This window comes from Rissa tridactyla, chromosome 4 (genome assembly GCF_028500815.1).
Source record: "Rissa tridactyla isolate bRisTri1 chromosome 4, bRisTri1.patW.cur.20221130, whole genome shotgun sequence".
Classification (NCBI taxonomy): domain Eukaryota; kingdom Metazoa; phylum Chordata; class Aves; order Charadriiformes; family Laridae; genus Rissa; species Rissa tridactyla.
The window spans coordinates 80179030-80320204 of NC_071469.1; the positions used below are offsets into that span (position 1 = coordinate 80179030).

Below are 141175 nucleotides of genomic sequence, written 5' to 3' on the forward strand. Positions count from 1 at the left end.
AAATCCAAGAATCACTTCAAAGGGCCTTTTCTGCTTTCTCTCACATACCAGGTCGCTAATCAGTTCCTAGCAGACTCTCCTCAGGGCTCAGCCTTGCTCACTTCTTCCTCAGGGAACACCCTCACTAAGGCATACCCTGGACTTACCCACAGAGAAGCCAGGAAGCTATTTTTTGTTTTTCTGCCCTTACAAAGATCCCATCCCCCCCTCCTCAGCCATACACCTGCCACAGCTTTTAGAGCCTTTCATCAGCCCCTGGCTAACGAGGGGCTAATGACCAAGACACCACACCTGAGGAAAGGCTCACTGGCTGCTCTCCTGCCCAAGCTTTGAGAGAAAACCCTCTAATTAAACCCAACTGGGCTTTTTATTTTCCCACCTGTCTAGCTAGGGCCTCAGGGCCTCTATGCCGCTCAAGTACTCTTTGCTCCTATGAGTCACTTTAGGCCTAGCATAGCAACTAGTCCTTTTTTTAAGATCCAAGAAACGAAGCAAAATACAAAAACAGAGCAGATGGGTACCAAGGCTATTCGTAACTACTGTAGCTTTAGCACTACATTCCTGAAGAAAAATACATTGGTTCCTGAGGTTAGGGCAGCAGGTTGGTGCACGGGTGCCCCTTGCCCCATAAACTTCAGTTACATACTTCAGAGATCAGGAGAAATGGTGCCAGCCGGAAGGCTCCAGGGAAGTGTACACACAAGGCCCAGGCCCCGAAATGACATGGGGGAAAGCTGAAGATACGGCTGTCATGTGCAGTGCTCCTCAGCCGCAACGCCGGTTCACACATCGCCCCTACTCGGGGCAGACAGTCCCTGCCTCAGCCCCGCCGCCATCGCCATCCCCTTCCCTCAGCCCCTTCCCGCCTCCGCGCGCGGCGGTTACGGCGCGAGCGCCCCCTGCCGCGCCGCGCGGGAACTGGGTCAGGCGCCCGAAGTGGGCCGAGGGGGCGGGGCCGCGCCCGCCGAAGGGCGAAGGGGGCGGGCCAGCTCCTCCCGCGTCGCGGCGTGGTGACGCGGGGGCGTCTTGCGTGTGACGTCGCGGCGGCTTTCGTCCTGCTCCCGGTCTCGCCCTCGCCGCCCCTCGGCCTGTTCCGGCCTGCGCCCGCCGCCCGCTGCCGCCATGGCGAACGTGGCCGACACGAAGCTCTACGACATCCTGGGGGTGCCGCCCGGGGCCTCCGACAACGAGCTCAAGAAGGTGCGGGGCAGGGGCGGCGGCCGGCGCCCGGGGAGACTGGGCGGCAGCGCGGTGGGGTGTGTGGGGGGGCGCCGGCCTCGGCCTTGCGGAGCGGCTGAGGCGGGGGGCGGTCGGTTTCAGGGCCGGCAGGGGGAGCGGAGCCGAGGGTAAGGCCGCGGGGAGCGTGGTCTGAAGGCGGCGGCCCGCGCGACTGAGGCCTGCGGGGGGGGAGGGCGCGGCGCCGGGCGCCCGGTGCCGCCTCAGCCCGCCGGGGTAGGCCGCGCCGCGGGGCCGCTGGGGCCTGGCTTGCGGGCGGGCGCGGAGGGAGCGGGGTAGGCCGCGGGTAGGGCCCAGGGGGGCGGCGGGTGGAGGGAACGGTAGCGGGGCCCGGCCGTGCTCCCCGTGTGCCCGGCCCGGCGGCGCAGGGACTCTGCTCGTCTCGCCCCCGCAGCGTCGCGTCCCTCCCGCGCGGCAGAGCCGTGTGCGCCGCCGATGAAAGGCTTTTTGGGTGAAAAAAATCCTCGTGACGGACCAGTAGATTCTAACTGGTGCCATTGTCCGCCCCACGTGTAGGCCTTAGTAAGGGTTCGTTTTCCTCACATATTTGACCCCTCCCAGGCCGAAAGCGACAAGGTAAGGTAAACAAAGAAACGAGGTGAAAACTTGGAGCCCGGTCATCGGTGTAACAGTTCGCTACATCCATTTCATCCTGTAGCCTGTAAACCACTTTTTTTGTAAAAGGACTTGATGACCACTTACACGTGAGGGAGGATAATTAACTAGACAGTTTACTAGCAGTGACCTGCTTCCGCTGATGGGTGGTGCTGGTATTAACAACTATGCGTTACCCATCATGCATGTGGTAGCCTAATTTGTGCAGGGATAGGCAATTGCAGTGTTGAAATAGTGTTAGAGGTGGAAGGCATGCGGTGAGAAGATAGTGCTGTATACTGAACGCAATCAAGTAGCATTTTTTTTTCCTTACTGAATTCTTTTCAAGGTATCTATGTCCTGCGAGAATGAAAGACAGACAGCAGTTTCCACTCAGATAACATGGGCTGCTCAATATTAGTTGCTATGGATTAGACTTGTCATGGAATGTGAAGTTTCCAACTGCCTGCAACAGCAAGAAATTCATCTATATCTTATTGTCACTGAGAGGTCACGTGGATGCTTTATTCATCTGATATTTTAACCTTTGTAACAGTTTAGGAAAATGAAAACAAATAGGTAGTAGCTTAGTCAAAAGGTGCTGAGAGAAGAGGCTTTAACACTGATTACTTAAATTAACTTTTATTGAAATTATAATATGGTACCAGCGTAGACCTTGATTCTGGATCTGTTTCTGATTAAATAAAGAATGGCAGCTTCCTTTTGGATCATAGGTAATATTAAGAATTGCTCTAAACTGGAATGCTCTTATCAGCAAAGACATGAGGGCTCTCTTTTTAAAGATCACCAGGCAAGCTCATTTTTTTCTGATTAGATAATGCTATGTAGGTTTTCAGTTTAGTGTTCTGTCTGCTTTTTTTCTTGGCTAGACTCCTTAAAATATGTGGAGAAAATCCTTTATTATTACAGAATACGTAGGTTTGTGGAAGATTATGGTTTGTTACTGATGGGTAATTCATCCTGTAAGACCAAGGTTTTTTCTTCTTCCTGTGGTTTAGAATATTTGGCGTGTAATATCAATGTTCCATTTTTGTTTCATTAGTTCTTTATCAAACTTTATTTCTTGATTGCATGCAGAAATATGGAGTATTTAAAGATAATCAGTAAAGAGAAGTACCTCTGCAGATACAAAAAAAGAAATCTTACTTGTCCTAGTACAAAATATAAAGTTGTGGTGTCTGTAAAGCTTTGTGTGTGAAGCTATAAAGTTCTCTTAACATTGTAGTTCTAAAGAGTTAGTTTAGATCCTCAGTTCTACAGAAACAGAGCTTTTGAAAAATCTACTTTAAGAACCAGTATTTCAGTTGTTTGCAGTTGCATTACTGTAGCTTTTTTTAGATGTATAATTAAAAAAATAAAAAGACTGCATACCATGTAATTTATTAATATCTGTCCCCTAATTATTACTGGGAAGTGGTTGAGGTGGAGTGGACGAAGAGTTGAGGTCTTTACTGTCAAAAACTCAAATTGTGGGAAAAGGCTCTGCCTGTCCTATTACTTGCTTATAGTCTAAAGTGTAAGCAAAACAGGTCAAGTACTGCTGTAGAAAAAGTGATGGTCCTGGAAGTCAAAGTACTGGTCAAAAAAAAGCATTCTGAAAAAAATCTTCTGGAGATATGGCTGTACTTATTCCTCATTCTGGTTTAGAACAATGAAGTTAAATAAAAGTAATAATCTGTAAATTTCTGCACATGTAACTCATATACTTAAAGTGAGATGAAATCTTCCATTATTGATAGGTAAGGAAGAATAAAAGGGTTATTGTGAGGATGACCGATAGAGTGAATGAGAAGCTGAGGCAGCCATTTTGTTGTTAATATGTTGCTGTGATTGAGGTGAAAGACAAATGGGTTGAAACTTAAACGCTCATATTGTAGGTTTTGAGTGAGTTCTGTAGAGTAAGTAATTTTAATGAAAGTCCAATGTGATTCTTCCTGTAAGTTAATGAAGATAAGCAGGAAAACTAGTTCTAGCTATTGTGTGCTATAGTTGTGTTTAAATCCAAGTGTAGTTAATTTATGCATATAGCAATGTCAGAATTTTTTCACCATTTCAATGTATGAGTAATTTCAAAACACTCATTTTCTCACTTTGCTTTTTTAGGATTTCCTTTCTTCCTGAAGATACCACTTGAGTTTCTCAGAAGAGAACTGATTAATCAAAATTTAAACTAATTTTGTACCTCTTTCAACTAGGCATACAGAAAACTGGCCAAGGAGTACCATCCTGATAAGAATCCAAATGCAGGGGACAAAGTAAGACTTTTTTTTTTTTTTAATTCCTGAAGTTTGATATTACAGTAGAATCTAAGGGACTAAATACATGTGGTGGAGGCTTGCTGTTACAAGTTGTTCAAAAATAATAACTGTGAGAGGGAACCCGGTCTTGTCTACTTCTTCCCAATCTCAAAATCTATGAGCGTACCTTGTGAATAAATGCAGCAGTTGGCTGAGTCAAATTGGTTGAGAAAGTAATGCTGAGGGAAAAACTGCCTCTCTTCATCTGCCGAAATGATGTCAACTGGCATGTCACCTACATAGGTATTTGAAAAAGGTGGAGTCAGTTTTCCAAATTTTTCCAATGTGGAAAAATATACGTGTGGAGGTTCTTGAAACTGCTGCAGCATAAAACAAATTGCGTATGTGGGAAGGTTGAAGTAGATTTATTATGTTAATAGCAATTAAAAAAATGTCAATTAAGTTGACTCAGCTGATTCCGTTTAACCGAACTGAAGTTCTAATGGTTGCTTGGAGGTGAGCAGAGATGACTATGAAAATATATTCACTTGTTTTGAGGACAAACACATTAATATGCATTTTAATAAGTTGCTCAATTGTTAATGTATTTTAAGTGCCTAAAGATATCTTGAAGTCTTTGCCATTAGTGTGTAGCTGGATTTTTTTTTTTTTTTTTGCCTGTTGGCTACTGCAGTATTGCATACTTGGGGGTTTTCTTCTTTGGTTGGATTTTTTTTGTTTCTTTGTAAGAAAACTGTCTTTTGCTAGGCACAGTAAAGAACAAAGTCAGTGAAGCTTTTCAATAAAATGTCATATTTTATGATAAGACGTAACACAGCTATGCCCAGATCTGACTGTTAAGTCTTGCATATTAGAACAAGCTGTTGTGTAGCTCCTTACTTGGTTGTTCATGCTGGCCAAGAAACAGTAGTAAAATGCTCCCTTGAATTTCTGAATTGTCATGCACTGTTTTGACTCTGTTCCTCTTCTAGTTCAAAGAAATAAGCTTTGCCTATGAAGTATTGTCAAATCCAGAGAAACGTGAGTTATATGATAGATATGGAGAACAGGGTCTTCGAGAAGGTAGCGGTGGAAGCAGTGGAATGGACGATATTTTCTCCCATATCTTTGGTGGTGGATTGTTCAATTTCATGGGTGGTCAGAGTAGAAGTCGTAATGGTAGAAGAAGAGGAGAAGATATGATGCATCCACTCAAGTGAGTATCTTGATACTGTAACTTGTACTTTCAAGTTTTCCTTATCAGTACTTGACTCTGCTAGTTTATATTCTTGATATGCTTCTCAGCTGAGACATTCTGCAGTCTGCATCTACTTTTCAGAGCTATGTGTAGCCCAGAAGGCAGTTATCTTGAGTTACTCTTCATGATTGGTTAATCTTATAAACTACCTAATACTTTGCTTTGCCTGTTTATTAGCCTGTATGTACTTTGTTAGCATTATTTTCCTTGGTTTTGCTCCATAATGACCTGTTTGGAAGTTCTAATCTGAAAAAGCATTCAACAGCTCATTAGCTGGATTCTTGGGGAAGCAGAGGTACTAAGGCTCTGGAAAGACTTAAGTTGACTTGCCTTCATAGCATAATACCAGCTGGAACTAAAGTTGAACTGCATAATTAATGGAAAAGTGTGTGTGGCAGGTTTGTTTCTTGTTTGTTTGGGTTTTTTAAGCCATGCTTGAATATCACATCTAATTGTGTTTTTTAGATCTCTGCTTGCAGCATGACTGGCTTTTTGGCTGCTGAGCAGGTCCTTTCTAAGTTCTTAAGCTGCATCTTTCCTGTGGCTGGCTAAACCATGCTTAGTAAAGTCTACATGCTTTCTTAGTTTGGTAGCCAGTACTGCATGCTGTGTTATTAATTAGCTTTGGTTTTGTTGTTATTTGTAAACACTGATGCCAGGCAACGTTTTCTCAATACCCTGAGTTGAAATTTCAATCCACTAACAAACCCTTTTAGGAGAAATACTAAATGTGTTCATAAACCTTTATCAATATATGAAGGTTATTGGAGTTTGACTGTATATTCAAGAGCTTCTAAAAAAAAAAAGATTGGAACATGAACATGTCTAAAGAATTAAGTCGCCTTGGGGACATGCTAACCCCTCCCCTCTAAACTGTTATTGGGAGTTGTCAACATGGATTCACCAAGGGGAAATCATGCTTGACCGATCTAATAGCCTTCCATGATGGCACGACTGGCTGGTTAGATGAAGGGAGAGCAGTGGATGTTGTTTATGTCGACTTTAGCAAGGCTTTTGATACTGTCTCCCACAACATCCTCATAGGGAAGCTTAGGAAGTGTGGGTTACATGAGTGGACAGTGGGGTGGATTGAGAACAGGCTGAATGGCAGGGCTCAGAGAGTTATGATCAGTGGCGCGGAGTCTAGTTGGAGGCCTGTATCTAGTGGTGTTCCCCAGGGGTACTAGGTCCAGTCTTATTCAGAATGTTTGTCAGTGACCTGGGTGAGAGGGCATAGTGTACCCTCAGCAAAGCAAAGAGTGTACCTCCCAAAACTGTGAGGAGTGGCTGATACACCAGAAGGCTGTGCTGCTATTCAGTGAGACCTGGACAGGCTAGAGAGTTGGGCAGAGAGGAACCTAATGAAGTTCAACAAAGGCAAGTGTAGGGTCCTGCACCTGGGGAGGAATAACCCCATGTACCAGTACAGGTTAGGGGTTGACCTGCTGGAAAGCAGCTCTGTGGAGAAGGACCTGGGAGTCCTGGTGGACAGGAAGTTGACCATGAACCAGCAATGTGCCCTTGTGGCCAAGAAGGCCAATGGTATCCTGGGGTACATCAAAAAGAGTGTGTCCAGACGGTCAAGGGAGGTCATCCTCCCCCTCTACTTTGCCCTGGTGAGACCACATCTGGAGTACTGTGTCCAGTTCTGGGCTCCCCAGTTCAAGAAAGTCAAGGAATTACTGGAGAGAGTCCAGCGGAGGGCTGTGAAGATGATCAGCAGACTGGAGCATCTCTTATGATGAAAGGCTGAGAGACCAAGGTCTCTTAGCTTGGAGAAGAGAAGACTGAGTGGGGATCTCATCAGTGCTTATAAATATCTAAAGGGCAGGTGTCAAAAGGATGGAGCTAGACTCTTTTCAGTGGTGCCCAGCGACAGGACAAGGGGCAACAGGGACAAACTGGAATACAGGAGATTCCATCTCAACATAAAGGAAAAACTGCTTTGCTTTGAGTGTGCCAGAGCGCTGGAACAGGCTGCCCAGAGAGGTTGTGGAGTCTCCTTCTCTGGAGATACTCAAAACCTGCCTGGAGGTGATCCTGTCCAACCTGCTTTAGGTGAACCTACTTTGGCGGGGGCAGGTCGGAGTAGAAGATCTCCAGAGGTCCCTTACAACCCCTCCCATTTTGTGATTCTGTGATCTCTTGTGGAAAGCCCAATAGAGTTATAAGTATTCTGTATGTAATCTTGTATATGCGTGCTATAAATATTGTCAGGATTGTCTAGAGAGGTTTGTTTCTCATGTGCCTGGTAGAACCAAAAAAAATTAATCGTCTATGACTATGTAATAAACCCTAAAATGCCAGAACAGCTTGTTCCTTGTTGAGAAACACAAGCAATCCTAGCTGGTTTCTTTTGATTAAATTACAGCTTTTCTCTGAAACTATGTTCAGGATTACATGTTTATATTCTTATGTGTGGAAGAGTTTTTAATGACTCCTTGTGAAAGCTAAAATGGTGCTTTAAAATCTTAGTTTAATGGAGATTTAGTCTTTTTTTGAAGATCTGTTTTTCTTTAATTTATCCTAGGCAAGTATTTTAATTACATGGGGAAAGTAAGTTGTTAAATGATAACCCAGGAGAAATGCTTTATTTTGTAGAGTCTCTTTAGAAGATCTGTATAATGGAAAGACAACTAAACTACAACTTAGCAAGAATGTCCTTTGTAGTGCATGTAATGGGTAAGTTGCTTATATTTTTGAGTTCTCTACTTGCTTTGTTGGCGTATAGTGTAATGAAGCATCTCCTATGTCAGATCTGTATCAGTATTTGACTTTCTGGAGCCTGCTTTCAGACTAGAAAATTGTTGAACTTGAATGATACTGTTGATGGAACTGGAACTATTCAAAGGCTTTGTTTGGGGGGAAGCGGGGAGGAAAGAACCTAATTATAATTGGCAGTGTAATTAGGCATGTTAACCTACTGATGTAGGGGTTTTTTTTTTGTCATATGTTTCTGAAAAACTTGCCATTCATGCAACCGGTGCTTTCTATTCTAGGCAGGGAGGGAAGGCTGGAGCCGTTCAGAAATGTAATGCTTGCCGGGGTAGAGGTGTACGTATCATGATCAGACAGCTGGCTCCTGGCATGGTTCAGCAGATGCAGTCTGTATGCTCTGACTGCAACGGAGAAGGTAGGTCAAGCTATTCTGTGTTACTAAACGCATTTAGTTGGATTCCACCTCCTGGTTAAATCTCAGGAGGAACTTATCCAGGACAGTTTTGCTCCCATCCAGTCGGTTGGGTCTCAATCTGATGTCAACGTGAAGAAGTCACTTTACTCAGAACAGCAGCAAGATTTACAGGGTTTAATGTGCTGAAAAGCAGCCTGGAAGCTTGAACAGTAGGGATTGATTAGTTTTTTTTAAAACACTTAGATGTGAATATTACTTATTGGTATTACTCTTGTGTTAAAGTAAAAAACAATATTTTGTTGTTTCAGGAGCTTTTTGTCTCTTTTGCAGTCTCCTAATGTCCAAGGATAGGTTTATGTTAAAAATGGAAACCTAAAGTTGGGTTTTAACTTCTGCAAATCAAGAAGATGCTTTTTGCTGAATTGTGTGTGTTTGGGGGGAACAAGTTCAGCACGTGGTCTGCACTTCATGCAGTTCCTTTTTAGATCTGCCATTTGCAGAGTACTAATGTTATCTTGTGGATGACTTGTTCTTCACAATACTCAGAAATTACAGAGAGTTGTATTTTGTGACTAGTCAAAACATTTCATAAATGATGTTGTCTGTGAACATCTTGTTTTCACAGTTTACATACCTAACCTACATATTTAGCAGTTTCAACTGCATCATTATGTTACGCTTTGTTTCACAAAAAGGTGGTTTAAGCTGGCAAGTTTAATGTGTTAAGCCAAGTGCATCTGCTTGTGGCACTTAAAGCGGTGTTGGAAATGAGTATTGAAATTGTACAGTGGATGTGGCCTAATAGTTTGGTGCCTCTATACAAAGACAATAGCTTACTTGAAAAATAAAGATGATGTAGAACAGAGAATTTAAGCTGTTTTGGCTAGTCGTCCTTCAGTTTGCTGGGAGAAGTAATTGCCTTGCTAGAGGCAACAGACAATGTGAAAAACTATTCATTTTCAGTGTGTAAAGTGAAATCCCTTATGCGTCAGAAAATGTTAGATCCTTTCTGTGGGAAAACCTATATATTACTCTTGCATGAAATTCTGATTTCACCAGCTATCTTCCCCTCATTTGTATGCAAGACTCTGTAGTTCTACTGGCGGCATTTACATAGTACTTGGTTGTGGTGGTATACTGCAAAATGTGGCTGTCAGTGACCAGAACTCAGTAATCCTTTTTTCACTCCTGTTAACAGAAGTGGAACTAAGCTTCCTAAATTCATTGAAATAGTTTGAAATTTGTATTCTGACTTTTAAGGGAGGGGAGACACTTCAGTTTGGTTTTAGCTTCATCCTTTCTCTTATAGCTGTCATCCTCCAGTGTAACAAGGAATTGAGAAGTAGGCTTTCTTTTTTTAAGAGTAGTAAGTTGAGTGGTAAGGATACTGGAGTCAAATTAAGATTTAAGGAACACTAGAAGCTACGGATAAAGTCTTGTTTTGCTTTCTGTAAAGCACCCTCGCCTTTCAAAATCCTTGATAAGACAGCTTGGAAAGTTACGTGTATCTTTTTTTTTTCTCTCCTCCTCTTTCAGCTATGGTAAATGGAGCTTGGCTTTCTTCTTGTGAGGAATTTATAAGGCAACATCTAAATCAATAGTTGTGTTGCATGTATTCTTCAGCCTACTTTAAAATAGTTTCCCTTCAGAATCAGGTGGAATTAGAGGAAATCTGTGAACTCAAAATTTGTCTTTCTTTAGGTGAAGTAATTAATGAAAAAGACCGCTGTAAAAAATGTGAAGGGAAGAAGGTGATCAAGGAGGTAAAAATACTTGAAGTCCATGTAGACAAAGGCATGAAACATGGGCAAAGAATTACATTCAGTGGAGAAGCAGATCAGGCTCCAGGTGTGGAACCAGGTGATATTGTCCTCTTACTCCAAGAAAAGGAGAATGAGGTAATGCTTTTGAGTTTATATTTTAAATGCCTTTTACCTTAGTCTTTAATATTTAAGTGATAGAGATGGCCGTTCATTTTAAAGTAATTCACATAGTTGCAGCTCTGGGAGAGATGGTGAATAGCTTTTAATAGATTTATAGCGAGTAACATGTCTTTCATGGTAAGCCAGAAAAAACTTTGCAAGTCTGTAGCCAGAGGACATGTGGATTCTGGTGCTTCCTAGTACTAATAAAAGGTAGCTTTCTTAGGTAAGCTCAGGCTGACTTTGGTACGCAGTGAAGAGCCATTCAGGATGTTAACTTCGATCTGCTTTGCTTGTGACACTAATAAAATGCTAGGTGCTGCTTTTTTTCAATGTCTTGTGACATGGCACGGAACTCCTATTAAAGTCCCCAGATGGTGCTTTCTATCTATGCTACTGTGGTTGTGGAAATGTAACACAGAATGCTGATGTTACCGATTCATTTAACAGAACAAAAAAGCCTATGATTATTTTATACTAGTTTGCTAGGGCTTATGCTTACTGTGTTCTGGAGTTGCACTTTTGAATTAAATATTGCAATCTGTTTCTTTCTGTGTTAAAATTCCTGTAGGGCAGAGTTGAGGTGATTGCTTTTTTTTTTTTTAATGCTTTTGTTTAGAAAGGCCGGGTATTACTATGATGAAATAAGAAATAGTTTGTGTGTTATACTCTGGAAAAAATGTTGAATGGAGTAGTGGTGGTGGGAAGTTCTGTTGTGACACAAAGAATAGCATTGGGTACAAATTTAAATTTCAGTCACATATTTAGAATATAATGTTGGTTATCTGAAAATTGGGTACATTAGGTAAGCTTTTCAAAGCTCTGTCAAGGACTGCTAATTTGTCAATCAGTTTTGCATAGCTCTTTGCACATTCTTCTTTAGTCTGTGATACTGGTTGAAATGTCGCATCACAGTTGATTTTTTTTTTTTTGACTACAATAAGGGAGAAACAGTCTGTAAGCTTACAGAACAGATGTGCATGATGGAATCAAATTACAGATGTTGGATGCCACTTCTCTCTTAGTCTTCTAGTGAACTACATTTAGTTTTATCGTATTAATAATTCTGAAAAATACTGTACCTTGTGTCCTAGTAAGCAAAACTAGACTGACTTTTGGTGAAGCTTTTAGTGTTCTTAAAAATTGCCTTGAGGTGGGAGTCATGGTTCTGCCAGTGGATAAAGCTTACACGTAATCTGATTTAAGAATCCTGAGTGATATGGCTTAAAGATCAATTATGACAGCTGTGGACTAATTGCTCAAAGCCCTGCTGTAAATAAAGTTAGCCAAAGCAGATATGTGATGACTAGTTAAATGTTGAGAAATAAAGATGGGGTTTTTGTACTCCAGTGCAGGGGAAGTAGTGTCAAACTGTCCTAAGTTTTGTGTATTGGTTGCATGTGTAGAAGATCTTGGGGGTAAAAGCGTTCTGGTTTAATTTGAACTGTACATCATAGTATATAGTATGGCCTGCCTTATCTTAGATGACACTTCCATCAGGCACAAACTTTCCAAGCATGTTAAGCTATTTGAATTAATAGAATCAAGTTAACTTTGTACAAAGGCTGTTGCTCTGACATTGAATTTTAAGAATAGATAATGAATTCTAAATAATGAGTCTTGTGGAGATGTGATTGTAGGTCTAGAAAAGGCATCTCCTGTTTTTGTTTAGGTGTTCCAGCGGGATGGGAATGACTTGCATATGACGCACAAGATTGGACTTGTTGAAGCACTGTGTGGATTTCAGTTCACATTTAAGCACCTTGATGGACGTCAAATTGTGGTTAAATATCCTCCTGGAAAAGTAATTGAACCAGGTAAGCTTGAACTGGTAAGGACTTCTTTGACTGTGCTTTTGTGATTCTTGAACGCTTAGTCCCATTATTGTTGTCCTGTTACCTGAACCTGGGCTAGAGAAATGAAGAGAATTGTACAGAGAAAGATTTGTTCTGAAGTAGCACTCTCCAGCTCACCTCTCTTTGAATTACAGGTTGTGTTCGCGTAGTCAGAGGTGAAGGAATGCCACAGTACCGCAATCCTTTTGAGAAGGGGGATCTTTACATTAAGTTTGATGTTCAGTTTCCTGAAAATAACTGGATTAGCCCAGAAAAGCTTTCAGTAAGTAGTTTTTCCAAGCATAAATGTGGTGGTCTTATTTGACAGTGTATGCAAAGCGTGTGTGTTGACCTCACGTGCTTGCTTTCAGTGCTTAAATGTAGATGCAAGTACAGTTGTTCTTTTAATGTTGTTTATGAGCAACATGTAACTTGAAAATACCCACTGGAATATGAATTTATGGAAACTGTATTTAAGAGCTGTGCAGATGTTGGGCAGATGAGGAAGAAGAATCTTCCTGCTGCTGTGTGATAAGTTTTCAGAGTGCAACTGTATTTACTGATTGCACCTTTGGTTGATGATATGTAGAGCTGTTGGTTCTCTTTAAGTGGTGTCTTCCCGTTGATACAAATACTTTGGATACTTTTAAATGAGTATGCACTTCAGAGTTTACATCAGCTTAAGACTTCTAAACCAAACCTGCTCTGAGGGAGCCTTAAAGTTGTAGGAAACTGCTTGCTTTATTTAGCAGTTGTAGATGCAGTACTGAATACACTTCTCTCTTTGGGGCAGGAACTTGAAGATCTTCTGCCAGCTAGACCAGAATTTCCCAATGTAATTGGTGATGCAGAAGAGGTAGATCTTCAGGAATTTGATACCACTCGTGGTTCAGGTGGTGGCCAGAGACGTGAAGCTTATAATGATAGTTCTGATGAAGAAAGCAGCCATCATGGACCTGGGGTACAGTGTGCCCATCAGTAAACCTTTGTCTAAAAAGTTGCACAAGGATTTTCTTTCAAATTTTGCCTGACTTGTTTTCAACAATCCAGCTGGATTGTATACATAATCCAGACGAACCAATGGACATCTATTGCTGTATGTGTAACTTTTAAATTGGTCTATAGTATCTACAGAGTGTAATTTAAACTAACCACAAGCTTACATCTTCATTTTGACTGTGTAGCAGAATAAAGCACTTGAAAGGAAGACGAGACTCTTTTTCACATGGGTTTTAAGTTTGTCCTCGTATCTGTGCTTGATTTTTACCAGTTTTGTGTAGATTTTAAGTTTCATATTTTAAATTCAAATTCTACATTGTAAAGTTTGTGTACAATTTGTCCTGAGGCTTGGTATTTGGCTGCACCTGCATAAGCTGCTACAAGTAGAATAAAGAATTTCATAGCCTGTATCTATCATCTAGATGCATGGTAAATGGGCTTTGCACATAATGGGTTTAGAGCTGACTGGGAACAATGGAAGACTAAATTAGAAGTGGTTGTAAGTTTTTTCTACCATCTTGTGAACGGTTTCTGAAATTAAATAAAAGCAGTTGGTGTATAATATATTTCTTTTGCCTTGTAACTCTTACTTTTCCAGTGGCTTTAACTATTCTGTGTAGGAAAGAGACTATGTAGATGATAGACACTTTATAAACACAGGGAGGCTGAAGCTGCTTTCAGACTAGGTTGCAGTTAATAACTTTGGTGTGCCATGTATTAAAGTTTTTTTTCTTAAAATGAGATATGACTAAATGGGCACAGGGAAGGCTGCAGCCATGTCCCCTTTGTAGGAAGAAAACACAAGGATATCTGAGTTCAATCAGAAAATAACAAAACCTTTTAAATAAAGATGATTAAATCCCAAAATAATGGTGCCTTTCTCTTAGGCTTGGAGTCCAATCCAAAGCCTGATTCAGCCTGACTTCCTAGCAAAATGTTTCCTTTTTTTTTTTTTTTTAAGTTCTTCATAAAAATGAATATTATGCCTGGCACCTTGTGGTTGCATTAACACAGTTTGTAAAGAACTTAAGATTGGTATTGTACTAGACAAACATTTTTGACCTGGAAACATACTAAATGTAGATGGTTTTACTACTTTTCCAGTAGTTTGCACTTTCTGTTTTAGCTATTAAGACATTAAATTTTCCAGCTTCAGTTCTGTTCCTTTTTATATGCTTGTAATTGGTGAAAATACAGCAACAAAGCAGAAGTGTGACCTTAAATAATTATCAGGTGCAGTTAGTTATCTAAGCATTTTTTGTTACAATGTTAAGGAAGTGTGCATGAGGCTTGGTTGGTATGCTGCTTCTCTATAGCGAGGTTTCTCTCCCTGCTGAAGCCAGGAAGCTGAAAGATGCCTCTACTTTTCTTTACAAATCTGAAGTGTGACTTGTTTAATTATTGCTGAGGTAGTTGTTGATACTTTACCAGTGAGGTTGGATGGACAAACTCCAAGGGTTTCCATGTGCTTGGGTAGGCATTGGCATTTGAGTATTGCTGAACATCCTTGTTATAGACTCTCAAACTGAAGTAAGAATAAATACTGTTTGACCTGTATTTCAGTATTGACTTCTTATGCTGTGGCATTCTCATCTAGTGAATCTTTATTTTCATTTATTAAAAGTTCAAGTTGCTTTTCATGAAGCTGTGGTTACATACCGATCCTTTCTCTGACTAATTTTCAACGAAGTCAGTTGTCCCACCCTGAAATGCTTAAATAATTAAAATGCCTGTCTTCTGCTTTTAAGTAGTAGCTTTAGGACTTAAATCCTTGGAAAACAGATGATGTACTCTAAACTTTTTATCTTCTTACTTTCAAATTGCTTTTTTTGTGGGGGTGGGGTGGTAAAAGTTACCATGAATCCGTTCTTCTATCCCCCCTCAAAAAAGCAATGCTAGCATGCTGAAGTGGAGGGGAAGTTGATCAGTGGCTGTAGTGCGAGTTAGTCTAGTTCTGTTTCAGTCCTGAGATTGTGTTAATTTAGGTTCCTGACAGTAGCACCTTTCAGTGAGTGGTGACTTCTTCAGAGTTGCCCTTGTTATATGTATCTCCTGCTTTACAAAGTTGTAGCATAGAAAACCTTTGCATAAATTCACAGTCTACACTGCCTTGGTTTCAATATTTAAGTTGCAAGTAATACACTACTACAGTTACTAGTGCTTTAGTAGTTTACTGATGGAGTTCAATGTTTAACATAATCTTAATGCTTTAACAGGGCTAATGTGACTTTCCTATGAATAATCAAATAAACATTACAGTGTTCTCAGTAATAAAGAGCTGCAAGTTAAGTACTGATGTTAGAGATGGCATTACAAACAACAGAATATTCTGTATGTTGGGGGAGGAAGAAAAGATGACCACATACCAGAACTGTATCAGAACCATTTTTTTAGTTGACACTTTTCCTATATCTTTAATATTGGCCTCAAAGCTGAAAGGAAAAAAAACCCTCAGGAAGTCTTGTCTAGCTTATTTTGTGACATATCTATTTCTGCACATAGAGGGACTAAAATTAACCTAAAGTTGACTCCCAGGGAAAGTCTTATCTGTCCCTTTGAGTGTGTTTAATTTACCACAGTGTTCGCAGTGAATATTTAGTCACAAGGTACTGAGAGTGATGTGGTTCTTGCTCACAGAGAAGATGAGCCTATGTTCTCAAAAGAAGTTAATCACTGGAAGAAAGATTACCGCTGTTTGAAAAAAAATGAATCTGTTAATATGCAGCTATTTCTCAGCCCTCTAAATGGGAAGTAAGAGGAAAACTGTAGTGTAGTTATTAACCCATAACCTTCTGCACTAGCCTTAGGCTCATGCAAGGATGAAGTTAAAACAATCACTGTAAAAGAGGTGTGGGGCATTTAATCGTATGCCTCTCTTGGCACACTTAAAAAGAACATTGTAGCTATAAAGGGACTTCTGGAGGCTTGCTAGCTTGGTGACAATTCATAAGAATGACTTCAGTTGACTGAAGAGTCCTTGTGCTTCATTACAGTGTATATCCTGTGAATTTGCATCAGGGCCCAGAAACACTTTCCCAGCTCTTAGGAGCAGCCTTTTAGTCACAGAAAAAAGCTAATCTCTAAATTGCAACTCAGAAAATACTTTAACAAGAGTAGACTGGATTAAACAGTAGCAACTATTTTTGTAATATGGCTACCACCATACCCAAACCCCAAGTGAGATGCACAAGAAAGGTGTGTTGGCCTGTCTTGCAAAGCATGCCTAACACTATACCTTTTCCAAAAATTCAAAAAACTGCAGGTTTCAATACTGCATTTCAATTTTGCTTACCTTAGTAAGCAGTTAAATCATTTATGTTGAAATGTCAATTTTTCTGCAATAATCAAAAGCTTATACCATGTTGATGTGATACTCTTAGCAATTTAATGGAGGTTAAACTACTGAGTTACAGAACTAACTATTCATGAACGTTCTGTAAGTTTCATGTATAATCTGAATGAGACAATTATTCCTGTATTTTTTGGTTACCAAATCAGAGTGTAGTTTTAATCCACTTTTGATAGTGTTTTAGCTTCATGTTGTTTATCAGTTTTGTCTGCCATGCCTTGGAAGGCTTTCTTTTTTCCTTATTTGAAACTTGACTGCTGGATTGGCATCTTCACCTGGAAAGATGTTAAAAGCCTTTCATACAAGAGTACATAAGTACTAGAAAAATAGGGTTGACACCATAAGTTACAGTAAGTCTGGGTTACTACACATTACCTTGCACATAACTGTCATGTCACAGCACAAGACAAGAAGTAAGTTTTATTCCAGTGTCAGATTCATATATGCCACTACAGAACTACAGCTACATGCCTTAAAATGCTATTTGAGAAATTAAAAATTTGTACTTCAGCTTAATTTTAAGAGTTAGATGCAAGGAGACTGACACTGGGAAGACAAAACATAAGTTGAAAACTAACACTACATTCTGCTTGTGGCATGCATGGAAGGATGCCATTAAAAAGCTCTACACTTATAAATATTACATACAAGAAAACCCCACTGCACACACCTTAAAGAGTCCTATTTACAATATCAGAGTTAAAAGCTTACTTCCTACATACAGTCTCGTACTGTTCATTTCACTGCATACTAAGGTGAGATGTTAACTAAGCCCTTTTTATAAAAAGAGTTGGAAAAGTAGAATTATGTCCTTCTGTTTTTGTATCCTTCACAGGGATAACAAGAATTTAATAATACACATGACAGTGTAAGCTTTTATATAAAAAACATTTACTAGACAGTATACAGCTTTATTAAGACATTATAGGCATTCTGTAAAGACTTCAGAGGCAGCAAGAGCTGTCATGAAAATTCTTTAGTCAGAAGACAGTTCCATTAACTCAGTTTAGCTGATGCCTTTCCACATAGTACAGTCAGCTCGCTCTAAGGAGGGGGGAAAAATTCATGTTAGTTCAAGCTATCCAACAGAACTTGGAAGAAGAAAGAGTCACAGTTGCTAAAGCAAGCTGTGAGCAAGCACTCCCCCATTCCCTACCAACGGAGGCAGGTCCATGTTACCACATACAAAACAGTTTTCAGACCTTTAGTTTAACTCATATAGCTGCGTTCAAGTCTAAATACCTGCAAGACTGTAAACTCACTAATGTTTCTATTTCTAGTGCTGCACATCACTTCATCCAAAAGCCCAGGCACTCTCAGAGAAGTCAGCCACTATGTGCTACAAAGTTTTGTTCAACGTCATTCTACTTAAAAACAATTTACTTCCCTGAACCAAAGGTAAGGCAGTTACTATTCAACTGCAGCAGAGAATAACAGGAGTATAGTTCCTACTCGGCAAGGGAGAGAGAATAATAGGGAGATTATAACAAGAATTGAAACTTAGCTGTAAGCTTTGTAAGCCTCTGTGAATGAGGCAGAGAATGGCAGTTTGCTCACATGGCAGGAGAGACACCAGAGCAATCTAGAAGGAAGAGTTTATGCTTCTGTTGTCCCACTGCCAAACTGCACATGCTTATTGAAGAGCAGTTACTTTTACACATTATCTGTGTGCAGCAGTTCTCCCCCCCCACCACCCTATTCCTACAGCCAATTTAGGCTTAACCTCAGAAGAGTTAAAGCACTTAGAATTTGCATTCACAACAGTCTCTCACATGAAAACCTGAGATAAGGTGTCTGAAGTAAGCCTAGTGTTTAAGCTTACCACCAAGTTATGAATATGCTGTACTGTATCTTGATTTAGTAGTTGCACATCAATGTTATGGAGGTTTCCACCAGCCGTACAAAGTGTCTAAATATGAAAAGAAACCATTTTAAGATAAAAAAAATCCCACTATTCTGAAAGTTCTCACTTGCATGGCCAGGGTTTTTTTTTTGTTTATTTTGTGGGGTTTTTTTCCACTGCAAAACTTCAGTAACCATTTTTCCTTTTGTTTAGCAGCGACTCATTTAGGAATAGCAAGAGCTATCACTATCACACTAGTCACAGTTTGTCAACTACTCTAAGATTAATTTTTTTAAAAAAAAACCAAGCAAAAGTTTGATACCTGTCCATCAGCCAGGGGAATGTTCACAAACGGAACAGTTTTATCCTGGGGTACTGATTTACTTCGTAGTAACATGCCTTGAACTCTTCCACGGGTAGGTAGAGTTCTTGAGACAGGCTGCTGTAGTCCAGCACTAGAACAGAATAAAAATGTTGCTCCGAGGTTAACTTCCTATGCTCTGCAGGAAGTTTTCAGGCATGAAGCAAATGCAAGTAGTAGAAAACATACCTAATAGAAAGGCAGTCATATTTAAGTTTTTCCAGTTCTGCCAGAAGACTACGGGAAATACAACCAGCAGCAGCATTTACTAGCACCACTAGGTGACATTTTATGACCCTGAAACACTGCATTAGCCTTCTAAGCCTGTGTTGCAGGCCAGTGAGCAAGGTGACATTTGGACCACTCGGTAACAAGAACATCCTCTCTCCAATATCAACAGTGAATGCTTATAGTTTTGGAAAGATGAAACTTCATGCCTCAGCACTTAAGATGTGTGCTGTGTCTGTCTGCTAGAGGGAGATACCAAGAAACACCAAAGCTGCTGGCTTTCAGAGGCACAGGGCACGTCTCAGAAAATTCCTAAGCTTCTTTCATGGTACAGTTGTTCTTATTCCACTCCACAAATGTAAGATTTGGGTATCTTCTGCAGGGAAACAAGCCTCTAAAACTTATAGCAGGCCAAGGTAAAATTAAGCCACTTGCTGGTTTCATGACCCAATTAAGTTTTTGCGTTTTTCCACCCCCTCACTTCAGCTGATGATTTCTGCCAAAACCAAACTCTGTAACATATGGCGAAAGATATTAACCAAAAACCTTAACTGTTGAATATGTAAAAAAAATTGTCAATTTATTTGGCTGGGCTTCTTTGGGGGTTTGGTTTTGGGTTGGATTTTTTTTTTGTTTGTTTTGTTTTTTTACAAAAACCACAAAAACAGCAGTATTGGTGACATTTTAAATCAAGCTTGGGCTCTGAAAGTTAGTTTAAGCTCTAAGCTATACCTTTAAACTACAGTGGGTGGGAGTAGAATTTATACTCTAAATCTGTTGTTTGGTTGGGGGTTTTTTTGGTTTGTTTTTTTGGGTTTTTTTTAACTGGCTAAGTTATGACATCAAATCCTGGACCTCAATGACAACCTAAGTTAACACTCACAATCAAAGCAGGAGGTGCAACTGGTTCACATCACCACTACCAAATTTAGTGGCAGATCGTGAATATCTATTAAATCTAGATTAATGATGATTAATTAATATCTATATTGTGATGAATGTAGATATATAGTATCTCGGTATTTAACAAAATTATTTATTAAGAACAAGCCAAAAACCCCTTACCTTTTAGATAGCTTTGGCATGGCTTTGAGGTTTGTGGCACTGCAATCAGAAGCAAGAGACTTAACGGCCTCAGTCACACATACAGAAGAGTGAGCAGACCTAACAAAAAAAAAAAATACAATAAGTGTGGTTGTTGGGAATTTTTTTTTTTTTTTTTATTTCCTCCTCATCTACTGTAGAGTTTTAGCTAGGATGAAGATAGACAGCTGGTGAATTACAGAATGTTGTCCATGACAGATGTAGTACATATACATGTGAAGAAGCCATGCTGAGGTAGACATGATATGATGGGACCTAACACCATAGGGGAATGAAAGGATGATACATGTTAGTAGATAAGAGGGCTGCAATACTCAAGTTGGGTATAATTAAGGGCACATGCACAGTTTTTGATTTGAGTGTGCAAGAATTTATTGGGAAGTTTCTTTTTCAGCAGGAATTAATTTTTCTAGATGACTTCTCAGGATATTTGTCCTGGGTGGTTGACCTGAATCCAGAGAACAACTTTTTCCAGTTTTGGATTTTAACTCAGTTCACAGAAGTATTGATGACAGAAGTTTACCTCACTCTTTCCTCTCGTCTCCCCTTTCACACACGCATTTTGGGAATACTATAAGGGCATGTGTTTTTATCCCAGTGTTCCTGTACTTGAATAAAAGCAACCTTCAAAGACTGAAAAGTTAAACTTCCCCAGGTAAAGCAGCCTTCTATAGTTTGATTTTGTTGAGACAAAAATTCTATAATCCCAATTTAAGATGGCTAAGACTTTTTAAAGTTTCTTTTAGGCACATTAGACACTGATACATCATTTAAATTGCATTCCTCTGAAGACAATTTGAATATATCAAAATAAGTGCCAGTGGGTACAAGTAGGCACACTGGAGCTGTAGGTATAGCAGGAGCTTCTCAAAAAAATGTTCTCGCAGATATCCACCAACTTTTTAATTCATTATATCTTATAGTGAGACTTGAATTTGGTCCACCATGACTGTAAGTAGTTCTAAGGTGTTTTTACAAGTGTGCATTTTCCTGCTAAAGACACCTCCATTTCAGCTATGTATGAGGGCAAAATTATTGCCAAGCAATTCATTAGTCCTAACAGAGCAAGAAAGATGTTTTCCCTTACATACTCTTCTCCATGAAGTGTTGTTTGGAAACCTATACTGATTACATAGATCCAGAACTGTGCACCATTCAGTGAGAGAGAGATACAACGACATCCCTTTATCAGCCAGGGGTGCTTTTTTGTTCAAAGTTCACATCACTACAGTGCATCTGGTTGAGGTTAGGAATACATTTGATAAAGATTTCTTCCATATTGTCCTCCAAACTTTATCTGAAAATAGTTTTAGTCAGCATTCACAAGTTCAGGTGAGTTAAATAAGCTATCAAAGGTCAGTCTTACCTAGAAAGAGGCTTCAGTTTGCTATTTAAACCAGAGGCCAATGAAACCAATGACGTTGTTTTGGAAACCTGAAAGTGTATATGTAAAACTGCAGTTAAAAGAAGTGGCATTTTAAGGCAAAATGATAGATATCACCAGAGAACAATACTGTAAGAATACCCTGTTGATAAAGAACAGTTAAGCCCCATAGAGCTGCCTTTTATATAGTTCTACATATACATAAAATGGCAAATATGCATTCCAAAACAAGAGTTACATAATGCCAAAACATATTTTTTTCATACTGAAATTCTGTACGAACAACCACCTTTCTAATATACACCCTTCCAACTTGTAAGCCCTCTTATAATTAATGCCCATAACTCTGCATATAATCTTTTTGTCTTTATTGTCATCTTACTGCATACTTCAGTGTCTGGCTGAGGCACTGCATTGCACAGACTGGAGGTGGTAAAATTAATACACCTGTGCTATTTTGTTTAGAGATCAAGGTGGACAAGGATGCACAATTCAAATACAGAAAAGAATGTATTAAACATAAAGTTGATTTATTTTTTAAGTTTCAACAGAAAAATGGTCCCTCAAACCATCAAGACTTATTAGCAAGTCAAGAGAGAATGAGTATTTGCAAGTCTGTGTGAATGAGTTATCAGAAGTGCAGGCACCATATTTCATTATGAAATTAACTTACTATACAGTTTAGCCTTGCTTGACTTGAATTTAAAACAGCTGATTTTTCAAACAAACCACAGGCCATTGGCCTGCCCGGCCATGGATCTAGCAGGGTTCTGAGCAGGTCAGAACTGATTAAACCCTTATCTTGTTTGTTCAGAATAGACTTACTTTTTTAGATATTTTCGTTGCAGGAATATGCTTGGCATCTTCATATTCAACAATTGTGGTTACCTTAACTAGAAATATATTAGAAAGACAAGAAAAATAAAAATATCATTAAAAGCACAAAACACCACTTCAGACTGGTTTGTTTGAAGCCTATTTACCCACTGACAGCGATGTATCAGTTCTGCTATCCGATGGTCATTTGCCTGGAACAGAGTTCAAAGGAAACTATGTGTGTTCGTCACAGATGCTGTGACACGCAGGACAGTTAAAAGACACTAGATAACCCTTCAACTCCCAGACAAAACAGAATTACATTTCAGTGGTAGTGTCCTTCTTATTGCATATTTTGGTGTATGAAGAAATGGTATTTTCCTTACAAACCTCAATGGGCAGGAGGGCAAAAGGGGAACCAATGAGAAAACAGGGGTGACTTCCCTAGCGCTTCTGCTATACCATAAAGCACTGAGAAGTTGCTTAAATCTGTCCCTTGTCACCATTTTCAGTGATAAATCCAAAGGGCAGGAACTCTTATCTCATGTTTTAAAGTACTTGAGCAGTAGCATAGTTCATGATCCTCCATGCTGAACGCTGACGGGACCTGTATGTTACACTTCTAGTTACACTTTTCCCTCTTGTATCCTTCAGGCTTAACATTCACTTTACAAATGCTCAGTTCAACCAATAAAAAAAAAAAGAAAGTTTAAGAACCAAGCTATATATTAATGGATTGACTTGCCTTTTTTGCTGTTGGTCCTCACCAGTTTTGGATTTGGTACATCTTCTAGAGAGCAGTCAGTCTAAAAAAAAATGTTTATTCAACAAGGAAAAGTCAACAGATTTTGCCCAGTAAATGTATATCATCCTACAAAAGGCAGTGAACTAAAGCAAGTGAGAGAAGTGGGATTGGCTAAACACCCGTTTATTTTTTTTCAGAAACATCTGGATTTCTGCCTGCAGATGACCCTAAAGCTTTAGGTAATGTTCATAACTGCACCATGGCTGGCTGGCCTTTTCATATCGTCTTCTATTTAAACAGGCAGCCAAACAAAACCATTGGTCTGAAGCATTTACAGCAGGGAGAGAAGAATTCTATTCTGTAAACTATGATAAAATTTGAAGACACACACTTACCACCGCAGCAGCAAGAGCCACTTCCTCTCCTCCTCGCAAATCTGTAACTCAAGAAGGTATGGCTTGTTTATAGGCTATTTCTTGCCTAATTATTATCTGCAGGTCCTTATCTTAAGGGCTATGAACCTGAATATATAATTCATGATTACAGCTGCTTAAATAGTTAGGCTTAGCTAGCAAATATGTTGCATTTAAACAAGATTAAAGTCTTGTAGGATAGTCACTCCTACAAAACAACAGGGAAAAATCTCAGGCCATTTCAGCATGTTTATCTTTGAAAGGATACTAAGCATAGTCACACAGTGTATAACCTGAATTCAGAGAAGGAAAAACCCCATACATTGCACTCCTGAAAGCTAATGCTTTTAGGCAGAAGTTTTCAAGAAAGACTTTGAAATACATACTCAGCAAAGGCTTTACTGTAAACTCAAGTTCTTCAAGAGTTTTAAGTTTGATCTTTGTGCAGCCTCTGCAGTTTCCAGCTGCAAGGTAGATTCTAAAAACATCAGTTCTCACCAGAATATATATCTGATGCTGCCTGTACACCACATCTTAGATTGCTGCAAAAATGTGAGATTAAAAATTGAACTTGTTTGCTTATCACCGGTAAATGAATAGATGAGAAAGGCTCGGTAGTAAAAGACTTCAAATTAACAGAAAGACAAAATAATCTCTGTGGCTAGGATGAACAGATTCACATGGAATGAAGTATTTAAGTTTTCACACACAGAAAATACCAGACTTGTGATTATTCCTTGTCTCTTCAGGCTTTAAATAAGATGACTTAGAGCACACCTAGAAGAAGGCTCCAGACGCTATACGGTGTTACCTACTAATTCTGTACCCTGTGTTACACAGCTCAGCCTACTTGAACAGGGTGCTTGCTGAGCATCTGCGCTCCGATACCACTGCTGCCTAGCTTAAAACATTCAGCAAAGTAAACTTTTTCACAAAAGTCACCAAGTTTCCAAATTTTCTCACAGTGGTCAGGGGTACATCATGCTGTAATGATGTCCACATCCCTGGCAAATACAAGGCCCTGCACACTTACTAAGCAAGTCTTTTCTTTTCATTTTCCTGATGGCAACCGGCATCTTCAGCAGCTCCACCGTAAGCGCCTTCTCGGCTGTTTGCAAAAGCGAATCAAGCTCTTTCTTCATTTCCTGGATGTTTTCCTTGGCTTTAAAACAAAAAACAGGCTTTTGCTGCCACAGCTGTTAGTCCTTCCCAGGTCGCCATCAGCCGCGCTCCCCAGGCTAAGGGCAAACGCGGCTCAGGCTGGCGGCCACAGGGGCCACGCCTGGGACCAGCGGCGGGAGGGGAACGGCGGCCACCGCTCGCCATCGCGGGGCTCCCGCCGGGGCCCCCCCGTCCCAGAGCCTCTCCTCCCCGGGAGCTGCTGGCCTCCCCCCTTGGGTCGCCGCCCCTGGGCCTACCCTGCTGGTCGAAGTCGCTGAGGAAGAGGGCGATGCGCTGATCCTTCTTCTCCTGAGAGAGGGCCCCGCGGTCGGGCTCCACGCCCGAGTCGGTGCTGCGCCGCTTGCCCGCGGGCTTCCTCAGCGGCATGGCTGCTAGCCCACAGGACACAGGCCCGCTCCTCGCCCGGCAAGCTTTTGTAAGAGCGGGGGCTTCTCTCTCCCTCCCTCCTCCTCCGCGCCCGGGCCCGGGCGGACACACCCTGCGGGGCGGCGGGAGCGGGCGGTGCCGCCACCTGTGAGGGGACGGGGCGTCCCGGGAGGGCGCGGTCTGTGGGCGGGGCGGGAGGAGGGTCCCCCGGGGGCTCCCGGCCGCTCCTGTGAGGAGAGAGGGCGGGAAGGAGGTGCGGGGCAGCGGAGAGGTGGGAATCGGGGGTCCCCGGGGATGGGGACATAGCTGGGGCCCCGCGTCCTGACAGGAGCTGGGCGGGTTGCCGTGTACCCACACGCGCTGTGTCCTGGCGGCGCGACATTAATTGTGCTTTTTTGTTAATTGCTTTGAAGCGGCCGGTGGTGACCCGGGGGCAGGAGGAGCGGCGGAGGGGCAGGCGGCCGCTGCCATGGCGGGTGAGTGGTGAGCGGCGGCGGAGGGTGGCCCAGGCAGGCCCAGGGCCCGGGAAACCTTTTTGCTGTATAGGAGGGATCCTGAGACTTGGTTTTTTTAGCTGTTTTGCTGCTGTTGAGCGCGCAGAACATGCAGTGCTTCAAAGCTAGCGAAGTGATAACCTGCTCTGCCTGGTGCAGATGGTTACAGGTTGCGCAAATTCTCGTCAGGTGAAGAGAGTATTTATTAAGCATGTAAGAATGTGGAACGTTAGAAAGGCGTGACTACAGGAAGTATTGAATGTATAAAAACATTCAAAGCCATATACTTAAAAGTAGAATTCCTAGCAGAAACGTTATCTTACACACATCCAAATAAAAAAATCGCACCAGAGGTGTGAATATCTCAGGTTTTGTACAAAGGACCAAACCTGTATTCTTTACTGACCTTTTCCTGTGTAAAAAGGAATTTAGATAATGCTTTAAAACACTAGAGGTTTTCACAGTGTATGTAGTTGATGTTGCAAGCTCTCTGAAGTTAGTAGCTTTTTCCGTGTGACGTGCGTCTGGCGCAGTATCCTTATCTACTGATCCAGATGGGACAGCCCACGTCACTCAGAAAAAAAAGCTGTAAAAAATCTGACTGACAATTCATAATATAACCATTTTATATCATGTTCGTAAAACAAACAACCCACTCCCCCAAAAAAACAGGTAAATGTTGCTACTCCAGGAAACACTCAAATACCTGATACAAAGAAGAGAATAGCCTGCTTTTGCTTTTTTTTTTTAGTGGTGCTGGCATACGCATATATGTTTTGGGAAGCAGGACTATCTTCCCTTTTCCTAAACTTCATTTTCTTTTCAATTACCAAACAAAACCCACAAAAGTCATTCTGCAAAAAGACAAGATTGTGTTGCTCTGTAAGTTTAATCTTATACAAGCCATTTAAGAAGTCTTTTAAAAAGGAAAACAACTGACAAACGCCTCACCAAAGCTTTCAGGCCACAGTTGATCAGCCTTAACTGACTGATTGATCTTCTCTATGAAGACAGAAGTCTGGTTTGTTTAACTTCTGGTTACAACTCCTTACATAAAAAGATATAATTAATTATGAGCATGAAACATGCCTAAGACTGTCTCTATGTACAGTTCTGTCTTGGTAGGGAACAGATTTGTGGTAACAAGTTTGACGAATTTCAAGTCCATAAATTGGAGTGATGCAGAAATTAACGAGCTGGTACATGGATTAAAGTAAATGCTACTTTGAACACAAAGTTAAATGCCTCATAGTGCAATCCAGCAAGTGTTACTTCAGTGACATAGGAAATGTAGAACTATTACCTTTTTTTTTAACATGTGCTTTATTATTTGGAAGTCTCATACATCTGAAGTACCATTATAAGGAGCACCTGTAGGAAAATCAAACCTAGAAGCATGCATTTGAAAGTAAGGATTGTCTGTTATTAATGAAATATTTCAAAGACATTGAAAATAAGTCTCTTTTCTTAGCTTTATAGGATTGTTCCACAAAAATGCACATTAACTGTATCACAGTACATACAAATATTGTGGATGAACAATAGAAATCACCACCCTTCCATATGAGATGCATCAAGAACAAATTGTTATCCCTTATAATGTCAGAAACATAAAAGGCACCATAATAGAATGTTTAGAAAAAACTCAGTTTATGCCAGTGTATTTTGATTTAAAATTGTAAGAATTGCTGTCCCGACTTAAAACAAAAAGTCTGTCACACCTGTAAATTATCATTAGAAACTTGTAAACCTTTACATTTTTTTCCAGAAGTATCAGGTGCAAATGCAAGGCAAATATAAAATCTATTGACTTATTAGATTACAAATACTACCCCATGAAAAAGCTGTAGTTACAAAAATATAAAAAAATATTCTAACTCCCATTGTTAGATCTTAGTTTCAATCTACTCTGCATTACAAGTCCAAAGCCAGATCTGATTTGGACACATTCCTGGAATAGGAAAGTGCGTTTGTCTTATTCTTACATTGATATTCTGACCTCTTACTGCAGTTTTGCTTTCTGGAATTGTTTTATTAGTGCATATTAAGGATGCCAAGTGGAGAGTGCTAACAGATAAAAAGTTGTATTTATCAATGGATAGTAGCAACATAAGCGTTCTCAGTCTGCTGTCCTCCAAGAAGTACATTTTTCCAAGGACAAAAGTATAATCTTTTTTTTCCCCAAGCCTCCATAGTAACTTTGTGTAGCAGCGTGCCATTTTCATTTATGAATCTGTGACCACTGGCAGGTGATTGAGAAGTACTAAATTCTTCTCTCAGACTTCAGTAAGGAACTGTGAGAAGTACATCAACTGCTAATGCTCTGTCATAGACTAGTAGCTGCTGTTGCAAGGACAACGACTGGCAACATCTCTCGCCTTCTGCACGTAATAGATTGGCACATGCTGTACCCATATGGTGATTCTCTAGCCCTTGGCTTTAGTAACCTAGATCAGCATAGGATGTTGAACCAGCTATGAAGGCAGCCTAACAAAGTGCTAGTAGACACTAAAATGACTTTACTTCTAAATAATAACTTAAAATTAATGACTAGATTAAGTGATACATTCTTAATGAATAAACTTTGTAAATGCTGAGCCTAAGCCTGACAAATGCTGATGCTTTCATGGCTGAATACTGGAAGTGATGTTCCTCAGTCCTTTATCAGTGCTAGCAGGTGTCGTCCAGCTTCCAGCTCTAGAGAAATCAAAGCCCTCTTTCATTATGCAGGGAAACCAGCATAGGTTAGTAGAGCAATACAGCTGTACTCCTAGGTAGCGACCTGGTTTAGATGGGTTTTAATAAGCACTCAGGATCATTCAGCCCACAGTACAACTGTGGAAGATTTAAGAGTGAGCTGTACTATCGTTATCTTTATGCTTGGTGCAAGATATTTTCATTTAAATACCTTTCCCTTCATTAGAAACCACCCCCAGCATTTCTCCTGGTAACAACATTTGTTAGTCCTTGGCAGTTCAACCTGGATTTTGGCCAGCTAATGGGTCTCTCAGCCATGTGGTTCCAAACAAATGTTCTCCATAGATAACACGATTCTGAAATAGTGTTGTATTTCACCCTACTTGAAAGGATTGACAGTACTCACGTCTGCTTTGAAACAGTAACTTACTATGTTCCATGTATATAAAAGATGTGAGTTAACAGGAGACTCATGGAGTTGTTATGAGAGGAAGTGTTCAGTGCTGTTATCTTAGGCTGGGATAACGTGTTCAATAGCATATGAATAAGAAGTTAATATTCCTCATTATGTTTCAGTTTCATAAAAACAGGGTTCAAGCAGACACCATGTTTGCTCCTCTGATCAAAACTGTATTTTCCACTCAGATTATGCTGTGATGGCAGGATTTCTTTTTAACAGAAATTCAAAGGTATCTGCACACATCTGCCAAACTTGTTTTGTTTTTAAATAAGCATGCTGTACCTACATGCTTAAACAGATTTGGAGAACACTTCATACTTAACAACAACAAAACTGAAACCAAACAATACCTATAATGTAGGCTTTTGATATTTTTTTTAGTAGAATTTTAAGATGGGAAACATGTCCCTAGCTAAACAATTGCTCTTGGCATTTCTGTTTTGTAAAAAACCCCACACAACAGTAGTAATTTTAATGCGCAACTCCATTCCCCAACCTATGGAGAGAAAAGTTCACGAATGTAATTTCCAATCAAGGCACAAAATCATTTACTGACTTTCTTGTCACTGCTTTCTTCACATTCTCCCCTTCCCCTTAAAAAAAAAGTTGGTGTAACAACTTCTTCTATACCAGACATTAAATTTAATACTCCAATAAGTTGTAGCAGTATCTGAGATTGGTTCTATCTATTTAGAATTTAGTTAAATTAGATGAACAGCACATTCTCAGCACATCTTTGTTCATTTTCTGCATTCACCTTCAAGGGGAGGGGATGAGGGGAGAGAAGCCCCAGTAGTTTCATGCATATTTTTCAAGAAACTTTATGTGGAAGTCTTTCACTTTCTCCAGTAAGATCTTCAGCTTCTCTACTGGAGGAAGAATGGTCATTCTGAAAAATAACAGTTAAAGGAAGAAGAAAAACAACCCACGTTATCTTCAAAACAAACTAAAATTTGATCTTTGCACAGATGTGATTAATCTCAGGGCACAGCTAGTAATGTGTTAAGTTTAACATCTGTTTTGATATGATTCTCTTATTTTCTGCATTTATGCTTTAATTGAACTATACTATTAAACTAGAGCAATTTCTTTCAACTGGTTAATATATAGGAATTCGAGAATTGTTATTTCCTGTTGAGTGGTAAAGAAGTTTATCAGTAAGAAATAACAGCACCTCAGTTTCAATTTTGGGGGCAGTTATGCCAAATTATACTCATTTTTTTGAGCTTTAGGGTTGGGCAGTTATGAGTAAACGTACATTTCTTTTTGAATTGAAAACTTAATTCAGAAGCATTAAATCAATGCAACATCCCACACTGCATTTTTTAGTCCCTTTTTTTCCTTCTTCTGCACAATCCGAAAATCATGTTGAGTGATTGCAGATGATGCAAGACTGTATGCAGTATGTACAGAACAAAATGTTTTTCCCACACTGGTACAGGAATGGACTCACACTAGCTTTTTTCCTGGAGCTGCATGCACCCAGATATCTAACCCAGCTATCTGTGTTGCAGAACTATCATGGCTAAAGGTACTCTCTGTTACGTTGCTTCAGACCAAACAAGACTAAATTTCGTGATAAATTCCAGCTATCAGTGGCTCGGCTGGAGTAAAGTGCTGTTTATTGGAAGCAAAAGCAATAGAGTTTATGTTCATAGTTTTGGTATTAGAAGATTTAATTCAACGTTGTGTTTTGGTAAAGTAAAGAGTTATTCAGTGTGTCTAAGGAGCAGATTTATAGGGAAGATGCTGCATCTTTCATGCAGTTTTTCCGTATGGAAACACTTTTATCCGCCCTCCCCTCAGAAGAAAGCAGGGCAATTTTTATAATGCCGTAGCCAACTTTAAGATTAGAGTATAAGCTATTATTATTGTTTGTATTCGTGGAGAAGGCACTTCAAATGTCAGTGTATAAAAATAGAATAAAACTGTGTCAGCGTGCTGTGAAAACACTGTAAAAACCTGAATAGCTCATCTAGCAGACCAGGTCGGTGACCAAGCTGTCAGTCCACAGAAAATGTCCAGTATAAAATGAGACAACATAAACTTAAATAAAACTCAGTATATTTAATCAGAAGAGAAAGTACTGGGATGGTACTTAGCTTACTACAGTTCATTTGATTTCAAACAAACAGAAACTGTACCTGAAATGGTAGCTTCCTTCTCTTTGTCCGAATCCGCTTCCAGGTACGACACATATTCCGGTCTCTTCCAGAAGTTTCATACAATAGAACATATCAGGTGCCATTTTGTGAGCCTAAGGGAATGGATGCCTTGGAATTATTGAACTCAAAATATTCCAAATATATAGAATTTCATGATTGCTTTTCTTACTGAAACCTTATCTTACATTATTAGTTTCTTTATCTACTAAAGAAGCTGAAAAACAGTTGCTAATGGGACAGTTTACACTGTGAATTAAAATAACTACTTCATAGAGGAACAAGGCTGAAGAACCTCTGCAAAACACTCGCTTCAAAAGAGAGGTTTTAGATATTTTTGTTTTTCTCCTTGACTTGCTTGTAACTTTTTGTAAAGTCTCAAAATTGTACTTACAAAAATCTAAGCCACTGACGTTTGACAAGATTAAATTAATGAGAGCTGTGTGTTCCAGTTCCGTTGGCAGTTACTATTTTTTTCCCCTGAATTATCTGCTGACTAGAAAGTCCCCTGATTAATAAGTATGAAGTTCTTAAATACATGCAGGTTATGTGCCTAATCAAATAATCAGCTGAAAAACAGCCCTATTTTTGTCCTCAGCTATGCTGATAAAGTTCCCTTTAAAAAATGTACATTACATATTAGGTAGCGGAGCCCTAGTTAGGAACAAAAAGACTTGTTATTTAGTAGTACAGCTTACTGACCCAAATGCAAAAAGGTATTTACAAAAGTAAAATTTGTAAGAAAACCTCCCTCCCTCTTTCCCACACTTGCTGAATGGCTCTTCTTTTGCAGGGTCAGTCGCACGCTGCCATTCACAACCCCCCGGGCACGTGCTGGCCTACCGAACCCAGCCACAGGCAGCAATTTGGAATTTGCACAGGCCCTGTGACTTCATCTATTTAACACTGGTGTCCTTGGGTAACATTCTCAACCTGGAAGCCTTACCACTGTGATGAAATGCTCTGTTCTGTTTTCCTCTCTTAAAATAAAGGTCATGTTATATTTAAGATCATACGTAGTCAATGAAGTACTGCTTTTGTAACTATATGAGCTTACTCTATCTCTTGAATAAAAATTCATCATTAGAAGTGGCAGGCACAAGTGTGTGAAGGTTAAAATGGATCGGGGTAAAAATGACTGACTGACCTTGGCTTCCTCAATGGCTTTGGAAGGAATAAAGATCCGTGGGAAAGCATACATAGCTCCTTGAAGTGGATTGCAGTGAATTCCTGGTACCTTGTTAAACATGTCTTCTGTTAGTTTGGCTTTTTTGGCGAGATTGTTCAAAACAGATTCCTTCTCCTGTTTAAAAGGAAGGTGTTCGGTTTGACATATTTGAAGTGGCAATAAAAACACCAGAGAAAACTATGATGCTCTAGAAGCCTTCTCCGAATTAAGTGTTTTTAGGGCTTTGTTGAGCTATTAGAGAAAATGGTGTTCCTAATTCCAGTCATACTCTTAAAGACAGCAGTGCAAAAAGGCATTAGCAGGATACAACTACAAAGTGTTGTAGATAGACAATAACCTGCAGAAGTCTCTATCTGCATGCCCTCTTCTTACATTATTCCTTCCGAGCATCCACTCTTGGCTATTTTTAGAGACCATGTTAGCTGAACCTTTGATCTGACTCAATACTGTAATTTCTTACGCCAGATTCAGTTTCATTTTTACAAGTGAGAAACTATATGTGTACTTTAGTACAGAATACCATGTTGTTCAGTATGTAGAGGCACCAGATACCTAAGAATAAGGCTGATTTTATAACTGTATTTGAACTTACAACACTGTTTAGATTTTAGTAAAAGCAAATCTTATTTAGAAATTCTTTTCTCATGCTAAACACAGGAGAAAAGTCGAATTTATCAACAAGAAAGTTCAGTTGATAATGCCTTCTTAGCTTTTTTTGGCTCCTAAACAAAGGAACCATAAAAGGAATAAAAAGTATTTTAAAGGTAGTCATATGGAGTTAATTTAAAATACCCTGCATAGTTCTGTAAATCGGTGTTATTACAGGCTTGCCAGAGAAGAAAGAAAGAAGTCTGCACTCAGCGCATATTTTGAGTTCACAAGACTTAGGATAGGTTTAGGAAATGCGCAAAAGAACAAGAATGTCATTGCTGACCTTTATGAACTGTGAATAAGATTCTTCTCCAGGTATTGGAGGATTCACTACAATATCCATTGCTGCTTGTCCTGAGACTGGAGGACAAAGGCGAACAGAAAGCAGCTTAACAAGCTGTCCTTTAATTTCTGGGTGCAAGTTAATGACCTCCATGTAACCTCCTCTGTAGCCACACCTGTGATTAAAGTGAACAGAACGGATCGGTTAACCTCGAGTGTATAAATACTGGAAAAGCAATGAAAATAACTGCAGAAGTGGAAAGACAATTAGTGAGGATCTTACAATATGTAACATACAGGTTGTTGAAACAGCTGCTATACTCATAATGTTTTAAGATGGAACTAAATGATATGTCATTAAGCCCTAGTATCTCATACCAAGAAAATCATGTACATGCAGCTTCCCTATTAGGCAAGTTAACGACTAACTTGGATTGTTTGTTCTTCAGAACAAGAGCATATGGCTGTAGCAGCAGTCATTTAGTCAGAAAAGTCTTTTTCTTCCATCTCTTCCTCCCCAAAACAACCAAAACCAAACATTTGTAATATCAAATGCCCCAGTGATTCCAGAACTGTTCCCTTGAACGTTGGAGACTGTATTGTCCTTTATCACAGGTCTGGCTTAGGACTGTAGGATTTCACCTTTGTGGAACTGAGGTATTAGGTGTCTGAAATAAATACAGTTATTATTTTGTACTTTGAATACCACTGAGCTAATCCATTACTTTGTGCCTTAAATGCTTGTTTTCCTTTTCTTAATAGTCTTTAGTTAAAATTAATAGAGGACAGTGGATTACCTTCAGGTCACTAACATGAAACGGCTGCCCAACCAGATTAATGAGGAAGATGAAATAAAAAAAACAAACTAAAGCAGACTTACTCGCCCATGTATCCCTTAGAGGTGGAGTGAAAAGAGGCCAGCTCAACATTGTTATAGTACTCGGGTCCCATCTCATACAGAATCTTTTTGAAAGAATGAAACTGGCATCCTTCAGAGTACACATTGTCCTGGTAAACCTGAACAGTCAGAAGACATTAATGTGCTCTGTTCCCCCAACTAAGGATAAAAGATGGCCTTTTAGAGAGCCAGTACTAACACTCAAAACTTAAAGCCATTAGAAGACACAAGGTTCTTTGTTAAGTAATATTTACTGTACTGATACATTTTATCTCGTGAGGCCGTAGTTAATAGTTTAGCCTTTGGAAGAACAGTGAGCTGCTTTGTATAATTTAACCTTTACTTGTATGTTTAAATTGATCTTCCTTCTGTTTCTTTCAGTTGAAGTGGCCCGAGTATCACACAGATTTTTAGGTCAGTTCCAGCAAAGTTCCTCCTTGTGTCTCCTTGCTTGAGTCCCCTATACTTTCTCTCTAGTTAAAATCCAGATCAAGCTTCCTCTCATATTATTCCTCTGATATTAAGAATCTTATATGTTTGTTCATGTCTTAATATGATAACAGAGAATCTGTTCCCTGTACTTAAAAAATACCAATACCACATATGGAATAAAATTACACCTCATGTGCATACTCTTAGCTGTGCTTTTGAGAGAACAGAATATTCCATTACCTCATCAGCCATAAGAAAAAGTTTCTCTTCCCAAGCGAAGTGTATCACATCTTCAATGCACTTTCTGTTTTGCACCTGTCCTGTAGTTTGATTTTTAAAGCAAGAAGAAAGTTAGTGGAGCATATATATACAAATCTTTTCATCCAGGCCTAGTTAGACTACCAGCTTTTCAGTAAGATATCCCTCTTTCTCAGAAAAGTGCTATTGAATTTTCTAATTCAGTTCAGTAAGTGTGAAATTAAGGAACATTTTTGGAGGAATTATGGTTCAAGGTAACTTAGTCCATCTCAAGCAAAGGAAGTGTTAGATACAGTAATCAATCCATAACTTATTAAGAGTAGTACTCTGTGCATAACTAATCATTTGAAGTACTCACATGCACGATGGTTAAGTGGGAGCTAGTTTCTCACTAATCAACCTCAACTACTCAAAAACCTAAATTCTTCAGAGGGAGGCAGTGGTTGCTGCTGAGTTCAGAGTGTATCTGTAGTCATTGCCTCTCAGAGGCAAGATGCTACAGGCCACGTCGGAGACAAAATCTTTGATAAAGGCCAAAAGTGACTGAAAGTCATTCCACAAGTCTGCAGAAGTTCAGTGGAAGCAGTGGCTCCAAATGGGATCCAGTGAAGTGAACCTTCTCCCTCCTCTCTTCCCAAATCCCTGGAGGTCCATGATACTGAAAATAAGTTTCTAAAAGCATGACATACTGTCCTACTTACAGCACTGATCTCTAGAATTCAGCTTTACATATTTGATATGTATTTAGGATTTGCCTGCAATGTCGAATGAAAGGGGGAAAAAATTAAATTGATCTTAAAACCCATCCATGAAACAAAATTGCCACAGACCTGTGGGATTTCCAGGGTTGATGATGCAGAGGACTTTTGGATTGCAATATGCCTTAGCTTCATTCAAGGAACGGCGAAGTTCATTCACATCTAGAGCCCAGCAATTTTCTTCATCCAAATAGTAGTTCACCTGGATAGCATCTAGTTCAGATATGGCTGCTGAATATAAGGGATATTGTGGTATAGGGATCATCACTCCTGTTCGGGATCTTCCACCTCCTGAGACCAGGATCTTCAAAATTGTCTGGGGAAAAAGTAGAAAATAAGAAAAAAAAGTCACACGTAATTAATATTATATTCTACAGTAAGTTACTGGTCTTCCTTCTTAAAAAATCTGGAGTTAAGGTAGATTTCTATTCTACAAGCATACAGTCACTTTCTTATACCAACGAGGACTTATTTATTTCAAGTTAGGTTACTGGCTGAGTAAGGATGGTCTAACTCAGCTTAATGGAATTCCTCTGCGTGTCACGGCTTCTAAAGATCATGTCTGATAAACTGCAAAATTTAGGAAAAACATTCCGAGCACAAGGCTAGAGGGAAAGTTGGAAACAGGAGTATCAAGGTCATGGTTTTCCTACCGTGCCCAGTTGTAAGCAAAGAAGTGTCAGCTAGTTGTTGCTTGTTACCTTCCACTCATCTTATCTCACTCAACACAGGAGGCCAATAAATAAAACCAGAAATTAGAACTGGGGCCTGTGGAGGTTCTCCTTTGGAACAGAGACTGGTTTAGATTAGGAGCTATTGTGTCCAGGTGAGAACAAAGCTGGAGACTTGCATTATGGTTTCATTTTCAAGTAATAGAAGAGACCAAAAGTCTGCACGTCTTCGGATGGAAATCTAATGTATGACGTGCAGTTTATGCCCAGAAGACACAGACAGAAACATAATGCTTGTGCTAAGGTCAGTCCAGAGGATTTACCTGTGCCCAACAGCTGTGTGTCTGTGTGTGTCAATGTGTAGGCTTTTTACATGTGAATTAAATAAAAGAGTGCATTTGGTGTGGGAATTGGAGAGATTTCTTGCCTTTATAACCAAGGGAGAATTCTAAAGTACAGTTACGATCAAAGTGAGCATCCTTATCAGCATGTAAGTGATAGTGTAAAACCAAAAATATTTCTTCAGGTATTACAATGGTATCCTTTAAGTTTCTTGTTGGTTCTAGAACAAAATCTGCCTTTCTCATCACATACTAATTCAGCTGTCAAGCTCATGATTTATAATCAACATAATCTTGTACCCACCACTAGTTTAAAAATACCAAGCATCCAAAATGTATAATCAGGACCAAATGCTGATTTAAAAACTCTTTAACACTCTCTGTCCCCCAACTTGTGAAAGAATAGTTGTTTTATCCTTGGAAGCGCCAAATAATGAGACTCATTGTACTGCTGACTTTTCATCATTGGTAAAATCAAATAAGCATGGTACAGATTTGATATGCTACGCTGCCATTCCTGACAAGCTGCCAGTGTAACACTTGGCATCCTAAACTCTGGAAATCCAATTCACTGAAGACATCTGGAGAACTGTTCATGTCAGAACGTTGTCATTCTGAACTCTGCCACTAGATGTCATTTAAAAAAAAACCTTTTACGAACGAGCTATAAAAGGCTGCCTTAATAAAGGCAAAGAACTGCTAGTTGTTGTAATATCAGTAAATGTGTCTGTTTAAAGGAAAAATCTAATAGATCGTTATTCCTGTCTTAACTAAGGACCATCTTTGAACCTCGGTTGAAGCCAAAACTTGAAGTTTTTCCCAAACAAGCTGGTTACTGAAATAGATCTTTGGGATTTTCACTGGCATTAAGCTACACTAGCAGAGAGTTTACTAGGAAGAAGAGCTGCTGAGACTTCTCACCTCCGAGGTCATTCCCTCTTCTCTCTGCCATTGATTCACACCCTCTGATCTTCAGTGCTTATGTATCTGAACCACTGAGGACACCATAGTCTGAATGGTCTGAATCTCCTAAATTTATATTTAGGCACCCATGTAGTTTATACTACCTTTACAAAAGGTACAAGTTAACCTATATTAAGAGACTTCATCTTCATGTGCCTGTTTCTTGGATGGCATCTTACATCCACTCAGTTGGGTTTATTGGATATCCACTTAATGTCACTTCAGTACCAGATCAAACTCACAGGAGTTTGTGAGTCCAGATGTTCAACAAAGATCTGTATTTCCAAAGGTAACTGATAAATTGTAGTTTATATCAAGAAGGGACAGGTTTAATTTTAACACTTACAGCAATACCGTCACTTGCCCCAGTGGTAAGATATATGTTATCTGGATCTGCAGGAACCCCTCCATCTCTTCTTTCAATATATGAAGCAACATCTTCACGGATGCAATTTATACCTTGACTGGCACTGTAAGATCCTGTGAAAAACAGAGAATGAGATGAGAATTGGGTACGATGAACATCAGATTTTCTGTTTGCTAGCAGAACTCCTGAGTATTGTACGAAGAAGCTTGTATATATGAGGGCTTTGGATCCCCAGGATTGGGTTGGTTTTTTTCAAGGAGTAGGAAACGGAGTTGGTTTTTTCATAAAGCAAAAAAAAAGTCATTTGGAATTAGACAAATACAGTAAGTATCACTAAAATACAAAAATAATATACTGGATTGGTGAAAAGTAGGATTTAAAGGCTACTTTGCAAACTGAGACAGCAGTCCCATTTTGACTATCTCCCAGTTGCTTTCTTTATGTTGAAAAACCTCTTTACAATATCAGCCAACACCCATTTAAGTAACGGGAACAAAGAACAGAGGCAGCATGTGCAATAGAAAGGAAAATAACTTCTTTAAATCCGTGACAGAAAATAAGATTTCTATCTGCAATATGAAAATAATGTAATACCATTTTCTCCCACAGTCTGAAACCCAAAAAATGCTAAACTGCTTCTCTCTCCCTCCACAACATCTCCCACAACCGTTTTCAGTTATTGTAGCAGAAACATCTAGGATCCCCCCAATCTATAAGCCTCGTGCAGTTTACAAAGCACAATTAATAAATAAAATAAGATGTTAGATGCCTATGTGTATTATTGCTGAGCATGTGCAACAAATAAAGAGTGAAAATAAGCTTAAGCCAAGGTGAGGAATGGATTCAAGCTACGAAGCCTAAGACTGATGGACAGTGAAGTGACAAGCATATATCTAATTTAGAACATTGTCATGAAGCTGCAGAATCTTCTTTGCTTGTTGGGTGGAGCGGAATAATTGTGCCTGACTTAACTTTTATCACTCAGTTATATACTAGTATTCTCCCTGATAATACTTCTGTGAAAGAATAATTTATAAAGACAAAGAACCTTGGCAAGTACTGTACAATTGCATGGAACAAAATGGTAATTCAGGGCACAAAGTTCCCTGATGTCCTAAATGTTTACTTTTACAGGACTAAAAGTTATATTGGGTCTATACATGGGTCTTTGACCACAGGGAGGAGGACAGTGGGACCACAGTAGGAGAAAAAACCTAAGCTGTCATTCTGTCTTGTGCTCCATTGAGGGCTGAGTCCCATGACTCAGTGAGGATATACAGAAGACATGAATTCAATTTTCATGTCTTCTACACTTAATTGTACTCAATTGATAGCTTTGACTAGAACTCACCTGTTTGCACTGTGGGATGCAAATAAACAAACCCAACCCAAAAAGCTGCATGTGCATATATTAGATATTTTTATATATAGGAGAGGGGTAAATTTCTCAGCTGCCTGGGAAGATATGACAGTTATCCCACAGGCAAAGGAAGCGATGTCAAAGGAATCCCAGAGTATTTGAACACAACAGAAGTTGAGGATATATCTGAGCCTTCATGCATGGTCTGGGAGTAGCAAGACTCAATACTATAAGTAAGGTTTTCCAAATGAACATTCATTGGAAGTGAGGTTATACTAGTTCATATCCAGAGGTCAAGACATTCATATTAACTTTGCAATTAATACATTTAAATAGGCTGGTATAGATGAGAGTACAATGCTTCAAATAGCTTGACCATATGTAGTGAAGCCACTTCTGTGCTGGATTGACAATTTTTTTGAAAATAAGGTTTTATTGTAACACAACACAGCACTTGAAGCTACCTTGAGGGATCAGGTTTTGACCTTTGCTTTTTCCCAAGAAAGCCAGTTTCTCCTTCTCGGCCATGAAGAGAATGGCAGTAAGTTGTCAGACTACCAACAAAGTGATGGGAGTAACTTCCACCCAGCTGCACATCCACTTGCCTCACACTGCCTGTTTGTGGACTGCCAGAGAAAGGCTGATGAGCAACTGAGGCCAAGAGAAGGGGCTGATAGATGATAATGGAGACAGGGAGGGTGGAGAGACAGTGTAAACCAATACAGCAGATCGCTAAGGTCTACAGGGGTTTTAGTTTTCAGGAATTTAGAGGGACAGTTGTTCTTGGTACGTATCATATCGGGAAAAAATCATTTAGACTCCAGTCACTTACAGAACTTCAGTTTATCCACCGAAATGAAAAGGGTGTCTTCAGATTGATCATCTTATTTGAATATTGCAACTGTTCCAGGCCTATTTCCTCAGCATCTACTGAGCTAACGAAAATTACTTGAAATATGTGATCTTCTGACAAAAAGAGGATTTCGTACAGAGTCAACATATTTCTGAAATATCACGCAAGGCTGAATTCCTTTAATTTCATTCCAGCATGAGGCCAAGACTCAGCATTATGAGAACTCTTACCATGTCCCTGAATTTGAAAATCACTGCAAAGAAAGATTGAGGCAAAATTCAAGTGTGTCCCCAGTAACTCTTACATGAAAACTAGTACTATGTGGATTAACTGTTCCAAAGTAAGCCAGGAATGGGATTCATGTAGTGTTCTACATACAGAAACAAAACCAATGCAAAAAAGGTGAAGATAAAATACATTCTGTATTAGGCTGTGTTAGGATTATTCCAAGGCTGAAATACTGCTAACGTAACCACTGTTTAGGTTTTGTTTATTTTATGAAGTTTCACGGCACCTACTCTCAATATATGCCAGTGGAAATAGGTACTGCAATCAAAAAAATTAAGAAATATGCCAATTACTCTAATAGATACTCCGCAATGTCACTGTTAGCCTGCCTGAAAGAAGGTAATTAAGTGTGCCAGGTTCTTTGCCCTACCCAGCAGCTGTAATACTATCTGCAGAGTGGAAATTCTAGTGGCATTTCCCAGGTACTAGTAGGCAGTACAGTTGCTAGATGATAATGAATTTGTCTCTTCCATTTTCTCTCTACTGAATATGCAAAGTTTGTACTTATTTATGTGTATATTATACGTATACTCTTGCAGGAACAGTGGTTGAAGAACAGAGTTCTTTAATTCTTTCAAGGGTTATTTTACCTTGTAGAAATAAGGCTTTGATATCTTCAGTTAAAACTATCTCGGCTAAGTAAAACCTACGACCTTTCAGCTGTGTAGCTTTCCCTTTGCAGAGCGTTTATCGCCTTGGTACCTGAGTTTCTGATACACTAGTTCATATCCTCACAAACATACTTAAACTGATGGTTCAAGATTAAGATACAGGACTGTGAACTGGATCAGCTGAGATGGACATACATTGTTTATTGATACCATCGTTATAGGGACAGTAGACTCCTTGGCAGAGAAACATCTAGAGATGATAAAATTGTAAACAGCCCAGTTTGTAAACAGTCAGAGCCCAGGATTAACAGATGTCATAAGAACAGTAACAAAGCTTCACTAGTAATCTCTGCCTCCTACTTTTCTTACAAAAAAAGTTCAGCATTCTGTTTGGGGTTATGCCTCAATGTTATTGCAGTGAAGGCTCCATAAATGTATAATCCTCATCTTCCTCTTCTGTGACAAGTCTCATCAAAAATTTGCAGTATTATTCACTGCTGCTCAGTAGGCCACACCATGAACTCTCCCCCTGTCATTTTGCCCTAGGCCATCTCCCATTTGACTTGTAATCATATAAAACACGATTAAGAAATTTCAGCACTGCAGATACTGAAACTACCTTTGTTGATTCTAATACCAACAGGAGCAACTGAATCAGACGCTTACCTAAGCTGTTCCCTCCACAACCCTGCAAGATCCGCCTGGCTCGCTTTTTGGCATCTTCTGGAAAACTTGGGCTGTCCAGCAGGTTTGGGTATGTACACAGTGCCACTACCTAGAGTGCCAAGAAAATGTAAATTGACCACTTCTCAATGGTTATTTTAAGTTGGAAATATCACTGTTAACTTTGCTTAGAAATGAAGATCACGAATACTAGCTAATTTAAAACAAAGGTTATTGATGAAGGGTTTGCAGTTGTTTTTCTAAGGGTAATGCTTACAGAAGTGAGGAAATCTTACCAGGTTCCAAGTTCTGCTGATAAAAACAGTTATAGAATTATTAACTATTTGTGTTACAGACAGAAGATTGGAGTCCAGGTGAGCTATGCATAGTGCAAACACAGTAAAACACAGTTAATTATTCATATGTTATCTCTAAACAGCTCTGTCCTCCACTCTGTGTATTACTAGCCCACTTTATTGACAAGAAATCGAGAGCTTAAATATGGAACAGAATTGAGAAATATGATCAAATTTTGAGGTCCCAGATACATGTTCTAATAATCCTTCCCAAAAATAACTTATAGTTATTACTAATGTGAATTTGTGGGAATTATTTGATTAAAAAAGAAGTGGTGATATGGAACATAGTAAAAGTAGAAACATGACCTAGCAGAATTAAGTTGATGAAGGAACGTAAGACACACACAATCTAGAGGTCTTGCTTGAGATCAGCTTAATTTTTTCCAGTCTCTCTCTCATTTTTATGCATACATGGTGTAATATGGATAGGCTGTTGTCGTCTTGTGGGACAATGACTAAAGAATTAATCCATGTGTGCACACAGTCATGGGGAGAAAGGATTTCCCATTTACCCAGTATTTTCTTTAATAACATTGGATCTGAATGATTTGTAAGAATCTCTGGTCTTCCTAGTTTGCTGACAGTTTGCTGTATAGCTCAATTTGATAATCTCATCACGTGGACGCCCAGTTTGATACGGCTTCAGTTTGTCCTGGAACTCTCTGAATTTACATTATTGTAGACTGATGATTTTACATGTGTGTACGGGATGCTCAGTAAATAGCGTAGTAGTAGTTTTAAACCTTGCTTGTATTTCAGGAATAATATACAAATGTGGATTCTGTTGTAGTCTTTCCTAAAAGTTAACCTACCGATTAGCTTGCCCAGAGGTATAATGTGCAAAGTCAGCAATGGTACAACTAGCTGTACCCCACTGCATACAAATCTTAAAATATACTGTCAGATGAAGAGAGGCATTTGCTTTTTATTTTGAGGACAACCACTTTCTTTTTTGAAGTGCATTATTGATAATGAATGTGCTGACTAATAACATAGGAGAAGTGGCGGGAGATGGGGAATGATCTGAAAGTAAGAAAAATTACTGTTGAAAGAGGACACTCAGCAAGCAAGGTATAGGACTTTGTCTCAGAAATCAAAATTTGTAATTCTTTACAACAGAACTATTTTAAATCCAAGTGCATCTAGGGAATAATTTATACTAATACACACATCAGACAGATTTTAAGGGATTCTTGGTAATCTAATAAAAAATCAAGAATAACATTCTTACCTGACGGAGGAAGGTGATTGGCCTCTGTCCCATTGCATGTGCATCTCCAATGTTGGCTTTAATTACTTCAGTGAAAGGTTTTTTGATTCCCTAAAAATAGATAGTTTATAATGTATTGTTAGGGCTGAAGTAGATGATAAGGAATTCCTCTTTTTTGGTATCTGTCGTATGGCTAACTAAATAGTGCTTGATCTCAGAGCAGACACAGTGTTTAATGTAAATATTAATGCATTTCTTGTACAATACTGCCAGTAAATCTTAAATGCTTTATAGAAATTATGCTGACTGTGACACATTTTTAAATGATAGGCTGGTGATTTTTTTGTGCTATCTACAAGTAAGAAACTACACACTGAAGTAGAAGGGATGAAAAAGAGGCATTTTGAATTGTCAGTATTAGAGCAACTTGTTTGATACACCTAAGGGAGGGATGGAACAGTCAAGAAGCTAAAAAGATTTGAGGACAATTTGAGAAATCCACCAACAAAAGAAACCTTAAGACCTATAGTACTTTTTAGAATAAAAAGAGTAAAGATACTGCTTGCTTATGTATTTTCTATTTAGATTGAATATTACTTGTGTGGTGACCCCACTTTTCCATATACAGATGTTTTACAAAGTATATCATAGTGAGGCTCTATGTGATAAACAGCAGAAGTGCTAAATAATCACCATGAATATTTAAAAGCTTCCTAATCTCTGAAATCTGAACAGACAGCCATTTTTCCTGTAAGGAACTGAATACATCATGAGAACAGGGGGAAAACAGTTGATGAATGTTGATTAGCAATCACAGTGCTTTAAAAAGCAAAATAAAATATGGGAAAAAAGGCAAGGAACTGACTGGTAGGAAAAAAACGCCATGGATTTAAATAAAAAAGATTAACTGAAAGTAAAGATCAGCATTACAAGAAGAATAAACAAGGTAGCCAAGAACAAATTTATATCTTTTCTAATGTATATTTAAGTATGAGAGATAGTAGGAAGGCCTTCTAATGGTGACGGAATTTTCATGTGGACTAATGAATTGCAAAATTAGACCGATTAGTTTTCTGTGCAAAATTACATACAACAACCTCCTCTGGCTGTGGACTGAACTCACAAAGCCTTTTCCTGGCCCATGTATTTACAGCAAGCTGTTGGCTTTGGATATAGAATATATGGCTGGAAATCCGTAACTAATTTTTGCCTTTCTGACATGGATTATGTGTGGACTTCAATAACAGACCAGAACCCAGATATGCAAAGATAACAATGACCAAAATATCAGTAGTCTCCAGGGATACAAATTCCCAGGCATGCCAAGATTTAGAGGTTTACAGCTGCATAATGTGGCTGAGAGGTTATGTGATAGTGTGATTCAAATCCCCACAACAGATCCAGTCCATCATATAACTGATAGCATTTAGGTTTTTCTTTTTGAAATTAAATACGTAGTTAGAAATGGCATTAAAACATGAGAATTGGACTTACGTGATCCTGACTCAAAAGGGTCAATTTTATGTGGCCTTAAATTTAGCAGGAATTGAAAAATAATTCACTTAGAATAATTGAAAGTGACATACTGACTCCATCAAGTTATTTGCTTTAATGTGTCCTGATCTGCCTGATTGTCTAAATAAGAGTTGTATTTCAACGTTAAATAAAGATTTAGGAATAGGGACGCCAGATAAAGATTACAGGTATCTGAGGCTGAAGTTTAGCAATTTATGAGAAGTGCAAACAGCTAGAAATAGGTTCTTTTCAAACTATCCCACATCCACTGATAACAAAACATGGTTTCATTCTGATTTACAAATAAGCAGGAAAAGAAAGATACATGTAGAAGGAGAACAGATTCAGTTTGCATGAAATTAAGAAAAATTCCCCCAGATTTTGATTGCATTTGGTCCTTCTTACAGCAGACTGAATCAGTCTCACTAGATTTGCACAATAATACAAATCTGTTAAAGAATAAAGGATGCCTTGAGTTAGGCAGTCTAAAAAAACACAGCAGTTCTCAGTAATAAGATGAAACAGAAATACCCTGGTTTACCAGATTAAAAACACAACAAACAAAACCCCTAAAAACATAAATACATTTATATTAGACAAATCAGATGGCTTTTGCACACAAATACTATTGTGATCTGCAATAAAAAATAGCTGCCGCTTTGGTTAGTGAAAAGCTGAAAGGTACCCTGCATTTCATAATGTACCTTTGGAGTTTCTGTAGTGGTACGGCCTTTACAACAAAGGTAACAACAGATCTTTTTGGTGTCTGTGTCAGTTTTATTGTAAATAATGTCATAGTTTATTAGCATTGATACCATCCAGATCTCTGCTACTGCCAAACTCAAGTTTTTATGCCATCACAGCCTTTGGGTATCAACTAACTGCAAGTATATAATCATCACCTATTCCAATAAATCCCACGCTACCTTTGCTACTACGATGATTGACCTGGAGAAAGTAGCAAAACATACATGACGGTTACCTTACTGTAAAATCCCTGTAGAGATGGAACAATTAGGTTTTCTGTGTTGTACACGCTGTTCCCCATATCTACTAAAAGGCCTGTGGTCCTCTTGACTAACTTGTATTTCTTGGTCTCAGCTACAAGAGCTGTTGCCCTTTTTGTCTTTCAAAAGAGAGATGCTGGGGCCTTTGCCTTCCCTGACAATGAGTTAATGTCTGCAATTGTTTAGCACTGTCTTCACAAGATTCACTATATCCCCTCCTAGTGAAACCTAGAAGAAAATTGTTATGACTACTTAGTTTTTTTCTCCTCTTTTTCTATTACTTGATTTCCAGCCTTTCTATAGGTAGAAGGAATATCAGAAGTTGTTCAGATTTAGTTTGATTCCTCCAGAACAAAAGGTCCCATCTTACCACTTAAGAAAGAATGAACGTGAAACAGTAGCAGGCAAGAACAAGTGTGAATGCTAATGAGTCAAAGTTTCAAAGCAAGAATATCAGAAGCTGGCATCAAGGGAAGTCTAGACAATGCCTATGACTCTACAGATGAGCTCCAGGTGGAATTCTATTTAAATCCTTAAGACAGAGTGGCATTAGTCACCGCTTACTTGTGTCAAGGTTACTCTGACGGTGATGGCCCTTCCCAGGGAAGATTAATGTAAAATACTTTTTGGAAGGTCTATTAAAAGATCTGTATGAAAGGAGGAAGTGTAAATGTGATATTGGCAACATCAGGTTGTAGAACACAAGGAAAAGTGCTGCAACAGGACATAGTTTGTTAGGGCAAGATTTATTTCACTGCAGAAGGCTAAGCAGTCTTTGACCATGTCAGCAACATGACTGTGCTGAGACAATTTAAGTCCCTGGTAAGCCAAGGAACATACAGGGGGGGACAGAAACTAGGCCATTTGAATTGTTTTGCTTTCTTCTAGTGATAGAGAGCTCCACGCCTATTCTCTCTTTCTCATATTCTCTCTATATCTTTCTCCCTGTCTCTCATTCTCTCTGCCCCTTGCTCTCACTCTCGTATTCTCTCTCTCAGTAGAGGCAGGGTTTCAAGGTGTGTTCCAGAGGCAGTCTGACTGGATTGTAACTGGCCTCTGCCAGCAGGCAGAGATTTGGAAAAGTGAAGCTTGCAGAACAGGAGCTCTAATAACAAACTCGGGAGCAGTAAGTACCAGACTGATAATTGTGTGCTGAAGCGGGTATGAACCACATCAAGGAGGAAAACCAAGCCCCAGCCCTACAATACAACCACTGCCACAGCATTCTGCCTTTGGTGGCACCTCACACTGTCCTAACAATGTGATTCATCTTCTTCTTGGGAACAAAGCCAATCTTCTGACATTCTTTTGAAATTGTTAGCAAAGGGACTAATTGCAGTAGCCATTTTTAAAGCTGAAATAGCCATCTTGCACTTTCAAATTCTGATGTAAAGCAGAAAATATAAAAATGTGTTCATTTTTTTTCCAATTGCTGTCTTCTTGGTAATGAAAGGATTTTAATGGAATAAAGGAATCTTCCCAGATTTGGAATAAGCTCTTTGGAAATTATCTCCTTTAGCAGTTACTTCTGTCACTCTCTTCTCAGAGGATATGCAGTCTTTTAAGAGACCAGATGAAAAGCCTCTGAAACCTGAAACAGGTCAGACAGGATTATTCTAACAACTGTATCAGTGTTCTAAGTCACACAAAGTTGGGAGAAGGGACTTTTGTATGTGACCAGAATTCATTGGTGCAGAGTCAATACAAATCTTTATGTAGTTAGCCAGGTTTGGAGAAGGTTCCTCTTCCCCTAGACATCCCCATGGCCTCAAGAAACCCAGCAGATAAGGACTGCAGTATGAAATGATGAGCTGTCTCTCAAGGAGAGAGCCACAATGCAGTAAGTGTGGGGAGAATTATTTGATCAAAGAAACAATATGATGCCAGAACATACACAATCACAAAGAACTAACATGAAGGCAATGCACTGCCAGGAGCTGGTTTGTCTCTTAGGAGTTTTAGTGTGTCTGGAGGTTCCCATTATGATGGTGCCATCTACGAATGCTGGCAAATTGCAAAATAACTCTGTGCCTGGGAAGAGTAAAGAAGGGTGCAGACTGACCAAAAGCTGTCTTTGCTAAAGTCTTCAGCAAATTTCAGAGGAAAACCCTCAGTCTGTGGAGAGGTTTGTGTGATTTGGATTTGGTAATAGCGACAGGAGAGAATTGAAAAGGGTTCCTTTGAAGAGGCCATGAAAACGTGAGGTGCTTTTAATCCCAGAAGAGCAACGTGGTATTTCAGCTATTTCTGAATGAGAGTTTGCCCACTCTTGGCTGCTCCTCATTGTTTCATGTTCATTGCCATTGCTTTGTGCCTCCTCTTGATGGTTATCAGGCAGTAACATCACACTATGAAACATTGTGCTATTTCCTTAGCACAAGTTGAGTCTGTTTTTGCTGTGACTTGCACAAACAAGCTGTATAATAAGACAGCTGGCAAAACCAAGCATTTCAACATAGTGGAGATCTATGCTGTAGTAGCCAAGTTGCTTGCTTGCTTTTTCTTTCCCCTCCCTCAAAGGGCCAAGAAAGCACCATCCAGAGGCCCTTAACTAACAAGGACTTGAAGGCCTGAATTAGCATTCCAATCTTTTTATTAAAACAGCTCACAGCAGAAAAATAAACCTGACCTGCTTACCACAGAGTAAGGCTTTGGGTTTGTGTTACGCATGTGTAATTCAAGCTGACATGAACTGTTGTTGGAAGGAAGGAGAAGGCAAATTCTGGATTTTGACTTGAAACGGCAGTGATGACTTGCATGCCCCTAATATTAGATGAGAAAATCCATGGGGCTGACCATTAATTGGCAGCTGTGATTCACAGATTACAGAACAGGAGTTGTCCTCAAGTTACTTTTGCCTTATACATTGTTCAAAGTGCATTTGCTTTCAGAAATTTTGCCTATATGAATAAAGGCCTAGGTTTTCTCTGTAAATGACAGAATTAAAATAACATTCCTTAGAAGGAGATTAAACATTAAGAACCTCTCAACTCGAAGACCTGTTGGAAAAGGGCTGTTTTGGAATAGATTTTGCTACTGTGTTCAACCAGAAAAGATCAAATAACTGAATCTTGTGGACTGTGTGCTTCTGAACATATGATTTTGGTGATCGTACTCTTAAAACTGATTTTCTTTCGTCTTCATCTCCAGTAGTTTTTGCCCTGTTAAAACACATGGCTTTTACTACAGATTCGCTTCTGTACGCAACATGTACAGGCAACTGAGGAACAGCAGTTCTGTCTTAATGAGGTCAAATGCTCTTGCCTGGAAGATAGTTTCTTAGTGTGCACACAGTCACGTATTCAAAGCAGAAAATTATAGGATGGCAATTTAAGCTTAACATCTTTCATTACTGGGTGTACCAGTCAATCTTGTATCTTTTTCTTGACATGTCAAATTATATTTCTGCATGTCATTGTCTAAACTGTGTTTTATCTTTCCACAACTGCCAGGGACACAGTCAACTCACATTTACAGTTAAGTCTGGATTCTAAATGAGAATTCTTTCTATTCAATTTAAAAGCCTGGAGAATTAGTAAAAAAAATAATAAATAAAAGCTCTACAGTCTTTTAACCAAAATACTTTAGCAGAAGCTGCCTGAGGTTATAGCTACATAAGTAAAAGGGATCTGTGTAGTTTTATTATCTAAACAGAAATGTAGGGAGTGAACCAGTGACTTGAAGAATAAACATGCAACAGGAACCTATTTGCAATAGTTATGCAAATTAAAAACGTGGGCACAGGAGATGAGCGTACAACCCTTTTACTGTAAAAGTAAGGCAGTGGCTCTTCAGAAAAAAAGGGCTTCAGTGTGTAGAGACTGCGTATTGCCATTGAAGGCATGTAATTCCAGACCCAGTGGTGGGATATGCTGACCACCTACGCTGACCTGAAGGAACTTTCTACATGCTACCAACGTATCTCTGCATACCATCCCTCTACCCCTTTCTGCCCTACAGTTCTGTTTTACTAGCTTGGGAGTTTTGAACAGGAACCAAACATCGTGTGACTTACACTACGCCAGGCAGTTTCCAATCTTACATGCGCTGACTTGTGGATCCTAAAATGCTGTTTAATATGCAAGTGCTTTGCAAGTATGTGTAAGCCAACTTTACCTGGCATAGAACTTGACATTATATAAATGTTCCTAAGCAGGAAATGGGGAAAAAAGGAGAGCGTAAGTGGAGAGAGATGTCAGAGTAACAGGTTTGAAGGGACTTTCCATAACAAGGTCAGTTAAAATTGGCATGAATGCAAAGTAACTAATCAGGTATGTGTGCTGCCTTTGTAAAATAAAACTAGCTTGTTAGTACTGATTAAGTAAAGGGAAGGGCCCTGTCCAGAGATTACATTATTCTTGCATTGAATTCATGTTCAGGCTAAAAATTCTAGTCTGAAATGTAATTAAAGTCAACACTTGATACGGTGGCCATCTGTTAGCAAGTCTAAAAAAAAGGGGATAGAAAAAGATCTTATTTGTTTGAATTCTATTGAGAATGTAATAATTTATTAAACTATGCCTGTGCTCTAGCTTGCTGTAAAAAGTTTCCAGAAACACCAAGGAAAATGGCTGAAAGCAGTTCTTTCTCCCTGTATCACCTTAGTAAGCCAGAATCAGCTCATCATTACCATTAGCAAAGGGGAAGAGAAATCAGATTTTTGCTTTTGAAGCATGATGCCATTTCAAAATTATAAAACAAAAATAAAATATTCAGAGAAGTGATTCAAGTAAGTAAGTGATTTTGCATGAAGATTTCCAGCTGGAAAGACATGATGTAGATCAAACACTTGATTTTCCACCTGGATGAATACAGGTCACAGGTCAACAAAACTTACTAAGTCCAAGTACAGCGTGACCCATCTGTACTCCTGACCAATCAATCTTATTCTGCTTTAATAGAGTATTCTTGCTTTTCGCATACATTGGCTTAATCCTGAGCACATTAGTTGAAATTAATGACTCATTTTTATTTACTTTTTTAAAGAACTATCCCTTCTATTGCCTAGTCAGAGACTTCTCAAGTAACACTTTAGTCCTTATTTCTGTGTGCACTGTGCTCCTGTTGCAATCATTTGCAGTTAATATACAAAAGAAGCGAGTGCCAGATAGAATAACACAGGAACTGCTATTCAGAACGTGAAACAGCAGAACAAAACTCAGAGCAGATGAAAGCTTACACTGTGCAAACAGGTTCGAGTAGCTGTTTTGCAGTCTACATGACAAGCTGTATAAGTTACACAAGTATGGAGTCTAACTGAATTGAACCAAGTTTAAACAGGGAAAGCCTCTGTTTAGACTAATTAGACAATATCTGCATTTAAGATGCTTTTAGTTTAGAAACAAATGACCCAAAGGCATCTGGGCAGAACAGGACAAACGCAGATTTACTAGTGGGTATATCATTGCTTCACCTCTGCCTGCTCTTGCTCCCACCAGCCAGTCAGTGGTTCCATGTCAGACTGTGGAGTCCGTGTGCATGTTCATGCCTGTGCAAAGCTCCTTCCCCATCGTGTGTAGCAGAGTTGCTATGGGGCAACCCCTTTGCTGTCAGTGAAGGGTAATCACGGACCTAGAGATGCTGTGGGGCATCACCATTCTCTGACAACCGCTTCAGCCTCTTTTCTTTATCAGGCAGTGTTAATTCTGCTGGCGGTGGTTGAACTAACTCTGTGAGCTAAGGTTGAGATGGACGAAAAAAGTAGCTGTCCATTTTTAATTAAAAGTAAACAAAGAAGTGCTATTGTTTACCAATAAGACCAAAAATTAGACACTTAGAAAATCTATATTTCAATTATAAGGAACCTACTCAAGGCTGTATAATGTACCAGAGTTTGATTAAACAATAGGAGGAATAACAGTATTTTTTATCAGAAAAGCAAAGAGGAATTAATAATTTGAGCAGTGTGGAAGAAAATAAAGTCTTTCAGCTGCTTCCTTAAGTTGATTAGTGTTCTCTGCAGACACATTGTCTCAACTTTTGCAGTAATACTGTCCTCCTTCCCTGCCAAGGGAGGTTTTTCTTTGCTTTAGTCATGTTAAGAGCATAGTCACATGAATGCTGGTAGCCATTGATAATATTCCATGAGACTAGTTCATGAAAAAAAACTTTTAAATGGAAAATGCTGTGTAAGCGGACACAAAACTGCCATAACAATCTTTTAATAAAGTGATTGGCAATGTCTTGCTCTTGCTTTTTTAAAATGTGGATTATTCTGTCTGCCTGTGACTGAGCTGGAAATCGAAGTAAGCAGGAGAGTTGGGAGGAGTAGTGAAGATCATATTATATTTGTTTTGCCAAGTAATATCTCCTGACCTGTGACGTTAACTTGAAAACATACTCAGTGAGAATACTGGAAGATTTTATACTCTGGAAAATGCACCCACTAGAGCACCTAGTTGCATAAAGTCAATGACACCTTTATAAACAAACTTTAAGGCAGAAATCAAAGCAAATGTTCTGAAATGAAGTCCTCATCACCACTCTGAAGTTTTAAAGTATAAATCTAAAAAAGAAGCTGTCTTTAATAATTATTGAGCTAGACATAAGTAATTGATGTATATAATATACAGTGAGCTGAAAACATGCTTTACCTTCTAAAGCAAGGGGAAGCAAGTAACATGAAGACTAAAGCATTAAAACAATCTCTTCTTGCTAGCATTGCTATGGCACTGGTTTTGTTCAAACTGCTTTACATATACTAATCAAATTGGCCTTGCAGTACCTGTAATAACATATTGGCAAGACTTTCTAAAGCAGCGAAGGCAGGGAATAATATTTGAAATCAGAGAAAAGTAACTATGCTAGATGCTTTACTCAAAAATAAGCGAGTCCTCATGCTGACAGGGGAGGATGTGAACAGTACAAGCAAAAAGCCACACCTGAATTGCAACGGGTTTGGTTTTTTTCAATGGTAAGTCTTAATATTAAGATAAGGAATAAGAGAAAAATAAGAAGATCAAAATGTAAGCACTGACTGATTTGGATGCTCTATTTGTTACATTTTGGGCCAGACCCTCAGGAGTATCTTGTGTCAGGGTTTAGTGCCCTAAAAGCACTAACCACCCAAAACTTTGGGCAGCGTTACCAGGCGTTTATGCTCTGAGGGCTTGTTGTCCTTAAGTACCTCAACTTGCGCCATTAAAAAAAGAGAAGCAGTGTCAGTGGTCGTCTGGGAGGGCGTTAGTCTGCGCGGCTCTGGAACGGCCGGAGGCAGAGGAGTGTTGGGTGGGCCTGGGGAGTGGTGACCGGGGCTGGTCCGTCTCCCCTCTTAGGACACCGCCGGTTTCCCTGCCCCGGCAGAGGCAGCATCTCCGACATCCTCATCACCATTCTAAACGCTATCAGTATGATGAAAGCCGGTCAGTCACCCTCTTGTATAACACAAAGGACACGGGATTGCAGCAAAGGGTCAAAGTGGCTGAAGAAATGTAAACGCTGCTTTATGGGGGTATACTGTATTTGCCTTACGCAAGCAGTGACACGAGATAAACAGTAGCCGGAGGGCGGGTTTCTTTGTTTTGTGCCTCTCCCGCCTCTCGTGGGAGGGGGGGCGAGAGAGGGGGTGTCCCGCAGCGGAGCGGGGCCGGGGGCGGCCCGGGGCGGGGAGAGCGCGTCCGGCCACGGCTTCGGGCAGCGGCAGGGATGGAGGAGGAGGGAGTGGGGGAAAGATGCTCGTGTTCTACGAGCTTTTAACTCGGTGCGAAGCACGGCACCGGCAGCACCGCCTCCCCCGGCCGCCCGCTTTCCCGAGGCTTCGGCAGGGTGGCGTCTCAGCCCCGCGGGGTGTCAGCGGCCCCGCCGGCCCCACCGCTTGCCACGTCGGCCCCACCGCCGGCTGCGGCCCTGCCGAGCCCCCCGACGCCCCAATCAGGAGCGGCGGCGGCGGAGGAGTGCCCCGGGGGCAGGGCCAGTGCGGGCGGCGGCGGCGGCGGGCAACGCCGGGGAGCGGAGCGGACCGGGGCGGCGGGGAGCCCGCCCTGCCCTGCCCTGCCCTGCCCTGCCCGGCCCGGCGCCTGCCCTGCATCCCCCGCCGCTGCCCTGCATCCCCCGCCGCCCCTGCCTCACCTTCCGCAGCTCCTTCTCGATCTCGCCAGCTTTAAGGACGATGGGGCCCCGCACTGCATATTCCACTGCCTTCACTTGCGGGTTCATGGACTCCAGCGTCAGGATCTTCTCCCTGCTAGCCTTCTCGGTGATCTTCACCGCGGAGGCCTTGGCAGCGCTGCTCCGGCGCACCGTCCCCTCCCGCGCCGGCGGCGGGAGCCGGGGACACCGCGGCTGCCGCCCCGCCGCCAGCCAAGCGGCGCAGCGCAAAGCCATGTCTCTCCTTCCGCCTCGGCAGCCCCCCGGCCCTTGGCAGCCCAGGCTTGCCGCAGTTTGCTTGGCAACCGAGACAAATCGATGCATGGTCCCTCCGGTAGTTCACAAAGCCAGAGTAAGGATACTAGTGCTGGGGATCGGTGTATTCTGTAATCGGAACTGGGAGCTCGTCAGGCGCACACGAGCGAGAGATGCGGTGAGAAGAAACGCCGAGGAGCTGGCACAGTTACACGCTCGATCCTCCCATGTCCAGATCCTGCAAACTTAATTGCAACGGATACAACTGATCTTGCAGCGTCGCGATGCCACCAGAGGAGCCATAGATCCCACGATTGCATCAGAATAGGGTTGCAGACCCTTCTCCCCAACAGAAAGCGCTAGTGCTCCGGAAGAGTCCCGGGTAAAACCATCCTTCCTCAGCCGGCGCCCACCGCCGCCGCCGCCCCTGCCCGGCCCCGGGCGTGCGAAGGTGGGGATTGCAGCAGCGAGACTGCCGGGCGCGCTGCCTGGCGGGTTTTGTAGTTCCTGCAGCCCTGGGCTGCGCCTGCCCACAGCATCAGGTGATGGGCAGGGAACTACCGCGCCCACAGCCCCCCCCGGCCCGCCCGCCGCGGGGTCCCGCATTGTCTGCCGCCGCTCGCGGGCGAGGGGCGCGCTCCCGGTGCTGGAGATGCCGGGTGGGACCGGGGAAGGAGCAAACCCAGGGGCGTTTCCTAAGGGAACGGCGAAGCCAAGTGTTCTGGGTGCCAGCCCCGGAGCGGGGCCGGGGAGCGGCGGGGGCCGGGGGGCCGCAGCCCCTGGCGGGCGGGGGGCGCCTGGCTGCCGCGGCGGGTCCCGCCGTGCCGCCGCCTGCCCGCGGCGGAGAGCGCTGCCTTTGTCTGCGTGTGGTTTTTTTTTTTTCTGCTCTGCGGTTTGGGGAATGCAGTATTGCCCCCGCTGATTCTCCGCTGGCCGTCGGGCCAAAAAAAAAAAAAAAAAAAAAAAAAAAAATCTTCCCGGTGTGTTTTCCCGGCTTGGCGGTGGCGTCGGAAATGCCGCGGGAGGTGCAGCGGGCGGCGGGGGGGCTGCGGGTGGGTCACCTGTTGCTGGGGGAGAGATCGGGCAGCGAGGCTGGGCGCCAGCGGCCCCATCCCACACCCCGTCCCCCTGCCAGGGCAGCTTTTCGCCTGGTCCTTCCCTCCCGCAGGAGAGAGTTGGTCCTCTCTCACAGTTTTCTCATTGTTTCCAGATGATGAAAATGTTTTTATCTCTCGGGTTCAGCTCAGCTTTTGTAGCAAATGACTGGAGATCTGCCATGAAATACAACAGCAGCAGAATTCAGGGGAGAGAGCGGTAAATGCTCTCCCCTTGCTGCCCCAGGGGAGGAGAAGGCCCGTTTTACCCGTCCTGGGTGCCCAGAAGAGACTCCTTGTTTGTGCTCAGAGAGTGGAATAAGGGAACATTCACTCAGGAATATTCCTATGACCTAATGTTACCTCCCTGAGTAGGAGCCTGGGCTGTGAATCAGGCTTATTTGTGAATTGTTTTTGTAGAACCTTCTTTTTACTTTCTCCACTGGCTTGCAGAGAATATAGAAAACCAGCTTCCTATTTTAGGTGCCTAAATTAGATGGTTTGAGACTTGGGTTCTGTCCTCTGTGGTTTTGGTATCTTTCCTTGGTTGATGAAGAGAAAACAAGCTGCTTTTGCTGCATTTGATTTTATTTTGTCCCATACGATAATATCTCGAGAATTTTTGCTGTTTTTATTCTTTCTTCTTTCTAACGAATTTCTGCTTGCCATAGTTCATAAGTAATTTGTTCCAGTCCTTATTCTACAAGTGCAATATTTTAGCTCTTGCTCTGTGCTAATTTAAAAATAATTGCTACTTGAGAATTTTAGTCAATTCACAGTTAACAAAATAACAGAAATGGGATGGGTTTTTTTGGTGCTGAAGGGAGCATCTTGAGATGGTGCAGAAAACTCATTTGTTTTACTCAGGAATTAAATTTTGTGTATTTGCAGTCATTGTACCAATTGTACTGAAAGCTTTTTCTTGTTCAGCGCTCAGCTTGTGAAGGCTTAGTGGAGTGTGTCTGAGCCTGCTTATCCTGCCTCCAAAATTCTGCTCAAAAAATGACCCAGAGGAGCCCTGTATGTTAGAAATTCAATTTCCAAGAAGGACATTTTTGTTTATTTGCAGCTTCAATAACTGTTTTGGGACATTACAATCTGCATCTCCTTCAGACTGTTTCACACACACACACCCCCACACACCCCATATTGTAAACCTTTTAACTTTTGAAATGTCAAGTTTGGGAGCCTGAGTATTTCGACATTTTCCCTTTAAAGTTGTCGTCAATCATGTATCTGGAAAGCTCAGAGTTACCTGAATCCAACTTTTTGACTGATAATTAACAAGCAGGGTCATGGTACTTTTTTTCCAGGTTTGATAAAATGTAGTTCAGAAGAAAAGATTTTAAGCTGTGGTAAGACTTGTCAAGGTCAATTTTACCACAAAACCAAAACCAGAACTGATTTTGCAGTAAGCTTTAATCAGATGACCTGAAATGTCCAACTTATTTTAAATTCTAATATTTATATTCAGTGTATACAAGTAGGCTTTCCATCTTGATTTCAGTGTGAGTGTTTCAGGGTTCATTAGAAATCGAGGTTGAAATGTTACCCAGCCTATTCAAAATTGAAGCCCAACAGATTTGGAACCACTAATTCTGCTGGGGGAAGAACACAAATTAACCTTTGCTCTTGGTCCACACAATGCTGTTCCACCCCCTACCCGCCCCCCACAAACAGCTGGTGTAGCAGAAAGTTTTTAGCTGGCTCTGCCACAGTGTCTCCGATTGATCCCCCAGGAAGGAAGGGTACAGACTGCCTGATGTCTCCGTTTCTGCCTCCACCTGACCATCCAAGCAAGACCTCACACCCTGTTTGCAAATTCTGTAATGCTGCGTGTTAGCAGGTGACATAGCACAGCAGCGTTGGAATAAGGCTAGCAATCTTAAAATGCATGTTGCACAAGCCGAAGCATACGTTTTTAGTAAAACATTTGCGAACCTGAAATCCAATAGTCTGATTGATTTCCTAAGTTAAGAAATACACAGAGGAAATAAGTAATATGAAAAAAACCTTTCCATGTTCAATGTAACATGAAGTCTTGTTTGTATTATAGAAAAAGTATCTGTTGCTTTGATTATGATAAATGTGTCTCCAATTGTTATTTTAATAGAGATACTTTCAGGAAAGGAAGTAGCGTATGATGAACTTGCAATGTTGAGGCAAAGTTGTGCCTATCTTCTTGCCTTTTGAAGGTAGCAGCAAAGCTCCTGCAGACTTCAGGAGAGTCAGCATTCCACTCCGATGTCAGTGTGACTGTGTTTCCATGCATGGCACTCTGACTTATTGTGGCTTGGCATATCTACCTATAAAATGAGGAAAAGAAAACTTAGCTCATGAGCTGTAAAATTAGTTAATGCATGTTTGTAAAAATCTCGTGCAATGACCTGTTAAGGATGAAGTATCTTTTTGTATTTACTTACAGAAATCTTCCTTTCTCTCTCTCTGCTGCCCCCAGAGTTGAACTGCAGATGGCACGCATCATTACAGGCTCATGCTATACCCTTCAGAGAAGATTTTGGCTTTTGCAAGTTGGCCTGTGGTGATCAATTGACCTGGTCAACAGACAGTTTATGTGTCCTGTACAAATCGTATGAACACAGATTTCAGACAAGCCAGGCAATTACTGCTTACCTAGGGCAGTTCCTTGATCCCCGTGTTGCATTCCATCTTTAGTCATAAAGACATAGGATGGTTTTCTTGCAGTCATAAGAAGCTAAAATAAAGAATTTTATCTTGATGGTGAGGAGCTGGAGGTACAGATCAACAGCAAATGCATAAATGCATAGAAAGGTAGATAATTGGAGGAAAAAGACCTTGATAGGCTAACAGCTGCTGTCACATTTCCATTTTGGCAGACCTTCAGCAAGCTTCTTTGTCATGAAGAGTTGCATGGTTTAAACCCCGTAATTACAATAATGGCATGTGGTAACTAGGCATTCATTTTTCTTCTGCTGTTTCATTTAAATAAAGGCACGGGATAGAAAATTACTCCTAATAGCTTAAAATGGCAAAGTGTTGTTAATGATATTTAGGATTCTTTGAGTACTCTAAGTACATTAAGTATGGAAACCACAGTACAAAAACTATGGGTTTTTTAGGCAAAAAGATCAAACCCTTTCTGTGTTCCATGTTGTACAGGTATGGAGGATGGTCGTTTCCTGTGGAATACTGCTGATGGTAGCAGTTCAGAGTATAATGAGCATCTTCAGAGAAATTACTGTTGCTACTGTTCTTCAAACTGAACATAAAACTTTAAGATCTGGTCCAAAGCTCAGTTCAGTCAGTGGAAAAAGTGCCAGTTCAGTGACTTCATATCTTAATGTTTACCAGCTCTCATTCTCTTGTGATATGCAAAAAAAAAAAAAAAAAAGCCAAAAAAGCCCAACCCCCTACCCTAAAAACAAACTCAAAAAGGAGTATATGAAATAGTCTATTGAATGCTCTTAAGAATTAATTGAAAAGGTGCTCTATGAAAATAATGTAATTTTATTTTGTGAAGCATTTTTTATATACACTACATTAAAACTGCTCAGAAGATTTTTGCTGAAAAGTGATGATTTTGTTGAAACTGAACTGTTGTAAACAACATGTGAATTTTAATAAAGTTTCCCATGAAAAAGGCCTGATATGTGAGAATAAAATGTTGGAAGCCTTTCTTATGGAATGGTAGATGCTACTGGCATTAAATAATTTAAATTATTAATATTTTAATAAAATATTATTTAAAAAATCTCATCTAAAGCTGACTTGCTTCACAAAGCAAATAGATCTTTTTTAAAAAACACACTGTTGACCTGGGCCATAAGTCTAATTTTGTAGGTTATGCTTCAGCTTGATTAGAGAGGGATCTTCCCAACAGGTTTTTACCCCTGGAGGGTTTCAGTGACATGTAACTCATTGTTATAAATTGCATGGCCAAGGTCATTGCATTGGACACGTTTACTTTAAGAATCAAGTAAAATGAAGCAGTTGATGGGAAAAGTTCAAGGATTTTTTTTCCCATTACTAATATAGCAACTTACTACAATACAGGAGCTAGAAATTAAAATGTTTCTTTCTGATTACAAAAAGAAGCACAGTAAAGGTATTGAAAAGATGCAACTTCTTTAAAAAAAATGTAAAATGTTTACTGAAGTGGGCTTGGCTTTGATCAGACTCTGTCACCACACATTGTGGTGGACAAGTGATGCTGACTTTCAGTTGGAGAGATGGGAAAGTGATGCAGGGACTGTAAGCAAGAGTGGGCCTTGACTACCTGGGAAGCTTGGTGATGCAGTGACGCTTTGAGCAGGCTCATGACTATGTCATAGTTGTCTGAAATAGCAGCTACATTGTGTTGGTAGAACCTGGCGCTGGTGGCATGGTCGTCTTTTTTTCAGGCAAGCTCTAATGTGCAAAACCTAAACTTGAGACAGGATGTCAACCTGAACGTGGGCCTCGTGAAACCAAAAGACATCAATGTGTTACAAAATGCTTTGTAATTGGGAAATGCTCAATATTTAGCTGTACTTGGAGAACAAAGCCAACATTTATATCACTTAAATGTTGTTCATGCCCAAGTTCAGAGTTATGGGTTCTCAAAGGACTTGTTAGGCACAACTTTGATTTCTTATGAAAGGACTCAGAGGATACTCAGATTACAGCTACCCTGAAATGTGCTGATGAGAAGCATAGTAACAGTATTAAGTATTGCAAACTGTTGTGATTACCAAAATTGCCAAAACTGGAATTATAGAAAGTAGCATTAACGCTTGTCTGTATGATGAATGGGTTTTTATATAGTACATTTCTCTTACCAGTTATATACTGTAACATTATAGCTTCAATTAATCCATGGTAACATTGCAAATATTATCATCTAGCTGTTCTTATTATTTGTAATTTTCCTTTGATACATTCTGTTCTTGGTATGAATGCCAATGTGTTTTAGATATAACTTAATAATTCTCTAGATAGTACTTAATCTGTGGAAAGAATAAAAGCCCCATTGAATATAGCTGACTAATTAGGAGTTCGTTACTTAATCAGGATGCATTTTATAACTTTTCTGACACAAGGTTGCACAGCACTTTAGGAATTTTTCAATTTGCTACGTGTTGTCAGCTCGTAGGCAAGTCTGAGGCTGTCAGCCCTCACAGGGGAGCTCACAGGGAGCTCTGCTGCAGGAGAGTAGAATGCTTCCAAATTGTCCCTGGTGGGGAGCAGAAATGAAACTTATGTAGTGCTTCACTCTCCAAATCTGATGTGGATTAGATATGTGAATTGGACCTACTTTGGGATTCTTTTCTTGTAAAATTATAGTTGCATGCCAAAATAGTGTAGTGTGCAAGAAGCTGGTGTGGCCGGCATATACACGGCATTCCAGTGAAGCGGGGAAGGGCCCCAAGATCTCAGACCATTCAGATCAGCTGGACTATGTTGTAACAACAGCAAAGAAAAGAAGCCATCAGGACCAGACAATTAAAAATTCATGTGTAGCTTTTCATAGAGAAATGGCATAACTTTCTTATTTTCTATTTTAAATTAGTGTAAAACCTATTTTAAATGAGGCTTGGTCTTGACAAGCGCCACTCATTACTGACTCTCAGAGAGGAGGTACCTGTAGCCTTAAAAGGTAATTTGCTTTTTTTTTTTGTCAATGCTGGATTAAACCTCTGAAATAATGCAAAAGAAATAGTCTTGGACTTTCAGAACTCAAAACTAATGTGTCAATAAATAAGAATAACAAGAAAAATATCTGTCTGGTAAATCTTAACAATCAATTGTTTAGGTACAAATACTCTCTTGTTTGCATTCAATAAGGAAAATATTTGTGTTTGTATTAGAATAATTGAACAGCTGTCACTGACTAGTTTATTTGCTCTGTACAGAAAGGCAGGGTATTGTAATAGATCTGTTAGTTCTCTTGTATATTCATTAACTTCTTTACTAGATACTGTTACTATACACAGCAAAGCCCCCTGCTGTTACAAAGCCCCTCTGAAATACTGAAAGAGTCTGTGTTTTGCTGTGTCTGGACCTTCTCATTTAAGACAAATAAAAAATAATCCAAAAGTAGTCTCAAGGTCCTGGTTGCATGGCTTTGGTCTTGATTCAGGAATGAAATCTGGATGTCCTGCCTACACAGAACACATTTGTGCTTTTGGCAACAGTCGTGGTTTATATAAAAAATAAACCTGTTGTGTCTTTGTCTCTGGAGAGAGGCCTCTGCTGGTAATGGATTGCTACAGGCTGAAAACAACATGCAGAGGGAGAAGGGAAACAAAACCCACCCTCTGAGACATAACTTAAGTACTAAGAAGAAAAGGACAAATCAGCCAATTCAGTAGCTCTGTGCTCACGCAGAAACCACAACACACACCTGGGGGAGCCCAAGGTGCTCACAAGTACGCTGTTCTCATGCCCTTTCGTGGGAACTGGGCTGAAGACAGAGACTCACGGAGGGGGAAGGATAGAAAAAAATCAGTAGGTTGTACTGTCACAGGAAAGGATATTGCAAATGATAAGATGTTTGATTCTTTATTCATCATATAGTATCGGTAGTAAGGATGGAGAGGGATGGCATGACAAACTGGGAAACTGAGGGATACTTTCTAGGGCATAAATGTAATTTTCCTCTTAGAAATTCAGGCCCTGCTGAGATAGCAGAGGTCTAGTGCTTTTCCTGTTGCTTTGGTCCTGGCAGCGGTATGGTGGTAGCACACTGCTCTCTGACAACACTGACTGCCATCTTCAGGAAGAGAAATTTGTGTATGAGACTGCAGTAAGGGTGGTTTTATACTTGAGGAATTGGACATAGACTCAGGAAAACCAGATCAAACAAAACGGCGTACCTGTATCTTAAATGTATCTATATGAGATAAAGTTACTACTTACATAGGCTCATTGTAACTTACAGCATCTAGATACCCACAGCATCTAGGACTGCCCCCCCCCCGAGTATATTTGTGTGGAGAGATGATAGCCAGAGTTCAGTGATGTTCCCTCACTATCAGTATTCAGGATTTAAAACACTTACAATTATATTCAGACCATATGTACTTTATGAGTTTACTTTTGTTTGCCTACAATTCCTATATCCATTCTAGCATTGCTTTCATTTTGTGATAGCGTGCATGAAGCAAGCGTTGCACTTAAAGTCTAACTACTATGTGTTCCGGTGGTGGAAGGTTTTAGTTGTAGAATAGTTTAATAAACATCCATACTCTTTTGCTTTATGTGAGTAATTTAGGATCAAAATTTTGAGGTTATTTTATTGTCTTTACTTTTTACCTTAGTGAAAATATAAAGGTATCTGGAGCACTAAGCTCTATCAGCATTTGTTTTATCACCTGAAATCGAAATCCTTTGCATTGCAATAGCACGAAATCTTCCACGGCAGTCAGTTGTGACACGTAGGACTTCCAGTAGAAAATGGGTAGAAAAAACATTTATCAAACAGATCCTTCTGGTCATTTAAATCTCACAACAGTTTTACATTAAATCAGTTCATTTAAGAAGAGTGCAAAACAACAACCAAGAAACAGTACAGCTTGTCTATTACCGGAATAGATTTTCCAGTGTCTTTAATTAACTTGTGTATATTAGTAAATACACAAAGATATAAATATTTACATTAAAGACTTGTGAAATCAAGTACAGCGAGATGTACAGTATTTTGTACAAATATGGATCATAATCTTCTTCATGGAGTCTCTGTCCATTACAAGGTATGCCTCTCTTGGCTAGGATGCTTTGAGATGGCTCCTCCCTCTTCAGGGTGACTGCTAAGGGAAGGGTGGGAAGATGTTCTCTTGGGCCAGGTTTAGGCCAGCAGAGCCTAAACAGATTAGAAGTGATTAAACCCCTTTTGCATTTCCTCAGTTTGCATCTGAAAAATAGCACAGTCCAGAGTTCTGTTATTCTGTTTTATCCAGGAGCTCTCATTGGAGATCTGCCCCTGATAGTCACAGAGATAAGTTGTCAACAAGAGAAGATAGTAGATGACTTGGGGTGATCATCCTTGGAGCCAGAACTGCAGCCTCCCACTTCAAATGGTAAGTGTGAGAAATCTGCTCTGAGATGATCATGGTTAGTTCCAGTGCAGTTCTTTAATATTTGTTAGCAGCTGTACTTCAGGCTATTTTAAATGCTACTCTTCAAAAAGAATTTTCTTTTGAGGCTTTGCTGCATTTTTCTCCTGTAGACATTTAGTAGTACAAGAAAAAAACAAAATCATCCAAACTCCTATTAATAGCAGTGTTGTCATTATAGCTTTCCTCTTTTTTTAACTCCAGAGGTAAACAATTTTGATATAAACTTTTTGTAGGAATACAAAATATGTAGCAATACAAATGTGCTGATGTGAATTTTCAGCCCAAGAGCTGTATCTTCGAGGAGTTTTGGAGTTGAAATGAGTATTTCTAGCTGCTATATTTCTTTAAAAATGTATTTTACAAGAAACATAAAAGCATAGTTAGTTTACATTACGTTATTCATATCTTTAGGTGGGAGTGATGGGAAAATTAACATACAGTGATGGGAAAAAAACATCAAATTTGCAAGCATAACAACTTTTAAAGGCATGACAGAACCCCCTGACTGCTGAACCACCAGACTTTCACATATAAAGGGAGAGCAGGCAATAACCCTCCCGCTCAGCTTTAGTCTTTTTCTGAATTGAGACGAAGACCAGAAAAAAACCCCAGCGTTTAACGCTTCCTGAACGCCCCAGCGTCACTTCGTCCTGCCGGTGCGGCTGGGGAGGGAGGCGACAAAGGCGCTGCCCCGTCACTCTTTACCTCGCATTCAGTCGCCGACCGCGGGCCCCGGCCGCCGCTCTCCCCGCTTCCCCTCAGCCCGGGGCCGCGCGAGCGGCCGTTACGGGCGCGCGAGCGGCCGTTACCCGCCCGCCACAGCCCTCCCCGCGCGCGCAGCCAATCCGGCGGCGGCTTCGGCGGCTCCTCGCGCCGCGCCCCGCCCCGCCCCGCCCCAGCTCTGCCGTCGCCGGGGTGGGCGGGGCTTCTCCTCCTCCGGCGGCGGCGGGGCCAGGGAGCGGCTCCTTTGTCGGAGGGGCCGCGCCGGCAGCGGGCGGGGCCCGCGGAGGCTGCGCCGGCTCCCCTGCCCCTCTCCCCCGCCCTCCCCGGGGCGGGGCGGTCCGGTCGGCGCTCCGGCGGCGGCGGCGGCGGCGGTGGTGGTACCAGCAGCAGCGAGCATGTCCTCGAGCAGGGCCAAGAAAGTGAAGATGGCCACCAAGTCCTGCCCGGAGTGCGACCAGCAGGTGAGGTGTCTGCCGGGCCCGCGCCCCCGATCGGATTAGTGGCCACGGGGCTGAAACGTCCCCCCGCCATTGAGCGGGAGGGGCACTGGCCCCGCTGCCTCCGCCCGTCCCGCGGCGGCCCGCTGTCGGGGCTGGTTGCCCTCGCAGGCCGGGGGCGCCCCGCGGCGGTGCGGGGACGTGGTGCTGCCGTCGGGGCTCTGGCCCGAGGGAGGGGTGGGAGCCGTGGGCGGAACAGGGGCAGGTGGGCTTCAGCCCCGCCAGCGGCTGTTGGGGGGGTCCGAGGGCCGGGGCTGCGGGACCCGCTCCCTCAGCGCGGCCCCGGCGCTCGCCGCCCTCGGCAGCAGCCTTTCGGGGACCAGCGGCGCGGCCGGCTCCGCTCCGGCCTGCCCGCCTTACGGTGCGCGCTGTCCCGCACTGACCTTTCGCTGGGCCGGGCGGGGTTGGGAGGCCGCTGGCAGCCGTGGCCCGGCCGGCGAGCGGCTCCCGGCGGCGGCGGGCGCGACCCCGCTTCCTGCGCTCTCTACTCCGCCCCGTCGTACGCAGCGCTGCCGGCTGCGCCTTTGCAACAGCGGTGCAAGAAGCCGTCGCCCGAGCTGTTTGGTTTAGAGGGAGGAGAAAAAATTAAGTGTGTCTCCGTGCCGCTGTGAAGCAATGTTTATGTGAAGTAAATAAGTTGCCTTTGCGGTCTCTTGCTTGGAACGTGCATTAAATACCGTGTTCCTCTTGCAGGGCAATGTAACAGCTACGTTGTGCTGAAGCGACATGCAGAACTGTTTGGTTATGTGCTAGTCTTGTTTAGTAACTATGTAATGTATTAAAAATATAATGAACTTGGTAACTTATACAATGTAGTTTGTCCTTTGGATGACTAATATGCTTAAGGCTTGTTGGAAGAGCGTTCAGTTGTGTTGTTTTCTCATGGAGCAGTTTAGAAACAGCAAAATTGAGACCTTTGCTGCAATTTCTGTCGTGTAGTCCAAATGTATGTCTGAGCTGTTGTTTATGTCTCACTGCAGTTTTGTTATGTGTACAAAATGGAGTTGGTTACACTTAAACGTTAACAACAGCTGATTTGAATTGTTACTATATATATCACAAGCTTGTTTTAATTTATGCTTTTTACTGGTAATGATGTTACTATTAAAAATAGGCCAGTTTTGTTTCAGCAGCACTCCTCTGCTGGAACAATAACACAGCGCTGCAGAAGGCTGCTGTGGGGCTCAGGGTAGGAGGAGAAGCTTTTATATGTAATCATGGGAAACACATTTCTCTTATTTGTTCCTGAAACTTGGCTGGTATAGGCTATTTTAGCTATGCTTAAAAAAATAATCTCATGCCATTTTTCTTTGCTTGTAAAGATTTTTTTTAAAAAGTCATCTTATTTGTTCTGACTTGTGTAGTTTTTATAGTGTTCCTGCTCATCCTGGAACAGTTTGGAATGTTAAGCTGTGTGTGAGGCATTTCATGTTTTGAGCAACAGATAAACCATTGCAAATGCTCACATGTTAAGCATGTCACTGAAGTACTATTTCTGAGAAGAAATTTTGTGCCAAGTTCTGGCTATTCAGTTGGTGAAATAAATTAAAATGAGTGAGAAGTTGAATATGAGAGTGGTAGTGGGTTTTTTTCCGTGGGTTTTTTTTTTTTTTTTTTAAATAACTGTAGTGAACATCAAACCACCAATGACAGGAAAAGCAAGTAAGCAAACATTATAGGCTTTTAAAGCTGATACTGAAACTTTCATTTTGTTTGTTTTGTGCTTTAAAACTAAAACACATGATGCATATGTCAGTGTACATTTTCTGTTAGCAACTCTTCTGTGGCTAACGTAATTAATGTGCATATGTGTCCTGCCCCGGCACAAACGTTGCTCATAGGACCTTGTTTTCCAGTGCCAAATGTTTGAGAGAGGAGAAGAAACTAAAACCTTCTGTACAAGTCAGCCCTTTACAGAGTGTGGGGAAGCTCTTGTGTGACTCTTGTGTCATGTACTAGTGTTTGTTAAATTCTTCCATAAACAAGGGATTTGTATTTGTTTCTGATTTCTTTACTAGAAGTGGCATGCATGCAAATACTTAGGCAGCCGCAAATGTTGGAGTACAATATTGAGTAACATTCTTAGGTTTTTAAACTTTTTCTGTTGTAATTGCCACTTAGACTTTTTTTTAAATAAAAAAGAAGGTTTTTGATGATATTTTACAACCAAAGCACAGCCCCATTAAAATAGGGAACGTGAAGTACTTGCAGTTAATAATAAGAAATAATTATCACTTCTTAATTTAGCTTCAGGTGAACTTTCTTGTATGGTAAACTCAATTTCTTTTTGGTTAGGAAGAAGTTAAACAGAGTAAAATAGTGTTTGTAGGACTATATTGCCATAATAATTATATTACAGGGTGTTATCAGTGCAGGCCTTCAAAGCATAACTGGTATCTTTCAGTGAATAAACCCCTTCCCACCTAATCCCCCTCTAAATGACACACACACCTTTATGTCAAACCTGTAATATGTGAACAATATTGTTCTGTTAAACACAGTTAAGTTTATTGAAAAAAATTGGGTCTGCTCCAGTCCTTGGGTCAGCTCCAATCCCCTTGGGTAGTTTTCCCCACATTTTTTTTCTTTTTTAGACTGTGCCTGGAAAGATAATTATTGGAGAGACCGAGGTGTTCAAAAATAGGCTTAAATGGAACTCCTGTATTACCTTACCTATTACCTTAACAATACAAACTATCTGCTAGTTAGTGTTTTTTAGTACTCTCATACTGACTTATGGACAAGAAGATAAGTGTGCACACAGGTCTGCAAAATTCTGAGCTTTAAGATTCAATAAACCTTGATTAGAACTGGTTTTATGTCAGTGTCCCCATAAAGGGAATTAAAGTCTCTAATTATATAAAACCTGTATCAAAAGTCTATCTGTAAGCTGTTTGTAGTGGGAAGTTACAGGAGTTAGGATGTGCTACAGAAGGCAAAATAATTTGTTTATTCTGAGTAGCAGTTAAGTTCCCCTTTACAAATTCATGTACTAATTTCACAGATCCTTTTTTTTTTTCCTGTCCGGTAGAACATTGGAACTTGGTTCTTCTGCATGTCTAGTAAAATTGAGCAGGCAATTGTGGTTCCGTACTGTTTGTTTCAGTGGACACAGACAAACTTGTAGAGACCTGTTTTAAAGAATTACGTTTGAGAAATTACCTCCTGCTTTTTTTCCCTGCTGTCGTGCTTCAACATGAGTTGACTTTAATGTGTGTTAATCTCTTCCAGATCTCTGTTTAAACTTGCTTTGATTTGTGTTTTCAGTCTTCAACCTAATCAAAGCAATATGGTGCATTCCTTACTACTTTAAAAGATCTCGAAAGATCTTGGCTTTAAGTGAAGGTAATGAGGCTTGTAATTTATCAGCATCAATTTTTTTAATTGTTCGGAGTAAGACTTTTGTCACTTTTCATGCAAGTGTGGCATTTCCAGATTTTCTCATCTTGTAATGTACTGCTCCTGATTGCTTAGTTGATCAGAAGTGCTGTGGTGTCTCAAAGTCTTCAGCCTGCAGTCAGCTTTTGACTAGCTGTGGTAGGTTATTTGCATTTTGAATTAACTAGATCCTTCTGTAACCACCCGGCCTTGTCTACAGTCGTGTTGTAGAGCGTGGTACAAGTGCATCTGTTTTGCTTCAGGCTCTATTATGCCTCCTGTTTAAAGCTGCTCTTGCTCTCTAAAGGAATTGCTTCCAAATACTTCTGAAAGTGAATGTATTCAGAATATACTGACAGTTTTAACTCATACTTTAATACTTTTTTTTAAGCAAGTGAAGGAAGCAAAACTGAGAATGTGTGACTGATTTGACTGTGAGGATATTTGAGAACACTGAAGAGAAATTATATTTCTATTCTAATTCTCCCTTGCTTTAGTTCTCTTCACTTTCCCCCACTCCCTTTTGACAGTTTGAGGAAAAGGGTTTGTAGAACAAAGTGGTCACAACAGCTGTACATTTCAAGCTTGATTTCTAACAACTGCAAAAAGAAAAGACTTGGTGGGCAATTTACAGCAGAACCTGGTTTTACTATGTTTAAATACAATTGTATAATAGTACGGACCATAGTTTGCAGTATACACTGAATTTGAGGAGGTATCTCTGAGGACAAAAGTGTGAGTTACTAGGTTTTTTTCTTCTTTGGACAGGAATTTTGTCATAATTTGAAATGATCCAAAATATGTGCCTTTTGTTTTTGCAGGTTCCTGTTGCATGTAAATCATGTCCCTGTGGATATATATTTATTAGTCGAAAACTCTTGCATGCTAAACGTGCTGAGAGATCACCACCCATCACAGGTAATACTTACAGAGATGGGAAGAAGGGGGCACTGGTTCTTTCCCTTTGTTTCTTGGAGGCAAAGGATAGAGTATTTTACTTCTCTGTGTAAATTGACTGTTGTTAATGCACTTTCCCTTGAATTTGTGCATGGTAGACTTTTAATATGTTAATTTTGCTTGAATTTTGAGGGGGGGGGAAGTGGGTGTTTTCAGTGTTGCTTCCTTTGTTCTAGTGATGTTGGCATTTATTCTGTGTATATTCTAGCTGTGCATATTGGTTAGCTTGTGCATAAGGTTACGGAAAGCCTTCTGTTAATCCTATTTTGAAGCTAAATGTCCAGAGGTGCCAAAGGGATCAGATTTCAGAGTACATACTGATTGAAGCTGGGTTTTCTGAAAGTAAAAATCCTCTTTTTTTGAAGAAGTTATGCTGAGTTGTACTTATTTATGAATACCTGAATTGTACTTTGTGTAAAATTTGTTGTATGTTTAATCTAAACCCAGCTGTGTCTTGCATCTCTCTGCATGCTTAAATTAAAAAATAGTGTATTTTTTGTGTCTAACTTGTGTATCTTTTGTTGTTGATGGGCACAGTAAGAAGTCAGTTGAGTATTGAATATGCATTCTGGCATGATTAACATTCTCCTTGTGTTCCTTTTTATCACTTCCTCCAGTCCCAGTAGGAATTAGTCAGAACAAGCACCTGTCAGGGAAGATGTTTTAAAAAAAACAAAAACAAACCAAACAAAAAAACCCAACAAACCAACTATCTGATTTACAATGTCTACTTTTTAAAATTACCTACCAGGCCTACAAAATAGAGACTAAGTAATTGATATTTTGTATCATTATTTTGAAGGATACTTATAGTTTACTAGCTTGTAGGAATTACATGACATTATGCTAGATAACTGAATTTTCAAGGTAGTGGAGGTTAAGCAATGTCTGTGGTGCTGTTTGGAACTATTCGTCAATTTTCTTTCCCTCTCCCCAATTGTTTAGTTGAAAGTTGATAAAGTAGTTACCAAATGAAGCTGAAAGCCATAATCTTATTTCCCATCTTATTGTTTGATTGTTGAACTTTTTGTATACTAGCAAATGTCTCATGTTGCAAAATGCATTTGGAGTAATAAAAGGCTTGATCCTTATAATCGAGAAGTGAGGTGTCATTCTGGATCTGACACCTTAATTTCTGCATGGATATGATGCAGATGTAATTGTTCCGTAAAGGTATAGATATCTAACCACTTTTGCTAAGAGATTTAAAGAAAAAAATGTAAATGGGTGGGGCAAGCACTAAGAGTAAATTAAGAACAAAGATGAAAACAATCTTAGATCATACCATCTCTTAATTTGCACAGAAAACAAGAGTGAGGCCAAAAGAAGACGGACAGAGAGAGTTAAGCGAGAGAAGATAAATTCTGCAGTAAATAAAGACTTAGAAAACCGAAAAAGATCCAGGTCTAACAGCCATTCAGATCACAGCAGACGAGGAAGAGGAAGACCTAAGAGTGCCTCAGCCAAAAAACACGAGGAGGAAAGAGGTATGAGAACTGGAGAAATATGTTCATTGTGTTTTCTTTATGCAGGATTTTTTTTGTCAATAAACCTTTATACCATTCAAACCATTTAAGTAACTAGACTAGTTCAGCCAATACCCAATATCTTAATATGGGGAAGGGACATATCTGTAGAGACCTATGGTTTTATGTTCCAGTGTCTAATTGGAACTAAGTCTGTATTTTTAGTCACCAGTTGAAAGCCACTGGACTATAGTGCTTAGTAGGTTGTTTGGTTTGGTTTTGGTTGTTTTTTTTTTTCTTTTTTGAGGTACTGCTGCTCTATATCACAATTACAAACAATATACTCATGCCTGTTATCAGAGTGTGATTAGGATGATTGGATTGCTTAAAAAGTTCCTTGAAACCTTTTGCAGGGCTGAAGTAAAAAGGGCATCTTGAGTCATGACTATGACCTGAATTTTTGTCCCATGTTTCTGCAGAATAATACTCTAGAGGAAAGAATACCTCCTTGCCTATTGAAGTTCCTTGGTGACCTGTTATTCTCAATCTTCATACAATAAAGAGACTGTTAGACACAATAGAGTAAAGTTGGAGCCCTTCAAATATGTGACTGTCACTTAGGATTCCTGTTTTTTTAAGAGATTATTAACACTGCATTTGCTGTGTGTGGTTTTGGAGATACTAATTTTAGCCCGGAATAATTAATCCAAAACAGCATAGACTTAAAAAGGCTGGAAGGCAGTTAGGAGGGGAAGAACAAGACTTCATAAAAATACTCAGAAGATCTTGTTCTTAAAACTACTCAAACCATCAAACATACCTTGTGGCGTAACTCAGAAATGCAATTGTTTTTTTCCCCTGCCACTGTATTTGTCAACAAAATGGATGTTAATCCGTGTTGCACTAACAGATTTTGTTGTCTTTGCTGTTCAGTGTAAATCTGTTTTTCTTTTTTTTAAAGCTTCTTTCCTATAAAAACAAAGTATAAATTGGGATTTTGTTGTTTTAGTGCTTTGGCTGTGAAAAGAGGAGATAGAATTTGATTTCTCTATGTTTTCTGGATGGCAATTACTTTACTGTAATAGAATAAACTTATCTAATCTCTTCGCTGTTGCATATGGTTTATTGATGTATGTAGCTTCACAGAATACAGAGCTTCCCTATTTGTTATTGATCCAAGCTAGACTTTGTCTAGCACCTGTAGAATAATTTCTAGGCATTTTATTGCCAGTCTAGTTCACATACAGCTTTGGTTTGAGCTTGTTGGGTTGCCCTAGAAAACTAAATCTTCTTTCCTGTCCCCTGAAAAAGAGGAAAGTTATCCAAGCAATCAAAAGAAAATATCCATTCTTTTAATGCACATCTTATAGCCTCTGAAAAGCAGGAATTTGAAAGCATGAGAGATACTTAGAGAACATGTTTTCCTGTCCAAAACTAGCCTGAATGTTTTTAACCTCTTGCTGCATACTTCGAAGTGCGACAATATGGCAGTGCTCTGAGGTAGAAAACTAGAAATACGGATGGAGTGACATCTTTGTGTAAGAGTGCATGTGTGATGTGTTGTTTTCTTGGTGTTTGGTACTGTGTTCTGTTTTTTTTTTTTTTTTAAGTTGAATCTTACTTGAGAAGATTGCTTTAATCTTCTTGTCCTACCATCCCCTTTACTTGGTACTGTGATGACTACTACTATTTCTTCTTCAGCCTCTTCTGCAGAGCTGGTACGGAGCTTGGGTTCACACCCATTTGTAATTATCTTTGCTCCTCACCAGTACAGCACACCTTATTGGTTAGGAATAAGTGGGTTTAGGATATTTTCTTATTCTGACTTATTTTTGGTTATGTCAGACTGTAATCTCTGTAGACCACTGTGGTGATTATTGGGCAGTTTTAAAAAAACAGACAAAAAGTTGATACATATGGCTGTCATGGGTATAAAAATAAATTAATCAGAGAACCCATCATTTTGTAAGTAATTGCTGTAAAACAAGCTAACATTGACTTCTCCCTTTTCAAGTGGCCTAACTACTACTTGTGGAGTAATTAGTGTGGAATTTTAGAATTTACCAAACCTGCTGCTTGATAGTGTTGTTTGTGTAAAAGCATATTAAGCAACTTTAGTTTCTCTACTCTGATTAAAGTGATTTTTGTATGACTCATTGCTAGTCCTTCTATCAGTCTGCATAGTGTCAAAAGTCAGCTCTGGAGTGCAAGACATTAGTGTTAGACTTAAATTATATTATTTCCTTGCCTATTGCATATTTCTAGGATATTTTGGGTACACATTACTTGCCACTAGAGATTGTGCTATTCTTTGCCCCAAAAGACTTGAAAGAGAGGCCACTGTTTGCAAGGCTGTTAAATATTTGGTGTCTTTTAGGCTTCTGCAATGCCTAATGCATTTGTAGATGAAAAACAGGAAGACAGAGAATGTCTGAACTATAATAGCATGCAAGAGCAGATAATCTGTCCATTTGAAGGCAACCCAGCTGGGAAAATTTTCTTCCCAATGACACCCGTGACATCTGTAGCTTTGCTTCCTTGCTTGTGTCGTGCTCTTTTCATGCATAGCGTGCTTGTTCCCAGTTATGTCTCTGCCTTTGACTAGTTCTTTTGTGTCCTTCATGACTGGCTCACATTAGAGCAAAGAGCTGCAGGATTCAACAGCAATTAAGAAGAATAGGAGAAGCAAAAGGCCTTTTTACAATAAGCTATTTTTTCTGCAGATTTAGTTAAGAAGGAATGGAGGGGGAGGAAAGAGGAAGCTGATATAGATTGAGGGGATATGGCAGAGTGCTGGGAGCTAGAGAATATTCCTGTCACGTGTTTCAGACCCATGTGATGACCCTGGAAAACAGGAACTTCTCACTGCAGGCTTGGCTTGTCAAAATTGTCACTTAATTTCTTTGTCAGAAATGCTACAATATATTTTGAAAATTGAAAGTTCATAATAATCTGATTCTGATTTTTGTTGTGGTGGTATGGGGGTTTTTGTTTGTTGTTTGGGCGGTGGTAGGTTTTTTTTTTACTGTGTGGGACTGTGATTCACAGCTGGACAGGTTCCCAGCCTGCCTTGTTATCTAGGTAACAACCTTGATTATATTAAAGCAAACAAAAAACACCCTTGTGTGCTGGAGGAAGTGGTATTGGTTATTCTGCTCCTGAAAGAGGTTACCATCAAGTGGCACTCAGTAAGAGTGGCCTGGAGTCTATTACTAAAGCATACTTGATACTTAACAAAGGGTGAATCTTTTTATAAAGATATATATATGTATTTCAGTATCCTGATAAAACTTAAGCTGAATTAAGTTTCTTCATCCAAGTTTTCCTTTTCTAGTAATCTCCAACTGTATTACTTGTACATTTACTTGCCCAATGTGCATGTTTGAAGTAGTTTAATATCTTGGATAGTGAATGTCAGAACTTTGAATTTTTGAATCCATACAAAGTTTGTGAGGGGGGAGGGTCCATATTTGATTTCTACATAGATCACAATTTTAAGGGCGGTGGATCTAGTGGGTTGCAGGAGATCTGGGGATGAGAGTCATGCTCCAGAAAGACTGAATATTTTCACCTAAATAGCCTATCAGTTGCATATTAAAAGACTTAACATTTTTGTAGGATGTTAAAAATACTATTGTGATTCTGTAAGATAGTCTTTTGCTAATAATAGAGAAGTGAGTCAAAAGTACTTTCAGATAAGACTGTGAAGCGGAAAGTTTTAATAGTGTCTGTAGAAACCATGGTTTCCTATGAGTAGCATATAGTAAAATGTCAGGCAGGTGCAAGCTCTTCACTAGTTACCGATGAGAACTGGAAATGCCTTAATAATGCATAAAGCTTGCAGACCTGTTAGTCCCTCATACCGTTTGATATCAAGATTTCAATTTTTAAAGCTGAAGTTTCTCAGAACAAGCCAGTACTTTAGGAGGACAGGGGAGAAGGGAAACTTGAGAAAGTTGGTGTGTTGGGTTTTTTTGTTGTTTGTTTCTTTGTTTTTCTAAGAAGTCCACAAGCTGTTAACAGTAGCGGGGGGGGGAAGTATTTCTGATTCTGCTGGGTGCTGACATATTTGGGTGGTGTCTGGATTTGTTTGGATCAGGAAGTATGAAAAAAGGGGAAGGGATTAGATATGAAAATAGAAGGGGTTAATGTGGAATAACCAGTGTGCATAGTGTCTGTGCTTAGAACAACTCCCAGCATTGTTAATTTGTAAATGGTGTGAAGGAGGAAGTGGAGCAACCCAGACTGAGTGTACATATGGAAACTGATTTGTCTTAAACTACAGGGTAGGACTTGCAGTGAAACTGTTTCCCAGCTTTCATTTCCAACTTGATACACTAGAGAATATTGTCTTGTGTAGCCAGGGAACAAGCTGAAATAATTTACATTCTAAATAGGCTTTGATTTGTTTCACTTTGTTAAGACAAGTTTCTTGTTTTCAGACTAAAAAATGATGCATCTTTGTGTGTCCGGGCTTCTCACTAAGGAATTTTACTTGCAGGGAAAGGTGAACTTATGTGTGATTTAGGTTGTCTAGAAATCTTTAAGTAGAGGATTTTGTTGCTGTGTGTTTCTCTCAGTATTAAATCAGAACACAGTGGTAAAGGATTTTTCAGTTTCTCTCGCTTAGTTGCTTACCACAAGCACTTGACTTCACAGGGATGGTAGTCTGTTGGAACAGTGTCCATAGCTGTAACACAGACAATCAGATGTGAAGCTAAACCTAAAAAAGTTGTTATGAATACGGATGCATTGAAGGAACAACCATGAGAGTAGATGGAGATATGAGATGCTGGGATCTTTTTTTCACATGGTACTTTCCATTATTTTCCAATGCCGCTCTGTCTTTCACCTGCCCATTGCTGATTTAGGTGTCTTTGTGGAGCAGTCTGCCAGTGTGCTGTGGTCAAAAAGAGCGTGCACATGTGTGTCTGTGCGTTAATGAGACAGAGGGGCCTGTCAGCTGAGCATCGTGTTGTGATTGTAAATTAATCCAGGCCACCATGGAACTTGAATTAGAGATAGGAGTCCCACAGCTAGACACCAGCCTTAAAGCTCTATATGTATTCCTTTTCTCTGTTTCTGCAAGCTTGGTCTTCTGCTGACAAAGCTGCTGCTTGTTGTGGCTTTTGGTTTGTTGTTTTTTGGTTTTTGTTTTTTTTTCCTTTTTTCTGAATGAGTTTTGTCAGTTACCCATGGCTAGCCAAACTGAGATATAAATAGCCAAGAACTGAAGTAAGTGGTATTTATGAAAGCACTGTGTTATTAGTTTTGTCATATGCTGTAGTGTAACTTAGTGTACTTGAGCACTGCAGCATGGAAACTTCTTGATGGCTTGCTGTTGTGTATCTGTAGCCTTGAAAGAAGCCAACATCAGTAGAGGAAATTCAGAGGCTTTCCCTTGCTTGCTGAGGTGTTACTATTTTTCTATACCTGGGATAAGATTGAAAGTCTGCAGTGTTGAAATTACAAAAGTGATCATGCTGACAAATGGGGAACCTGACTTCTGCCATCTATCTGCTCTTTGGTCTTGAGCACTGTAATGAAACTCCTGGGTTTCTGTCACTTAGATGTAAATTAGGGGGGCAAATGTATTTAATGAGGATATCATGAAATATCTGTCTTTTCTTGGATGGGAGGTGTTTATGTAAAAGCAAGAAAAAAACCAAACCACAATCCAAAACTGGAAGAACACTTGAATACTCTTTTGTGCCAGGAATCAATATAATGTTAGTGACTCATTCTTTCTTTGTCATTGAAGAACAGAAATTCAGTCATGCTTTTGGATGACTAATTCTGTGACTCTTCTAGCACCTTTGTGTGCCTCCATTCCTTCTTCCTCTCTCTCAATCCCTCCCTGCATAGGAGTTGATTGTCTAACTTCTTTTCAATTCCACTACTCCATTCCACATCATTTATTATCTACTGTGTAACTTGCATTAACTTCGGATAATGGAAAAAGCTTCTAATAGTGACTTTTTTTTCTTCTACAGAGAAACAAGAAAAAGAAGTTGACATGTATGCTAACCTTTCAGATGAAAAGGCCTTCGTATTTTCAGTGGCCTTGGCGGAAATAAACAGAAAAATTATCAATCAAAGACTTATTCTGTAACTTGTAAGCACAATCTGATGCATTCATACACAGAATGGCTAGTGTATTTCCAAGGTGTCGTGGACTCTCGGAAAGCGTTGTCTGCACCATCAAGGACCATACTATTGCCTGTTAAAATTCTGCTGCTGTTCTTGGAAGTTGAATTCTGTCTCTACAAGTCAGAAAGAAAATGTTCACAAGATTGTGCTGTGAAAAATCAGAAAGCAGATATGGTTTACACCTTGAAGACAAATGCTAGACAAATGCACAGAGAGACTGCACCCATTCCAGAGCACTTCTTTTAAATTTGCTGCCAGAAATGCAATATTTTAAATATTTTCAGAAATAAATGATTTTCCTTTAAAATTATATATTTCAGATTTTTCAGCTATATTGCAGTTTCCGTATGTACAGTTCACATAACTTTTTAATAAATTGATATTCCAATATTTTATTGAACTGGGAATTAAGTACATTTGTGATCCTTAGGGTGTATTGGTTTTAATCCTCTTAGAAATCTGGTATTCATCCTAGGGATGACTTTAGATTTGCATTTTTTTATAGGTGTGATATTCCGATAGGAAGAAAATTAAAGTGGTTTAATTTGGGGGGATTATTCTGCTTGACAACTTCGTATTGTTTATGAATTCTCTCTAGAAAATGATTCCCTGTTACATAGAGTTGTTTTTTAAAAAAATCACATATACTTTTTGTGGTCAGAGTCCTGCAGTTTGAGAGCAAAGTGCTTGTTTTGTCACCACCGTTTACTGTGTGTCTGCCTTGTCCAGATGGTAAGTACTTCTCCCATGCTCTTTCGTGGCCCATCATTTACTGGAGAGAGGGAGAAGCAGGCATCAGAGACGTAGATCTGCAGCTAGAATCTTCGTACCGGTATTTCCAAATGATGAAGTTATGCTAGTTCCTTTTACTCTCATCAGCTTTTTTTGTCTGCCTTTTAGAAGTATAATTCTCTTCAGTATTATCTTGTTGACTGTAAATGCCAAAGCAAAAGTCTACTTAAGTGTGCAAAAATGAGCTGTTCTGGTAGAATTAGGTTTGGGGAAAACATTCCACAAAGTTGTCTTTTTAAAAAGTGGTATAGTGTAATTTGAGCCAAAATTCTTACATTAGTAAATATATGGGGTTTTGTCTTACCAAGAAAAAAAAAGCTCAAGCGCTGCAAAATCCTGAGGGAGGAAGCTTAGGAGGCAATTGCATTCATAAAATCTGACATACTAGCTTTTTGTCATCTTTCATTCACTCTTTTCTAAGAAGGGGAATGCAACTAAATGTCTTAGGTTTGTTTTTTTTTTTCCAGTATTACTCATGCTTTTCAGTATCACATTACTTTAATAGTGAGAACCCCTAATGGGGTTCTGCTAGAGAACTGATCTCTGGGTGGAAGCAGAGATTTTTATTAATAAAGCTAGACTATCAAATACTGATTGTTTATTAGTTATTGGTTAAAGGAAGGAGCTATGATAGTTTTAAGTTAAGCCGCAAGGGACTGATCAGATGCAAACTTTGTAAGCAGAAGCAGGAAACAGGGAAAGTGATTTTTAATTTTTAACTCCTAAGCAGTAACTGGGGTCCCTTTTAACACTGGATGAGAGGGATGGATGTGGAAATGCACTTAAACCGCTAATCTACGTTTGTCTTTATTCCAGTAAATGAGGAATTGCGAACACAAGGCCTACTTCCCTACATCACGTAGACTTCTGCTTTCCAGAACTGTAGCCTGTCACACATACCAGTAGTAAGGACAGATGAGTAACTCTTAAGGATAGAGTATATGTTTGCATGGTAAGCTATTGAAGTCAGAATGACAAAAGGGAAGTTCTAATTTTGAGAACTTAAGATGTGATCAGGCTTGTGTTGCTTCTGCTGCTAGAATGAGATCTACTGTGTTAAGAAGGGACAAAGGGTACTACTGATGCAGTCTCTTTGGTGTTCTAACCTGCGTTCCTACAGGTATCTATTTCTTTCTGCTCCTGTACGTGGAACTAAAGTTATTTTCAGGGTACCAAAGTTAATGTTGTTAGATGTGACAAAATTTAACTTATGACTTTTACATTTAGATTGCTGCCTTCACTGATAAGCACTGCAAAATACATTCATATCTTTCAGAAGTGCAAGGCTGTTTTTTCTCCTCCGTTGGTGGAGGCTCTCTTGAAACAGTGGTTTGAGTTCTGTTTCTGTACTTCTTCCCTCTGTCTTCCCCAGGTCTCCGCTGTCAGCTATTTCCCACTTGTGGTCGTGCTATTTTTCTTCCCCTGCTATTCTTCCAGTTTGTTCAAGAAAGCTGTGATGGAAGCAGGTGGCCTTGAAAATATCCCAGGGAGAGTGCTGCTTTGCCAGTGGATCTTGCAAAGCAACAGTCTTGACTTACTTTCCCCACCAACCAGAAACAAACCATTCTTTCCTATGTAGGCAGGACACTTCAGCATCTTCCAAAAGCCCTGGTAACTCTGTGGCTGTGGTATGCTAAGACATAGATTTATTGGAATGTATTCAGTGACTGAACTGGAAAGCATCTGTATTATATGAAATAAGTATCAACACGATGGCGTCTCAGGAGCTCTTTCTTTGTCTGTTAGAGATGATCAATGGATGAACACTGAGTCAAATCATCGTATATCATAGTTGTAAAATGTATTGGATCATGGTCTACAAAACTAAAATAAAGCCAGTGACAGCTAAATGATGAGAGATAATGTACTGCAGCTCCAACTTACTTGGGAACTGCATAGTTTCCAAGAAGCAAAAATAAATATGTAACACTTCAGGAAGCTGTTTGTGCAACATATTTTTTTAATTTTGTGACTCTTTAGTTCCAGTATAGGATTTTAGGCCCTGCCTTTGAATGTCTTTGTGGTTCAGGCTAACTTAATTTATTTCACTGCATTTTGTAGCATGAGACCTCACACGGAAAAATAATCTTCTTTCTGAAAAAGTGAATTAGGCTGCAGGTTTTTTTTAATTAACTCAAAAGAAGACCAAGTATATCACCACCACAAAATCACCACTCCACCTCCATACAACCTCTACATGTTGACTTATCTGACCAGATAACCTTCATGTTATGAACTGAATAGTTTAGGATTGTACTGGAGAACTGCCTGTTTATAAACTACCATCTAGCAAGCTCTGGTTTCTGCCTCTTCTTTTCCCTCTTTTTTTGAAGAAAGATGCTTCTCGTGTTTATATCTCTGTGTAATAGGATGTCAGACCATCAAGCAGATTCACAGTTCTCATTCTGGTCTGAGATTTCTCTGCATTTGCTCTATTCTGCTACTAGATGGCAGCCTTATTCTAAAGACAGTTACTGTCTATTCAGGCGTTCTTACTGTTGCTGCTAGGAAGTTGCGGTGAAAGTACACTGAAAGAGTATTTTTCTTTAGAACATCACTCACTCATATCTAACTTGGGAGCTTAAAATCCTGCTAATGGGTGTTACTGGCCATCTGTACTGAAAGTACATGGCTTCATTGGTTGTGTGGGATGTTAGCTCTTGAGCTGTGAAAGTTGGTAGAGATGAATAATTTGTCAAGACCAAAGAACTCTGAACTTTCAATTGGTTTAAATGGTTTAAAAATGGTTTAAAGAAAATCTTTTTTCCCCTCCCCTGGAAATCCTATGTATCTAAATTTTCTTTGGTCAAACTTTACAAACATCTCTAATTTTCCTGTTATTTTCACTCTAATACTGTTATGATTGATGAAGAAAAGTTGAAAATGGGGCAAGGTATTGGGGAATACTTTGCAGATTGTCATCACCCTGTGTCTGGGCAGCAGGATTTACAGAGAGGGATACTAGACTTGAGATATTTTCTTCAAATATTGGGTCCTAAAAAAGGTCTTTGGGTTGGTTTTACTTAGTGTTTTTAAATTTTTTGAGGTTTTTCTAGGCTTTTTTTTGGAGTGAAACAGTGATTCATGTAGGCTAGTAGCAGCACAGTGTCTTCCTTGTATCTTGGACTGTACTGTCATGGCTGCTTGTCATGCTCATTGCCTCACAGGAGATGGTGCTTGACTTTTGTTCTTTAAAATACCGATAACCTTAAGGTATTGATAACCTGTGATTAAACAGTGTAACCAGAAAGCTGTCTTAAACCACTGTTTAGTTTAAAGCCTTTCTGAGTTGCTGTTCTCCAGAAAAAGATTCCTCTGCATGCATGAACACATGCAGGTATTGCCAGTGTCCTATTTTGTATCTCTAGGCGCATCTATGTTTTTTTGTTTGGATTAGGAGTGAGTGTTTGAAGCAAATCTCATGCTAGTCTCTACTTCCAGGGCTTAAGTTTGCATCACAGAATGGTCTTGGGGAGCAGGAAGTAGGTTCCTTTTACAAAAGACTGACCTTGAAGATGTCCTTCAACTGTTAGTGAGTGCTTGGTCTGCAGAACCAGGTCTGCCTGTAGCAGGTGTTGGGCTCTCCGTACCAACTGTTTTACTCTACAGATTTACTGTTGTCTCTCACATCTTGCTTATTATGAAAATAGAGCAGAGCATATGTTAACAAGTTTAACCAACATTTTCAAGTGAGTTGTTATCCTTCAAAGTATTAGCAATGTCATCAGTGTTTTGTAGCAGGCTTCCTACTTTTTTATTTCACTGTAGATTCTGACAAATATCCTTTAGCAAATCTAACTGTAGCATTTCGAGATGTTGCTTTCACCAGTTGTTTGCCTAACCTTTTTGGAGGTTGTCACTTAGGTAGGATGGTAGGACAGCTGTCGTAAGTAGTAGAATAATTTTTCTTCTTTCCTTTAGGCTGTCAGTTTCAAAACTCACTAGTAGTTACAGAAAATCTGACTGCCCTAAAGTTATATCTGATTAAACAGTTTTTCTGTTGAGATGATCAATTTTACTGCCTTGTCGTTGATCACACACTACAGAAATACACTGCACGATTCCAGTAGATATTGTGAGTTCATAATGGACTGAAAGCGTCTGTAAATTAATGTACTAGAGTGGGATTTTTTCTGCTCTTACTTTAAAAAGGGCTGCTCATAGCTGCTGGCTATTGAATAGGATGTGCAATCTAAGTAAAAAGCAAGAAATTGATTAGGCAGAAGGCAGTGGAAATGGATAAATCTGTGTATTTCTCTTTTTCTCCAGAAGAAAACTTAAAACTGCTTTCACCGAAGTTTAATTTGAAGCTCAAAACATGATTCTCATGAATCATTTGGTGTCGTCATGCAGCGCATCCCCCAGGAAAAAGTCAGGTACCCCTCCCTCATCTTCCCCCCAGCCCCACAAACTGCTTTTCTTGGTGCTACTTAGCTTTGTACATAGAACCTGAACTCCATCTGATAAAAGTTATACTGCCTTTGGTCTCTTACTGTGCATCATTTCTCTCAATCATAACTAAGTCTTTAATTTTGTCGTAAGGGTTAAGGAATAAATACTATTTTTAATCCTGGACAGCGTTGAAGACCATAAAGTGCTGTTAAGAACAGTGAGTGTTCCAGACACCAGGAGTACAAACATTAATAGCCTGGCAATTTTCCAAGTCTCAGTGGTTTTTGTTTTGTCTTGGAATAAACAACTCTTGAATATTTCATTGAAAATATGTTGCTAATAAAGACAAATCTTCAGATTGGGATCTGAGTTGCTTTATTTGGAGATGTTGTGGAGCAGAGCGTGTGTGTTTGTGTACATGCACATGTGTCATGATGAGATGGGTGTTTGGAGTCTGCTATGCAGGTGGCCTGGGCCCCAGGTCCTGATCCTCAACAACAGCAAAGCAGCATTTCATCTAAGGTGACTGAACTAGCTCGAGCAACAGGTGAACCAGGAGTTCTGGTTTTCAGTAAAATGAATAAACGGTACTGAGTCCTAACGCTGATTTTTACTGGCACTGCACAGTAGTTTGTAATGTATTTGAAAGTAGCTTTTATCGATGGAATTTACTACTTTGGTGATTAAAATAATTCTGATGTATTAAAGGACATTTTTATTTAAAGGGATACAGTTTATTAACAGCATAGTTCATGAATCTTTGGATCTAGTGTTGTCGTAATGCATAAAAGGTGCACTAGATACTAAATCTGTCTTGTGACAGGTTTTGTCTTGAACACAAGACAGAAGTCAGAGAAAAGGCATAAGCGTAAGAAACTCTTGAAAAGAATAGCTGTTATTTTGCATGAGACTGTCAGCTGGAGGGCTTTATTAAAATAAACCATAAAATGTTGATGTATAACCTCAAATGAAGTTAGAAATGCAAGGTTCAATTATTTAAAAATTCACTAAAGAAACTATGTTACTGTAGAATAAGGGTAAAGGCATAATTGCTTTTTACTTTAGCTTTCTGAAACAGTGAAGCATAATGATTACTTCCTGTCATCTTGAAAAAGGTTTTCAAGAAGGTACTTTTAAAACAAACTGTTTAATTAACTGAATGTTTAAAATGATGGAATGTCTTTCTAACACATAGAGGAGTGTTTTGAAAACAGTACCTCAAAGCAGTGAATAATGGGCTGAATGGAAACTGAGAAAGAAGCCTAATTTTAGATAAATACTAATAGCTACATTCTGAAGAATAGCCTAACTGTTCTGATAGGGAGGTGTCCCACAGCGTGTAGGATTGCTGATGAGTCTAGTAACTTCTCAATGTATTTTTCTTTCATTGTTGCTCATGCCTGTTTTAAAAAGATCAGAGAGTCTTACCCAAAATATTTAGTTTACATTTCTTGGCGCGGGCCAAATTACAAACTTGGCAACTTGTATGATGTTGCTTACAACATTCACAGTGCTATCTACTGGCACACAGTTACTTAGCAACAGTGAAGCTCACGTTTACGTACAGCTCATGTGTATGCATCTAAATGTAGTTCTGGAAAAAAAAAGGTTAAAGGAGTACAGAGTTTGGAAGAGGAAACATACTTTAACAATTTGTACTGTTCAGCAATTGTGATTTTGAGACTGATGGCAACAGTACATAGGAAAGTATATTGTTTTGTCCTTTAAAATCTTTATTAGCTTGTTAATGTATTACAAGAACTTGAAAACAAAATGAACAGAACCCTACTCCTACCAACTATAGAAAGATCAAAAATAAAAACACAGCAAATGGAAAAGAGCAGGGGACACGTTCTATTTTGAATGCCTGTGTTACTGATGCATTTCTGGGAAACAAGAATGTTAATTATTTGAACATAGGGAATCTGCAAAAGTCTCAAAAATGATATATAGATTTTTTTTGTGAGACTAACAGATGGGTTGAGATTATAGTAGATTAATTATTTCTGAGATTGCTGTTTGCTGCTTGTAAATTAACTACTGCTTCTTTTCTGATGAAGCAAAGGGGGTTTTGATAGCTTGCGCTCTTTATGACTGCAATAATACTCAAAAGCACAATGACTTAAAAGGTCAGTGGCAGACTGTTACTGTATGGTGATTGCATTGATCTCAGTTTCTGGGATTTCAGGCATGCGGTTCTCATTATTGGCAAGTATTATTGTTGCAGTGGAGTTTCCTTATATAGCAAAGGGAGGAGGGTAACTGTGGCTCACTCCAGACCTGGGAAGAGGCAGGGACCAGAGCGACTGAGCTAGGAATGGTGGGGGTAGAAAAAAGGAAAGCTAGACTTAGCTAGCGAATGGAGAAGGGTGGAATGATGAGAATTAAAGATGGGTGTGTTAAGGCTGTTGGGAGAGAGACATGGACACCTTCTGTAGGATATCATGGTGAAGAAAGCAATGCACGTGTTTCAGGTATCTGGAGATGTGAAGAGGAGCAGGGCAACTTGGAGAATGAGGGAGAGGTGCTGCATCTGTAGGAGGAGTAAGAATACTGCTAGTCAAGCTGTTCTCAGACTTGAGCAGTTTCTTTTTACCTAAAAATAAGGCGGTTTGAGAAATGAATTCTCCAGAGGCTATATTTTTTTTTTCTTTTTGTGTTGTTTGGGCTTCCCCATCTGTATTCTTAGTTGTGAGTTTACTGGGCTTTTCTTGTGGGTAACAGATGCAGACATAACGTCTAAGATGAACAAGATCCCCTGCCACCACTGGGAGTGGAATGAGAGTGTTAATCCTTGTTTTTCAGAGCTGATTCAAAATGAGGAAGCATTTTGTAAAGAAGGTTTTTGAGGATCTTGAACCTTGTTTAGTGGACACTGATTTAAAGAAAGAAAGAAGTCAGTAATCCAGACTGGCAAAGTTAAAATACACCTTAAATAGTTACCTCTGAATTTCAAACTCAAATGTAAAGGATCCTATAAATCTGATTTCTACACATATGTTCATTGGATGTATAATTTTGTTGCTGCATGTGTACTTTATGGGACTTACTGACAAAAATGATGTCTTTTCTAGTTAATGGACCATTGAAATGAGAGGTTGTAATTACCAACTGTGCTTTGTGGCTGCCTCGGGGTGGGCAAGAGGGTAAGAGAGGGTTGTGTCAATTGAGTTAATTGTTTATCAAAAGTACAGAATAGTGTTTGTGCAAAGTAGGAGCTTGATAAAATCTACTATTCAAGTGACAGCCTACTCATCCCATCTTACTTCTGGGAAACATGCTTGATCTGTGCTTCTCACTATTACAGGGTTGGGATTTTTGGAGGCAAGTGGAGGAATGATGTGAAATTCTTTTGATTTCAGGATTTTACAAAAGGTTGCTTCTCCACATTAAAAACTAGCAGGCTTTTGGACAGTAAATCTGCGTTACAACAAATGCTTTGCAAAGGAGAATAAAGTAAAACTAGAACAATTCATCTTATTTTTTCCTTTTGCTGCTCGTTCCTTTGTTAGAGGAGACTAGGAGGGTGCAGGCGCTGTCTGCCTCAGTATCCCAAACTTGTTTCTTGCTGCCGGAAGGGTTGACCTGTGTAACAAGGCTCTGTGCTATACAGGAGTAAAAGATAACTGCCCAAAAATTGTCCCCCATCCTTACAGAGAAGGCTTCATTCTATTCTCTTTTGGACCCTTTTTATGACCATCAAAGCCAGGTTTGCTATGTAACATGGTGTGCTTTGAATGCAATATCATCCACACATGCTTGCCGGGAGACAAAGTAGGTACTGAGTCACTTTGTCTCTTTTAATTTATTTTTATGGTGATTGTAGTTATTTTTGAACAGTTCACTAGGTAAGTTGCCTTTCATGAGTTTATTCAGCTGCAGATGTTATACCCACCCCCTTTTGGCAGCTGGAACAAAAGCAGAATAATGAAAGAATGAAAATCTGCTGACAGTTGTACTTGTGTTTGTGCTTTGCAGGCAGGATTCCTTGTAGTGCAAATCTTTGTGGGCTAATGAAGTTAAAGCAGGGCTTTAGATCCTATTCTTTTAAACAAAAGCGGCCTGCCTAAAGCTGTCTCTGCAAGTGTTTTCCTTCTGAAACAATGAGCATGAATACTGCAGGTTTAAAAATGGAATATAATTCATGAGGCTCCTAGCCTTAGGAATGAGTCTTTGTGTGAATGGGTTTTAAAATATAAAATTAATATTAATGAGGTGGGGAGGCTTTCAGACCTGGCCTTTAATACTAATCCATTGTGAGTGGAGCAGCTCTAGAAATGTGCTGATACTGGCACAGAGACAACCAGGAATTGACTGCTCTTAGAAAATGCCTCATCAGTCCAAGTCTTCACAGACTCCTGAATGCTTGTCCTGATCAGATACAGAAGGGGACCTGAACATTTCTGGTGTCAATACTCTGCCTGCTGATTCTGCCTGCATTTCCTTGGGAACACTCCTGGATGCTGGCATTCAGTTCTAGCTTCTTGCATGGATGGAAGCGTAATGAAAGGGTAAGCTATTGGTAGAGTTTGGAAATCCCTTTTGGAAGAGAACTGTGAACCTTCAGTTAGATGTTTGGGGAAAGTCACAATGAGGTAAACTGGGTGGCATCAGTGTTAGTAGCTCCCTGCCCCTGATTATTAATGACAAAAAGGCTCTAAAATACTTCAGTAATTTAGTAACTCTTGAAATGTGTGTGAAAGAAATGTCCAATGGACTAAAGCTTCTCCTTATTTATTTTCAGGAAGGAAGATACTCTGTATTAACTGCCATGTTAACCGTTTCAGCTAAGGAATGTTGTTTAGATTATAAATTCCCTGAAAATGGCATGTGTTTGTGGAGCAGTGCACCTCCTCCTAATTCATGGAGGCTGATGCTGGGAGATGAGAGGTCACCTCAAAAATGCTGAGCCCCTTCATTTAACTCTAGTTAGGGCAGGAATTGGTGTATCTGTCAGCAGCTGGCTGGGGAAGCTAGTAATAATTAATAGTCTCTTAATGTTACCTTTTTCCTTTTCTTGGTCTTCACTCCGGATGCACTGATCTCAGTGTCAAACACCTCTTTTGTTTTGAAATGGAGTTTTGGAGTCTAAGTATAGCAGAGTCAAAGAGTTGCTCTAAAAGCTGAAGTACTAACCTTGATCTTGATTCATTTGTCAGGTGTTACTTGCATTATTTTTGGAAAAGCTTTGCATCTCTTCTATAAGTAAATGATGTCTCATGACCTCTATGAAGCCTATACTGGAATGCCTATATGCAAAATGACCACTTTCCTTGTCTCTAGCTCTTTGTACTTTAGGGCAAGACATGAAACTCTGTTTTTCCTTGTATGTAAAATCCACTAGACTTTTCCCTAGTACTAAAGAAAATGTAGTCCTGTGTTCCATTGCCTGTTTTCTGTCTGCAGCAAAACATTCAATTTTGTGAGAAGGAGACTACTTCCTTGTTGTGGATTGGATGTTATATAGTTGCTACTGATTTGTTGCTTTTAATACTTTTCTGAAAACAGAGTCCAGAATCGTCATTGTAAGATCCAAAACGAAAATGGGGGAAAGAAAAGCTCCAAACTTATTTTTTTTCAGAAGCTAAAATGGAGAAAAAGCAAAGTCAGTGAAGCTCCTCACCGTAATAATTATATCCTTAATATTAATTAATGAAAATACTGCAGGAAGGTGTTGTTTTACACTACAGTTCTGTATTTAGATCTGCTAATGGAAGGTTGCAGGCTGAGCATTGCTTGTTCTGGACTGCTTGCCAAATTTCCTAAAGGATTCTCTTTGTCATGCAAGCTTTCCCCTGTGGCATGGCGCTTACATGCTGTACATGCCTCTGCTGCCACATTAAGTAATAGCATCTCTTTATTAAATCTGGAGTAACAACATGATTATTTGTGCTATTGGAATAAGTCACAAATGTATTAAAAATTCTTTTTTTCCTCCCCCGTGTCTAAGGATCTCCTGATTCATCTATTAAGCACTATACCTTTTGAATAGCTGTAGTATTTGTTGTTTTCTTAGGATATGGACTAGGGGTCTTTAATTCATACCATCAGTTACATGTTAATAAAAAACCCTTAAGGCTGTGTTCAAGAGCTTGATGCCCATGTGGATAGGCTCCTCTCCCCTTGAGAGTGGCTGGATAGTGTTTCCTCTGCAAATGCCAGGAATACGGCTCGAGGTGCTGCCACAAAGTCTGCAGCAGTCTCACCCTAGCCAGGCAAAAGGGCTCAGCAGCAGGCTCCCCGCCTACTGCGCAGAAGACACCACTTTTCCCTCTACCACCATATGGAGCTAGCGGATGCATCTAAAAAATTCTGGGACAGTTTTGACCTAGGAGTTATGGGTTGGTTTTGCCTTTTACGAAGGGGAATAGTAATAATAGATTCTAAAGCTCTGAAAATATTTTGTGAGTTAGGCAGAGTTTAACAGGTGGAAAAGCCAAAGCACAGAGATCGAGTTAGAACTATGCAGGAGTCTGACAGTTGAGACAGACCTTGTGTTTCTGGAGGTCCGAGTTCAGTGTCTCGGGCAGCCTCAGGATGTTTTGCCAGGATGTTAGAACCTTTGCCAGGATGGCAAACCTGTTAGAACCTTTGCCAGGATGTTAGACTACTGACCTCTTGGTAGAACTATCTCACCTCTATGAGCTGTGGTCAAATCCTCCTGTACCCCAGGTAACCCCTGGCCTTTTCACTTGTTTGTTGAATGGCCTGAAAAACATTCCCTGCCAGGCAGTGAAAAATAGTTGCGGCACAGCAAGCATTGCCATCTCCTCTCTGGCTTTTGCCCTGTGAGAGTTCCTCATTCACCTTAATTCACTGATTTTGTCTGTACTCATGTTGGTTTTATTTTCTTTTTTTTTTTTTTAACAGTGTATTGGTTATCTTGCTGTACAAACCCAAGTGGAAACGAGGCACTTGTGTTTCCTGTGAAAGGGGTAGCCAGATCTATACCCACACTTCTGGACCTGACATCTCTTAGATCGTAATGATAAAGGTATGGTATCTTATCTCCATTGCTTGCTTGATTATTTTAGTGGGGAGCGCACGTGCACTCATCCTGTGGTAAAGGACACTTCTATTTTCATTTAAGCAGTGAAGACATGACCCATGCTAAGCCCAGGTGCCGCTGAGATGCTTGTCCATCTGCTCAAAGGCTGCTGGTCCATAGTGGGTGGCTGTCATTTTGTCTACCCATGCCTGATGAGGTTCAGGTTAATGTTAGATCACTTGTAGCTAGTAATCAAACAGAGCTAATTCTACTGTAACTTGTTGGCAGAGTGGGAAAGGAAGGCACAGCACAGATGAAAACTGAAAGTGGATTTGCTTCTACTTCTCCAGAACTTACTTTCCTTCTTAGGTCATACAGCATCTTGGTGTCTGTTGTCTATGTGTATTTGTACTCCACTGGCACAATCTTATAGGTAAGAACTTAATTTTAAAAGAGCATGTTTAACACAAGGCAAAATTAAAAGCAATTCATTAGTTGAGAGCCAAATGTGCGAGAAGGAACATCATTTGTCTGCATTCTGGCTGCTCATTCATCTAACTGTGTAGGCAGAAAAAATGTGAAGAGATTCTGAATCTAGAGGTTCACAAATATGCGTACATGGACTTCAGGGCAATATAGATTTGTGCGAGTACTTTTGTTTGGCTGTAAGGTTTTTTACAGACTGGAGTGAATGGCTGTATGTCATAGCATCAGACTGTAGAAACAGTGCTTGAAGACATAAATAGGTATGGAGAATGAATTCTGATGAAGGGTGAATATTTGTCGTTTTTTGTCCATTCTTTTGTCCCTCTCTTCCTATGTTACTGCTTAAGAAATTGGAATCAAAACCCTATATATAATAATCATATTATTTTAAAGCAAATATCCTGCAGCAGTGATCAGCGTCACTGAAAAAAAGAACAGCAGTCAGATAAATGACAGTCTTGTCACTGCTTGGCAAACATGCCGTCCTTAAGTTACAGCTAAAGCAAAGTTAAATTGGGCAAAAATAAGCCAAGAAACAGAGAAATGCGAAGAAGGGACTCTAGTGACTCAAGAGATTTGGCTGTCGTCTTCTGTTGTTTCCATGCCTTACAGTAGCTGTTATCAGTAATTCAGGAAGTGAGTTGCTGGGATACGGATAGAACTTAGTACTGCTGATAAGGAAGTGAAATGATTGAAATGCCTGGTGTAGTGTTAGATAAGATGAAATGCCTAGTTTATCTCACGAGCAGAATTCTAGCAAGATCCAGGGAGGCTGTGCAGCTTTATTCAGTAAAAAGCTGCAGGCTACCTGAGTGACCGCCATACAAGCCAAACAGGATGGGAACTTTATATCAAGAATCTTCCCTGCACAGATCCCTTCGTTTGAGCATGGGAGGATTTTGTGTTTCTGATTACATAAAGAGATTTACGGTAAGGGACTTCTTGGTGTTCCATGGCGAGCTGAGTTTGAAAGTACACTTTCTAGATGGCACAGTATTGGTTCCTGTGCCTTTTGTAAAAGGCTGTGTGTGTTTGACATTCTTGGCCAGGATGTGCGGCCTGTTGGCTTGCAAAACACCTGCCGATGTCAAGGAGGTGTTTCTGAAATGATGAGTGCAGGCTTTGCCTTCGTAAATAAATTTATTTTTCGTGAGAGCTTTGCACATTAAAACTCTTATTCCAAGCAGTATGTTTGTAGCATAGGATGCCAGACTGCCATTCCAATTATGTGGAGTTTGGTTGTTACAGCTTTTTGCTTTGGTTGTCATATGTCTGAGTTTTAAGGCAATGAATCTGTCGGCAGGCTCACACTGAGACAATTTAATGAGGAGCCAAATTCTGTATTGACCTATGGTAAAAGCAGTGCAATCAACTTGAATGCCAGGTGCTCAACACCTCAAATCTGTGCTCTTAGAAGTTGTGAGATCAGAACCCCATTGCAAAAGGGTCTGAGGAAACAAAGCAAAAGACTAAAGACGTTCACTCTGTGAAAGCTTAACCCCCGGTTGACAGGCTGCAAACCCAGCAAGAGGAGAGAGATGTAGAGGTGTTACTGGTGGAAGAGAGAATAGGAATCTGCTTTTCTACCATTATAACGTATTCATCAAACCATGCCGTGTTTTAGTGCTATCTGTGGAGTTAAGTTTTGGTTGCTACAGTGGTAGGAAGTCTAGGGAAACACTGTTTCTGGGTTTTTTCAGTTTGTTTGCATTTGCCTACTTTTTGAGTTGCTGAAGAGATGATTACCATCCAGACAGAAGCAGAAAATGGACTTAAGCAACCTTGAAAAGGATGCCATGTACATATAATATAGTTCAAGTAATTAAAAAAAAAAAAGTTCTAGGAGTTGCATTTTAAATGAGGATGGGTCAGATTGTAGTGGGGGTTTTTTAGGGTTGTCTTCTTTCAAAATTTTGAAGGAAGAATTTCCTCATGTATTTTGCTCAATGCTAGCTCTAATGGGCTTTCATAAAGAGTTTATATTTGTAATCGTTTAGTTCTTTAAAAAGCCAATGGAGTAAATGAACTAAATCAAGTGATAAACCAAATTCTAGCCCAGTTGAAGAAAATAACAAAATTGCTACTAATTTCAACAAGTAGGATCTTGTTCCAAAGCCTCAAATTAATCTAATGTACTATTACATGTAGTGGATTTAATATAGCCAACAGTACAATATGATTTTCTGGATATCATTTATTACATAAGAAAAAAAATGACTCAGAAGAGTAGATACGTTTCATGCCCCTCTGGCCACATGCTTTACTGTCCATTTATGGCAACATAGCAGAAAAACACATTTGGTCTATTAATTTAATTGAATGTACTATTCAAGTGTTCTTCATGATGAAAAGATAATGATGTGTTTAAATTGTCGATGTTCAACTTTTTGTTAGAGAAGGATATTGAACACCCTGAAATACACGCGGTTTTCTTTAGCTTGTTGCCAGAGGACTGCATGAAAGATATTTCAGGAAGGACTGCAGAAGGTGGCTTTAGAACCGTTAAAGCAAATGATCAGGGTTTTTTGGACTAGTCGTGTCTTGGGGAAAAAAAAATCAGTACTGCAGTTCTCTGTCTACATGGCATTCTGTGGCTTGGCTCTGCGCAGAGCAGAGTTAGTATTTCACAATAATATTAAGGCTATAGTGAGATTCAGAATATCTTGTTTCTCTGTAATTGATCTGTTGGGTGACTAATTCTTTCATATTCGTTGCTTCAGTTTCCCTTTCTGTAAAATTAGTGATAATGATACTTCTCCTCTGAAAACACATTAAGGTCCACAGGTAAAAGCTATCTTTAGATTTAGTTTGATTTATTGGTTTTCCTAGTCCTCAGTGAGCTAGGAATCAAAAATAACTATGGTTTGGATGTCTTGCATTGGATTACATCACTCCGGCCAGTTTACCAAACTCGTGTTTATCGCTTGGAAAATCATTCTTTGTTTTATTCACAAAGCTAGCACTCAAATTCATTCTTGGAGTATGTCACCAGCAGAGAAGCATATAGGGATAAATACTGTCTTGGACCGTGCATACAGTTCCTACTAAAGTTGGTGAGAACTGCTCTAATCTGTAAGCTTAATATTAACACTAGTGAGACCTCTATTCTCCCATGTAGAATGGCAGTCTATAAGTTGGGTTTGAGCCTGTTCCAGCAGGGTCTGATGAGTGTATGTACACTTCTGATTTCCATGGTTGCAGTGTGGAACCTGTTTGTTTGCCTGTTTGTTGACTGTAGTCTCTTTTTGGCGTAGTACTTGATGATCTGCCTCTTGTACTCAAGTGAGTGGCTGGCTCAGCTGATCCTGGTGTTATGGAAGAACTCATAACGCTAGGCAGCTCTGTAAACAGTGGCCTGACTTGTGTTTACAGACTGCTTGGAAATTTGTGTTATTGCTCAGCTGTACAGGAGGGCGTGGTTCATGCTCAAGCAGTAAGATGAGGCGTTTTGTGTTTCCAAAATTAATCAGACTCTTCATTAGTAGAGGCGGTGATAGAAGTGTCCTAACATGTGCCTGAAGACCAAGTTGCCTATATTTCCATCAGGCTTTTCCTTCCCATGAGCTGAACAACTTCGATGTTCAGGTGCATCCGTCCTTTAACTGCCCTCTTTCTTCTGCTGATTTGCTGGAGCTGACTCTTATTTTAGGACACGGTCACTTAATGAGATTACCTGAAGTCACCTAGTCCTTCACATAAGCTAATCTTGTTGCTCCTCTCCTACTTCTTGTTCGTGATAGAGGGTGTGCACTCCACTATCATTTTTTTGGATAATATCTTGCTTGTTTTGCTGTTCAGACTTTGCTATTTCTTCTGGGAGTCCTGTGTAGGGTTATTTGGAACTTCTCAGGTACTCTTGGTTCACATCTTGACTATTGTGTATTTGTTTTTGAATATCTTGCACTGCACAACAATTACCTTTGTTTTAGTCTTGCTTTGAAGAGTTGTCTCCCGTTTTGTGTAGTTATTTGATGCTTGGATTACAGAGCTGCTGGGATAGGCCTGATGGAGACCAGTCCTTGGCACCTGCAGTTCAGGCTCCTGTTTACCTGTGGAGTCATTCCTTTACTCAGCAGACTACATCTGGGATCCCAGGCTCTGGGGCAGTCTGTGTGCTGCAGAGGTCTAAATTACCATCCTTGGGTCCAGCATCCTGGTAGGCTGTGTGCAGACTGCTATGGAGATCTGGTAAAAAGGTGGGCAGACTGGAAAAAAAAATTTTAAAAATCAATGGAAACAGTAAGCCATTCTGAAGGATGGGAATTTTAGAAAAATACACGGTTGGAAAATTTCTGAGCATTTTAATTGTTAACACTGTCTTCCCAGGCTTTGTGGGAACTCAAGAGAAAGGTGTCATATGCTCCAATTTAACTTTTGCACCAGTGTATAGTGGTTTGCAGTCTAAATATATGCTATTGAGTATCCTTTCAGACAGTTCATATCCCAGAAACTAGAGTAGTAAACTATATATAGTCTCTGACATTGCAAACCAGGTTTGTTTTCACCTTCTCCCATGGCTGAATTGAGATAGCAGGGGCTAGCAGGTCCTCCTGCTGTTGTCTTCTATATTTGTGTCTCACCTTTTACGCTCTCATTTGTGTCCTCGTTTTGGTGTTCAGGCTTGAGCAGTACATGTGCTTTCTGGCTCATCCAGCTTATTTACGCATGCCTCTGACTTCAGGTATGTGCTGTCCCGAATGCTTCTTTTCAGAGACCTGATTCCTTCCAGCACTGCCACTGCATGCTCACTGGTATTGTATGGGGCTGGGTACAATCAAATAGAAATGCCCTTTTCCCATAAATAGCTCTGTTCTGGATATTTTCTTGGTGGGTTCCTGTCCCTAGTTTCAGCTGAAGTCCCCCAGAAGCCCAGTGTGGGGAGCTTCAGCTTCAGGGTCCTGGTTAATTCTCAGCACCTCTTTAGGAATTGGCACAGCTTGAATTGCATCTTCCTTGACCTCTCTTTCCATAAAAAGAAAATAGTTTGCTACAAATTTGAATAATGACCTTCTTGTTTCTTCTGAGTTTGCTTTATACAGAATTTTCAGTCTTAGGGCCAGAAAACACTGGCACAAGTTATCAAACGGCTGACTGGGTCATCCGGCCCTGTGCAGCAGTTCTCACCATGGCTGTCAGCGATCATTTGTCTTGGTAAGTCAGGTAGAAGGCTGCCAGTCGTTGCTGTGGGGCATTGAGCTTGTTTCAGTGCGCTTTCCACTGGTTATGGTCAATGCGGAATTTCATAAGATCCATTCTTCATTAGATTGTTTAGAGAAACTGTTGCAGAATTTTCCTGTCCCTTGTTTTGTGGCTGAACAAGAGCCAGGGAGCTCTGTATTCCATCATTTTCATGGACTATGTAGAGACTCTTGCTAGGTGTAACTTGCTGACCTCTCTGCAGAATATTACTGCAGTCTTTTCCAGCATCCAGCCCAGTGTTTTAACTACTCTCCTAATTTCTTACACTAAGATCTTGATGTAGTGTTACTAGATGTGTGGCTGGCACTGCCCTACTGTCCTTCAGTGACAAACACTGCTGATACCAACTAATATGAAATCCAAACCATTTATATCCTGGATCTTCTATCCACAGTGTTACTTGCTTGCTTTCCCCTGAGTGATTTTGCTTTATGGTGCCAGGACTCAGTGCTGTTTTTTCAGTCTAACACTGATTATCAGTGTATCTGGGTTTACACTACAGCTGTCTCTGTAATGCGTCTGGAGATTAATTTGTCACTGATCTAATAGCAGAATTGCAAAATTGATGGTTAAGTAGTTTTAATTCAGGAGCTTCTTGTGAGTGCAGAGAACGATCTATGTGCTTGCTTAAAATGAATATTCTGGAGTCTGTTGCCTGTCGATTTAAGGTAGCAAGGTGGTTCAGAAGCAAAACTTCCTGAGTTCTGATAGAAGCCTTGCAGAGAAGCACTGGGGGTACTTACTGTTCCGGGGGTGGAAATGGCCGCACCAAACGTGCGCTGGATTTCTGGTTTTACTAGATATTTGTGCTGAGGTACAGATGGAGAAATGGATCACTGTGTTTAGTCGTATCACTGTGGCCCTAACTCAAGGCTTCTAATTCACACCCAACTGTTCTTAAACTATCTGCTTTGGAGAGATAAACTTAAAAAATTGCCTTCACTTTTCTTGCTCTGGAAAGCTTGATGTCTGTTAGCTGCTTTCTGCAGTTCCACTGGCATGCAGTGTAATTTTCTTTTAGACGAGCTTTTCTGTAGACAAGATTCTCTTGTTTGTTTCCTGTATCTTTCTTCCAACTTGATGAAAGACATTATAAATTTAGCTGGAGATCTTTTGCACATCTGAAATTGAGGCAGCAGTGTTTTTTGCCAGACGTTTAAGCATTCACCTAAAGGAATGCAAGTGGCTTCTCTGTGAGTATTTGATTACTGAGAAGAGTTCGCAAAACCACCAGCTTTTGTGCCCAAAGTCTCTTGCTCTGAATCCTTTTCAAAGCAGAGTTTGTGTTGAGACTAAGCCTGAACTGATGAAGTTATTCCTGTGTTTGTGAATGACGTCAAAGCAAAATGTCAGAGATATCTAGATCAGCAGGTGAATATAGCACATAACAGGCTTCATTGTAGGACAGATGACTGCTTACGTGATTTAGAATTTCCTTAATATGGTGTTCTGGTTATTAGTGGGGAATAGCAATACCAAGGAGAGTTCTTAAAAAAACAAATTTTTCCCCCATTGTTAGGTTCCTGTAAGGACCATTATTAGCAAGGAATGCTGAGCACAGTACTTGGCGTTTGTTGTACCACAGTGTCAGATGGAAATGTGAGAGAGAAAAAAATCAGTAACTGAGACTCCAGCTTGCACAAAGCCTGAAACAATGGCACTAACTGCTTTTGCAAGTGCTTCGGAAAAGTTTCCAAAGGCGCGTGCCATTAGCCAAAGCACGCTCAAGTCCAGTCAAATGGTTTGTGAGTGGCTGGAGGCTGCCCCTCCTGTGGCCATCCATGAACACTTCATTCACTTAATTCCAGCGCAGTGCGACGTGATTTGAGATGCCTGTGTGTTTTACCTTTCAAATACTGAAACAATGCAATGCAAAATTGTGCTGGAGGTGATCGTACTTTAGTCAGCAGCTATGAAGGGCAGAAGGGTAGTTGGGGGAACAGTATTACTGCCTTTTAACTTTGGAAATATGTGTGGAGGAGCCAAGGAAATAATTGGATATATTCTTACAGCAGTTGTCAGTCATGGTGCTGAGAAAGGTGAAGTTGGAAATGATGGTTACAAATTGGCAAGTTAGTACAGCTCTATGTGTGCATTTTGTGGTAATTTTTCAAATTTGAAGCTGAGAAGATCTTCTGAAGCAGGAAGGGAACAGAAGACAACACAAAGCACAGTGCAATCTGGTGATTTTCATCTTCTCCAACAAAAGCATGTTGCTGGCAAACCAGAGACTTTTCTGAGGGATTTGATTTGAAGCCAGTCAAACTTCAAGTCAGCGAGAACAATTGTGATGGTTTCAGTGTGTTTTGGAGCAAACTCTGGATTATGTAAGTTTTTTTTTTTTTTTCCCCAAAAAAGTTGGCTGTCTAGAAATAACCCTTTCTTATGCAACAGATCTTTTCCATGTATATATTTATACTGAGTGGCCTATTGCATCACTTCAGTGACAAGAATTTGCTTTTACTGGTTTTATTCCTGTTGGCATTACTGCACAGCCAAGGCTACTCTCCTACATTATGGTGGATCCCTACTGACTTACAATTACTTGTACCTGAGCGAGCTGCCATAGACACAAGAGCTTTTGGCAGATATAAAAGGTGCCCTAGAGTTCTCTGCTGAGCTCCTAGTAGTGGTGAGAAAGCATCTTGCAAATGAGAGGCTTCTTGAATCCAAGGGTAACTTTTGTGGCTGACCTTTAGAAGCAGCAGGCTTTACGAGGAACTGGCTGCATTACATATAAAATCACTGAAATTCAAGGAAAGCAGAATGAGTAACATGACTTTTCTGTTCAATTTTCAGAGAAGAGCTCTTTGTTGAAGGGTGTGGAGGAGTGGGAGGATGAATCCTTACCACCATACCAGGGAAACATTGCTAATTACCACTCTTCTGGTCCAAGTGCGTAAAGTAGTTTAGTCGTAGCTTGTTGTTTAAAAAAAAAAAAAAAGAGGGGGGAAAAAAAAAGGAGAGAAAAACTTTTGAAAGAATGAAAATTAGAAGTACTGAGACAGCTTCTTAAAGTAGTTTCTGAGAGTAACAGACCTGATGGTGAGAATAAGCTCTGGGGTCAAGTGAGTGAATGTGGATGGGCAACAGGTGCTCTCTTGGCCTCCTGAGAGGCAAAGTAACCTGCAGGAAGGACTTAAAGGTTCTTGTTAAGCCATGTGGGCAAATAGTAAACACTGTTATCTAGAAAGCTCATCACTTTGATGTAAATGAAATGTCATAATTGATCTGTTCAGCTCTCTGCTGTCAGCTGCTTGACAGAGATGCATTACAATACTACATGTGATCGCAGATTCATTAACTGATCCTTAGCTGTGCCACCTCCTTGGGAGCATTATACTTAGACTCAGTTATCTGAAAAAGAATAAAATAGAAGGAGGGGAAGAAGTCAGGACTTGCAAGAGAGTGTTTCATTACCGACTGGAAAAAAAAGTTTATATAGTGATTGTTAAGATTTAGTTGATTTGTGCTGTAGTAGCATTGTACTTTTGAGAGCTAGGCAATACTGAAATGTATCATGCCAGGGTCACTTGGGGAGACTGATAGTGCTTTATAGACTCTTCTACTGTGCAGGTGGATTTCAACCAACAGCCGACATGAGTAAACTGTTAAATGTCAGGTTCTTGACCTTCTAAAGCAGGCGTGGGCCAGTTCCTAGTACAGCACCAAATATGGCAGATGGACATCTTTTGTCTGATTTCAGCAGGAAACCCAGCTATGGGACTAGATAGGCTTACCCAGACTGCATGGCATATCTTGCCCTTGGAAGTTATTCCTCTAAATGAGAGCCAATGGCCCTTTCAGTGCTTGCCATTTGTCATGAGAACTGGTCTCTTGCTGCACCATTACTCTGTGGACATGATTCATTACCTTTCATGTGTCTAGGAAACATGCTGTTCGTGAGAGATTACTCACTGGCTTAATTTTTCAAAAGTTTAGATACCCCAAAAAAATTAAGTTACCCTTTCATTTGCTGGGGGTGGGGAGGAGGGGAAACTAAGCAGTGTATATTAATGAGCTGCAGCAAGTAGATGTAGATTAAGTAGATTTTCAGTGTAACTTGAAAAAGTTGACAACTGGTTTCTAAATATGTAAAGGATATTTATTAGTATTTTTTTTGCCTCATTAGTGTTAGCAGATGTAGCCAGATTGTTTTGAACTTATCTGCTGTTTGGTTTATTTCTTTTTCTAAGCTCCTGATGTATGTTTCACCACATTGAGTTCTTTATCTCCCTAGAACTCTGTTGCATTGCAACCATTGCAAACCTCTCCCAACGCCCTCAAGTTCTCTATAAAACTTTGACTTTGTTTTGGCCTTTTAAAAGGTTATTTTTTCATTTACCTTCATATTTTCAGCCATCTCCAGTTTTACTATGTTGTTGGAAGCGGTGCAATAATCTAATGAGATGATCTGTTTGAGCAGCTGGTTTTAACCTCTGTGACATTTCTTGTTTGGGATATAAGCCTCTTCTGTCACTTTACTACATGCTGTAGATGATTATTTTTTTTTTACTTTTTTTTCTCTTCACCCCATCTTTGAGTCTTTTCCTTCCCTTGGATCAGAGGAGGGATCATAACTGAACCGCCATATCTATCATTCTTTGTGTTGAATGTGAATTTTTCTCTTTGTTTTCTGAGATCTCTCTTTCACAACTTGGGAGGGTGTGTGGGGGATTGAAGCCAAACAGGAATAAACTCTCATTTGCCCCTTGAGAATAGAAGTGTCTTTGGCATCATCAATTCAAGGTCATTTGCAGTTCTGGTTCTCCAGCATTTGTATTCCTTCTCTTTGGCACTCCTGAGAAACTTGATAGCTTGGAGGTATTTTAAAGGTATCCAAGAAGTTCATTTCAGTTCAGCTCTTAATGGAATGGAGGCAGTTGCCTACACACTCCAGATCACAGTGCTCATTTTTTGTTACCTGGTAGAAACAAGCAGAAATCCACAGGAGACCGGTTACCACCAGAAACTTTAATCAAGTTACATCCAGGCTGTGATGGGGTCTTGTGTCTCATCAGTTTGTTTTGCCAGTCACATCATGGGGTGACTGAGCATAGCTCTGCACTCTACAGAGGTCCTGCAAGATTCACTGGTGTTCGTTGCTCATACAACACTTCTTTAGATGTAATTTGGGGAGTACTGAAGATGAAGCAACATGCGTTGCAACATGTAAGTGCAAAATGTCATTATAAGCAATAGCTCCTCACAAAGAAAAAGTGAGTTTAATAGGCTATTACATTTGTTACAATAACTGCACTTTTTTGTGATGTTTAAGGAGGGGTACACTGTGATCTGCAATATGCAATCAGGCAATTTAGGGTTTTTTTCTTATTTTTTTGGGTAAGTATTGAAAGGCTTGAGACTGTTACTGGAACTGAATGCTCTCTTCAGGCTGCTCAAATAAGATGCAAACATTGGGCACTAAATCAATGTTCTGAACAAAAATTGCCTTCTATTGCAATTCAAAGCAAAAGGAAGACAAGACTTTTTGCCAGAACTTGAGCATATTATCATCCAGAAGACAAAACAATCAGTTAGATTCGTTGGAGCCATTTTTATTTTTTGTGTGTTTACCAGAAGTTTAAAAGGCGAGAAAGGGGAGAAGGAAATCAAAATAAAAAAGAAAAGCTGACCTTAATAACTTTGTGGTAGATGTTTAAAACTTCTTACTATGGGCCAAATGATGTTTCCTTCTTCTCTGTCCTTCATTCCACCCATAACTTTGCAGTTGCTTATGGATGCACTGTGTGATATAAGTAGTGTTATAAGCTGAACAGCTGTATCTGAGTTGGAGGCAGCTTTGGCTGTATCTTCCCTGTATGTACCTCAGACAACACTAGCAAGGAATATTTGCTGCATGTAGCAAGAATTCTCCATAGCACGGTATCTTACACATCTCAGTGCACAGTGTGAGTAGGTAGGTGGTGAAATACGTTCCATATAGCTGGAATATATAGTGTATGCGGCTGAATCAGGAGAAGGAAGAGATGATTTGTGCCCCTCGAGCTGCAGTCAGGCAAGTCTGCTTGTGTAAAGTAATATAAATTCAGAGATTTCCTTCCTGGTTTTTTTTAATCTTTTTTGTTTTACACAGCGTTTACCATTAGAGTCCATTGTATGTGAGGCGGATTAAATAATCAGAATTATGTGAATAACACCACTAGTAAATAACAGTGGGGCAGCATTAATGCTTTTGGCTCTCAGTTGCTAAATAATTTAGAAGGTTCAAGATTTCAAAAGACTCCCATTTGCCCACAAGCACACACAGAGGCCAGTGCACTTTTATTGTACTTGCATTGTTTCACGACTGTGCGTGCTGCGCCCGTAATAGCACACTGCTGGTGGGAACTTAAGTTCTAAGCATGCAACTGTGGCTGACTCTATGGCTAGGTTTCCTTACTGAAATATTTGCTGCAAGTAGTCCAACTTTAAATATAACAATTGAATGACTCTACCTCTTTCTTTTTGTCCCTAAGAGGACAACATTCAGCTGGTACTCTTGATTTAGTAAAAATGTTGGCTGTTTTGATTATTTATTATCAAGAATGTTTGTAGGCTTGAAAGAATTAATTACTTAAAGGCATTTGTCTGAAAATTCTGATTCTTTAAATGCAGTAGTGGAGTTTTATTGCCACTGTCCTATACTTTCAAGGTAGTTATATGTTTTACTGCGTTGTATGCTTGGTTATCAAAATAAGATTATATAAGGTATCATAAAACTTATGCCATACTATCCCAGACCACTGTGAAAATACCAATGACTTTAAATATTTTTTTTTTTTGATCAGGAGAAGCGACATTGCATGAAATGCCAACTCCCATCAGCTTTCACAGGCCAAATTTTCTTCTAGAGTCATTGCTTGGTATTCAAACCCTCCCTTGAAGGTGATGAACAGTCCAAGTATTAAACCTTTTGGTATCTTTTGTAAAGCCGGTTATTGGCCTCTAAATGTCACAGAACCATCAGGCTGGCTATAATACTTGGTGGCTTTTGTAGACATAACAGTTTTATTTTTTATAGTAAAAAAGCCTTGTCTTACAGAAGTGGAAAGGACTTACCATCTTGTCAAGAGGGTAATTTTAGTGCCACTACTGCTCTGCAGTGTGTAGGGGAAGGATTTTAATTTCTAGAATGTCCTATCCCATATAGCAAATTCACTTTTTCCAAAAAAGGAGGAAGGGACTGGAGGCAAAGGAATGCTCGGCATCCCAAAGCCCGTGGCTTTGGTGTGGTTCCGTTGTTCTGTTGCACCAAGACTCCTGTGGCAGCAGCATTTCCCCACTGCTTTCTACCCCTGCTCTACACACATACAGCAGTGAAAAGGGACCTGGGAGAACTAGACGCAGTCATTTGACACAACATGATGTCTGGCATCTCCTGATGCCGCAGCTTATCCTCTGTGGGAGAGGACTGACTCTGGGTCAGTGCTGCGTTGTAAAGACACATTCATTAATGTTTCTAAAGCGTTCAGAACTGTGGCAGTATAAAGTGACTACTGGTCTGTTCTCTAGTGACTGACTGTAACTTTTGTAGTAGACATGCTGTGATTCAGAAGTGAAAGCAAGTCAGTAACAAAGCCTTTAAATAAGATTTATGATTTAATAATTTTGTTGCTAATAGTTGGACTAATTCTGCTGTGCCTTTGTGAAGATTTTTTTTTTACTTGGTTCATTTTCATAGCCTGGGAGAAAGATTTAATTTTAGAAGTTTCAGTTGACAAAGACATGCTGGTGCTAGATACGTGTTTCAGATCCTTGTCATTATACTCTATTTTTAAATTCAAGTGCCAGCCAACCTAAAGAGCACGCCCTGGGTCTATGCCGGGTGCTCTGCATCCATGCTACAAAGCTGAATTCTTCTGAGCATTAGCACAAGGCCACCAAATTTACTTTTATATTTTTCCTATTTAATGAAGAGAAATGCTCTAGCAAGTTCTCTTCATTATCACAGAACTAAAACTGGTCATAAAAACAATCCTTCTCCCTCCAGAGGTCTGCTCAGGCATTGGCAATTGTTAAGATGCTTGCCTATCAACAGCCACTCAAGAAAGAATTTTAAATGGTTTTGTGACGTCAAGGAGGCCCAAGAAAATATAGTCTGGTGCCAGATTACCTCCATCATTGAAAGCATGCAGTAAGAAATAGATAACACAGAAATAAATCTTTTGTGCAGTAGCTATCTCATGATATGCTCTAGCGACTCCAATAAGTGAGGTTGTCTGGTGTAGGAATAGCAAAAGAAGATGAACTTTCAGACACTCGTTTTCTAATTTATGATTAATGAGAAGCTGACCTAATCTATCTGACATCCTGCTGTCTGGACAGAATGTCTGCGGGTGGCTTGGACCTTGCAGAGGGAAATGCCCTGACCAAGTTACAGCCTACAAAAGTGAACAATTTAAGTATGATGGACAAAAAACTCTATCTCTTGAATGAAAAGATGGACAAACTGTTGCATTTCCAAGAAGATCTGACAGGCAAACTGCAGCGAGTTAACAAAGGCATTGATGATGTAGAAAAAGGCATTAACAAGCTAACAGTATCCCGAGCAGCTCCTGATGAGACAGATGCAATGAAAAAAGGCCTAAAGGTATCGGACGGTACTCACCAGGCTGATATCCAGAGCATATGCTCAGAAGTGTTGAAATTGATGAAAGCTGCCCAGCTAGATGCCTCAAAGCATAAGGAGAGGCTGGCAAAGATAGAGAAAAGGGTTGATACACTGGATAAAGTTATTACATTTGTGGGAGAAGTATTAAAAAATTCTAAAGTAGTGGATTTCATTCTCAAAGGCATTGTGCCCTGGAAGAAGGGGAGTCTGCTGGAAATCCTTGTTGAGGTTGGTTTTGTTTTACTATTCTTCATATTTTTCTTTATTATGCGGCAGGGCCTTAGGCTCTCCTGCTGATTTCTTGCATAAGGTATAATTCAGGTTTTCCTTTCAGTATTGCTGTTACAGGTTACTGCTGTGGCCTTTGAATTGCAAGCCCCTTAAGGCAGAGACCAAGGCTCAAAACATGCCTTGTGGTCTTATGTCCCAGGTTCCCAAAGTGTGCCAGACAATCCTGTAACAAGCATGAGGAGTAGATTCCTACTGTAAAGGAAAATTCAGCTTCTACCAGTGCTTGAGTATCAGTAATGTCATTCACATTAGTGACTGAATTGAGGCCCCAGTGAAAAGTATGAGTAACATGTTGGAAGCTTCTGTTTCCTTGATTGATATCAATTCTGAATGCAATGCCAGTTCCTAAAACCTGTCCTGACTTACGGCCATATTACTGAGCTTATCGATATGTCCATAGACATCTAAGTTGTCTTTAGCAACATCTTTATGATGAACCTGTGACTTTATCAACTCCATCAACATTGTTCACTCTTCAGATCAAATAGCTCTTGTGTTTGCAAGTTCCTAGATATCAATTCCTATGCATTTCTTAATTATTGAGGACAGTGAGGGAGGAACAGGCAAGACCGGTACAGAGTTGATACGGTGTTTTGGAATAGATTAACCTTGGTTTTAGAAGTTACAGGCATCTGGAATTAGTTTTAGCTAACGGGAGTTTTCTGTTTTCACTATGACTTCTACCCTGCAGTGGGGAAGAAGCGGGGGGAAACTGCAAGAGTTGGAATAGGTTTGTTCATTCCAAGAATCTTCTTGTATGTGGAGGTATGATTACAGTAAGGAGACCTTAGATTCAAATTTAAATGTCCATTTGTATCTTACTCCAAATATTTTTTCACCAAAACTGTAAAATGTTTTGGTGGAGGGTACACCTAAACTTTTACAAGAACAGGGCAATGCTAGATGCTAACGTACCTTTTTGGGCTTTGCGAATGCTCTCCTGGACTCCTGTTTCAAGTGCCAGAGGCTGACAAGTGAGCTAGACTGTTAGGAGACAGAAGAATCTATGAAGAGTTTCCATTAGTATTGAGAACAATAAATCATACGTTGTCAGGTATCAAACATCATAACAGGTATCAATCTTAATTCTGGATAGAGGTGAAGCTTGTACTTGCTTGCAGTTCCAGTTTCAGTTCTACAGATTTTTGGAGAAATGGAAAAGTTTGATACATTTTGGTTAAAGCTGCACTGGTATAAGTTACTGCCTGCGGTCACTGCAAAAGGCTTGGAGGCAGAGACAGTCCTTCGGAGGCTTTACACCTTGGGCTGAAACGGCAGCACAAAGTGTATCGGTGGCCAGGTGAAGATGAGTATAAAGAAGATAAACTAATTTTGTTTCCAGACTGTCAGTTTCGAAGTGAAAACAGCAGTAAGGAGGGATGTAAATAAAGGGAGGTGATGTGAGGGATACTGGAGGAATGTTTCACATGGACTTCTAGCATACTGTTGGGATTAGTTGTCAACTAGCCACTATGCACTGCCTCCTCATCGGTGTTTGCAAAAGAGGAGACTGAAGGAGGTCAGAACTTCATCCAAATGTTATGGATAGGCGGATAGAGACTGAGAGGTGAAATGACCTGCTGGTGGTGACCTGATGGACTAGGATGGGGCAGAGGTCTCTGTCCCAGGCTCTAACCACTGCCTTGGTCGTAGAACAGGCAATGTGTATTGGGCAAGCGGGGAGTTTTATTACTAACTCCCATTTTGCAATGTGACCATCATTGTTCTCCTTTTTTGTTTCTGCTCGTGAACAGTTTTGAAATCAGAGCATAAGGTCAGTTATAAGACCTTAAGATGTGTCTATACTTTGATCACCGGCTGTTGAGTGATATTTGAACTAGGCTTGAATTAGTGAGGTAGCGTACGTGCGTGACCTAGCTGGGGCAACGTGGAGCAAAGCACGGGTGAATTCAAAAACAAATTAGCTTATGCTGAGCCGTGTGCTAACTTTGGTCGAATTTTTGCAGCTTGTTTTGTGATCACGGTATAGACTTGTCCAAAGAGCTCCACAGCTGCACGGGGGTTGCTCACAAAAGGAATTTGCTACTTGCTTGTTTCTGTTTTCCAGCCTTTGCTGTTTTGTAACAGTGTGCTGCTTATCAGGGAGCTGGCTCGGTGCAAGGGTACTCAGTGTGGGGATGGGAGTGGGGAGGTCATGTTTTCATTTCTGTGTGAAGCTGTTTGATGGTACGACAGCATTCCAGGAATGCCATGGGAACTTATGGAAGCCGTTTTGCAGGGTTGGAGTCAAATCAATAAAAGACTGTGAATTGAGCTTCATAGGATCCAAACCTCTAACTTCTTATTTAGAAAACAGACAGAAAAACCCACCAGCATTAAACTGTCACTTATCCAAGGCTTTCTTTGCACATAGGATTTTGCAAGAATAATGTTCCCCCTGGTCATTGTTGCAGGTTTGCTTAGAGCTGTAATAAAAATGGTAATGATTTTTTACTACTTTTACTCTTGGAGTGATTTGTTTTTTGGAAGGGGGGTGGGGAGGGCTTTGTTGTGGCATCTATGTGGTTGGAGCATGAAATCCTTAACCGCTTGTAATACTAACAGATGAAGGGGCTGATTTGCAGCAATCTTGTAATCAGAGTTATCTGCAGAAATATTTCAGATTTGCTTGTTTGCTTGTACAAATAAGGATAGGAGGCTGCTCATCACTAGACTTTAACTGTATGTCAACCAAGAAATAAGTTGTGCCTTATTTTTGTGTAATGCTTTTTGCTAAATATTATTTAGTTTTAATTTGTTTTCAAATGTATTGTTGTGTGAAGCGTTAAGTGGTGCTATTACAAAATATCCCTTCTCCTTTCTTAATTGGAGTAAGAAATGTGCTTAAAAATAAAAAAATCTGCTTCTAGAAGAGAGAAAGTCTGTTTTTAACCATGCCAAAGGTGACACATATAATGTCAAGTACATCTACAAGAGTCACCATAAGGCTTTTTTTTTTTTTTGTATCGTCTCTACCATAGCTCAAATCATGAATCGTTCAATGCCTTGAGACAAATATATCAACAATATCTTCGGAGACATTGCTTATCTTTCAGTCACCAGCCGAAAAGCAACAGAAATACAGTACCATTTATTTTTCTAATCTCTCTGTTATGTTTCACATGTCATGGTTTTTAATCAATATCAGTAAAGATGAAAGGAGGCAAAGTCTTTCGTGGTCAGAATTTTGGAAGGCAGTGAGCTAATGTATTATTCTGTGCCATCTTGTTTTAGAAGTATGCCTGCCTGCAAAAGCAGGGAGAGATTGGAAGAAGGGAGTAAACACAGCAGTAACTAAAAAGTCAGAAGATCAGAGGTGTCAGCGCCTGTTTACAGAATCTGAATACCCACATAGTTGGAGGAACCTAGTGGGAAATAAACACTCTTGGCCATAACTGTTATTTTTGTGTTCCCCTGTCATTTTTAGGCCAAAGATAAGCCTGAGGAGAGCGGTGCAAAACCTAAGCATGTGCTTAGTAACAGAGGAACCCAAACTGAAAGCAAGAAGCCTCTGGAAGGTATGTATCACTCCAGGCATGCTACAAGCTTCGACTCTAGAATGTGCAGCAGACAAACTGGAAATTAATAGCCTGCTATTTCTCACTACCTGAATTACTCAAATGTAACCAAGTAACTTTGTCCACCGGTACTGGGAAAATAATTGTTCTCACCTCCTCCCCAAGATGATCTGTCCCCCGGATCAAACCCCACAAAACGCTAGAAGATCAAGAAACTAAAAGAAGCACCTTTATTTGGCTGCACAGGTTTCTTGCTTTGGAATTATAGTGAGATGAAGTAAGAGAGCAGTACTTGTTCAGAGACACCATGAAGGTAGTGGCAGTATCGCATAGCGAACCTAATAAATTCTTTCCCCTTAACATATCTGAAGTCCTCCCTCCTCCCCTCTCTGAAAAAGGAACATGTTGACATTGGGAATATCTTTTTTTCATCAACAAGTTTCATTGCCATGTCAGGGCTAGATTCCTATTTAGGACCCATCTGTCAGGGCATTGCCCTGTTGCATCCATTATTTATGCCTGTGGAGTTGCAACAGGGGTGAACGTGATGTTGAGCGGGCCCTGTCGTGCTGTCGTCTTCACAAATTGTTAGTGAATCGTCTATGGGAGATCCCCTTTTTAGCTTCATCATTTAGGAAGTGACAAAAATAAAGCAGATGGTCACAATTCTGACTCAAAACCTATGCAGGGTTGTGAGCTAACCTTGATTGCCAGCTCCCTGTGTATGCTGAATCCTGAAAGAAATTACCCTAGCAATTTCCACTGTTGATATTCACAATCATTGTCATGAGAAGGTGCTGAAGAACCTTCTTGTGCTTGGTGGAAAATGCAAAAGGCTCTGTCTCAAGCCTCAGCGTCCCTTGGAGTCTTGCTCAGTGCGCCTCTGCCCTTCTAATCGGGTAGAGGGAGTTTTGGGTTCAGGAGGGTCCTGGGTAGGTCTGTGGTTACACTGAACTACCTGTTACACTTGCTTGCAGAGCGATTTCAGATTTTAGATGCACTGAGCTTGAGCCTTGCTGGTCATTTTGTTTGCTTTATGGAAATCCAAGTTCAATCTGTAACACTGCTGGAAAGCCAGCAGAGCAGTTAAACCTCTGATTAACCCATGAGTATTAATAATGGTTGTCTCAAGGCTGCTGGTGTAAGGATTTCAAACCTTTTAGGGAGTTTCTTGCTACCTTTTCAGATGTATGTAACTGCATAGGTTGTTTTGAATGGTGTGTTCCTTTATTCCCTCTATGTTTTGCTGTCACTTTTGTCAAGGATATATTATTAATGGCTTATTTTATTCAGAGACAAAAAGTGGGAAAAAGCTGGATGAAAACAAGGGAGCACGTGAGAAGGTGAACACTTCTAGTGCTGTAGCCCACAAAGCTGACTCCAAGCCCCAAGTTAAAGAGAGGACAGCGCAGCAGCAAGCAGTAGAAGGTGCTGGCAAAACACACAGCTCTAAGAGCTGTCAACAGCCAAAGGACGTTGGTGTCAAAACTCTGAATCAACACAACGGTCTTCCCTTCGTAAATCAAGATCATGTAGGCAACCACAATGTTCCCGCTAAAGCACACGATATGGACAGAGCCCTGCGCCTGGATGAGTGCCACGGGCAGCTTGCTCACCAGAAACTCAGAGAGAATGAAAACAAACCTCCATTGTCGAGTGCGGCATCCCGGGAAGCTGTACCCTCCACATCCCTGGCTATATCTGACACAGGGTGTGAGGTGACACGTACCAGGTAATGGCCTTGTTGGTAGCTTTCTGTGTGATCTGAAACCATTTCATGTGTTAGAAGTAAAAAAAGGAAAGCCAGGTCATTAAAGGAGGCAGCTCGTGCTGAGGCATGATCCAGGGGAAAAACAGCCATGCTCGGTTTTTTTTATCCATGGTAGGTTAGGAGTGCTGAGACCTTACAAACGGTTAAGGCAAAAACCTCAAAGCAGCAAGGGCCCTGTGTAAATGTGTGTGAAGCCAAGGAGTCAGAGAGCTAGATCTAGGGGAGACTCTTTTTATGTGTTTGGGGCTCCTGTGTATTAGAGTTAAAAGGTGACCACCTTAGCTCAAGTAGGACATTCATAAACCACTCACTCCTTTCCAATTCTTCTCTTTCTATAACTGTGGGGATGAAAGGAATTTGAGATATTTACTAGTATATGACAAAATCAAATAATTTGGTTTGTTTGCTGTTCTCAGTGGTTTTGTCGTTTGGTTTTTTTATGCCTTGGTCACCTAAAGAAAGATATAATCAGATTGTTCCTTTATAAATCTCTATTAGCCTAATCTTTTCCTCATATCGGTGTTTTGTAATATGTCTTTCATAATCCATTTCTTTTTGAATTATTTATTTAGGATTTGATTTTAATTCCATTTATTTAAATTAAAAAAAAAATGCACACAACAAAAACCTACAACCAAAAAGCCCCAACCAACCAAACCTCAACAGAGGGAAATTCTGTGGCAGATTTTAACTGCTGTGCCGCCTTTGTCTGGGCTAGTGGATATAAAGTTGTTTATGTGTGTATGTATGGGTGATAGACAGCCTCACATATACATACACACATATATGTGTGTGTGTTACTTGGTGTGTGGAATTCCCCCACTGTTTGTGTGTACAAATTGGTGTCTGAAGCCCAGACAAGAACATGACACTACTGTTGTGTATGTGGACTTTCATTTGAAAACTTGTGTATATTGTGAATGTAGGGTGGACGCTTTAATCTTCCTGTGCAATGGGTAAGTGTCTACTGGGATTACAGAACTCTTTAAAAAAAAATAATAAAAAAAAGTGAATGAAGAATAAATTACCAAAATGAATGAAAGTTGTCGTGATGTCAGCACATAGGCTTCACGAGGGAAAGGGCTCATTGTGAAGACTAGCACTCTGGGATATTTTTCTCCTAAGAGGCTGAGTGTAAGGATGTGGCAGGAGAAAGTAGAAGCTTTCACTACTGTGACCTCTTTTCAAATGTTCAGGAACAACTTTACGTACAGTTTATAGACCTTGCTACTTCCAAACTAGTTGCTGTAACAACACTAAAACCAGAGGGGCCTCCCTGTGTTTTCCCTGTGGGTTTTAGGCTCTGGCTGGTGAGCAGCCATAGGCTCTGTGCTTCAACAGCCAGAGCAGGTCCAGCCCTGCTGCCCACTGGAGCACTGCCTCTGCCTGTGCTGTCCTTTGAGGGTGGCTCAAGGTTTTCGTGAAGCCATGGAGGAACAGTTGCCGTTACCCCTTGGCGGTCAGTGCTGGTTGATTGTGATGTGCCAGGCGGTGAACTCGGAGATAAACATTAGGTTCTGAAGCAGCTGACTGGTTTGGACAGGGGGGTGTCTGAGGCCCAAAGACTTTCGTTTGGGGAGGAGGGAGGCTGACGGATAACTGGAAGGCAGAACCTGGAGTGAACCCCAGGGGGAAGCTGCAGCCTTCCTGCACTGGGTACCCGGTATGCTTTTGTGTGTGAAGTCGCGTGAGGGTGGTAAATGCCTCTCTAAAATGAACACAATTTTTAATGAAGTCTGTAAGCCCATGCAGAAGTGTCAAAAGAACATTGTGTTCCTCTGCTTGGAGAAATGCCCAAGAGTCCTGCCGAGTTCAGGCTTGTCTAGATAGCAGTGGAAGTGTTTGCTCAGAGCTGTGTTCAGCTGCTCTGATAGCTCGCTCCGGTGCAGCTTTGATTCATAGCACAACACAAGGGTGCTAAAGGTGCTGAAAATGAGAAACTTCAGACTCTTGTTATGCAAAAGCAGAAACATTTCCTTTTGTAATAAGGCCGATCCACTGAAAGAGGCAATAACTTCTGCGAAAACGAGGTACGTTCTCTCCTAGACATCAGAAGTTTTCTTTATTTGCTGTTGTATAAAATCTACTTTACAACTTGACAAGTTTGAATTCAGCCTCACTGAAATCGGGCTGTGTGCTCGTCGCAGTTGGAGCAGTAACAGTAGACTCAAAAATTGTCACACGAATGTCTTTGATGGATTTTAGGAGCATAGAGAATTGGGTTTAACCCGTATTCTTTTTAGGCAACATAAGAGGTAAAAAAAATTGTTAAACGTTTCCAGTAGCTAGAATGCCAAGAATATAGCATTGATGGAGTGAGAGAGTTTAGGAAAGTTACATTTTTAACAGAAAGGTGTGGGAAGAATGCTGTCCCATCAGAAGACACAAACACAGATGTTTGAGTATGCAAGTCAGCCAGCTGGAAGAGGACTGGGAGGGATGCAAACCTTTGGATTTGTAGAGCTGTATAAGCAGTCGGTCATTTAGATAATCGGTCTGTAATTTGCGAAGGCAGTCAGTACCCCCCCTCTGCCCAGGTGATGGTATGTTGTTAGACCAACTGTAATAGTTGCAAAAAGTAAGTTAGTTTTCAAATGTGGGATTAACACTTTGCAGTGAACATTTTGTGTTCAGCAGAAGGCAGGCATATACAGAGATGAGGATACAGAAAAAACATCAGCACGCTTTTTGGTGCCCTTCCAGTAGGGTTGTGAGTATTTCCTGAGGGGATTGATGTGGTTAGATTTCTTTAATACTGTAGAAAGCTGTGATTTCAGAAGCTTATAGATTTTTCTTCCCCCCCAAAGTTACAAAAGCAAGGCTAGTTGTCTGCATAAAATGTCAACTGTTTGCTCTGCAGGATATCCATCAATGTACATATGACTGAAATGAAAGAAAAGATTGAGATGACCAAGGAAGGAAACTTAAATGATCGCAGAGGTAAAAGTTCCAAAGTAAAATCCCCATCCTCCACAGCAGCAGAAGCAGAAGGAGTCGAACAGCCGCCTGACAAATTAAAACTTCAACAGAGTCCTAAAAACATCAGCACTGAGCCAAATCAAGAAGTGAAACGGGACAATAAGCAAAATGAACTTGCACCTCAAACAGGGAAGCAACAGCCATTACTGAGCAAACCCAAGTCAGGTAAAAAAGCTGAAGAGAAATCAGAATTAAAATGCAAGCCCATAACCTCACAGAATACCTCTACAAAGGAGCCTACGAAAGATCTGGGAGTAGAAGTGAAAATCCATCAAGAAACTGCAAAAGCAGAAGAATCCCTGACGGATACCAGTTCTGAGAGGAGAGAATCTGAGTCTGCGTCTTCAGGGGGAAGTGAAAAAGGTGCCCGTCGGTGTACAGGAATGGCACCAGAAGAGAATAAGTCATTGGAAGCTAGCAAAGAGCTTCCCACACAGGATGAAATGATCCTTGGTAAGTTGCTCGCAGTTACTCTTGGAAACTTCTACATTGAGATTTTTGTGCTACCTGTGTGTGTTATATACAATATACACAATATATGTACAATATATGCAATAGTAATTGGACCAGTGCTCAGTCTTACCGTTCAAGAGCATTTGCCTAAATGCCATGGGTACCTTTGACTATGTAAATAACAAGTCAATTAACATTCGTACAAATTATTTTAATAGTAATTTTCCTTTTAAAGCGTGTTTTGGGGAAAAAAGTTCCTTTAAAATAAAATTGGGTGAAGTAAATGTGTGATCAGAAGTATGAGTAATTTTGAAAAAATTCGTTTTTTTTTTTTTTAGATTAAGCATTTATTCTTTAAGAGAGTATGCAAACTAGGTGTGCTTTAGCAGCTATGGACTGGAGGTTCAGAGAGCAGCAAAATCTTGCGGGAAGAGTATCTTGCTGTGGTCTTTGTGTTATTTGCCATCGATCTCTTCTTGGTTACTGTGTTGAACGGTTGATCGCATTGTTTCAGGGAGTCATCTCTCCTGTCAGCACAGGTGTGTGTATGTCCCAGAACATACATACATGGGTAGTCGTCCTGACCTGGATCTGGCTTTCTCAGCAGTGGCTGGAGATGGGTTGAATACATGCTAAATTGCAGCCTAAGATATCTGGAGATTCATTGTAAAATTGCTTTGAATGGGGGACACCAAAAGTGGGTTTATGGAAGCTTTATCCCAGAAAAACTTGGATGTTAAGCGTATCATGGTTAACTGATTTAGCTTCCCAGGAACTGATTAAACTTGCTACTTGTAATGTTAATGTTTGCGGCTTTAACTTGGACATTGTCTGCAAAAGTCTCACTGCTAGGAGAAACTTCCTGATCTTAGCAATAGCTGTCACCGTTTATCAGTGCTGTGTATTTGAGGTGGTCTTTCCAGCTGCCATATAATGATTAAAAGAGGATCAAGTGTAACCTTTTCAAACTTGCAGATGATTTTTTTTTTTAAGGTGACCTCTTCTGTTAATGCATAAACTAAGATGTTGATCTTCTAAAGGTGTCCAGTGGGTTTACTGTGTTAAAAAAACAGGGCTGAGATTCAGGAGGTGGGATCCTGTTCTCCATTCTGGGCATTTATTCCTCATCTGTAAAATGGTGTTAGCAGTAAAAGTCCCTCGCTTGAAGTAACAGAGAGATTTTGGATATTTTCAGCACCTCCCTTCTTACGGCTAGCTGCAAATGCAGTGGTTATTTTACTTGCATGCCACTCTAAAAATAGCGAAGGAATTGCATGCTTAATGTTATCCAGATACTTCAGTGCTTGTCTGAATTCCAGTAGAAGGAAAAATGATGGTGTGGTAGAGGAACGCGAAGCAAAGAGAAAAGACGGGAGAGAGGGCAGTGCACTTCATACTACAGTTCTGGTTTGGGTGTTTGCATGAGCAGCTTGTGGGCAGCAGTGGGATGTGGCTTGTGGGGGTGTTTGTGTTGTCCCCAGTGTTTCTGCCCTAGTGCCCCACCACCAGAGGGGCACTGAGGGCTGTGGTGAGGCAGGAGCTGTGTGTGTGCGCATTTGTGGTCCCCACTGCCTCAGCAATGCCTGTCTGAGGAACTGGTTTCATCCCTTGAGGAACAGCAATGCTGAAGCTGGGGAGAGCTCAAGAGTATGATTTTGTGGATACTGGGAGCATGGAAGGCAGCTGAGACTTCTCGTTACACTTAGCAAACACAACCAGGTGATATGCATGTCCCATGGACTGAAATCAGTATTGTGAGGGAGGTGAAATGTGTGCAGGAGCATCTCAATGACCGGCTTGTGTCATGTTTAGATGACAGCCCTTCTCCTCCGGCTCCTTTCGAACACCGCATAGTGAGTGTCAAGCAAACCGAGGTGACAACGTGCTACTCGGTGTGTCATCACGAAGTACTGGGGGGGTAAGTATTCCCTGTCCCTAGTGCCGTACTGCTGGTGGTGGCTAAGGCACGGAGAAATGCAGTTAGCTGGAGAGCTAGAGCTATCTTCTTCAGACAGCCCCAAGGTGTCTGTGGGTGAGGCACATACAAGCCCACTGCAGCCAGAGTCAGCAGGTTCATCTCTGAGGCCTTTTGGGCTATCACTGTTGCCTGGGCTCTTTGTATGAACTTTCTGTTGATTTTTGGGGTGTGTGGCAGGGATGTCCCTTAGGTGACTGGTTTCTGCCACAGTTCCATTTTCAGATGCTGGACTGTGATCTTGGATGACTGTGTTTTGCATTTGTTATAATAATCCTGGCCATAGCTGGTCTTATGAAGAAAACCTGTAACCTTCAGGCAGACAGGTCCAGAGCATTTGAAGTCAGCAAAACCCATTAGGTCAGGCAGTTTGCAAAATCTCTTTTCTGTGCTGACCTGCACGTTAAAGAAAACCAAGGGAGAAGTTATAATTATTTTGACCTTACGTTTAGTTTTCACTCATAGGAAGTCTGCAGCTGCTTCAGCCTTTGTATTCTCATATCCTTACTTATCTGACAAGAAGGTTTGATTTACGGGTTGATCCAAGTACAAATATGGCTTAATAAGTATAAGCCTGATGATGCAATAGCAGAGAAGATGGTGTTTAGAAATCATCCCAAGGGGCATTAACATATCTGGGTGACATGGGGGAGAATTTACAACATCCAAGAAATGCAGTCTGTGGAGTGGCTACAATTACTGGTCTTATAGTCATTTAAAAAGTTATGAGATCAGGACAGAAATATCCTTGTTAATATACCCACTAACGCATCACTGAAGGACAGCAAGCGGGTACAGTTACAGAACCAAAAAAGAATATCATCAGGTCATCATACCGCAGTGAAATGTAGTAATATGATGGGGGCATAATATTTTAATGTAAGCATTGAACAACTGGCTGGAAAGATAAAACTAATCCTTCGTAAGCCGAGAGAAAGAGGAGATTCATGCTGCTGGGCACCTCATTCTGTTCACTTTGTACTGTGCTATTTTTAATCAATGATAAGAATAGTTGTATGAAAAGTTTCTGCAGTGAGCTGTGTTAGGTCGGTTTCCCATCTTTTGTTTGGTATCAACAGGGGACGTTTTGGGCAAGTTCACAAGTGCACGGAAATATCCACTGGTCTCAACCTGGCAGCCAAAATCATAAAAGTGAAAGGAGCAAAAGAGAGGGTAAGTATGTTTCTGTGAACCCAAGTGAGCACACTCTAAACCTGGCCTCATTGCAAGCACCTTAACACGGCTTCCCAGAATCAGGCCCTAAGAGGCAACTTGTCATTGCGTAGTATCAAATACTGTAAAATCTGTCTCAGTAAGTAACAGCTTGGACTTGATATGACTGTTTGTCATCTCATGTCTTTGTGATTAAACCTTCTGTCCACATGAGACCTGGGGTGTAGCTGTTATTGGGTTTTGCAAATAATTGTATTTGAATATATTGGAATTTAAGGAGTGTATTTTGCTCATTTTTTGTTAATTTGTTATTTTTTCAGGAGGAAGTAAAAAATGAAATTAACATCATGAACCAATTAAATCATGTGAATCTGATCCAGCTTTATGATGCTTTTGAAGCCAAAAATAATATCACTTTGGTCATGGAATAGTAAGTTTAAATGGTCTCAGGAATTGTCAGATGTTTGGGTTTTCTCAGGTCACTAAATGAAATAGGAAATGAGAATTCTAAGGTGTGAAGAAGACTTGAGTGGTTTCCCAGCCTGAAAGACTTGTGCAGAATTAAATTCAGTTGTCAGCTCATGTAAAATAGCTTTCAGTTTGAGAAGTTTCATTTGGTAGACTTTATAGGTTGAGGACTTACTTTCTCTAGACTAATAAGATGCGCAAATAATAGATACTTTGGTGCTCCCTGCAGGTTCTCCAGGTCCCCGTTGAATCACCAGGGGGTGTGTGTGTTTGTGTGGGTTGGGTTTGGCACATATCCCCCCCAAATGTTAGTGACAACTTTTCCAGTTTTGAATTTAGATTGATACTTAATTTCACACTCAGGAATGTCTCTAGAAGTCATTAAGACTACTGGTATGCTTTTTATTGGATGTGTTGTTAGGATCCTTGCTACGTTAGAGACTGCAAGTTCCCGACCTGGAAATACATTGGGCTGATGAGGAATTTTAGGGTTTTTAACACTTTTCTATGTCAAAATTTTAGTCTTGATGGTGGTGAATTATTTGACCGGATCACAGATGAAAACTACAATCTAACTGAGTTGGATGCAATCCTGTTTACCAAACAGATTTGTGAAGGAGTCCACTACTTGCACCAGCATTATATTCTCCATTTAGATCTGAAGGTCAGTAGCTCATACTCTCCGCTCTTTAGCGATCCTGTGGTTTGGACCACCACAGAGTTTCTAATTACAAGAGTCATTTCTCATTTAATGGATTTATGTCATAAAGGAATAGACTTAATTCAATAGCCACAATGAATGGAGCTCTAGAGATTCATTACTTTTTGGTCAATGTCGATTTGGTAGCTTGCTTAGAATTGTGAAATGAACAGGGTTCTGTGCTTTTGCTTCTCTTAAATCAGAAGCTTTTCATTCTGTGTGGAATTTAACAATGCCCTTTTGTCATTAATAAAAAACCACACCCAAACCCCTCTTTGGCTAGAAATGCCTGCAGTCTTTCCTCCACAACCCCCTACCCTCCTCGTAACTGTGTTCAAATACCTATTCAGTCTTCTTATTGTTTGCACTTTTTTCTGCCTGGAACTGAACTGCAGTGAAATGACCATGCTTTCCTAATGGCCCCTTAGTAATGGATCTTTTTCAACAGAAAAAGCAACTGATATTTTTTTCTACTTGTTTATACGACGCCTTACACAAATGATGTTAGACCTGGTTGGCCTGTTCTACAGGCCAACAGTTCTACATTTATAACCAATTTGGACACCATCATCCCCCCTGTCCCCACCTTGAAAAATACTCTCATTGAAAAACAAATTTTTGCCTTCATGGGCAAACCAAAGGATGCATTTGATATGTTTCTTGTGGCTTTTTCTGGAGTTATTTTTATACTTATGGAGTAAATCCAGTGGGTAGGCCTCAACCATCGGACTGACCCTACTGTTTTATACAGGGGGGCCTTTCGATTGCGAAATCTATTGTCATCTGTGGTGAAATATAGGAATGTTGTTATATAGGAACAGAAGTTAAACTTCTTTATGGTAGATCCAAACCCAAACCTTTCACTAATTTAGCATGCCAGTTAAATTCTTCTTTCACATGATAGGAATAGAAGGAAAAGTATTATACAAAAAACTATGATTAAAATCTCAGAGACTTTGATATTGTTTTGCTAGATCTCTCTCTCTCTCAAACAGTCATACATTTAACTCAAAATACCCTCTTCTTTCTTTGTAGCCTGAAAACATACTATGTGTAAATCACACAGGAAACCAGATTAAAATTATTGACTTTGGATTAGCAAGGAGGTAAGAAAGTTCAGATATGAATTTATTTAAAAAAATAAAACCAAAATAAACCCAAAACCCTCTGACACATTTTTGGTAGGTCTTGGGGTTTTTTAATGTATTTTGATAGCTCTAAAGTAACTCTGCAATGTGAATGAGCCGAGCAGTATGCCGCTGCAAGCATGCGTTTTCTGCTGTGTGCATTAATTATCTAATTACATTTTCCAAATAACGTTTCTGTTGGATAAAGCTATACTGCTGCTCTAATTATCTCAAAATTATTCCCCGTGTAGAGCTTTTACTCTAGGGACTCTATGAAGGCTCTCAGAGCCTTCTTGACTGCTGGGTTTTGTTATGCAGGTTCAAATTGTGGAAATTAGCTGCTCAACTCTTTATGGAGATTGAAGGAGGGGAGGGGAAACAAAACATGTTTGAGCCATCCCATGTGAAACAGGAAACCCTCAGAGAAATATGGACTTTTCTCCATTCTTCTGCATTGCTGTCACGAGAGTGTTACAGGAAAGCTGTGGGAGCATGAGTCAATGCCCCTGAAATTAAAAGGAACGACTGCTGTTAGTATAACAGTAAAACACCAACATTTCTCTATTTCTTTTCTAAACCCTTTGAGGCTTTTTTTTTTTTAAGTCAAAATCTGGTACATTGCTGCATGGATGTACCTACATGTGTGTATGTATCTGTCCAAGGACTTTTTTCTTTTAGAAGTATTTTATGAAAATAGAAATGAATACATTGAGGTTTGTTGTTGGTTTGTTGGTGGGTGTTTTTTTTGTGGTTTTGGGTGGTTTTTTTTGAATTGGGAAGGTAAAGAAGCAATCTTCTACTAAAGCAGTTTTGAAAACAAGATATTCCAGAAAATAGCGAAAAAGCAACGCTCTAATGGTTTGCTCTGTCTGTTCGCAGATGTAACTCCAGCTGCCATCAGTGACTATTTCTAGTTCAGTTTCATAACCGTTCCCTTTTAAGCAATAAAACAGCAGAACCATTTTCTCCCTATATGGATCACTGTTTAACTTCTTACAGGCCCAAATAATCCTCTTGAGAGTCCCACCTTAGCAGTTATATTGCGCACCTATCTGTTACACAGACCTTTGCCCTGAGCTGTAGCTGGGTACATCCCACTAAGCAAATGCTCTCCAAACCTGTTTTGATGGAAGCTGCTTTATTTGTTTGATGTTGGATAACGTCTGCTGGAAAGCATCCTGTGGAGCCTGGCAGGGAGCAGAGCTGCTGTCGCTCTTGGGGGGAGGCCTTTGCAGGTTTTATTGCCCTTGGTCTTCCTTCTGGTTTTGCTCCAGGAAAGGTTTAGCTGATGGTGTATTCACCTGAAGTCCCAGCAAAATTCACCAATTCATTTTTTTGAAAACCTTAATACTGTCCTGATTGCCTGGTGAGTCTCTTATGCTTGCTCTGCCATGCTCGCATGGCAAAAAGCCATGCCTTGATTTTAACAAATGTGAGTTGTGTTCCCCAGCCTGCTCTCAGCAGCGATGTGTCTCTCTTTCCGGTAAAGGTACAAACCTCGTGAGAAACTGAAGGTTAATTTTGGAACTCCAGAGTTCCTGGCTCCTGAAGTGGTGAACTACGACTTTGTTTCCTTCCCAACAGACATGTGGAGTGTAGGCGTCATCACGTATATGTTGTGAGTAACCCTGCGAGGGGTCATGGCAGTGGCACCAAAGGCTCTGCAGGGACACGCCAGTGGAGGGCATCTGCAGAGCAGGAATGCGGCAACCACTGAGCCCATCTGGTGTGACTCCTCCCAGTTCATTCTGTTAAAAAACCCAGCCTTTAATGCAAAGGCACCTCGCTGTGTGTACAGTCTCTAAAAAAACCAAATAATCCTTTTGATAACTATGTAAATGTTCTCTCTTGCCATCTTAATTAGCAAGGTAAAATGGATCAGGTCTTTTTTTTTTTTACTTGTAAAGTTGCCCAAAGCATGTCAGAATTTTCATTTTGATTGTGTTTGAGGACTTGAATTATTTTTCAAATTTGCAATCTGATCATTTTAGCAGCTTGGACTTGGTGTGCGTCTGCACAGAGGAATTAATGTCTGCACTGAGGCTGTGGGTCTAAAAAATGTCATGTCACAAATGGGGCTCAACCTTTTTTCTGATGTCTGGATGGTGGCCATGGACAGCTTCTCTGTCCAAAGTCTCTGCCTTCTGGTGAGCTGACTTTGCATCCCAGAATCTTTCACAGATGCTTCTGGTTTAAATTTATATGTTAGCTGAAACCCAACTGAATGCAGTAATAAACGACTGAAGCAATAAATCTGGGCTTAGAGACTAATTGAAAAAAGTATGCCATTGTTCAGAATTCAGTTTAACTCAAGCCAAATACGGATGCGGGCCTTGATTTAGGAAAGCTCTTGAGTCCCCCTAGCTTTCCTAGCTGGGAAAGCACTGAAGTATGTACCTACGTCCACAGGGAGTTGGTCTCCTTGGGGATCTATTAGCAGTGCTCCCTGGCGCTCGAGAGTAACGCTAACGCTACAACGCTGTATTGCTCACACTCTTGGCTTAGTTTGGCGGGGGTTAAGAAGTGGAACCCCCCCATAGCTGAGAGTCTTTCTCCATAAGCTAACAACAATTATAAAGCAGAGGATCCGTAGAAAGATAAACGCATCTTGCATATAATAACTACTCCTCTCCCTCCCGTTCTTTCTTTTTTTAAGGCTTAGTGGCCTGTCCCCATTCCTGGGAGAAACAGATGCAGAGACAATGAATTATGTGGTCAATTGCAACTGGGATTTTGATGCAGAAGCATTTGAACAGCTATCAGAGGAAGCTAAAGACTTCATTTCCAGATTACTTGTGAAGGAGAAAAGGTACCTCTTTGTCTGATCGTGAGGACAGTAGCACCTAATAACATTAAGTTCCTCCTAGCCAATGACAAGAATTTACTACGGGACATTTTTGTAAGCTGTATTGGTGCTTGCTGGGCAGTTCCTCAGTGATTCAGAAGCCCCTATTTAAAAGGCAAATGTCTGTCTACCTTGGCTGAAGAAAGTTGGTTTTCTCAGTAGCATCAATACAGGCAGAACAGAGGGTTTGCTGTGTAGGAATCTGTCTTTAGTATTCCTTCTCTGAGCAAAAGCAATTTCTGTTGTTGCTTTGGATGCTCACAAGCCCTGGCACAAATTGCAAAAATGTCTCTTGAATGCCATGGAGGATAAATGGAAGCTGCAGCTGTGAAAATGTGCATTGTTCTCCTCTAAAGTGGTCTACATGCATTTGGTAGATATTAGGGAGCATTTGGGACTTAACTCTGCGTGTGGCTTCTCGGTCTTGGCTCCACTGAAATGACAAGTGATTGCACATAGGAAACAAGGAGAGAATGAAGATGATGTAGATGTCAGACCCCGGATATGGGGCTGGGTGAGGGAGTAGAGAAATTTTTCTCTTGCTGAGCAGTGATACAAAACTAACCAAAACAGGAAATGATGCATACAGTAAACCAGATTGTGTGTTCGAGGGGAATTCAAAGGAGTGCTTAGAATATTAACAGCTTCCAGATCATTACCTAAATTAGACAAATCAGTTCTAGTACTAATTACATTTTGAACAATAAGTCATATGAAAAGCTAAGAATAAACTGAACTTTAGCGTATTACCAGCAGGAAACAACAAAGAGGTTTTTTCTCAGACTGTGATGATGATATGCTATGAGACTGCAAACTTTTCTTTGGAGTCTTCCATTTTTCTGTGCAATGGGAATAGATATTCCAGAGGGACACTATGCAAAGTCTGGTTAGAAGCTGTGAATGAAAAGACTGTGCAAGAGTATTGTCAGTGGGATGCGAAGAGCAACAATTAATTGGGCCAGTTGTTGACGAGGTATATGGGACAGCCTCCGCTCTCCTGCAGACGCGGCGCCTTTGCCACGCTGGGACAGCAGGTCTGGCCTTGTGCAAGACCTGTACCTGCCTCCCCTGACTACTGAAACGAGGTGCGAGCAGGCAGAAGTCTTCTTTTCATCATCTTCTTGTTGACAGCGCAGACAAAGCTCAGGAGTTAGACATAGGCTTTTGTTTTGGAAAAAAAAAAAAAGGCAAATAAAACTTTTTTTCTCAACACCTCTCCCCCAAGATTTCCTCTATTACCATATATTTCTCAAAGTTTTTTGGATAGGCCTTCACACTTGGGCCCGTTATTCAATGTCAGAATATAATGTGTGCTTAGCTTGATCCAAGTTTAGGGTAAGTAGACAATCGTGCTTTTTAAATATGAGGCACAGAATAAGTCTGCACTGTCAGGACAGGCATAACACTACAAATGTTGTTTTTCTATACGCACTGATTCTCTTAGCAAAGTTCTGCATTCACATAACAGAGTGATACATAAACTGACGAACCTGTACAGCTGCTGCTTCAAAGAAAAAAAACACACCCCAGCCCAAACCCTAACAAGGCAAAAAAATACATCAACCCACTGCAGGCCCACCAGCAGCTTTTCACACCTCTCACCCCCTACATTGGAGAGTGCAGGGTGTCATTAGAGTCCTATCCACTGGGATGAACAGCATCTCAGGAGGCATCTCCGCTCGCTTGTGTTTGTTCATTTAAAGCAGTTTCTTTATCAATAATATTGAGGAGCACAGGGCACTGAGAAAATGGCAACGGGGGTACCTGGATTTACATGAAAGACTTCCTCTCCCGCAGCTGCCGGATGAGTGCAACACAGTGCCTGAAGCACGAGTGGTTGGACAATCTGCCTGCCAAAGCCAAGAAGTCCAAGCTCCGTCTGAAGTCCCAGTTGTTGCTGCAGAGTTACCTGGCTCAAAGAAAATGGAAGGTAAATAGATAAAGCCTGGCCAGTCTACTTCCAGAGGGAAATCAGCTCGACACAGGCAGAGCCATTCCTGCCTTTTTTTGTATGATGGCTCACTTCTGCCCACAGGCTTCTTTCGTGTAAATATGAGTTTGGGAAGTCTATTTTCAGTTGTAAATTAAGATTGTTTTTTTTTTTCCTCCTGCAGAATGATACTGCTTCTATTTTTAGCAAGTTTGGTTTCAATTTTTACTCCTTCTGATTGGTGTTTAGAAGTTTTACATTTTTTTTCTCTAAGCTCTGAGGCTTCAGATGCTGCTTAGCTGATATTAAATGTTCTTTCACTTCATATTGGAGAGATTTTTTTTTCCATTGACAGCAGTTGAATTATTCTGTTGCTGCTATGGAGTAGGGTTACAACATAAGGCAGCTTTGTGCCTCCTGTTGCAGAGAGTAGAAGTGTGGGGGAGAGAAAAAATTAGGCTCCAACCCATCCACAGAGCCCTTCAGGACCTTTCTGATAACCCCATGCTCCTTCAGAACTAAATTTTGGATGCAAAAGTGATAGATAAGACTGTCTGTTGAAGCCTGTATTGGATTATAGATAATTGATCCTGGAAGGTGGACGCAGTGATCTTGTTACAAATAAGCATGTGGAAATCCAAGGAAAACTCAAGTGAGGACCGTTTCCTTTCCTTTTGTTACTGGAGTTGTAATTCCTTGCCAAGGAGTGAAACCAGAGGCTTACGCTTTTTCCACTCCATCTGTTTGGTCAGAATTCTGCACTTACATTTTAAAAAATACATAATCTAAAGATGTGTCACTGTACAATTTGTAATAACGCTGCAGAAGTTGACAGCAGTCAACCGGAGCAGTGGTCTGTTCTGCAGTAATCAGTGGTTCCCCAATGCAAAGCTGTTCTGTGCTGCCATCCACACCAGGTGTGGGTCACTAGAGGTAAGTGGATTTACCAAGAAGAAAACCTCATGCCAGCCACAGAAAAGGTCCTTTACCTCAGTTGGCTCACGCTTGGACTGTTCTGTTTTGTTCACAGAAACATTTTTATGTGGTGGCTGCTGCTAACAGGCTGAAGAGATTTCAGAGTATGTCTGTGAAGCTTGCGTAAGCTTGTATGAAGCATCTGCCCCTCTTGGAGACGGACATGAAGCCATGGAAGAAGGACTGAGTACCTTCAATAATTTCTACCCCCTTATTTTATAACATATAAGGTTTTGGGTTTGTCCTCCTCAAATATTATGTGAGTTAGTGCTAAGGTTCCAGAATTGCCTCAAGGCAGAGGCACTGAAATAATTTCTGAAAGCAGAAGCTACCTTGTTTGTTTGTTTTACCAGTTTTCAGTTGTTGTACATAGTGATGGAAAAACAAAGCTGTTACTGGAGCTGACTTCTCGCTGAAGGCTTTGATTCTGCAGAGTGCTGGTGGTGTGTTTACAACAGAAAACATCTTCTCAGTTTTCTGGTTTCTCACACCGAGCATGGAATCTCTCAAGACTTTCTTCATGACTGATGTATGTCATCAATTTTAGAGCACTGCCACAACAATGGCACAGTTTTTCCCTCAGGTGTTTGTTACTTAGAACAAAAGATACCGGAGATCCTTTTCGTCTATAATTTTTCCAAAAAGATCAATTTTTTTCCTCTGAACATGATGATGATTCAGTGCAACTACTCGCAGTTGAATGGCTTTAGTTTGTTGGTTTTTTTTTATTCTCCTCTCTCCTTTAAAAAAGTCACGGCGTAGTTAGGAAATATGAAGAATCCTGGTTTGAGGCAACTTAAGTCCATCGGTCCATTGCTGCTTTTTCTTATGGTAAGTTGAATTGAGCTGAATTGATTGAACTTTTGGAAGGAGATAGGTGAAACTGCCACAAATAAAAATCGCCTAATGACCATTGAGTCTATGCAAAAAGATCTCATGTTGTCCAGAAAGAAATTTACAGACACTGTTTTATATGTATTTGAAGGTTGTAAGTGCTTCTCCTTGGCTGTGACTGCAGCCCTTAATTTTTTAAGTTCTAGTTTGAGGATTTTTTTCTCCTCTCTGATCATCTTGATGAAGTCTGAGAAACTGATATGGTGTGATATGCAAAATAGGTTTTATTGCTGTTCAGTGGCAGGGAAATGGCGTATTGCCAGAATCTCCCTATAGCCCAGCCAGAATGTTGAAGCCCTCTTTTCCTCCACTTTGCTCTTGAACATTAAATGTTTTCTTCACGATACTAACTTATTTTGAATTTTAAACTTTTTCCTGATGTATAAAGAGTTGGAGCCACTTACAATCTCTCAGCTAAAAGTATAACATCATTTATTAAACCTGTGGTTTCCTTCATTCCTGTTCTAGATTCTGCAAAACTCATTGTGAGCTGGATGGGCTCCTATGAAAAAAAGAAACTAATACTACTAAAACTAGCTTTCAGCAAAGACATCAAACCACTGTAAAGCTCCCTTTAACTTTATGGACTTTCATGTCCCGTGAATTAGCAAAAGTGTTGGTTGCTAATAAAGAGGTTTGTAAGACTGGCTTACCCTTGTCTAGTTATCTTTTCCACTGTAGTGCTTCTCACTTTGCATAGTCCTGAATTCTGGACTTCTACAGCGTTTCCAGAATTGAGACAGTTATTAAAATCAAGTGAAATAATCTTGACAATGTACACCTTCTGTGAAGGCCCACTTCTGTTCATGTTTTCCTTCCACAGAGGTTCTGCATGCTAAATGTGATTGTATGAATTGGTCTGTATATTTGTGAATTAATACTAATAAATTCCATTAAAGTGGAACAAGCCTATTCCTCAATTTTTGTTTAAAACCCCCACCAAACAAACCTGAAAGCATCTCTGAATAGGTCTTAACAACAGAATGCTAATGTACGAGGCAATATATTCTCTCCCGAGCACCTTCTGCTACATACTAGATCAAACTTCCAACTGCAGACATTTTGTTACGGCTCTGACTCAATGTGGGTTAATTACCCAGTATTTTATCTGCACATCAGGTATTTGTTTGGTGTCCATTCCCTGATAGTTAATGTTACATTTCAGAACTCGTATTAGCTCTTGCTAATTGAAGTTGGCTTCAAGTGATTTCCTTTTTTCGTGCACTGGGAGGAGGAGAAGTGAAAGGAAAATGGCCAGTAAGTTTTCATTTTCCAGTTACTGTGTGCTGCTTCCTCTATTTTTTTAAGAGGCTAACACAAATGCTGGGCAGAAGACTGGGATTGGTTTGATTAGAGTTACACCAGCCCCGTACTGCTAAAAGTTGTGATTTTCCTTCAAAAAATAGTTAACACAAATTGTAGTTTGAGTAGCTGGGATGGAAGCGTAGCACTGGAGAAGTTGCCACTGAGAAGTAGAGGGCAGGGCACTCTGTCCTCTCTACTAAGTTTATGATTGCAGGATGCAAAAAACATGTATTGCTCAGACAAGATCCTTGTCCCCTCGATCTCTTCCTTCTTAAAGCACAGACATCTCCTCTATGTCTTTTATTTTATGCTCTAAGGGTTTTATATACGACAAGTACAAAGAACCCAGTGTCATAATACAAAGCTTTTCCTTCCAGTATCTTTATTGTTTCTTGGAATATCTGGGACCCCTTACAAGCACAGGAGACTTTAGTCCCACAGGTCATAAAAATAAGTCAAATCTGGTGACTAAACAATATTTCTTCAACAGTAAAAAATAAAATTAAAAATAAAATACTGGTTTTAATTCCTCTGCTGGTTTTGCAGTTCACTCTTTTCACTGACTACTTCTATCCAGGGGGCCAAGGACATACAACTTATTTACACTTAGCACAGCATTAGACTGTTACCTGCTTCTTGCAGCAGGAGAATGACGCTATTCTACCGCCTAATGCCACAGCTGCTCAGGTACCAGCCTGGCAAGTAGACAGGCTTCTTGTAAAATCGCCTCAATTCTGGGGTCATTTACTAAAAATAACTTTCTTAAATACTTAAAAAATAGCTAATAAAATTAGCTTGCTACCAGGCAGCCATCACTCATATGCTGCTGGAACTCTTGTTAAAGCAGAGGGAGAGTTAAAATTATGAGCAAGCAGCAGTGATATTACTAGGTGGCACTGCAGAGACAGTGCCCCTACTTGTCTCTTGTGCCTTAGCAGCATTTTCCAGGATTTTCTTTTTCCATTCTTCATAGTCTTGCTTCGTTTCAGTCTTAGGCCGTTTACATGGCATCTCCTCATCATCTTCAGATCCTACGAGAGAAGAAGAAAGTCCGTGACAGGCAATCATGGGCAGTATGTTGCTGGGAATAACCATGGCAGTGAGCAAATGTACAGACACAAGCACGGGGTCTGTCACAGCGTTACCCAATCCTGTGGTTTGCTGCTCCCCTCCCCTGCTGCAACAGCCACCTTTTCACCTCTGTCTCTGAATGCAAGAGTTGTCCTTAACTCTACTAGGACTACTCAGTGCAAACACCATTGTCCTCCTCCTAGGTTCTCCTTGTCCTTTCATTAGCGAGTGGTTTGCAGGATGGAGGTGGCTGCTGTCAACTGAATGTTATGGCATATTATGCAACTAAAATATTAAGCAGCCCTAAAGCTCAGAACTGCCCTGGTGAGGTGATTTTAAGTTCACAGCTAAACACAACTTACCATCTTCCCTCTCACAGTACTCCAGGTTGGTCTGCAAGCTTTCAGGTGTCTCTGCAGCCAGTGGAACATCTTCTTCTAAAAAAATAAGTAAGGTGCTTTATTTCTGAATGGTGTTTGGGCCCAAAAGAGTGCTGTTCTACATGCCATTCTTTGACAGCAACGCCACCTTCCAAAAGTCTTGTCTCCCAGTCGGAGCAGTTCCCTGGTCCAGCCTGGTGGCCAAGCTGTACATGCAGAGGTGTCAGCACACTTCAAGGGTTGCACAGACTGGTTGGCCGCTTTAACTAGCGCTGCTGCTGCATTTGTAATCACAATGATCCACCATGTTTGTACCCTCAAAACATACTGCTACCCTTCTTGATTACTCAGGCAGGATTCTCAGTTATTTCTTCCCCTTCTATCCCATTTCCACACTTTGTATTATGGGGCTGGGGGGGCTGTCCAGACGCACGCTCTTCCCTGAACTGATACAGAAATTCCTAGCTGCCTTTAGCTGCTTTAGTGATGGGGTAAGGTTTTTCGGTTTTTTATAGGGCACTGCACTAGGGGAAGGTCCAAGCCTTGGGAGAGAGCAGCAGCTTTTGGTTTGGATTCAGGTAGCACATTCCAGAAACCTTCATGATACAGAGTGTGAAGACAGGGTGAAGCAGGGGTACTGTCAGTGGGAGAGTCAGAATGAAAGCCTAGAAAAGGAAATAAGAGATAAGTAGGAAGGAGCAGAGATACAAGGACAGGAAGATGTCTGTTGTATTTCAATCTTCCTTCTCCACAAAAACGAATGGAGAGGGCAGCAGGTACAAGACCAGGCAAGGAAGATTCCTCATGTTTGTCTGCTGCATGTGGAGGGATGGTGTCAGGTAATGGCTGAATTACTACCAGAAGAGCAAGGCTTCAGCTTGTTAATCCTGCAGTGGGGGAAAGGAAAACACAGGAGTGAGTCAGTCAAAGCAACAGAGGTAGCAGATGTTTATGTTAATTTCTGTGTCATGTTGCCATGTTAACGGAATGCAGAAAGCAAGCAAGAAGGAGGAATCCAAGATAGGTCAGGTAGTATGGGAGAAGCAGGGAATAAATTGCAGCAGCAGAGAATGTAAGGAACAGCGAGCATTTGAGAAGAGAGAAAAATACTTATTTTTGGCCTTGCCACATGCTAAGCTGCTTTGACTTCCCCAGAAGCAACTACTGTGACTCGGAACTGGGGTATGGAAAACATGCTGGAATGGATGGGCAGGTTTGGCTGAAAGGGAGCGTCTGAAAGTGATCAGAATGAAATCACCAGTGGAAAACGATGGGGCACTGTGAGGCCAGGCGATGGGTACCCTGTTGTACAGAGATAAAGCCAAAAAACTTACCTCTGAGTTGCTGGCTTATCTTCTCCAGCTGATTGCACAGACGGTCAAATATTGCTTTTTTCACCCCAGATGTAGCCAACATTTTAGTTTTGTCCAGTTTTAGCTTCAAACACCTACAAGAGAAAGTTGTCTCTACACAAAGCGATACTCAAGCAACTATCACTCAGGTGAGGTGACATTTACTATACTCTCACTACCTGTGAGAATGAGGAAGGTAGACCTCAGTTTTCATCCTATCTAATCCTTGTCTCACTCAGAAACCAACTTAAAAATAGACCCCTACGCTACTCAGTCAATATGGATCAGAAATTAAGACCCAGGGTTAGCTCAAGTTACATGAGGAAATTCTATTAGGAAAAGGTACTTTACAGATTTTGAAGTAACCAGGATAAAATCCTCCTACTGCAAAAAGCTGAATGGGACCCCTGTGTCAAGAGAACATTTGTCAGGAGCTATGTGACTACACAGCACCTGAATCACTTAATAAGCTTGGTACAAGGCATAATACTGACAGAGAAGATATCTGCATGTAAGCAAATTCTTACAAAGGGCTGGCTGAGTCAGGTGCTTCTGGCCCCCATCTTCCACGGTGATGCAGGCTTACAGCTACTGGATCCATCTCCCAAAGGTTTTTTCTCCTTCAGAATGGCTGCTGTTTGGTGCTCAGAAGTAAGCCAGCAGCCATTCTTCCACCTTGAGCAGTATCTCACCAAAAGCCACTTTTTGCTTTGTGCCCAGCTAAAATCTATCCTGACAAGGGAAAAAAAATCCCACTAAATCTGAAAACGTTACTCTGGAATTATGTTATGCTGATTAGTCTGAGAGGAAGGAGGGTGAAGTGCAAAACACTAACAGAAGTTCTTCAGCCACTGCCATGGATATGTCCTAATGGAATTACCCGCAGCATCTACTTACATGCCAGGGGAGACAAAATTCATTTATTGTAGGATAAGTAACTCAAGATCCTTTCCTGTGTATTTGATGTAACACTTCTGCTTTCACCTAAAGGTAAATGCAGTATAGGTTGGAGACTTCACTGTAGGAAAGGCCTGGTTTGCTACAGCTGTCTCCATTTCCAGAAGTAGTGCAGCAGGATGCGCTAAGCAAGACCATTCAGACCATTCAGACACGCTGAATGAATCAGCCGCATACACTCTAAGCACTGTTTCTGTTTGATGTCTCACTAGGCATTTAAGCCCATAAAAGATCCCTCAAGCTATACTCACCTGCATGCAGTGAATAGTGCAGCTGTTATAAACAGTGGTTTTGAGAAATCAAGGTCCATTTGCTGTGCTTCAGAGAGGCTGGATTCATACCTAAAGGACAACAATAAGAGATAATTGTATAGCGCATTTGCCTCAAATGAAGCTGTTGAAATGAATTTGTCACATGGTACTCAGCAGTTGAACAGGTCTCCTCTTGGACCACTTGGTCCTTTGCAACCCAGTCAAGCAGAAACAGCTGCTACTAGCTGAGAAGAGCAGGAGAGACTAGGGGAAGGAAGGGAATTAGGATCATCTCCTCTTTTTGAATTAAAGATATTTTAAATTGGGGATCTGGATCTAGGCACGTCAGTAAAATCTATTTCTTGTGCTTCCCATCCACTTTTCTCTCTATATTACATCTGAAAGTTAAAATGAGGTGCTTTGCATAAATCCATCCTGTAATAGTGGGCAGAATTACAGTTCCTTTGATTCCTCTAATATGTATATTACACAGATGGAGCCTTATATATACAAAGTGACATGATGGTTGTGCAGCACTAAAGAAATTATTTTTTTCTTGTCCACCCATCCCCAAGTTATTTTTTTTTTGTTTGTAGCATTGACAAGCATACAGAGCCTTTGTTCACTGACCTGCAACTCAGCATATTCTAAATCCCTAACGGCATTTAAACATATGCTATCAGAGTGACTGGGACTCGGACAATGACTTACTGAGATGCCCAGACTGTCTTTTTGACACATATTCTAAAAAGTGGCCTACATAAATCACTGGAGTGTCAGTGCTCAGAACTCACCTCACCACTCCAGTCAGTGGGAGATACCTGGCCCTTCAAACCACCAAGCTCTTTATACATCTAACAAACAACGAATCTTACTGGTGGTTACCAGTGTGTGCTCACAAGAGCCTCCTCACCTCTGTAGTATTTTTGAAGCGGTGCTCACTGCCTCTGTGCAGCAGAATTGCACAGCCAAGTCTCGCATTCCCAGTCTGGGGTTGACCTCTAGCAAACACTCCAAAGACTTCATGGAGCTCTGGTAGGTCGTCTTGTTCAAACCGGAGAGTTTAACAAAATAGCTCTTTCAAGAAGACGAAGACAAACACCAAGAATTAGCAAGATTCCTTCACGACATCTTATTCAGGCAACCAAAACAGACCAGGGAGAAACTACACAACGTCATAAAATAAAGTTCAATTGCTATATTAAACAAATTTGTGCAACGGATGATGAAAATTTTGACTGCACGCAGAAAGATTAACCGCCTAGGAATGCCACATCTTTTAATGCAGTGTTATTTTTAGACCATTTCACTGGAAGTGAGGTTTGTCTTTTCCACCTAATATGACATGGCCCTTTTATCACAAGGTGGTTAAAAAGAAAGGTAACTAAGATCTGGGCAACTTGAAGAGCTGAGCAATAGTTTCACGCTACTCCTCATGGGGTCAGGTCCAATTAAATTCTTCTCTGTCTGTGAATCGACAATCAAGAACATCTTGTCCGTGCCCACAACAGGGGGGTTGGAACTAGATGATCTTTAAGGCCCTTCCAACCCAAACCATTCTACGATTCTACGATTATTTTGGCAGCTCAGTGCCATTTACCCAGCAGGTCTGCAGATGGAGGTTTACAGGCACCACTACAGAGAGGGATTCCTTGGAGCCACTGCTTCCCATCCTCAGGGGAAGGGACAGATCTTAAATTTAACATCCTAACTGGTAGTTTATTTATTACTGGAAGAGCTGAAATTATAACAAAGCAAGCTCCGCTTGTGAAACGCCTTCGACACTGATCTCAATTTGCCCAGTTTCAAACTCTGAGCAGCGAAAGCTCTAACTCTGTGTTCAGCAGCACACCGGGGCTGGGCTAACGGCAGTTATTGCTATCCCTTTCCCGCTCCCAACACGCTCTACACAGAACAAGGATTTTAGTGGACTTATGGAGCCCGCACCGGCCAGACCAGTCATACGCTGCATCTTACTTTGTCAACCGGTTGTTTCATGAAACCAGCCGCCAGGTCCAGGCACATCACGGCGCTGCTTGTCGCTGTCATCTGAGCCATCAGCCCCGTGCATTTCACCTGGGACAGCCGCAGGTACTCTTCAGCTTTTCTGCAAAACACCCCGCACACCAAGCCCTCGTTAACAAAACCTCAGTTAGAAGAGAGTGGGCAGGAACCCGCCCGGCCCACCGGCCCGGCCGCGCCGGCGGCTGAGGGGAAGAGGGAGCCGCCAGGCCCGTCCGTGCCCCAGGGAGGGGCCCGCTCTCCCGGCCGGGAGCGGGAGCTGCCGGGCCGTAACTGGGACGGCCGCACGTCCCGCGGGCCCTTCTGTGAGCGCGGGGACGGCACCCACCCCCTCAGATACACCCCCGTCCCCCGATAACGGCCGTCGCCGCTCCCGGGGCTCTCCCGGGGCCGAGCCGCCCGGGGGGGTGCTGCTCTGCGGTACCTGACGACAGCGGGCTCGGCGAGGCCCAGCCGGGCGGCCAGGCGCCGCACCGCGCCGCGCTCCATGTCGCCACCCGCCCGCCCGCGGTGCCCGCCGTGCCCGCCGTGCCCGCGGCCCGCTCCGGCCGCCGACTGGCCGGCTCCGCCGCCAATCACCGCCCTCTAACGCCAATCGGCCTGGAGCGGACCACTTCCTCGGAGCGGACCAATGGGAAGGCCACAGGGCGGCGGTGGGGCGGGGCGGCGCGGGCGGCGCAGTCACATGACGGTGCGCGGCGCTGCGGGGCGTTGCTGGTGGGGGCGGCTTGTGGCGGCGGCGGCGCGACCATGGTGAGGGGCGGCGGGGGGCGGCCGGGCCGGGCCGCGGCGGGCGCTGCGGGGTGCGGCCTGGGGCCTGGGGGAGCTCGCAGCGGCTTCCTGTGCGCGAGTGGGAGGGGTCCGGCCCGCGCCCGCCGCCGGCCCAGGGGCAGGCCCGGCCGGGCGGGGGGGCTCCTGATCGCTGCCGCTCGGGAGCGCTGTCGATGGCTGCGCTCGGGCGGCGGGGGGTGCGGGCCTGGCGGGGCGGGGGCGGGGGGGTGGGCCAGGAGCCGCGCCCGGAGGCCGCCGCGCGACCCGACCCGGCCCCGGCGGGGCTGAGGTGAGGGCTGGGCCCGCTGTGCCTGCGGTAACGGCTCGTGCCGTGGTGAGGGCGGCCCGCGGCTGCCCCGGTGGGTGCGAGTCGCTGGGCTGAGCCGAGTGTGCTGGTAGGGGCGCCGGGGAGGCAGGTGTATTTATGAGGGAACGGCTGCCGCACTTGCGGTCGGAATTTACCGTGTTTTAGCGCGCTGCTCCTGTCATAAACCCGAGGTTGTGGCGCTTCCAGCGCTGTGCGGGCGTGCTGCTGTTGTCCAGCCTGCAGTCGGCTGTTCAGTTGTTCCCCACCCTCCAGCGCGGCTGTTCAGCCTCTCTCTTCCTGCAGACCGGAGGGATGTGCGTTGGTGGGCCTGTCTCAAGAGGACTGTTTTGGAACAAATATTGGTGTTTATTAGAGAGGCAAACCAAAAATTTCAGCATGGAAAGAGCTCTTGCTGATAAATGCTTTTCAGTGTCCCATAAAAATAAGGGGACAATCAGGTTTCCTAGTAAAACTGAAAAGTCTGTTTAGTGTGTCTTCTGTGGTATTTAATATTCAATAAAATTTTAAGCTGCGCTTGCTTTAACCATCACAGCATGTTGATTAGCCTAAGTATGGAGTATAAACAGTACTAACAGTATCTAGACAGCGAGGCAAAAACTAACTGAATGCGTTATGGTTGTGGATGTTCCATCCCTGGAAGTGTTGCAGGCCAGGCTGGATGGGGCTTTGAGCAGCCTGGTCTACTGGGAGGTGTCCCTGCCCATGGCGGTGGGGTTGGAACTAGGTGATCTTTAAGGTCCCTTCTAACCCAAACCATTCTATGGTTCTTTATAAAGCAGGGATTGCACAGTTCCTAGGCCTTTGGGCAGACTTTCTTTTTAAAGTTATGTATATGTTGGTATAAGTTTAATACTATATCCTGTAGAGGTGCGTGTGGGAGAGAAACCTGTGATGTTACTTGACAAATGAACGGAAAATACTTAATTGGGTGATGAGGAATGCTAAATCTATACAGATAGCAGTCTCTGTCGCCCACATAGATACTTTTGTGGTAGTCATTAACTCAAGAATGATACAGTTTTCCTCTGCCTGTCACTTCCATGGGAACTGGCCTGAGACCTGTCTATCTCATGTCCTCTTTGTAAGAATAGCTGATATCAGGTGATTCAGGAGAAATGAACTTATAGGTGTTTGTAGGCGTTAAACACACAAACGTCCCTTCTACCAAATTAGGCTCCACTGTAATTTCTTATGGCCGTGCTTGGCTTAAATGTTGAAGTACCTTTAACAAGACTGACTTTAAGAGGATTCTGGCTGTTCTTGATCATCCCCTGAATAAAAAGTCCATCCCTTTGATTCTTGTTAATGTCTTGTGGCTTTTTGTGGCAGTAAATACCAGTTTAAACATGTGAAAAATGTTTTCTCCTCTCTGGTTTGTCTTTGAGGTCCTATGCTGTGAGTTATAATAGAAGTTCTGGAGTTGCCTTCAGTATTGCAGAGTAATACTTCCTATATGATATGAAATGCTTATACATTTTTTGTTAATTCTGAGCAGCTCAGTGACTCTTACAGCAATGCATTGTGTGCACTCAGGCTTCGTTTGTAGGCTGGCAGTTATCCTGGTCAGCTTCTGTAGCTAACCTATCTTTTGTCTTGGGTAGCATTCATTTTAAATGTCTCAATGGTGACTGGTTGGTAGGTAGTCCTAACAAAATCCGACTAGGAGGAGGCAGGAAAACCTTCTTGGGTAAATCTCATTCATTGTGGTACTAAACACAAACGTGAGCATACAGAAGGAAAAGTAATGTACGGAATGGACTGTAAGCACATCAGTTAACTAAAGAAAAGTACTTAATCATTTGGAGTTTAGATGAAAATACACTTCAGAATGGAACAGAAGCAAAACCTTCTACTGTGTATTGTTTGTACTCTGCATCCAGCTTAAGATACCTGTATCACCAGAGTACATGCTATTTTGTAGGCTCCACAAGCTTGCCTTGAATTGTGCTGTGTTTCTATACTATGTAATTCTTTCTCTTTACCAGAACTTTTAAGTGGAATGAGCATCTTAACTAGTCAGCACGTTTCCCCAAAATAATAACCATCTCCAGAGTGCAGCTAAGTCTCAAGTATGAAACTAAGTGTGAATCTTACGAAATCTTCTCATGGAGATGAGTAGTGTAAAATAGGTAAATCGTATACAAGAGGTGCAATATTTACTTTATATGTTCAAGAATAGTTGCTATTATGAGGATAGGCAAGGTCCAGAATATATGTGCTGCTGTGATAATATTTTCTAATTGTTATCTGCAGGATAACTTGTAATACCCACTCTGATCAGACAGGCAGTAGACTTCTTCCAGGCTAGCTCAAGGTTTAAAGCAAATTCTTATTTTCCAAGGCAACTTATAGTTCACTAGCCTTTATTAAAAGAAAACAAACAAGCAAACAACAACAAACCACAAAACAAACAAAGAAAAAAAAAACCCACACCAAAAGCCAGCTCTCCTCACCCCCCCCCGCCAAATTCAGCTGCTGTGTGTTGGGACTTCCACAACTTGCATGCAGTAATTTATGATAGTCCTTTCTTCAAAGGTAGAAAAAGCCTATAGTCTCTTGTACAGAAACTGATAGTGCAGCTGAAAGAGGCAGTTCTGTCCCTTCCCCACTGCTCACTTGCTTCCTTGTGGCTTCAGAGGAAAAAAAGTTAGGGAACAAGTAAAGCAGAAAACTGTGTTCACATCAGCTCTCCTTTTTTCTTCAACATTTGCAGCGTGTCTAATGGGGGTAGGGCTCAGGCATTTCTAAAGTCTAAATGTCTGTGTAATTGCTTACCTTGTGTTCGTGCAGGAGTTTGTACGTTATTGTATGTGCTGTTGACAAGGCAGGACGTTCTGTGCCTTGGTTACAGAGTACTGCTGCTTTTCTCCAGTGTCAAAGTATCTTCCACTTCAAAAGCTTACCTTCAAGGTTATTGTTTGTAGGTTGGCATAGGACTCCACAGCGCAGTTGCATTTTTGATAAAATAACACTTGTATTATTAGGTACCTAATTTGGAGTGGAAGATGCAGCTTTATTCCACATTGTATCTGACAGAAGAGCTGGCTTCTGCTTTGGTGTGTGCCCTCCTAACTGTTATTGATAGGCTTTTGCTGTATGTTCTCTTCACTTCAGTTGCTTTTTGCTACAATTTCCTCAAACGTCAGGGATATGTATCAGGATACACATATTTTGATGTGATGTTTTGTGTCACTTGGTAATAACCAGGTTGTGTGTGGAAACGCTTGATAGTTCTGAAGCTGAAAGTGGCTTGCTTTCTGAAGTAGAAGGAAAAGGGTAAGCTAATAAATATCCAGACTTTGAATATGGAAAAGTAAGAAAGAGTTGGAAGTTGTTAAGATGTTTTCTCTTCCATGTAGAAGTAAAGCTGCTGCAAACAACACTTCGGGCTGCTTCAGTTGTATGCTTGTGACAGTCAGTGGTAGGTTATCTCACTGCCTGTGCGACTGTAAAATGCTGAGATTGTCTTTTCTTTAGACATGAAGTGCAGTACACTTGTAGTAAAGACATCTTTGTTTAGACCAATTGCCTTCTCAGTCTTCAAATCAGAACAGATATGAGTGTAATTTTACTCTTAATCTTGAAGAGATACAGGAGAGAAAAGTGAATTTCTTGTGCTAACATGGAAATGCTTCCATTGATGAATTCAGTCACATAATTATTACAGTCCCAATGTTGAGCACAGTGTGGGACATTGCTTCTCGAATTTAGAGCAGAAATGGAAATATTGTCTGTCTTGTCTTGATGCAGACAGAATTTGATGTACAGCAGACGCTGTTCATTATAAATGGGAAAGCTAGGTCTGACAGAGCGTATGATCTGATGTGATCTGAAGTGTAGTCTCAAACTTGTAGTAGCAATTATGCTTTAACCAGTGGCTTTTACACCAAAAGTAAGGAAACTGATGCATGTGCAGTCTGCCAGCCATGTCTTAGGGCTGTAGCAAATATTATGTGTTTCGATAAATGCTTTAACTTGACTTTGCTGTTGAAAGACATTCTTTTCACAGCCCGAATTGCAAGGTTTTATGTGGTTGTAGGGTGAACTAGGTGAATGGTAAAGTATTAATCAGCTGGGCTAGTCTTCTAGCATATTTAATGCTTTACAGCCTAAACAGTTCTTCCAGCACTGCACGGCCCTGTGAACAGCTGGGGATGGAAAACCAGGACTGATAGCTGTATAAGCTTAATGCCAGTTGGGAGAAGGGGGCTTAGGAAGTTGTGGTTACTGTTAACATTACTCCACTATGCTTTAATATAGAGGAATCTGATATGGATAGAGCATGTGGTATTTAGCGCAGTAATGATGTGTCTTCTCTAAAGCACTACCATGGGTTCAAGGGACTGTAGCGTGTGACAAATGTGCTGGCATAGTTGTAATTCATCAAGCGTGTTACATGATGTTTTGATATTGGTTGTTGCACGCTAGTCCCAGCACTGTCATTTTCTGTTCCTTGAAAGTCTGGTATGTCATGGAATAAATAAAGCTTAGCAATTACCACAAAGTTCTGTTGGCAGAATGTACTTGTCTCACAGTTGGAGGTTTTCTAGAGTTTGTAGCTATTGAATTTTCTGGGAAATAGGGTCATCTAGCCATGGATACCACTTTCACGTTATGCTTAAATGGCTTTTTGGAACATCTGCACTTTATGTGATTAATTATAGAGAGAGCTTTGTTAGAGTTCTTCTGTTGACAAAATAGACTTGTTAATTGGTTATCGTGAATGGTTTGAGTATTACTGAGGTACGTTGAGTCACAGAAGTGCTGTTTGGAGGGAAACTTTCATATAACCTCCTGCTTGAAGCAGGATTGTCACCAATGTTAGATCAGATCAGCCTTGGTTTTGTCTAGCTGGGTGATTGAAAACCTTCAAGAGCAGAGATTCACTGCCTATTTGGGCATGATCAAGGCAAGAACAGTATTGCCTGGCACTGTCTGTTTTCTGTATGTGGAAAAGGGTAGTGGGGACTGTGACTCTGTGACTCGTATTAGGGAGATTCCAATTGCAGAACAAGAAGGGAGAAAACAGTAGTTAAAAAGAGGAGACCAGGAACCTTCTGAACACAGTGGATGAGGAGAAAAAGTATAAATAGTTGAGAAATTGCTGGAGATGCAGCCTTGGAGAACCTGCTGTGTGAATCACTGTGTACATGGTATTTGTCAAGACTAGAGAAGGTGTAATTGGGACCCAACATCAGTGCTTTTATCTTTGTCAATATTTGAGAGAGGCCATCTGAAAACAAACTAAGATTAGGAGAGGCGGTGAGGGTTTAATGAGATGTTGAAGAATGGGCTTAAACAATAGGTGGATGGTAGTGTTTCCTTGTCCGGTGTTAGGAGGAAGGCTGGTTGCAGACAGGGAGAGCATTAGGGACATCAGTAGACTTGGACATCTTTGAGGATAGTGTAAAGATGCTCATGGAAACTAATCTCATCAGTCTGGTAGAGGGCAGGGAGCAGCTGCAGTAGGAGAAGGTCTATTATAGCTGTGTTGGGGGGAAATCTAAGGCTGTAAGCAATGGATTTAATTAATATTATAAGAAAATGCAGTATGATCCATGGAAAAGCAAAAGATGTTGAAGGCCTGGAACGTGCTTCTTTGAGGAGGGGTAAGAGGAAGAGAATCGCTGGGACAAGTAGGGGACATGAAGAGTTGTTGCTTCTCTTCAGTTTTATGTTGCCTTCTGCAAGTCGCTTCTACCTTCCGGAAAGCACTAACTGTACTTTATCCTTTGCTTATCTGAAACTTGTCCTTAATGGAGTAGCGTGGCTCAGATAGCAGTTAATTGAGAACTTACGACTTGTGAGTACAGGAAAGCATCTGTACAGTTGCAGTGTGTGCGCTCTGGACAGTCATTGCTTTGAAGCTCTGTGGAGAGAAGTAACAGTGTTTCCTCTCAGCAGAGTGATGTCTTTGCGTTTTCTTGCTGGTTACTTGCACTGGATTCTGGACCTCTGAATGTTAGACGGGAAGAGTTGACCCTCTTCTGTCCCCATGGCTTTGCGCTACAAGAAGTGATGGTGCTCACAGGCTATCCACAACCTATCTCTTCCCTGCCTTCAGGTTTTTGCAGAGCACTGGAAACTTTCTCCCTTAAATATCACGTGGGTGTGCCTGACAGCTCTTGAGTGGTCACACTGCAGTGTCATTTGCACTGTGTCCTAAATTACAGGAACCCGGTTTGAATAAAGTCAAAAACAGCTTCATAAAAATAATTGCGTTCTTTTTTTTCCTTCCAGCCAACAACACAGCAATCTCCTCAGGATGAACAGGAAAAACTCCTGGATGAAGCCATTCAGGCTGTGAAGGTGCAGTCTTTCCAGATGAAGAGATGCTTGGTAAGAACGTGACTTTTAAAATGCAGTGAAGCTTCTTGTCTGCTAGGAATAAAGCACTAAATCAATATTCATCTCTAGGGCTGTGAGGAAAGTTAACCCTTTATGCATCTTTCTGGCAGAGACTTTGCAAATAAATGAGGCGTCTAATCAATGAGAGTGAGCCCTGAGTATTCTTCAAATGTGTCTTCCTGATTTTTCTCCAATATATGACAAGATAAATTATAAAGGTGCACCTTTATAATTTATATGCTTGCATTTAAGTAAACCTAAACTGAGAATAAGCCCGCCATTTGGCATCAAACGTTATTGCTTAAATTCATTTCATATGGAACTATATGATGAGAAACTGTTCTTGTTTATGTTAAACATACTGCTGTTTTTTTCCATGTAGTCTTTTCGTGGCATGAGACACAGATTGTGAGGCCAATAATGAATTACCTGCTGCACTGGATAAATTTTGTAGTGATTAATTGTAGACTGATGCATGAATTCTTCTGTGACTGGAAAACAGCATTGACTAGGGTTATGTGGAAATCCTTGAAATTAGGATGGGTGATATAGTACAAGCTAGATACTAAATTACTTGATTTAATTAGAATTATTGCTCTCATCATGTTTACGTAATCTTTGTGTGCTTTTTTATAAAGCTAAAAGTGTAGCTTTCTAAAATACTGCAGTTGCCTAGTGTTATTTCTTACAGATTGTTCTCCCTTTCTTTCTCTGAAGGACAAAAACAAGCTCATGGATGCTCTGAAACATGCTTCCAACATGCTTGGTGAGCTGCGGACGTCCATGTTATCTCCAAAGAGCTATTATGAGCTCTGTATCCTTTGAAGAGGAAATGAATGGTTGAAATGCTGAATTTGGAATGAAATGTTCATCTGCTTTTTTTGGTACAATTGCATCTCATTGGTCTCAGATATTTACTAGCGCTTTTCTCCTCAGTATTTAGTTATCTGGATCTGTTGTAGGAGAATATACAGTTATTTGCTCACTGTGTATTTATCCTGATAGTGATTATTGTTTCAGAAGTACTACCTAGTTAGGCATGGTTGTATTTGGTACAGCATCTTTCCTCTTTGGTGTGAATGAGCAAATTACTATGTAACTCTGTTGTAGACATTCTGACTTAAAATCCTTAACTGAGAGAAAAAGATATGGCAATTTCTGATGAGTTACACTACTTGGAAGTCTATCTGACAGATGAATTTGCCAAAGGAAGGAAAGTGGCAGACCTTTATGAGCTAGTACAGTATGCTGGAAATATTATTCCAAGACTGTAAGTGTGTATATGTTAGTGTTTGATTTTGGTTGGTTGGTTTTTATTAAAAAAAACTCCAGTGAATAGTGGTCAGTCTCTGGGTTCAGGTAATGGTTGTCTCTGCGTCCTTGCTTGACAGCAAGAATTCAATTGTCAATGGTGAATAGTATTTCTGCATATCTTAAGAGTGGATTGCTATGAGACTTATGAGATTTAGTACAAGAGTGCAGCTGCAGAAGGTCAGTTCCTCCTGCCAATGTGTTGGTTTTGCACATGACCAAGATGGAACCTCTTTGGTCTTGGAAAGAAGTTGGCTTTTGGGTGAAGACCTGGTCACCATGTTCTGATCAGTAAGATTTGACTTACACAATCATTAACTTTTTCCATTATCTGTTAATGAACTTGTACCTGAGGATCTAGGTCTTAGATCCTAACACACAGTAGATGCTTTATAAGCGTCTGGCTCTTTGGAGACAAGGAAGTGTGAGAAGGAAGCTGAAAATTTCTGTATCTTAGTTCTTAAAAGCTTTGTGTTTCTGAATATGCTTTTTTTTGCTATGTGTTAGCGTGCTAGAGATGATACTGGAAGGCTTATCTTTAAATATGTGACCACTGAGCTGGAGTAGATCTAGATATTCAGACTTAAGACTCAGATTTTGCTTGGTATTGTAGTTTTTAATTCCTGACCTTATGTTCATGCGAGAAAGAGGCTTTGGAAGCACCAGGCTGGATCCTCTTGCAGTTGCTGGGGTTTGGCTAATGACTGCCACAATATCTTTACCCACATCCATGCATGAGGCAGAGGAGTGTGCAGAGAGGGTTTAGGCCTCTATGGTGAAGTTTCTGAGCATTGTATGTTTGTTCTCTTAAGCTGAAGGGGAGTCCAAGTATACTGGAGCACCAGTCCTTTGCATCTTGCATGTTCCTTCTACCTGTTGCTTAATGTAGAGATGCTGAAGGAATGAGTACAGGCCTGGGGATTTCTGAAGAAACCTATCCTGCTAGACTACAGTGTGGTGAAAGAGACTTAGCTGTTTCACCATAGTAGGTTACTTATCTATATGTGCCAGAGCTGTTTTCCAGCTTAGTGGGGTGCTGGAAGTATAGACAAGCTAGTCTAAGAGCACAGAGAACTTTATGCATGCCAAGCATTTACACATGCAATGCATAAAGCATTGTAATGAGGTCAGGTGGCTGTTCAGACTTGCTGTGCTCTGTAGCAGAGGAGAATAGAAGTTGAAAACTGACTAAATATCCAAAATTATGGGACCTAGGTGATATTTTATTGCTTTCTGTGCTTTGGTAATACTGCTAGGAAGGGAACTGTTTGCCTTGAAGTGTGTTACTTTACAATTTATTGGTTGATTCTG

The 141175-nt window shown here is 40.8% G+C and overlaps 7 protein-coding genes across 23 annotated transcripts in view; 4 read left to right on the top strand and 3 right to left on the bottom strand.

Annotated features, from left to right (window-relative positions):
* The first annotated feature begins 1014 nt into the window (after positions 1-1014).
* Positions 1015-68543, top strand: DNAJA2 (DnaJ heat shock protein family (Hsp40) member A2). Of its 11 annotated transcripts, none has more exons than XM_054199704.1 (15): positions 1015-1200; positions 4047-4106; positions 5081-5304; positions 7948-8028; positions 8346-8479; positions 10181-10377; positions 12074-12218; positions 12392-12519; positions 13030-25173; positions 25440-25502; positions 30119-30208; positions 31633-31831; positions 41405-41515; positions 62869-62988; positions 68447-68543. In XM_054199704.1, exons 1-9 carry the CDS (start codon positions 1123-1125, stop codon positions 13216-13218), a joined length of 1236 nt encoding a protein of 411 aa, XP_054055679.1. In that variant the 5' UTR covers positions 1015-1122; the 3' UTR covers positions 13219-25173; positions 25440-25502; positions 30119-30208; positions 31633-31831; positions 41405-41515; positions 62869-62988; positions 68447-68543. The 11 variants fall into 11 exon arrangements, with proteins under 11 accessions (XP_054055679.1, XP_054055686.1, XP_054055682.1 ...); XM_054199711.1 differs by lacking the exon at positions 30119-30208 and adding an exon at positions 60480-60566; XM_054199707.1 differs by lacking the exon at positions 30119-30208 and adding an exon at positions 67479-67592.
* Positions 16714-25026, bottom strand: LOC128908826 (borealin-2-like). Of its 3 annotated transcripts, none has more exons than XM_054199717.1 (10): positions 24897-25026; positions 24512-24640; positions 23461-23507; positions 23066-23126; positions 22330-22397; positions 21487-21554; positions 20082-20180; positions 18750-18882; positions 18407-18493; positions 16714-16859 (listed from the first exon to the last, which is right to left on the bottom strand). In XM_054199717.1, exons 1-10 carry the CDS (start codon positions 25024-25026, stop codon positions 16824-16826), a joined length of 858 nt encoding a protein of 285 aa, XP_054055692.1. In that variant the 3' UTR covers positions 16714-16823. The 3 variants fall into 3 exon arrangements, with proteins under 3 accessions (XP_054055692.1, XP_054055691.1, XP_054055690.1); XM_054199716.1 differs by lacking the exon at positions 16714-16859 and adding an exon at positions 17492-17628 and having other exon boundaries at positions 23461-23501; XM_054199715.1 differs by lacking the exon at positions 16714-16859 and adding an exon at positions 17492-17628.
* GPT2 (glutamic--pyruvic transaminase 2) lies at positions 26833-54330 on the bottom strand. The gene is made up of 11 exons (XM_054199702.1): positions 53583-54330; positions 43015-43104; positions 41428-41536; positions 37629-37762; positions 35380-35623; positions 34532-34611; positions 33842-33978; positions 32963-33137; positions 31987-32142; positions 30822-30934; positions 26833-29566 (listed from the first exon to the last, which is right to left on the bottom strand). Exons 1-11 carry the CDS (start codon positions 53922-53924, stop codon positions 29476-29478), a joined length of 1671 nt encoding a protein of 556 aa, XP_054055677.1. The 5' UTR covers positions 53925-54330; the 3' UTR covers positions 26833-29475.
* C4H16orf87 (chromosome 4 C16orf87 homolog) lies at positions 63970-81746 on the top strand. The gene is made up of 4 exons (XM_054199719.1): positions 63970-64211; positions 68447-68543; positions 69887-70069; positions 76042-81746. The coding sequence occupies exons 1-4, from the start codon at positions 64146-64148 to the stop codon at positions 76158-76160; spliced, it is 465 nt and encodes a 154-aa protein (XP_054055694.1). The 5' UTR covers positions 63970-64145; the 3' UTR covers positions 76161-81746.
* Positions 81747-88252: 6506 nt separating this feature from the next.
* MYLK3 (myosin light chain kinase 3) lies at positions 88253-125030 on the top strand. Of its 4 annotated transcripts, none has more exons than XM_054199700.1 (13): positions 88253-88376; positions 106388-106478; positions 107772-108210; positions 111110-111681; positions 113494-113599; positions 114736-114829; positions 115150-115259; positions 115820-115961; positions 117033-117103; positions 118614-118742; positions 119781-119933; positions 121767-121899; positions 122930-125029. In XM_054199700.1, exons 1-13 carry the CDS (start codon positions 88368-88370, stop codon positions 122999-123001), a joined length of 2121 nt encoding a protein of 706 aa, XP_054055675.1. In that variant the 5' UTR covers positions 88253-88367; the 3' UTR covers positions 123002-125029. The 4 variants fall into 4 exon arrangements, with proteins under 4 accessions (XP_054055675.1, XP_054055673.1, XP_054055672.1 ...); XM_054199698.1 differs by lacking the exon at positions 88253-88376 and adding an exon at positions 89630-89786; XM_054199697.1 differs by lacking the exon at positions 88253-88376 and adding an exon at positions 101940-102897.
* Positions 125031-125356: 326 nt separating this feature from the next.
* Positions 125357-131614, bottom strand: ORC6 (origin recognition complex subunit 6). The gene is made up of 7 exons (XM_054199718.1): positions 131531-131614; positions 131062-131191; positions 129998-130161; positions 129085-129174; positions 127859-127971; positions 126507-126581; positions 125357-126104 (listed from the first exon to the last, which is right to left on the bottom strand). Exons 1-7 carry the CDS (start codon positions 131593-131595, stop codon positions 125935-125937), a joined length of 807 nt encoding a protein of 268 aa, XP_054055693.1. The 5' UTR covers positions 131596-131614; the 3' UTR covers positions 125357-125934.
* A 170-nt stretch (positions 131615-131784) lies between these two features.
* VPS35 (VPS35 retromer complex component) overlaps positions 131785-141175 on the top strand; it is a 29740-nt gene continuing 20349 nt past the window's right edge. Inside the window, exons 1-4 of one of the 2 annotated variants that reach the window (XM_054199467.1) lie at positions 131785-131859; positions 138446-138544; positions 139271-139367; positions 139700-139823. In XM_054199467.1, the coding sequence (XP_054055442.1) occupies positions 131857-131859; positions 138446-138544; positions 139271-139367; positions 139700-139823 (323 nt within the window). In that variant the 5' untranslated portion in view covers positions 131785-131856. Of the gene's footprint in view, positions 131860-138445; positions 138545-139270; positions 139438-139699; positions 139824-141175 lie in introns of those variants that run through there. The other variant, XM_054199468.1, reaches the window with a different exon arrangement.

Coding starts and splice junctions, on each gene's coding strand:
- MYLK3 (XM_054199697.1), top strand. CDS start 102,385: ATGTCTGCGGGTGGCTTGGACCTTGCAGAGGGAAATGCCCTGACCAAG. Junction 108,211..111,109: donor TGTGAGGTGACACGTACCAG/GTAATGGCCTTG, acceptor TTTGCTCTGCAG/GATATCCATCAATGTACATA. Junction 115,260..115,819: donor ATCACTTTGGTCATGGAATA/GTAAGTTTAAAT, acceptor TCAAAATTTTAG/TCTTGATGGTGGTGAATTAT.
- GPT2 (XM_054199702.1), bottom strand. CDS start 53,924: ATGCATCGATTTGTCTCGGTTGCCAAGCAAACTGCGGCAAGCCTGGGC. Junction 41,537..43,014: donor CAATCACCTTCCTCCGTCAG/GTAAGAATGTTA, acceptor TTGGCACTCTAG/GTAGTGGCACTGTGTACATA. Junction 32,143..32,962: donor CTTATTCACAGTTCATAAAG/GTCAGCAATGAC, acceptor CCTTTTAAACAG/GAGAAGGAATCTGTTTTGAA.
- ORC6 (XM_054199718.1), bottom strand. CDS start 131,595: ATGGAGCGCGGCGCGGTGCGGCGCCTGGCCGCCCGGCTGGGCCTCGCC. Junction 131,192..131,530: donor GCCGAGCCCGCTGTCGTCAG/GTACCGCAGAGC, acceptor GGTGTTTTGCAG/AAAAGCTGAAGAGTACCTGC. Junction 129,175..129,997: donor GCTTCAAAAATACTACAGAG/GTGAGGAGGCTC, acceptor GTTGTCCTTTAG/GTATGAATCCAGCCTCTCTG.
- DNAJA2 (XM_054199704.1), top strand. CDS start 1,123: ATGGCGAACGTGGCCGACACGAAGCTCTACGACATCCTGGGGGTGCCG. Junction 1,201..4,046: donor CCGACAACGAGCTCAAGAAG/GTGCGGGGCAGG, acceptor TCTTTCAACTAG/GCATACAGAAAACTGGCCAA. Junction 12,520..13,029: donor TTAGCCCAGAAAAGCTTTCA/GTAAGTAGTTTT, acceptor TCTTTGGGGCAG/GAACTTGAAGATCTTCTGCC.
- LOC128908826 (XM_054199715.1), bottom strand. CDS start 25,026: ATGCCGCTGAGGAAGCCCGCGGGCAAGCGGCGCAGCACCGACTCGGGC. Junction 21,555..22,329: donor CAACGAAAATATCTAAAAAA/GTAAGTCTATTC, acceptor ATACACTTTCAG/GTTTCCAAAACAACGTCATT. Junction 18,494..18,749: donor TTCCCCTGGCTGATGGACAG/GTATCAAACTTT, acceptor TTTCATATTTAG/ACACTTTGTACGGCTGGTGG.
- C4H16orf87 (XM_054199719.1), top strand. CDS start 64,146: ATGTCCTCGAGCAGGGCCAAGAAAGTGAAGATGGCCACCAAGTCCTGC. Junction 68,544..69,886: donor GAGATCACCACCCATCACAG/GTAATACTTACA, acceptor TAATTTGCACAG/AAAACAAGAGTGAGGCCAAA. Junction 70,070..76,041: donor AAAACACGAGGAGGAAAGAG/GTATGAGAACTG, acceptor TTTCTTCTACAG/AGAAACAAGAAAAAGAAGTT.